Consider the following 144,179-nt stretch of genomic DNA (forward strand, 5'->3'; position numbering starts at 1 on the left):
TATCATGGGTTGTTGTTGATCAACGTGCGTTAATTCTTTTTCAGTCCTCTTTATCAAAAGAAGCTATGGCCGAAACCCTAGGTCATTCAACCTCTCGTGAGGTTTGGACTACTCTTGAACATTCTTATCAACATAATTTACCAGACCGTGTTCATACTTTGCGGGATACAAACTTAAGAAATGGTCCTCAATTGTTGCGGATTTTTCTAAAAAGTCCAAGAATATTTGTGACCAACTTCAAGCAATTGATCACTCAGTTGCAGATGGTGAAAAACCCATTGGTTTTTATGTGGACTTGGCCCCTCTCTTGAAACTTTTTTCACAACTCAGTGCTTAATTACTCCACGACCTACGTTTTGCGATCTCGTTTCTCAAGCAGAGAGTCACGAGATGTTTTTGCAATCTGTCACTGATAATGTTGCTGCTCCTATTGCGTTCAATACCGCAACCACTAAAACCGCAACATCTGCTAATTCTCCTAGTAATGGTAAAACATATTCGCGTGGAACCTATTCTCGAAGTAGGGGTCATGGTAACCGTCGTCCACCACACTGTCAACTCTGTCGGAATGATGGTCACTATGCAAATCAATGTCCGGATTTACAAACTTATGCTCGCGGTTCTTCCACTTTAGATGCTAATCTTGTCGAAGCCTTTCAAAATTAATGCAATATGACTTGTTAGGACCTCGAAGTTGTATAGTGTTAATGTGAATTAAGCTTAAATGAAGGTTCCTTAGAAGAGGGCTATATAAGGAACCTAAGTAGTCCTAATTAGATAACCATTGTATTGTAACCGAGTTCTAGAAGCTGTGGAATGTAAATTTACCGATTCTCTCTCATACCGAGTCTCCTTCCTACATACCGAATCTCATTCTATCTTATCATTTCTCTCAATCTCAACATGATCCGACCTATCATTTGGTATCAGAGCTTCCAGGAAGTGATTCTACATCACTATATCGATCCAGAGATTGTAGATTACAGAATCTGAATACTCTCGGTAAAATGAATCAGATTCGGTATTATCGAATTTGATAATCTGACGTTCAGATTCTTGTGATAATTTCAGCGAAGGTGTATTAGGTCTATTAGAAAGAGTTTCGATCATAATTACAGCTTTTTAACTTCAATTATGGAGAATCAAGTTGATTTTTAGAGTTTGTGGCTAAAACTCTCGGTATTGCTTAATTCAAGCTTGATTCTGGATTTTTGTGAAGATTTAAAGATTCAGTTGTGTTCGTGAGGTGTTAAATCACATTTCTGTCGGTTCAATTTCTTCAATTCTTCAAGTTTTGAAGATTTGATCAACACTCGGTATCGTAACCGTCATACCGAGTCTGCTTCATTACTGAAAATTCATCTTAAGTGTTGCAGATTGTGGTGCGTTTGTGATTCTATCACATTCGGTTTGATTATACGCAGCTAATTGGTGTGGTTTGAGAAAGGATTCTATTATATTTCTAAGTTCTAGACTTAGACTCGGTATTGTCAACTGCTACAGTTGACATTCGGTATCCTGAATCTTCAGTATCATTGATATTCTGTTTGTTACTAACTTGTTTTCTTGTGCAGCAAGGTTACCGAATCTAATTCAAGGGAATTGGATTGTGTTTACACATAATATTTTACAGAATTTGACTACCGAGTCATTTACCGAATCAGAATCTCGGTTTCACTTAATTCTTTAGTTTTAAGTATTCTGAGGCTTCAAGTTGTGTGGTTACCGAATCCATACCGAATATGGGTGTGTTACTTGTGATTCTTATCAGTTTCTGATACAGAATCTGGTTTACCGAATTGTTACCGAATCTGCTACAGTACCGAACCACTTACCGAGTCTGCTACTGTACCGAATCTTTACCGAATCTGATATTCTTGTTAGATTTTATACTGAACCCTGATCATAGATTGTGTTTAATACCGAATCTATACTGAATCTACCTCAATTTAAGATGTCTACTCAAGATACTCTTATCATTGGATCAGATTCCCGACCTCCAGTGTTTTTTGATGGCAAGTACACTCAGTGGCTTCATCGTATCACTCAGTACATAGATTATAAGGGTGAGAAAGCTAAACATATATGGGCTTCTCTGAGAGATGGTCCAGTTGTTGATTTTCATCCGGATACTGGTATGCCAATTCCAGTCTATGAACTTTCTGGTGATAAACGTGAAAGAGATCAGGGTGACATAGAGGCTAAGAATATTGTCATGCAAGCTATCTCATATGAGCTATTTGAAAATGTTGATAGCAACACTACTTCAAAAGATATATGGGATGAGATCAAACGACAACAAGAAGGTTATGACATGTCAGACGTTACTAAATTGAATAAGGCTCCGGGATTGTATGAAGATTTCAAGCAGGAACCATAAGAACAACTCAAGGATACCTACCGTCATTTCAACGGTGTTCTCAATGAGTTGAAAAGGTGTAAGATTGTAAAAGTACATGCTGAAGTTAACATGAAATTTCTCAAAAAGCTCAATGCTGATTGGCTTCCTTATGGAACCATTGTTCGATCTACCAAAGAGATTAACAAGTTGACTATTCATGAGCTTGTTGGAGTTCTTATGCATTACCAACCTGAGGTGTCTAAACTTCAAGAAGGAAGGAAAGAGTCTTCTCCGGGCGATCCTCTTGCCCTAATTGCCAAAAAAGAAGAGCAAATCATTTTCCAAAAGCTTGTCCAAGAAAGTGTTTGTTGAAGAATCAACTGATTCTGAAGAGTTGAATCTTTCTGATGTTGATGATTCTCACCTTGAATTAGTCAAGATGGCAGCCATGTTCATAAACGCCTTGAACGAACACAAGTTTAAAGGCAAATCAAGCAATCAATGCAAAAACTCATCATCTTCCTCGTACTACAAGAAAGCTGATCAATCCAAACAACAACGTGCTGATGATTCCAAGAAGGAAGATTCAATCTGGTTCAATTGTGGCAAAGCTGGTCATTACTCTCGTGAGTGCAAGATGCCTAAGAAGAAGGACGCAGCTTACTACAAGAAGAAAATGTTGATGGCTAAGATTGTGGAAACTGGGGGAGAGCTGAAACCGGTTGATGATACTTGGTTTAACTGGACTGATGATTCAGACTCAGAGGTGGAACATGCAAATGTTTGCAAGGTGACTAAACTCATCAAAGCTAAGGAAGCATTGGAGAATTCTGACTCAACATCTGACGATGATGAGGTACAATCAACTGAAATCTCACATGATTTTATAAAAATGCAAAATGACTTGATGAAGAATCTGGTCTCAATGTCAAAAGAAGTCAAAGGCTTAAAATCTAAAAACAAGATTTTAAAATATAAAATCAAACTAAATGAGACCAGACCTTCCTCATCCAAATTGCAAACGGATGTGCAACGATTGACTCTCCAACTCAGCTCTACGGAAACTGAGTTGGAAGATCTTAAGAAGACAATTCATCCGATTAAAGTCGAACGAACTGATTATCGTTTAAAATCTGAACTACTTACAGAAAAAGTTCAATTCTTAGAAAAAGATCTTTCTGATTTAAAAAACCAACATGAACCCACACTTTCAAAGCTAAACAAGAAAATTATTCATTTGGAAAATGCCATAATTGAAAAAGACACTGAAATTTCTTCGTTGTCAAAAGAGTCTGTTCTAATGAAAGCTCAACTTGCTCGATATGAGGAAAAACTCTATCGTACAGAGCAATCTAAAGCTATCATGGATTTAGAACTTTCAAAACAAACAATTTTCATGAACATGCCAAAAATGATTCATGGTGAAAAGTGGGGGTTGGGTTATGAAGATCCTAAGATCTTAGATGGAGCTTCCAAAAAGATTCCAGGATTATATCATTCTGATTACTTTCAAGCTGGTTTACCACCACATTTTGTGCATGCTTCTGATGCTGATTTTGATGATATTATTGTTAATCGCAAATCTAAAAAATACCATCAAATTAGCTTAATGTATGAGAAAATTAATGCAAAAATGGGTAAATCAAATCCTGATTTCTTGAAGGAACTTGTTGAAACTGAAAAGAATGTGCAATGTGCTAATTATGTGCCGACACGTAGATTGGTTTACATTCCTACACTCATGCTAGAGAAGTACATTTTAATGCTTGAGAATGAAGTGTTTAACAAACCTAGTTCTATCATTGTTAACATAGATGAGGTGTTTGATGAATCAACTTTTGATGTGAAACCAATTCTACCTGCTTTACCTGTATGTCCAGATGATGTTTTCCGTGAAGACCTAGTACATGAACTAACTGTTTTCTTTGAGACAGAATCTCTAGGTCAAAATTCTTTAGATGAAAAAGTAGAACCTCATAATGAACCAATCATTGAACCTTTGATAGATTTTGAAAGTCAACTTCATCCTTTGCATGATTATTATTTACATTTGCCTGCTGTACGTAATTTGAATCGTATAGTAGCTCAACTAGAACAGGAGAATATTGACTTGCAACTTAAGTGCCAATCATTAGAAAAAATGCTTGCTTTGTGTGATAAATTGCCTTCACTGCCTAAGAAAGAATGTACCTATGCTTTTAAGGAGGGTGAAGTGATAGTTTCTGCTGAAGAATTATGTCTTGAGATTAAAAACTTAAAACAAAAGATAATTCAACTGAAACAGGCTAACACACTTAAGCAATCGTCTAATGTTGAAACCAATGTGCTTGAATGTATTGGTGGGATTACTAAGAAGGGGAAGGGAACAACAACATCTAAGGATGTAAAACCCATTACTATTCTTAAAAATCCTCTACGTTCTCAATTTGGCAATCGTGGTTCAAAAGTTGTTTCTACAACTCAATTTGTTGTCAAAAAGGTTCATTCTCCCGATGGTTCTGTGTCAACTGAAAAGATTCCTATGATTTCAATGACAAAAACTTCAAAAGCGAGTCTTTTAACGACATCAGTTAAGTCCACACAACACACAAGTCCTAAACCTGATTTAAGTGAGTATGATGCAAAAGAACGTTAAATCAAATTAGAGATTTTGCAAAATCAATCATCTCATGTGTCAACTGAAAAGTTTGGACGTTTAACTAACAAAGGTGTTTTTCGTGTCACAGGTCATAATCCAAACTTGAATTACAAATCTGTATGGGTTCCTAAGTCCACGACTAAGAAAGTAGCAACCAAACCAATGCAATCTGCTAGTCGGCCTAGGAAATCATCTCATGTTTTTCAATTTTCGTCTGTGAACAAAACATCTACTTGGAATAAGTTGTGTGTTAAGACTTCTGATAACGATGTAAAACTTGATATTACGTATGATGCTTCATGTAATGTGGTTTTAAATGATGCTTTATTGTCTGAACTGCATGATGCTATACGTGATTATTTCATCGTTGATCCAAAGTTTATTGCTGGTACTAACCGAAAAGGACCCAAGAATCTTTGGGTACCTAAACTCTAGGAAATTCACATTTACAGGGTTTCGACGTCTGTGTTTGGTATATCGATTCCGGTTGTTATCGACACATAACGGGCGATAAATCCTTGCTTGTCAACTTCATTGACAAATTCCTAGGAACAGTTACATTTGGAAATGATGAAATTGCAGCGATAACGGGTTACGGAGATTATGTACAAAATGGCATAACAATCAAACGGGTTTCATATGTTGAAGGTTTGGGGTGCAGTTTATTTAGTGTGAGTCAATTCTGCGATGGAGATCTTAAAGTTCTATTTGAACATCGACAATGCTCGGTGCAATCCACCGAAGGAAATGATCTTCTTGTTGGAAAATGTTGTGTTTCACTATATACTATTGACCTCAATTATGCACCTTCACATACAACCATGTGTTTGGCTACTCGTTCTACCAAAGAAAATTCATGGTTATGGCATCATCGGATGTCACACTTGAATTACAAGGGTATCAATCGACTAGTCTCTAAAGACTTAGTGGATGGTATTCCAACCTTTCAATATGATAAGCATCATGTGTGTCCATCATGTGCGATGGGTAAGCTGAAACGGACTAATCATCCGCTTAAGCAAAACCCCAGTACTTCATCGTCTTTGCAATTATTGCATATGGACTTATGTGGACCCATGTGTATTTCTAGCCTCGGTGGCAAGAAACATGTGCTTGTTATTGTCGATGACTATACCCGGTTTACATGAATTTTTCTTTTGCGAACTAAGTCAGAAACCCCCGCTATTATCATTGAGTTCATTAAGAAGACTCAACGCTCTTTTAACAAACATGTTAAGAGCATTAGAACTGATAATGGGACGAAATTTAAGAATGACCCGCTTGATAGTTATTTGAAAGACCAAGGCATTGAACATCAGTTCTCTGCTGCTCGAACCCCCCAACAGAATGGAGTAGTCGAACGACGTAATCGTACGTTGTGCGAAGCAGCTCGAACGATGCTTGCTTACTCCAAACTACCTCCAAAAATGTGGGGGGAGGCCATTTCAACTGCATGCTATACCCAAAATCGTTGTATTGTTAATAAACGTTTTGATAAAACTCCATACGAGTTATTATATGGTAGACGCCCGAATGTCAAATATTTCCGTGTCTTTGGTTGTATATGTAGTGACCCGAACTTTTCCGAACCTTTCTATGATTATATGTTTAATGAAAACTATATTTACATGATTAAATGTTTCCAACATGTTAAGCAATCAAACTTGTTTAGACTTGGTTAATTGAAACGGAAATTTTGTAAACGTCTGATTACCCAGTTTGACCAATGATTCACGAACGCTATAAGTTGTATATGACATGATGATACATAAATGAATAAATATATATGTTTAACATAATATAATTATCATCAAGTATCTCATTAAAAATAGTAACAATAAGTTATATACTTAAAAAGAAGACTATTGACGTATGAAACTCGAAACGATGCATATAACGATTATCGTTATAACCACGTCTTACTAAATATATATATTAATACATTGTTATATTATATATAACATGATAAAATGATAATTAAATATATCATTAAGTGTATTAACAATGAACTACATAAGTAAAAACAAGACTACTAACTTAAGGATTTCGAAACGAGACATATATGTAACGATTATCGTTGTAACGACATTTAAATGTATATATCATATTAAGATATACTAATATATCATAATATCATGATAATATAATAATTTAAAATCTCATTTGATATTATAAACATTGGGTTAACAACATTTAACAAGATCGTTAACCTAAAGGTTTCAAAACAACACTTACATGTAACGACTAACGATGACTTAACGACTCAGTTAAAATGTATATACATGTAGTGTTTTAATATGTATTCATACACTTTTGAAAGACTTCAAGACACTTACCAAAATACTTCTACTTAACAAAAATGCTTACAATTACATCCTCGTTCAGTTTCATCAACAATTCTACTCGTATGCACCCGTATTCTTACTCGTACAATACACAGCTTTTAGATGTATGTACTATTGGTATATACACTCCAATGATCAGCTCTTAGCATCCTATGTGAGTCACCTAACACATGTGAGAACCATCATTTGGCAACTAGTATGAAATATCTCATAAAATTACAAAAATATGAGTAATCATTCATGACTTATTTACATGAAAACAAAATTACATATCCTTTATATCTAATCCATACACCAACGACCAAAAACACCTACAAACACTTTCATTCTTCAATTTTATTCATATAATTGATCTCTTTCAAGTTCTATCTTCAAGTTCTAAGTGTTCTTCATAAATTCTACAAGTTCTAGTTTCATAAAATCAAGAATACTTTCAAGTTTGCTAGCTCACTTCCAATCTTGTAAGATGATCATCCAACCTCAAGAAATCTTTGTTTCTTACAGTAGGTTATCATTCTAATATAAGGTAATAATCATATTCAAACTTTGGTTCAATTTCTATAACTATAACAATCTTATTTCGAGTGGAAATCTTACTTGAAATTGTTTTCGTGTCATGATTCTTCTTCAAGAACTTTCAAGCCATCCAAGGATCCTTTGAAGCTAGATCCATTTTTCTCAATTCCAGTAGGTTTATCCAAGGAACTTGAGGTATTAATGATGTTCATAACCTCATTCGATTCATACATAAAAAGCTGTCTTATTCAACGTTATAAACTTGTAATCACTAGAACATAGTTTAGTTAATTCTAAACTTGTTCGCAAATAAAGTTAATTCTTCTAACTAGACTTTTAAAATCAACTAAACACATGTTCTATATCTATATGATATGCTAACTTAATGATTTAAAACCCGGAAACACGATAAACACCATAAAACTGGATATACGCCGTCGTAGTAAAACCGGGGGCTGTTTTGGTTGGGATAATTAAAATCTAAGAAGAACTTTGATTTAAAAGCTATACTTCTGGAAAAATGATTTTTCTTATGAACATGAAACTATATCCAAAAATCATGGTTAAACTCAAAGTGAAAATATGTTTTTCAAAATGGTCATCAAGATGTCGTTCTTTCGACGGAAATGACTACCTCTTTCAAAAACGACTTGTAACTTGTATTTCCGACTATAAACTTATAATTTTTCTATTTAGATTCATAAAGTTAAGTTCAATACGAAATCGTGGCCACTGGAATCACTCAAAACGGATTAGAAACGAAGAAATGGCGAGTAAAACAAGATTGATAAAAACTACTCATTTTACCTACGTGAAAGTTAGTAATAAATCTATTCCAACCATAACCTAATCAACTTATATTGTATATTATGTAATCTTGAGATACCATAGACACGTATACAATGTTTCGACCTATCATGTCGACCCATCTATATATATATTGCGGAACAACCATAGACACTCTATATGTGAATGTTGGAGTTAGCTATACAGGGTTGAGGTTGATTCCAAAATATATATATAGTTTGAGTTGTGATCAATATTGAGATACGTATACACTGGGTCGTGGATTGATTCAAGATAATATTTATCGATTTATTTCTGTACATCTAACTGTGGACAACTAGTTGTAGGTTACTAACGAGGACAGCTGACTTAATAAACTTAAAACATCAAAATGTATTAAAAGTGTTGTAAATATATTTTGAATATACTTTGATACATATGTACATATTTGTTATAGGTTCGTGAATCGACCAGTGGCCAAGTCTTACTTCCCGACGAAGTAAAAATCTGTGAAAGTGAGTTATAGTCCCACTTTTAAAATCTAATATTTTTGGGATGAGAATACATGCAGGTTTTATAAATGATTTACAAAATAGACGCAAGTACGTGAAACTACATTCTATGGTTGAATTATCAAAATCGAATATGCCCCTTTTTATTAAGTCTGGTAATCTAAGAATTAGGGAACAGACACCCTAATTGATGCGAATCCTAAAGATAGATCTATTGGGCCTAACAAACCCCATCCAAAGTACCGGATGCTTTAGTACTTCGAAATTTATATCATATCCGAAGGGTGTCTCGGAATGATGGGGATATTCTTATATATGCATCTTGTTAATGTCGGTTACCAGGTGTTCACCATATGAATGATTTTTATCTCTATGTATGGGATGTGTATTGAAATATGAAATCTTGTGGTCTATTGTTACAATTTGATATATATAGGTTAAACCTATAACTCACCAACATTTTTGTTGACGTTTAAAGCATGTTTATTCTCAGGTGAATATTAAGAGCTTCCGCTGTTGCATACTAAAATAAGGACAAGATTTGGAGTCCATGTTTGTATGATATTATGTAAAAACTGCATTCAAGAAACATATGTCGATGTAATATATTTCTATTGTAAACCTTTATGTAATGGTCGTGTGTAAACAGTATATTTTAGATTATCATTATTTGATAATCTACGTAATGCTTTTGAAACCTTTATTGATAAAATAAAGGTTATGGTTGTTTTAAAAATGAATGTAGTCTTTGAAAAACGTCTCATATAGAGGTCAAAACCTCGCAACGAAATCAATTAATATGGAACGTTTATAATCAATAAGAACGGGACATTTCAGTTGGTATTCGAGCGTTGGTCTTAGAGAACCAGAATTTTGCATTAGTGTGTCTTATCGAGTTTATTAGGATGCATTAGTGAGTCTGGACTTCGACCGTGTTTACTTGAAAAATGATTGCTTAACAAATTTTGTTGGAAACTATATATTTTTAACATGTGAATATTATGTGATATATTAATCTCTTAACGCGTTTGATATTATGTGATAGATGTCTACCTCTAGAACAAGTCCCAATGACTCACCTAATAATAATGAAGAGTCAAATGTAAACTGGAATGATTCGTGGACTGATTCACAAGTTCCCGAAGAGGAACCGGAAGAAGAGTCGGAACTGGAAGAAGAATCGAAACCGGAAAAAGAATCGGAACTGGAAGAAGAAATAGAACCAGTGGGGGAAATAATAAAACGGGTAAGTAGAAGAAAATCCTCAACCAACCGACCAAAGTTAATTATGGTCAATGATGTTTCCGCCAAGGAAGCAAAGTATTGGGAGGATTACCAATTCTCCGATGAATCGGATCCCGACAAGGATTCCGATGATGTTATAGAAATTACCCCAACAAAATTTAATAAGGCAAAAGAGAACAATAAGGGATAGGGCATAAAAATAGAGAAATTTGATTTCAAACCCGATGAACTTTATATGTATCTTCAACACCCGTATTTCTTAAGTTGTGACTATAACCCCGGAACCTCTAAACCACCAGGTTTTTCTAAACCAATGTGGAAAACGACGGCTCGTATTAGGGGAACATCATATATCCCTAGAAACTTGGCAAAATGAACCAAAACCGAAGAAGAAGAAACGAGCGAGTCGGAATAAGATAGTTGTATTCGTGTGGTGTAATATATGTAATATAGTGTGCTTATGCTTTATGATATATGTAAAAATTACTTGTATTAATAAGTATTTTTTTTATGAATCTAACTCTTGTCTATTTTACAGTATAAAAACACAAAATGGATAGACAACCCAATATTTTAAGAGACCTACCCGGAGACATGATTGATGAAATCTTGTCTAGAGTCGGTGAGAATTCCTCGGCACAACTATTTAAGGCGAGATCAGTTTGTAAGACATTCGAAGAACGTTCCAAGAATGCCTTGGTTTATAAAAGGCTTTCGTTCGAAAGATGGGGGATATCACATTGGGAAATCCATAAGTTACGATGTGTTTACTTTGACGCATATATTGCGGGGAACCCAAATGCTATTTTACGCAACGGGTTAAGAAATTATTTTGACTCAATATATCCGAATATAGGACTTCGTGATTTAGAAAAAGCGGCTAACATGCAACATAAAGAAGCATGTTATGCTTACGGGTTAGTAATGTTCGCTTCTCACCAAAGTGCGAACAAGAACATCGGGCTACAACTATTAAACAAAACGTTCCCACAAGTGACGGAGTCGGTAATTGGGGTAAGAAATGAGGTTTTTAGGTTATTACGAGACTGTTGGACATTACGTAACCCTCGTCCCTTTGACGACATTACAACACGCTGTCTTATCAACGGCCATAACGGTTATGTTCCACAAGACCAAGGATGGGAAGTAGTCCTAGTAAAACCAGAATGCATGACTTGTTTCTGGACGTATGAATTACGTGTCTTTATTGCCTTTGCTGAACGACTTGTATACTAGCTAGAATTATCTTCAAAACCATCTTGTATCAAATTTATTGTGTGCTATATTTCATGCTATATGTAAAATAACCGGTATTGTAAGTTTGTAAAATATTGTGTAAAAGTTTGAACGTGAAATATTATTATAATCAGTTTTTCATATAGAATTGTAGTAGTTGAATTGTATATTAGCTACTAAGTATGAACTTAACTGGTAGGTACTACCCGAATTTAAACTTATAAAACGCTAATATGAAGAAAAAGCTTTTATAAATAAGTTCATATTACGCTACGAAATACTATTGACTACTCTTGATATTCTATATGATTAACTCGTTTCATTTGACTATTTTGAAGGAAATGGCACCGACTACTCGACACACCTTGAATATGAGCGAAGAGGAATTTCGTGCCTTTCTTGCTTCAAACATAGCCGCAGTACAGGCTGCGCTACATATCAACAATAACCTTGGATCTAGCAGTACAGAAAATCGTGTAGGATGCACCTACAAAGAATTCACTGCCTGCAAACCTTTGAAATTTGATGGAACCGAAGAACCGATCGGATTGAAACGGTGGACCGAGAAGGTTGAATCGGTGTTTGCCATAAGTAAGTGTACTGAAGAGGACAAAGTGAAGTACGCTACGCATACCTTCACAGGTTCTGCGTTAACATGGTGGAATACCTATCTAGAGCAAGTGGGACAAGATGATGCTTACGCACTACCGTGGTCAGCATTCAAGCACTTGATGAACGAGAAGTACTGTCATAACCCGTCCTTAACCATAAGAACGTGTTAGATAACGTATGATTTCATTGCGAGGTATTGACCTCTATATGCGACATTTTTAAAAGAGAAACTGCATATATTATACATTACAAACCATAACCATTATTTTTGTTACAAACTTTAGACAATAAAAAGATGATTATCGTTTAGCGATAATCTTCGACTTACAAACTTTACATATAATGATAACAACACGATTTCGAGCATATTTTACAACACAAATCCTTGGGTATGCAGTTTTATTTTTGACACAAATATGCGTACGCAAGATCCTGCTCAAATTCAACATAATGCAGCGGAAGCTTTAGTAATCACCTGAGAATAGACATGTTTTAAAAGGTCAACATAAAGTTGGTGAGATATAGGTTTAATGCCGGCAGCAATATATATATATAGACCACAAGATTTCGTATATAAACAGTTTAATAAAAATATTCTAAGTGGTTGAGCACTTGGTAACCATACTTAACATTTAATCACGTCGCATATTCCCTTTAATATGAAATCTTACTACACCGTACCAAGTGTAGTCACAAAACGAAGTACTGTGCAACCGTTGAATACTGGTCGTCCAGTCCGGTTGGGGTTGTCAGGCCCGATAGATCTATCAACAGGATTCGCGTTTACAATACCGCTGTAAATAACAGTTACCAAGCTACAGGGAAGTATGCCAGTGGTACAACTCAACGTAGAATATATTTTTCAGTTACTTGTGTCCATAACGTAAAACATAAAATACATGTATTCTCATCCCGAAATATTTAGAGTTTAAAAGTGGGACTATATACTCACTTTCGTCTTGAAGATATATATAATTTGACTTGGTCTCCGGTTGATATCACGAACCTATCCATATATAATATATCAATACCTTTTCTTTTTAAACAACGTCACATATATATTCTTGTTATACTTTTAATACTTTTTATAATTCCTTAGTCCGTAGTTAGCAGTTCGTTGTTAGTAATTCAATTTTAATGGTTCATATTTAGATGTTTAATAAACCCCCAACGAAATAAATAAAACCCCCAACGTATATGTATTGGTCGAGATTAATCTTGACCCATGGTACCGGTGTTGTCAAATGACGTGTTGCGTACATAAAGTACCGGTGTTGTCAAATGACATGTTGCGTACAATCATGGGATCTTATGATTAATCTTCTCGTATTGTTTACGGGTGATCCTGAACCATATAAAATTAAATTATGAGTACATATATATAAAATATCATGTTATTTTAAAAAGATGTGATTTATTTAATTTTCTCCAATTATTTTCGTAGCTAAACTAGTCTTAGATATCCGATCTCGTTTTGGTCATAGTTTCTTCGTTACAACTCCGTTTTCGTTGATTCAACTTGCCACTTCCTTGGATCGAGTCCCTCTTTAAGACTATGAACTGTAAATACCTTAGTTTGTATTCGAAATCACAGGTCATAAGTCAAACTTTAGTGAAACTTATGAAGTTAATCATTTTCCATCATGTAAACAACCTTAAATGATTATTTTTCTAAAAATACTTATACTTTGAGTTAAATCATGAAATTTTTATGTGTTATCATATTTATAGTAAAAATCATTTTTCCAGAAAATAAACCTCCAATTCAAAGTTTAAGATGGTTTTTAATTATCTAACCCAAAACAGCCCCCGGTTGCACTCCGATGTCGTAAATTCAGTTTTTAAGGTGTTCTTTGAAAAACCAAGTTATACCTTGTTAAATTAGCATATATTTAAGATATATTACAGGTCTTGAAGTATTTTAAAAGTTAAGTTAGAAGGATCTATTTAGTTTGCAAACAAGTTTGAAAACTTTCAAACTATGTTCTTGTTGTTAAACTTTTATACCACAAAATAAGATAGCTATATATATATGAATCGAATAAGGTTATGAACATAGATTCTACCTCAAGTTCCTTGGACAAGGTTGCTGTAAAAGAGGAGTAAAAACCTAGAACCAAAAGGGTGATGGAATTGGATGAAAGATTGGAAGTAAGTTTGTGTTCTTGGAAGGATTTCTTGAAGTGTTTTTGTATGGTTTTCTTATGGTGTTTAAGTAAGGTTTTTGAAGCTAATTCATGGGGAAAATGCTTGGAGATGATCAAGTATGATGTTAAGAGTATTTTAAGAGAGAAATGGAAGTGTAAGTATGAGAAAATGGGGTGAAGAAATGGTGTGCATGCATAAAAACGTTTTTAGGTTATAAAGGAAAAAAAAGATACCTAACTTTGTTTTCTTGCTAAATAATTCATGCTACTTGACAAATGGTTGGTTCCACATGTTTCTTAATCATTTAAGGCTGCTAAGGAGCAGATTTTTATTGGTATATACCAATAGTAAATACATCTAGAAGCTGCGTATGATACGGGTACATATACCCTAGGTATACGTATAGAAATCTTTGAGAAAACGGAACGAGGATTCAAATATAGCTATCTTTTGTAAATACACTTATATTGTTTTATGTATTTAAGTTATTAAAAGTGATTAAATACATTACTTATACGATATATGTATAAACATTATAAGTCATAAGTATTAATGTCAAATAACGTTACGTATGGTTATCGTTTTGAAAACTTAAGTTAGTAGTTTCAAAATATACTTATAACTTATTGTTATTAATACAAAATGAGATATTAAAACATTCTTAGATCATGTTAAATATGTATATATACATATATATACACAAACGTATAATTATCATATATTGTATAGTTCGTGATATCATCGGTCAAACTAGACGGTCAAACGTTGTGTAAATCTCTTTTCAAAAACATAAGTCTCAACAATTTGGATTGCTTATCATGTTGGTAAGGTTTAATTTATGTAAATATTAATCTTATAAGTATAGAACGATCGAAAAAGTGCGGGTCATTACAGTACCTACCCGTTAAATAAATTTCGTCCCGAAATTTTAAAATTGTACCTATTTTGCGTCATCGAGAAACAAGTGTGGATACTTTTGTTTCATTTGATCCTCTCGTTCCCAAGTAAACTCAGGACCTCTTCGAGCATTCCAACGAACCTTAACGATCGGTATGTTGCTCTGCTTGAGCCATTTAACTTCACGATCCATGATTTCGATTGGTTCTTCGATGAATTGTAGTTTCTCGTCGACATGGATTTCTTCAAGAGGAATGGTGAGGTCTTCCTTTGCAAGACACTTCTTAAGGTTTGAGACGTGAAAAGTATTATGTACTCCGGCGAGTTGTTGCGGTAACTCGAGTCGATAAGCTACCGGTCCAATGCGTTCGATGATCTTGAACGGGCCTACGTACCTTGGGTTCAGTTTACCCCTTTTGCCAAAACGTATTACACCTTTCCATGGTGATACCTTTAACATAACCATGTCACCGATCTGAAACTCTAATGGTTTCCTTTGAACATCAGCGTAGCTCTTTTGGCGACTACGGGCTGTTTTCAATCTCTCCTTAATTTGTACTATCTTTTCAGTAGTTTCATGTATGATCTCGGGACCAGTTAATTGTCGATTTCCTACTTCATTCCAACAGATAGGAGATCTACACTTCCTCCCATACAGTGCTTCAAATGGCGCAGCTTTAATGCTCGCATGATAACTATTATTATACGAGAATTCTGCTAACGGTAAATACTTATCCCATCCGTTTCCAAAATCGATCACACATGCCCTGAGCATGTCTTCAAGAGTCTGAATTGTTCTTTCACTCTGCCCGTCAGTTTGCGGATGATATGCGGTGCTCATATCCAAACGAGTTCCTAGGGCCTCCTGTAGTGATTGCCAGAACTTTGAGGTAAATCTACTATCACGATCAGATATAATGGAAATAGGTATTCCATGCCTTGAAACAATTTCCTTTATATACAATCGTAATAGTTTCTCCATTCTATCCGTTTCCTTTATAGGCAAGAAATGTGCAGACTTGGTGAGACGATCAACAATCACCCAAATGGTGTCGTATCCCCAGGCAGTCTTTGGTAACTTCGTGATGAAATCCATGGTAATACCATCCCATTTCCATTCTGGGATTTCTGGTTGTTGAAGTAACCCTGACGGCTTTTGGTGTTCAGCTTTGACTTTGGAACAAGTTAAACATTCCCCAACATATGTTGCAACGTCTGTCTTTAAATTAGGCCACCAATAATGTGTCTTAAGATCTTGATACATCTTTCCGACTCCGGGATGTATCGAGTATCTTGTCTTATGTGCCTCGTTCAATATCAACTTCCTTAATCCACCCAACTTTGGTACCCAAATACGATTTGCAAAATATCGAATTCCATCTTCCCGCATAACGAGTTGCTTCTCATACTTCTTCATTATTTCATTTCCTATATTTTCTTTAGTAAGTGCTTCTCGTTGAACTTCTTTGATTTGTGAGTTGAGATTCATGCGAATTTTTATGTTCATCGCTCGTACTCGAATTGGTTCTCGTTCCTTTCTGCTTAGAGCGTCGGCCACCACGTTTGCTTTCCCGGGATGATAACGAATTTCACAATCATAGTCATTTATTAACTCAACCCACCTACGTTGCCTCATGTTCAGCTGTTTTTGATCGAAAATATGTTGAAGGCTTTTATGATCAGTAAACACAGTGCATTTAACCCCATACAAGTAGTGTCTCCATATCTTCAATGCAAACACAACTGCTCCCAATTCTAGATCATGCGTCGTATAACTATCATTGTCGGGATGCGTATGCAATAACTTTCTTCCGTTGCATAAGAACGCAACCAAAACCTTGTCGCGAAGCGTCACAATATATTTCAAAATCATCGTTCCCTTCTGGTAACGATAAAATAGGCGCCGTAGTCAACTTCTTTTTCAGTAATTGAAATGCACTCTCCTGCTCAGAAGTCCATTCATATTTCTTCCCTTTTTGCGTTAACGCTGTTAACGGCTTAGCTATTCGGGAAAAATCTTGAATAAACCTTCTATAATAACCGGCTAAACCCAAAAATTGGCGTATCTGCATTGGTGTCTTAGGAGTCTCCCATTTTTCAATGGCTTCAATTTTTGCTGGATCAACCTGAATTCCTTTGCTACTAACAACGTGGCCAAGAAATTGCACTTCTTTCAACCAGAAAGCACACTTAGAAAATTTAGCGTATAGCTGTTCTTTTCTCAACAACTCTAATATTAAACTTAAATGCTGCTCATGCTCTTGCTCACTCTTGGAATAGATAAGAATGTCATCAATGAAAACAATAACAAACTTATCTAAATATGGACTACAAACTCGATTCATGAGGTCCATGAATACAGCTGGCGCATTCGTCAATCCAAACGGCATGACCAAAAATTCGTAATGACCGTAACGTGTCCGAAAAGCAGTTTTCGGTATATCTTCTTCTTTGACGCGTAATTGATGATAGCCTGATCTTAGGTCAATTTTCGAATAAACACATGATCCTTGGAGTTGATCAAATAAGTCGTCAATTCTCGGTAGTGGATACCGATTTTTGATAGTTAACTTATTTAATTCACGATAATCTATACACATTCGGAAAGATCCATCTTTCTTCTTGACGAATAAAATTGGAGCTCCCCACGGTGAAGTACTTGGTCGTATGAATCCACGATCCAGTAATTCTTTTAACTGACTCTGAAGTTCTTTTAACTCGGACGGTGCAAGTCTATATGGAGCACGGGCAACTGGTGCAGCTCCTGGTACTAAATCTATTTGAAATTCTACAGATCTAAATGGAGGTAGTCCCGGCAACTCTTCCGGAAAAACTTCAGGAAAATCTCTTGCCACAGGCACGTCGTTGATGCACTTCTCTTTTTCTTTCTTTTCGACTTTATTAACATGTGCTAGAATAGCATAACATCCCTTTTCTAAACACTTCTTGGCTTTCAAACAGCTAATGAGTTTTAGCTTTGAGTTACCCTTCTCTCCATAAATCATCACCGGCATTTTATCCTTACAAGGAATGCGAATTGCCTTCTTGGCACACACAACTTCAGCTCCTACTTTGGACATCCAGTCCATGCCGACTATTACATCAAAACTTCCTAATTCTACGGGTATTAAGTCAATTTTAAATGTTTCTCCGGCTAAATTTATTTTACAATCACGGCAAATTTTATCGGCTTTAATTAGTTTACCATTAGCTAACTCAATCATGTACTTAGCATCTAGAGGTAATGATGAACAATTCAATTTAGCGTAAAAACCTCTACTCACGTAACTTCTATCGGCACCAGTATCAAATATAATAGATGCGGATAAGTTATTAATGGTAAACGTACCCGTAACAAGCTCCGGGTCTTCACACGCCTCTCTAGCATTAATAACAAATGCTCTTCCACGTGCAGATCCATTATTCTTCTCTGGATTCGGACACTGGCTCTTATAGTGACCTTGTTTTCCACACCCATAACAAGTAATGGTAGCCAAAGCAGTTCTATTTGCATTGGTAGCAGGAGTCTTGGTACCATTTGTATTTGTAACGAGAGCCCTACAATCTTCAGCAAGATGACCCTTTCGATTACATTTGTTGCATACCACATTACAGTAGCCAGAGTGATGCTTGTGGCATCGGTTGCATAAAGGATTTTGTCCTTTGTAACCAAAGCTTGAACCACCACCTGCACCTTGTATGGTTTCTTGTTTCTTAAAAGATTGTTGTTGGTTACCTCGATCATAATTTCCATTCCACTTTCTTTTGTTACCTGATACCTTCACATCAGTATTGGATGCTTTCTTATCCATGATGACCTGATCCATTAGCTCGTTTGCCATGGTTATAGCTTCATGAATTGTCTTAGGTTTCGATACTGTAACGTTTGCCTTGACCTTTTTGGGCAAACCATCTTTGTACATTTCAATCTTCCGTTCTTCGGTTGGAACCAATTCAGGACATAGCAAAACTAATTCCATGAATCGCTGATTGTAGTTGGTGATTTCAGTACCAATAACCTTCAGACTTCGTAACTCATCTTCCAACTTCCTAACCTCGTTCCTTGGACAATATTCGTTGATTAACATTGTTTTGAATTCTTCCCACGGAGTATCATAAGCTACATCTCCTCCTACAGCCTTCACATAATTTTTCCACCACGTGAGTGCACTATCTTGTAAAGTGCACGATGCATACTTGGTCATGTCCTTTTCAACACAACCACTGATTTTAAACACAGTCTCCATCTTTTCTATCCACCGGGTTAAACCGATTGGTCCTTCTGTTCCACTGAATGATGAGGGCTTGCAAGCTTGAAAAGTTTTGTAAGTGCACCCCACACGAGGATTTGGGTTAACTGCAGCACCTCTTGCAGCCTCGACCCATAACATTCTGTCGTTCACTCGTTGATTGATGAGTTCCTGGATTTCTTGTTCCGTCATTCGGTTCAATCGCGCCATATTCTTTTATAAGAATGAAAAGAAAATAATTATTCACATGGAATATTATAGATGTAGTGTATATTTACAGTACATTATAGCTTATTAATAATATGAACCAGGTATTATTATAAAAGCCTTTTCTTCTTATTAGCGTTTTATAATTATATCTAGGGTAGTACCTACCCGTTAATGTCCATACTTAATAGCTTAGTACAGAATCAATTACTACCATCTAAATAATACTTAACCATGGAAAATTATTGCATTTCACACTTCACTATTTTACATATGCTTATCTTATATCGAACATTAAGCAAACCACACTAATAATATTATACAAAACATTATATGATCCCATGGTTTAATACGGCAGCGCATCGTTTGGTCTATTTTCTAGGACGTTTAGGTTCAAAGAATCGCTTAACGCTTATCCTGGCTGTCTGCCTATATTTTGGCTGTGGGACTGAAGAACTGGATGCCGGGATAGAACGAATAGGAATAGCGGGAATAGGGGTGGTAGTGTCTAGTGGAGTTGGTGCCACATCATCCTTACTAAACTCGGGATTTGAATTTTCTAATTCATTAGCCTTTCGTTTCTTTCCTAGTTCGAACTTGTCTTTTGTAATTTCATGTATTTCTTCCTCGGGTTCACTTTCCTCCTCGGTTTCACTTTCCTCCTCGGGTTCACTTTCCTCCTCGGGTTCACTTTCCTCCTCGGGTTCACTTTCCGGGTTCTCTATAGTCGGTTCATCCGGAATTTGTGAGTCTTCCCCAAAGATATTATTTTCGTCATCGGATAGGTTAATGACTGGAACACCATCTGAAGATTCTGGTTCGGAGTCGCTGAATGTGATAACAAGTTTTGAGCCCGACATCTATCATACAACAACTAACCCATTAGTACTACATAATATTTACATATAAATTTTAACCAACAATGATAAGCAATGGTTTTTAAATCAGACCCGGTCAAAGTCCAGACTTACTAATGTATCCTAACGACTTATCGGTTAGACACACTAATGCAAACCTGGTTCGCTAAGACCACCGCTCTGATACCACATGTCATAACCCGTCCTTAACCATAAGAACGTGTTAGATAACGTATGATTTCATTGCGAGGTATTGACCTCTATATGCGACATTTTTAAAAGAGAAACTGCATATATTATACATTACAAACCATAACCATTATTTTTGTTACAAACTTTAGACAATAAAAAGATGATTATCGTTTAGCGATAATCTTCGACTTACAAACTTTACATATAATGATAACAACACGATTTCGAGCATATTTTACAACACAAATCCTTGGGTATGCAGTTTTATTTTTGACACAAATATGCGTACGCAAGATCCTGCTCAAATTCAACATAATGCAGCGGAAGCTTTAGTAATCACCTGAGAATAGACATGTTTTAAAAGGTCAACATAAAGTTGGTGAGATATAGGTTTAATGCCGGCAGCAATATATATATATAGACCACAAGATTTCGTATATAAACAGTTTAATAAAAATATTCTAAGTGGTTGAGCACTTGGTAACCATACTTAACATTTAATCACGTCGCATATTCCCTTTAATATGAAATCTTACTACACCGTACCAAGTGTAGTCACAAAACGAAGTACTGTGCAACCGTTGAATACTGGTCGTCCAGTCCGGTTGGGGTTGTCAGGCCCGATAGATCTATCAACAGGATTCGCGTTTACAATACCGCTGTAAATAACAGTTACCAAGCTACAGGGAAGTATGCCAGTGGTACAACTCAACGTAGAATATATTTTTCAGTTACTTGTGTCCATAACGTAAAACATAAAATACATGTATTCTCATCCCGAAATATTTAGAGTTTAAAAGTGGGACTATATACTCACTTTCGTCTTGAAGATATATATAATTTGACTTGGTCTCCGGTTGATATCACGAACCTATCCATATATAATATATCAATACCTTTCTTTTTAAACAACGTCACATATATATTCTTGTTATACTTTTAATACTTTTTATAATTCCTTAGTCCGTAGTTAGCAGTTCGTTGTTAGTAATTCAATTTTAATGGTTCATATTTAGATGTTTAATAAACCCCCAACGAAATAAATAAAACCCCCAACGTATATGTATTGGTCGAGATTAATCTTGACCCATGGTACCGGTGTTGTCAAATGACGTGTTGCGTACATAAAGTACCGGTGTTGTCAAATGACATGTTGCGTACAATCATGGGATCTTATGATTAATCTTCTCGTATTGTTTACGGGTGATCCTGAACCATATAAAATTAAATTATGAGTACATATATATAAAATATCATGTTATTTTAAAAAGATGTGATTTATTTAATTTTCTCCAATTATTTTCGTAGCTAAACTAGTCTTAGATATCCGATCTCGTTTTGGTCATAGTTTCTTCGTTACAACTCCGTTTTCGTTGATTCAACTTGCCACTTCCTTGGATCGAGTCCCTCTTTAAGACTATGAACTGTAAATACCTTAGTTTGTATTCGAAATCACAGGTCATAAGTCAAACTTTAGTGAAACTTATGAAGTTAATCATTTTCCATCATGTAAACAACCTTAAATGATTATTTTTCTAAAAATACTTATACTTTGAGTTAAATCATGAAATTTTTATGTGTTATCATATTTATAGTAAAAATCATTTTTCCAGAAAATAAACCTCCAATTCAAAGTTTAAGATGGTTTTTAATTATCTAACCCAAAACAGCCCCCGGTTGCACTCCGATGTCGTAAATTCAGTTTTTAAGGTGTTCTTTGAAAAACCAAGTTATACCTTGTTAAATTAGCATATATTTAAGATATATTACAGGTCTTGAAGTATTTTAAAAGTTAAGTTAGAAGGATCTATTTAGTTTGCAAACAAGTTTGAAAACTTTCAAACTATGTTCTTGTTGTTAAACTTTTATACCACAAAATAAGATAGCTATATATATATGAATCGAATAAGGTTATGAACATAGATTCTACCTCAAGTTCCTTGGACAAGGTTGCTGTAAAAGAGGAGTAAAAACCTAGAACCAAAAGGGTGATGGAATTGGATGAAAGATTGGAAGTAAGTTTGTGTTCTTGGAAGGATTTCTTGAAGTGTTTTTGTATGGTTTTCTTATGGTGTTTAAGTAAGGTTTTTGAAGCTAATTCATGGGGAAAATGCTTGGAGATGATCAAGTATGATGTTAAGAGTATTTTAAGAGAGAAATGGAAGTGTAAGTATGAGAAAATGGGGTGAAGAAATGGTGTGCATGCATAAAAACGTTTTTAGGTTATAAAGGAAAAAAAAGATACCTAACTTTGTTTTCTTGCTAAATAATTCATGCTACTTGACAAATGGTTGGTTCCACATGTTTCTTAATCATTTAAGGCTGCTAAGGAGCAGATTTTTATTGGTATATACCAATAGTAAATACATCTAGAAGCTGCGTATGATACGGGTACATATACCCTAGGTATACGTATAGAAATCTTTGAGAAAACGGAACGAGGATTCAAATATAGCTATCTTTTGTAAATACACTTATATTGTTTTATGTATTTAAGTTATTAAAAGTGATTAAATACATTACTTATACGATATATGTATAAACATTATAAGTCATAAGTATTAATGTCAAATAACGTTACGTATGGTTATCGTTTTGAAAACTTAAGTTAGTAGTTTCAAAATATACTTATAACTTATTGTTATTAATACAAAATGAGATATTAAAACATTCTTAGATCATGTTAAATATGTATATATACATATATATACACAAACGTATAATTATCATATATTGTATAGTTCGTGATATCATCGGTCAAACTAGACGGTCAAACGTTGTGTAAATCTCTTTTCAAAAACATAAGTCTCAACAATTTGGATTGCTTATCATGTTGGTAAGGTTTAATTTATGTAAATATTAATCTTATAAGTATAGAACGATCGAAAAAGTGCGGGTCATTACAAGCGCATGTATTCTCAGTCCCAAAAATATAAAGGGTAAAAAGGCAAATGAAACTCACCATACTGTATTTCGTAGTAAAAATACATATAACGTCATTGAACAAGTGCAAGGTTGGCCTCGGATTCACGAACCTAAATTAATTATATATATTTATGTGTTGGTCAATATTTGTCTAACAAATTAGGTCAAGTCATAGTGTACCACAATCCTAATGCTCGAGACTAATATGCAAAAGTCAACAAAAGTAAATTTGACTCAAAATAATTTCCAAAAATTTATACATGATTAATATATAGTTTAAATATCGTCGTTTTATATTTTTAAATATTTTTAAAAGATTTATTAGAGTAAATAATATAATTTATTTATAAATAAATAAAATTTTATATTATATTTATATAATAAAATATACTTTTATATATATTAAGTAATAAAATTTATAGGGTTCATTTAATATTATAAAGGTAATATGATACGTATTATTAAAGTAAGTTATTACACGTAGTAAAATATGTTTGTATCAAATATTTATTTAATAAAATAATATCTATAATGATAGTAAGTAAAAGTTGTATTATTTTGTAATAATAATTATTATTATAAAAATATCAATATTTATAATTACTAAGATGACATTATGATAAAACGATAATTCTAATTATGATAACTTTAATATTTACGATAATTTTTAATATTATCTTTAAAATAATAATTCTATTTAAAATAATAATAATAATGATATTTTATAGTAACAATGACATTTCTATTAAAATGATAATTTTTGCTAAAATGATAGTTTTAATACTAACGATAATTTTAATAATAATAGTAATGATAAAAATAATAAGAACGATAATTTTATCTAAATCAATATCTTATAATATTTTAATTTCATCATGATACTCTTACCCATTATTTCCTAATCGTTTCGTTTAATAGGTGTTACAAATATTTGTTTTAATTACACTAATATTAATAATGATAGTTACTATAACATTATTAACGATAATACTAATAATTATCTTAATGATAATATAGTAATAATAATAATAACAATAACAATAACCATTTTTAAATAATGATATATATATTAAAAATGATAATAATAATAATAATAATAATAATAATAATAATAATAATACCAATAATAATAATAATAATAATAATAATAATAATAATAATAATAATAATAATAATAATTGGATAATAATAATAATACTAATTATAACTTTAACGATAATAACGATAGTAATAATAAAAAAAATAACAATTTTTAATGATAAATCCTTTTATTGATAAAGATAATAATAATAATAATAATAAGATAAAACTAGAACGACGATAATAACGACGATAATAATAATCATTTTTAATAATAATACAAAAATTCGATGGACTATAACTTCAAATCCGTTCATCGAAATCATTCGATATCTAAATGAAAAGTTCTTAATTTTTCGCTAGCTTTCCAACGACATGCATATCTTATACCTTATCTCAGTCGCATATATAACTAATTCAGGATTCAACATAACCTAACTAAAGGCAATATCAAAAGTACAAACATGCATAATCCTATATACTCGAGCACTAGTCAGGGATACACTATTAGTATGTAAAAGTTAAATTATGAGTACTCACGTATCAATATTGAGATTCAATATTGCAGGAAAGGTACGTAGACGCAACGGAGATGATAAACACTATATTGACCTCACGAGCATACCCATGAACCATACCAATCACCTCCATAGCTATAACCCATAATTTCCTTAATCCAATCCCACTCGAAAAACAATTTCAAAATCACTCGGACAGCACTCTGACGTAATATTTTATGTATACTAATAATATCTTGAAATAATACGGAGTAAATATATATATGTAAATCGATTGAGAGAGTTTAGAGAAAAATATTTTCAAGTTTCTATGAAATAATGAAACCTATTGAATTCTATTTATAATAGATTTTTGAATTATTAAAGTGAATTATTAAAGTATGAATTATTAAAGTGAATTATTAAAGTATGAATTATTAAAGTGAATTATTAAAGTATGAATTATTAAAGTGAATTATTAAAGTATGAATTATTAAAGTGAATTATTAAAGTTAAAGTAAAGTAAAAATAAAGTAAAGGTAAAGTTTAAGTATAGTAAAAGTATAAAACTATGTACGTATAATACGCGTATAAATATATATAATATTAATTTAAATCATTATATATATTTAATAAAATAAAATATAAATATCGTTATCTTTATCATACTGGTTAAGTAATGAGTTGTCAAAAGTGGTTCTAGATATTTATAAAAGTTATATACGTTTTAATAATAAAGTTCTTTTTAAACTGAAAAAGTTTTTGTACGTTTGAAACTAAATCAAATAAATATAATAATTTTGTTTTCCAAAACCAAATATATTTTTAAGAATCATTTTGTTTAAAGGTTAAAATAATGGAAATCGTTATATCATAAAATGTTTTAAAAAAATAAATCATATATATTCATAATAGGTTTCAAGTTTTTAAATTACAGTTTGTTGGTGAAGCATGGGATAAAGTTCAAAGGTTAAATAAACGTATGAAATCATCTTAATGAAAAATGTCGAGTTACTTAAATTGTCGATATCCAACATCTAAGTTATTTACACTTCACGTTCTTACTTATAAATCATTTTACCATTTTCCGAATGTTGTCAAAAAGAATAGATTTCTTAAATCACAGTGGACCTCATAACATGGACCCGTAATCATATCATAATGTATCTGATAAATCAACAATTTGATATTATCTTCTAATTCCATCGATAAACATATTGAAACAAATACGATCATGTAAAGTATTATACATTTAATACTTTATTAATATTCTCAAGTTATAATATATATATATACATATATATACATATTTATTTATATATAACGGTTCGTAAATCGTCTGAATTTGGTCGAGGTTATAATGAATGTATGAACACAATTTAAAATTCTTGAGATTTAACTTAACAAACTTTGCTTATCGTGTCGGAATAATATAAAGATAAAGTTTAAATTTGATTGGAAATTTCCGGGTTGTCACAATAAGAATCACCAATACAACAACAACAGCAATTACAACAATAATCGCAACAACTATCCCAACAATTGCAACATCAATCGCAACTACAACAAACGGCCCAACAACAACAACAACAACAACAATAACAACAACAACAACAACAACAGCAACAGCAACTACAACAATCATCCCAACAACAATAATAACCGCAACAACAACAACAATCGGAAGCAACTATGCCAAAGTTGTGAAAAGTATCACTCGGGGTTCTGTACCAAATTTTGCAACAAGTGTAAAAGAAATGGTCATAGCGCGGCGAAGTGTGAGGACTACGGACCAGGGGTTAACAGAACGAAAGGAACAAATGGTGTCGGAACGAGTAATGGCGGAGCAAGTAGTGTCGGAGCAAGTTATGCCAATGTAGTTCGTTATAAATGTGAAAAACCGGGCCACATTATTAGAAATTGCCCGAACCAGGAGAACACGAATGGACAAGGCCGCGGAAGAGTTTTCAATATTAATACGGCAGAGGCACAGGAAGACCCGGAGCTTGTTACGGGTACGTTTCTTATTGACAATAAATCTGCCTACGTTTTATTTGATTCGGGTGCGGATAGAAGCTATATGAGTAGAGATTTTTGTGCTAAATTAAGTTTTCCATTGACGCCTTTGGATAGTAAATTTTTACTCGAATTACCAAATGGTAAATTAATTTCAGCAGATAATATATGTCGAAATCGAGAAATTAAACTGGTTAGCGAAACATTTAAGATTGACTTGATACTAGTAGAGTTAGGGAGTTTTGATGTGATAATCGGTATGGACTGGTTGAAAGAAGTGAAAGCATAGATCGTTTGTTACAAAAATGCAATTCGCATTATACGAGAAAAAGGAAAACCCTTAATGGTGTACGAAGAAAAGGGCAACACGAAGCTACATCTTATTAGTAATTTGAAGGCACAAAAACTAATAAGAAAAGGTTGCTATGCTGTTCTAGCACACGTCGATAAAGTATAAACTGAAGAAAAGACCATCAATGATGTTCCCGTCGCAAAAGAATTTCCCGATGTATTTCTGAAAGAATTACCGGGATTACCCCCACATCGATCCGTTGAATTTCAAATAGATCTTGTATCAGGAGCTGCACCAATAGCTCGTGCTCCTTACAGACTCGCACCCAGCGAGATGAAAGAACTGCAAAGCCAATTACAAGAACTTTTAGAGCGTGGTTTCATTCGACCCAGCACATCACCGTGGGGAGCTCCTGTTTTGTTTGTCAAGAAGAAAGATGGTACATTCAGGTTGTGTATCGACTACCGAGAGTTGAACAAACTTACCATCAAGAACCGCTACCCACTACCGAGAATCGACGACTTATTTGATCAACTACAAGGCTCGTCGGTTTATTCGAAGATCGATTTACGTTCTGGATATCATCAAATGCGAGTAAAGGAGGATGATATTCCAAAAACTGCTTTTAGGACGCGTTATGGTCATTACGAGTTTATGGTTATGCCGGTTGGATTGACTAATGCACCAGCTGTGTTCATGGACCTCATGAACCGAGTGTGTGGGCCATATCTTGACAAGTTTGTCATTGTTTTCATCGATGACATACTTATTTACTCGAAGAATGATCAAGAGCACGAAGAACATTTGAGAAAAGTGCTAGAGTTGCTGAGAAAAGAAAAACTGTACGCTAAGTTTTCAAAGTGTGCATTTTGGTTGGAAGAAGTTCAATTCCTCGGTCACATAGTGAACAAAGAAGGTATTAAGGTGGATCCGGCAAAGATAGAAACTGTTGAAAAGTGGGAAACCCCGAAAACTCCGAAACACATACGCCAGTTTTTAGGACTAGCTGGTTACTACAGAAGGTTCATCCAAGATTTTTCCAGAATAGCAAAACCCTTGACTGCATTAACGCATAAAGGGAAGAAATTTGAATGGAAGGATGAACAAGAGAAAGCGTTTCAGTTATTGAAGAAAAAGCTAACTACGGCACCTATATTGCCATTGCCTGAAGGGAATGATAATTTTGTGATTTATTGTGACGCATCAAAGCAAGGTCTCGGTTGTGTATTAATGCAACGAACGAAGGTGATTGCTTATGCGTCTAGACAATTGAAGATTCACGAACAAAATTATACGATGCATGATTTGGAATTAGGCACGGTTGTTTTTGCATTAAAGACTTGGAGGCACTACTTATATGGGGTCAAAAGTATTATATATACCGACCACAAAAGTCTTCAATACATATTTAATCAGAAACAACTGAATATGAGGCAGCGTAGGTGGATTGAATTGTTGAATGATTACGACTTTGAGATTCGTTACCACCCGGGGAAGGCAAATGTGGTAGCCGATGCCTTGAGCAGGAAGGACAGAGAGCCCATTCGAGTAAAATCTATGAATATAATGATTCACAATAACCTTACTACTCAAATAAAGGAGGCGCAACAAGGAGTTTTAAAAGAGGGAAATTTAAAGGATGAAATACCCAAAGGATCGGAGAAGCATCTTAATATTCGGGAAGACGGAACCCGGTATAGGGCTGAAAGGATTTGGGTACCAAAATTTGGAGATATGAGAGAAATGGTACTTAGAGAAGCTCATAAAACCAGATACTCAATACATCCTGGAACGGGGAAGATGTACAAGGATCTCAAGAAACATTTTTGGTGGCCGGGTATGAAAGCCGATGTTGCTAAATACATAGGAGAATGTTTGACGTGTTCTAAGGTCAAAGTTGAGCATCAGAAACCATCAGGTCTACTTCAACAACCTGAAATCCCGGAATGGAAATGGGAAAATATTACCATGGATTTCATCACTAAATTGCCAAGGACTGCAAGTGGTTTTGATACTATTTGGGTAATAGTTGATCGTCTCACCAAATCAGCACACTTCCTGCCAATAAGAGAAGATGACAAGATGGAGAAGTTAGCATGACTGTATTTGAAGGAAGTCATCTCCAGACATGGAATACCAATCTCTATTATCTCTGATAGGGATGGCAGATTTATTTCAAGATTCTGGCAGACATTACAGCAAGCATTAGGAACTCGTCTAGACACGAGTACTGCCTATCATCCACAAACTGATGGGCAGAGTGAAAGGACGATACAAATGCTTGAAGACATGCTACGAGCATGTGTTATTGATTTTGGAAACAGTTGGGATCGACATCTACCGTTAGCAGAATTTTCCTACAACAACAGTTACCATTCAAGCATTGAGATGGCGCCATTTGAAGCACTTTATGGTAGAAAGTGCAGGTCTCCAAATTGTTGGAGTGAAGTGGGGGATAGACAGATTACGGATCCGGAGATAATACAAGAAACTACTGAGAAGATCATCCAAATTCAACAACGGTTGAAAACCGCCCAAAGTCGACAAAAGAGCTACGCCGACATTAAAAGAAAAGATATAGAATTTTAAATTGGAGAGATGGTCATGCTTAAGGTTGCACCTTGGAAAGGTGTTGTTCGATTTGGTAAACGAGGGAAATTAAATCCAAGGTATATTGGACCATTCAAGATTATTGATCGTGTCGGACCAGTAGCTTAACGACTTGAGTTACCTCAACAACTCGCGGCTGTACATAACACTTTCCACGTCTTGAATTTAAAGAAATGTTTTGCTAAAGAAGATCTCACTATTCCTTTGGACGAAATCCAAATCAATGAAAAACTTCAATTCATTGAAGAACCCGTTGAAATAATGGATTGTGAGGTTAAGAGACTTAAACAAAACAAGATACCGATTGTTAAGGTTCGATGGAATGCTCGTAGAGGACCCGAGTTCACCTGGGAACGATAAGATCAGATGAAGAAGAAGTACCCGCACTTATTTCCAGAAGATGAGCCAACACCTCCAATCTCTTAAAATTTCGGGACGAAATTTATTTAACGGGTAGGTACTGTAGTGACCCGAACTTTTCCGAACCTTTCTATGATTATATGTTTAATGAAATCTATATTTACATGATTAAATGTTTCCAACATGTTAAGCAATCAAACTTGTTAAGACTTGGTTAATTGAAACGGAAATTTTGTAAACGTCTGATTACCCAGTTTGACCAATGATTCACGAATGCTATAAGTTGTATATGACATGATGATACATAAATGAATAAATATATATGTTTAACATGATATAATTATCATCAAGTATCTCATTAAAAATAGTAACAATAAATTATATACTTAAAAAGAAGACTATTGACGTATGAAACTCGAAACGATACATATAACGATTATCGTTATAACCACGTCTTACTAAATATATATATTAATACATTGTTATATTATATATAACATGATAATATGATAATTAAATATATCATTAAGTGTATTAACAATGAACTCCATAAGTAAAAACACGACTACTAACTTAAGGATTTCGAAACGAGACATATATGTAACGATTATCGTTGTAACAACATTTAAATGTATATATCATATTAAGATATATTAATATATCATAATATCATGATAATATAATAATTTAAAATCTCATTTGATATTATAAACATTGGGTTAACAACATTTAACAAGATCGTTAACCTAAAGGTTTCAAAACAACACTTACATGTAACGACTAACGATGACTTAATGACTCAGTTAAAATGTATATACATGTAGTGTTTTAATATGTATTCATACACTTTTGAAAGACTTCAAGACACTTACCAAAATACTTCTACTTAACAAAAATGCTTACAATTACATCCTCGTTCAGTTTCATCAACAACTCTACTCGTATGCACCCGTATTCGTACTCGTACAATACACAGCTTTTAGATATATGTACTATTGGTATATACATTCCAATTATCAGCTCTTAGAAGCCCATGTGATTCACCTAACACATGTGGGAACCATCATTTGGCAACTAGCATGAAATATCTCATAAAATTACAAAAATATGAGTAATCATTCATGACTTATTTACATGAAAACAAAATTACATATCCTTTATATCTAATCCATACACCAACGACCAAAAACACCTACAAACACTTTCATTCTTCAATTTTCTTCATCTAATTGATCTCTCTCAAGTTCTATCTTCAAGTTCTAATTGTTCTTCATAAATTCAACAAGTTCTAGTTTCATAAAATCAAGAATACTTTCAAGTTTGCTAGCGCACTTCCAATCTTGTAAGGTGATCATCTAACCTCAAGAAATCTTTGTTTCTTACAGTAGGTTATCATTCTAATATAAGGTAATAATCATATTCAAACTTTGGTTCAATTTCTATAACTATAACAATCTTATTTCGAGTGGAAATCTTACATGAAATTGTTTTAGTGTCATGATTCTGCTTCAAGAACTTTCAAGCCATCCAAGGATCCTTTGAAGCTAGATACATTTTTCTCATTTCCAGTAGGTTTATCCAAGGAACTTGAGGTAGTAATGATGTTCATAACATCATTCGATTCATACATAAAAAGCTGTCTTATTCAACGTTATAAACTTGTAATCACTAGAACATAGTTTAGTTAATTCTAAACTTGTTCGCAAATAAAGTTAATTCTTCTAACTAAACTTTTAAAATCAACTAAACACATGTTCTATATCTATATGATATGCTAACTTAATGATTTAAAACCCAAAAACACGATAAACACCATAAAACTGGATATACGCCGTCGTAGTAAAACCGGGGGCTGTTTTGGTTGGGATAATTAAAAGCTAAGAAGAACTTTGATTTATAAGCTATACTTCTGGAAAAATGATTTTTCTTATGAACATGAAACTATATCCAAAAATCATGGTTAAACTCAAAGTGAAAGTATGTTTTTCAAAATGGTCATCAAGATGTCGTTCTTTCGACGGAAATGACTACCTCTTTAAAAAACGACTTGTAACTTGTATTTTCGACTATAAACTTATACTTTTTCTATTTAGATTCATAAAGTTAAGTTCAATACGAAACCGTGGCCACTGGAATCACTCAAAAAGGATTAGAAACGAAGAAATGGCGAGTAAAACAAGATTGATAAAAACTACTCATTTTACCTACGTGAAAGTTAGTAATAAATCTATTCCAACCATAACCTAATCAACTTATATTGTATATTATGTAATCTTGAGATACCATAGACACGTATACAATGTTTTGACCTATCATGTCGACCCATATATATATATATTGCGGAACAACCATAGAAACTCTATATGTGAATGTTGGAGTTAGCTATACAGGGTTGAGGTTGATTCCAAAATATATATATAGTTTGAGTTGTGATCAATACTGAGATACGTATACACTGGGTCGTGGATTGATTCAAGATAATATTTATCGATTTATTTCTGTACATCTAACTGTGGACAACTAGTTGTAGGTTACTAACGAGGACAGCTGACTTAATAAACTTAAAACATCAAAATGTATTAAAAGTGTTGTAAATATATTTTGAATATACTTTGATATATATGTACATATTTGTTATAGGTTCGTGAATCGACCAGTGGCCAAGTCTTACTTCCCGACGAAGTAAAAATCTGTGAAAGTGAGTTATAGTCCCACTTTTAAAATCTAATATTTTTGGGATGAGAATACGTGCAGGTTTTATAATTGATTTACAAAATAGACACAAGTTCGTGAAACTACATTCTACGGTTGAATTATCAAAATCGAATATGCCCCTTTTTATTAAGTCTGGTAATCTAAGAATTAGGGAACAGACACCCTAATTGATGCGAATCCTAAAGATAGATCTATTGGGCCTAACAAACCCCATCCAAAGTACCGGATGCTTTAGTACTTCGAAATTTATATCATATCCGAAGGGTGTCCCGGAATGATGGGGATATTCTTATATATGCATCTTGTTAACGTCGGTTACCAGGTGTTCACCATATGAATGATTTTTATCTCTATGTATGGGATGTGTATTGAAATATGAAATCTTGTGGTCTATTGTTACGATTTGATATATATAGGTTAAACCTATAACTCACCAACATTTTTGTTGACGTTTAAAGCATGTTTATTCTCAGGTGAATATTAAGAGCTTCTGCTGTTGCATACTAAAATAAGGACAAGATTTGGAGTCCATGTTTGTATGATATTATGTAAAAACTGCATTCAAGAAACATATGTCGATGTAATATATTTCTATTGTAAACCTTTATGTAATGGTCGTGTGTAAACAGTATATTTTAGATTATCATTATTTGATAATCTACGTAATGCTTTTGAAACCTTTATTGATAAAATAAAGGTTATGGTTATTTTAAAAATGAATGCAGTCTTTGAAAAACGTCTCATATAGAGGTCAAAACCTCGCAACGAAATCAATTAATATGGAACGTTTATAATCTATATGAACGGGACATTTCAGTATATGCTATATGCTTAACGATTTTGACAGCCTCAGAAAGTTTGATCCAAATGGCGATCAAGCTATATTTCTCGGTTATTCTTCGAACAAAGTTGTCTATCAGGTTTATCACAAACGGACAAAAATGATTAAAGAGAGCATAAATGTCAAGTTCGATGAATTTTCGGGAATGGATTTTGAACAACTCAGTTCAAAACCCGATCCTAACCTGGATACTACTTCTTCCACGCAAAACTCAATTTTCTCGACGAAGGGTGTTCCTACGGTTACATCAGAGGAATTGGATATCTTGTTTGATAGTCTTTATGCTCCTCAACAGAATTCAAATGTTCAAGCCGTACTGGTTACATCGTCACAGTCAACTACTGTGGAGACTCAACTAAGTCTTTTTGATGAAGATACAACACCAACTGATTCACCTGTTGCTTCTTCATCCTCCCTACCACCTCCTGTTACTGATAATCTTGAATCAATTCAAGATTCATCAGTTGATACAACTCCAGCTGTTTCTCCAGATATTCAATTGAATCCATTAGATAATGTTACATCAGACCAAGCGGATCAAGGCTCAACGTCAACAACGGTTGATGTTTCAATGGATACCACTGATGTACAACCTCTTCCACACAACCGATGGACTAATAGTCATCCAATAGATCTTATTATTGGTGATGCATCTGCTCCAGTCTCAACTCGAAGGGCTACTCAGAATATGTGTCTATACACTGCCTTTCTTAGTAAGATTGAACCAACAACGGTTGCTCAAGCTTTACTAGATCCGAACTGGGTGGTTGCAATGCAAGAAGAGATCAATCAATTTGAACGGTTGAAAGTATGGCGATTAGTTCCAAGACCAACGGGTCAACGACCAATAGGGGTTAAGTGGATTTTTAAGAACAAGAAGGATTCTGATGGAATTATGGTTCGGAATAAGGCACGTCTTGTGGCCAGGGGATATCGACAATAAGAGGGTATTGATTATGACGAGACGTTTGTTTCAGTTGCTAGGATTGAGGCTATTCGTCTTTTCCTTGCCTTTGCTTCTTTTATGAAGTTTACGGTGTTTCAAATGGATGTCAAAACTGCTTTTCTGAACGGTCATCTTCAAGAGGAAGTCTATGTCGATCAACCAGAAGGCTTTATCGATCCTATTCATCTAAATCACGTATACTACTTGGAAAAGGCTTTGTATGGTCTGAACCAAGCACCGCGTGCATGGTACGAGACCTTAACAAAGTATTTGCTGGACAATGGCTTTTCTCGTGGAATGATTGATACAACGCTATTCATCCGTAAAAATCACGGTCACATTCTCTTGGTTCAAATTTACGTTGATGACATTATTTTTGGTTCCACGTCCCCGGCCTTATGCAAAGAATTTGGTGACCTTATGGCCAACAAATTCGAAATGAGCATGCTTGACCAGTTAAATTTCTTTTTGGGGTTACAAGTAAAACAATTACCAAACGGGATTTTTCTCAGTCAAACAAAGTATATCAATGATATGCTAAAACATTTTAAAATGACTGCTTTAAAACCAATGACAACCCCAATGAGGACTTTACTGGATGTTGATAGTAATGGGGAACCCTTTGATATTACGCTTTATCGAAGCATGGTTGGTTCTTTAATGTATCTGACTGCAAGTCGACCTGACATTACACTTGCTGTAACTGTCTGTGCCCGCTTTCAGTCAAACCCTAAGAAATCTCATTCCAAAGCGGTTGTTAGAATTTTTCAGTACCTTAAAGGTACACCGAACCTTGGGATCTGGTATCCTCATGGATCCTATTTCAATCTCACTGCTTACACTGATGCGGATCATGGTAGTTGCCATGTTGATAGAAAAAGCACATCTGGATCAATTCAGATGTTAGGGAATAGGCTAGTTGGTTGGTCATCCAAAAAGCAGAACTGTGTGTCTTTATCAACAGCTGAGTCTGAGTACATTGCTGCAGCTCATTGTTGTTCACAAGTTTTGTGGATGCAAATTCAAGTTTCAGACTATGGCTTTAAGTTTTCTAAGACCCCGATTTATTGTGATTCACAAAGTGCTATTACAATTACAAGCAACCCGGTCCAGCATTCTAAGACGAAACACATAGATATTCGCTATCATTTCATTAAGGTCCATGTAGAGAAAGGGGATGTAGAGTTATACTTTGTGCCTACCAAAGTGCAATTAGCTGACATGTTCACTAAACCCTTAGATGAATGATGTTAAAGCGAAGGGGTATAAAATACTATTAATTTTTACAAGGAAATACTATTAAATACGATACAATTTTACACAAGTGATTTATTTATGTATAGAGTGGATATACCTAAACCTTGCTACAACACTTATAGGCAGTGTACCTAATCGTACAGTAGCGTAGTTTTTAGTAAGTCTGGTTCGTTCCACAGGGATCTTTAGCCAAGCTTAACGCTATATTTTTAACTTATAATTGTAAAAATACAAAAATATATATAAGTAGTATTATTATTATAAAAGGGGGTTTTTACCGTTTAATGACCGGTTTGTCGATTTTAAAACTTTAGTCGCAGTTAAAACCTAAAGTAAAATATTAAATATATAAAAGACTTAATTTAAAGCGTTAAGTAAATAACGATAATGAAATTGCGATAAATAAAAGTGCGATAAAATAATATGACAATAAATAAAAGTGCGATAATTAAAAGTGCAATTAAATATGAAATAACGAAATTAAATATGAAATAAAGGAATTATGCTTATTTAAACTTTCGTAATCATGATGTTTAACGTGTTGTTTTTAGTTTATTCCCTTGGGTTAATTGTCCTTTGTCCTGGATTATTTGATATGTCCATACGGATTTGTCCATAATAGTCCATCAGTCATAATCATAAAGTGCGGAAGTCTTCGTCAAATTATTCTTATTCCCGAAGTCAAATATTTCAACTAATTGGGGATTCGAATTGTAACAAAGTCTTAATACTTTGTTTAATGAATACACCAGGTTATCGACTGCGTGTAGTCCAAGGTTTTGCTACTTTGTTAACAATTACACCAATTACCCTTGAATGTAATCCACCCCTGTTTCAACAAGTCTATTAACTATTAATCCAATCCCGTGTCCGGTAAAATGAACAATTATTGGTATTTATAGATATCCCGCCCACCGTACCCAGTCAAGCGTATGTGGTTATATATAAATATGTCAAATTATAAATCTATATATTAAATTAACAAGGTATCGTTTAGTTAATATAAAATCCATTAATAGCCCATAGTCCAATTTCCACAAGTGTCGTTCTTTTGTCTAAACCCCAATTATGGTACAAAACCCAATTACCCAATTTTAATATTTAGTCCAACATCACGATTACTTCGGTATTAAATAAGCATAATAATAACTTAGCTACGAGACATTAATTTAAAAAGGTTGAACATAACTAACAATGATTAAAAATAGCGTAGCGTTACACGGACAGAATTTCGACTTACACCCTTACAACATTCGCTAACATACCCTTATTATTAGAATTTAAAATTAAAATTAAAATTAATATATATATATATATATATATATATATATATATATATATATATATATATATATATATATATATATATATATATATATATATATATATATATATATGTTTACCTTGAGAGAAAGGAAAGAAAAAGATGTTTTTATTCGACCAAAAACTGCGAAATTTATAGATGTGGCCTGGTACTACTGCCATGCGATCACATAGATTTAACACTTCCAGGCCATGCGATCGCATGGCCTGCTTTTCCAGCTCACAGGTCTTTGTTTGTTTATTTGCCGACGTTTTAATAAATAAATATAACATATAAATAATTTTAAGAATTATTTAAATATTATATTATATTTATGTGCATAGTTGACTTGTAATTTTTAGTCCGTTGCGTCGAGCGTTAAGAGTTGACTCTGGTCCCGGTTCCGAATTTTCGAACGTCCTTGCGTACAATTTAATATCTTGTATTTTGCATTTTGCGTCTTGTACTCTTGTAATTTTGAGACGTTTCTCATCAATAATTTGAACCACTTTAATTGTACTTTGTACTTTTGAGCTTTTTGGTCGTTTGCATCTTCAATTCGTCGAATCTGTCTTTTGTCTTCACCTTTTATTATTTAAACGAATATCACTTGTAAATAGAACAATTGCAACTAAAAGCTTGTCTTTCTTGAGGGATAATGCTATGAAATATATGTCCATTTTTAGCATTATCAAATATTCCTACACTTGAGCGTTGCTTGTCCTCAAGCAATATAGTCTTGAAATAAAAATACTAGAATCACTTCTTTATTCTTCACACTTTGTACATCAGTGATTTCTATACGGCGGTATGAACAATGGTAGTAACGATGTGGTTTACAGTCCCACATGACTATAAAAATTTAGATCCTTAAGGAAATTGGATCTTTATGAAAACATATGATCTTTTGAAAATACAATCTAGCTTTTACCCTAGATAAATTTTCCGGAATAACCCTTCACCGGTTTTTGCAAAATGTTTTTGTGGGTTTGGTGAGTTTCAGATTTGAAAATTTTAGCTCAAAACTTGCGGTTTTGTGTCACCCATTTGCTAACCTTGTATTGGGAAAGCAACACGCCCAGTATACTTGCTCTGTATATTACCTTTAAGGTAAACTACCGTCCGGTTGTAAAGGAAAGCGTTGAACAAGCAACTGTTAAGGCAATATCCCCTGACATGCTTTTAATTATGGTCTATAACATGTTGGATGCAATTACTATCCTTTGTAGGAGCAATAGTAAAGCTCACCCTATAATTTTTCGATCTGGCACAAGGTCCTGTCTTCGACCATGCTATGCAACCACCGTTCTTATGGTTGACACCCGATTTGGTTCAGGTGACCTGATGAATTCCAGGTGAATTCCTAGGATTTTACGTTCAATGGTAATGAACGCATTAAAAATGGGTTTTCAGAAAACAAATCGGTTTGTAATTTGATCAAAATATTTTCTCGTTCAAGCTCGAGTTTAGATATCATCGAATTCCATGAGTTTGTAATTCTCAATCTTTAAGGTCAAATTTTCATCAATTTTCATCAAATTTGGGTGCTAAGGTATTAAAGAGCAGACGCAACCAGCCAGTACCCTATGAAGGTAGTCATCCTCATGTAGAGAGAGTTTCAGATGAGGAAATGGAGGAAGCGGATGATATTAGGGATGTCATTAGGGAGGCTATGACTGACGTCTTATCAAGGATTGAGTAATATCAGGCTTAAAAGCTAATTTTTGATCTTTTAAGGAGATTATCCTTTCTGGGGATCTGATTCATTAGTCTTATCAAGCTAATTTGCACGGCACCCTCCCCATTTTACGAGACAGATCCTCTCATGGTTAGGATAAGTCTGACCACTTGGCGACCCTGTTTGATGCTGAGGTCCGTGGATTTCCTGCTGATTTTAGAGATGACTCTTCTAGATTTTTTGTCAACCTACAGCTGGTCTGGACGACAACTTCTTGACCTAAATCAAGAAGCGCGTGTCTTTTTCGGAAGACTTTACTTCCTTATAATGATGGAATTGATTCATCGTGTAGATCCATCTTTCTTTCAAAAGTATTACAATAAATCGGGTAAAACTGATTAGTTTAGTCCAAAACAAAAGTACCTGCAATAAGCTTGTACAGATATGTGATATATGTTTTAAAGAACTTGGTAAATTTTTCCCACACTTGGCTTTTATTTTCCTTTCTTTGCCTTTTTATTGTCCTCTATTCCATTTTAAATGAATTCTAACATTTTGGGTTGTTTTTCAATTTATGTCTTTTCCGATGTAACAATAATTTCGGTATTAACACCTAGTTTTATCGTTCATAAATATGTATAAACATGATTTTGAGTTCATTTAATTGAAAATTTTGAAAATTTTACTAGAATTGGGTAGTCAGTATATAAGACTAGGGCTGTTCTTTATTATCAGAGAGCACTAGATTCTAATACAATTACTGCTTTACTAGTATTTTTAACGGTAACCAAGTGTTTAAATTTAAAATTAAAAATCCGAAAGAATTTAACCCCTTCCCACACTTAAGATCTTGCAATGCCCTCATTTGCAAGAAATTAGTAACAATTTAAATTATTGAGGGTGATTAGCGTAGAAAAATGATTAAATTTTATCAAAGTTTCCAAACATATTGGCGTTTGTTTGTTGAATGATAAATGGTGCACATCATTTGTTCATTCCGTCTTGTTGTTACATCACATTTGTTTTTCGTTTTGTCGTCAAAATTAGTAGCTTTTGCTGAACTTAATGCCAGTCTTTGAAAATGCGCTGTTTTACCCTGTTGTGTACAATTGACAATATACATACATACAAATATAAACATGCATGGTAATTTGAAATGGGACTTTAAAATCCCACTTTCAAATCAAATATGAAATATTAGTACCAAATAATAAAAATATTTGTAACAACCCAAACCAACCCTCGACCAAACCCCGTGAAAATACAAACAAAAAAAAATTTTGCTGTACAGTGACCCCGCGCGCCGCGCCCCCTACCTGGCGCACCGCGCCAAAACGGCCTGTCCCCTTTTTAAATGCGAAAAAGATAGACTCGTTCCCGACACTTTCAGACGAAACACTTTTTACAACACATTAATATAAGTAAAACTAACATGATTAATTAATTAAAACGAGTTTTACATCGCGGGGCCCACATATGCCCAAAATACCCCTTTTAATACAAAATACAACTTCGACCCAATGAGTTTAAGTTCCAACAAACTACGAGCATGATGTTGGGGATAAACTACCCAATCCTAGGTCGAATCCAAGCAAGCATCGAAATGGGAAAATCATCTAATCCCGAGCATACCCTTGCCACGTCCGCCTTCGAACCTAAAAATGTAAACAACGAGAGGGTAAGCTAATGCTTAGTGAATGCAATACTTATATGCATACATACATAATCCAATTACTTGCATACACCTACACAACAACACAATAACATTAGCAAACCGCAATAACAAATAAACGATTAATCGTACGTACAACAAGTCAACATCATTAGCATAGAGATCTCAACAATAATACATGCCAAAAACGAATACGTACAATGCTAATAAAATTACACATCCCAATATACCCAATGTCGACATTCGAGTCGATGGTGGCCGACGAAGAGTAGTAGGTCAAAATCGTTAACTACTCACCACCCATCGCACGCGTAAGTGGCCGACGAAGAGTAGTAGGTCAAAATCGTTAACTACTCACCACTACGCACTATGAGGCCGACGAAAAGTGCAACCGAAACGTTAACACTTACCTCAATCACAAGGATGGCCGACGAAAAGCGGAACCGCTTACCATCCCACGATAAGTGGCCAACGAAGAGCGAACCCCTAAACGGTTAACACTCACCACTTACCCAAACACACATGTGGCCGACGAAGAGCGATAGGTCAAACGTTAATCACTCGCCACAAACTAAATATACACATGTGACCGACGAAGAGTGATAGGTCAAACATTAACCACTCGTCACATATCCAAACGCACACATGTAGCCGACGAAGAGTGATAGGTCAAACATTAACCACTCGCTACATATCCAAAACGAATATAGCCAACGAAGAGCTATCCACGCGGATATCACTCACTATATTTTTCCCAACTCAAATGTGGTCCACGAAAAGTGAATCCTAACGGATATCACTTACCACCCCGCACACAAGCAAACAAATTATATACATAAGCGTATAAATATTCCACTCACCTTGAAATACTTGAAGAACGTATTCCGCGATCTTAACTTCTTCCACCGACTTCACGCAAATCACCTACGCAAAGTATACATGCAAATAAGCTACTCACAATGCTTGTTCGACTTAAACAATACATATGTTCTCCTAGAACATCCTATTGACCAACTTTGACCAAAAACCATTTTTCGCTCGAAAACCTTCATAATCACAAATGACTTGTGATTATGCCTCAACAACATCATTTAAACATGGTTTGGTCATTCGATCACTCATTTAAACACACGACCCGCCCATTTGGTCCTAAAGTGTGTTTTACACCCTATTAAGCATAAAACGATACTCACAAGTCCAAAACTTATGAAATCACTTCCCGCGTTCCCGAAATAGCTAATCTTAACTCTTTTAGCCATTAAACGCCATTTATAGGGTTGTTTACTCAAAAACCCATTTTGACCTAAAACTAGTCAAAACACCAAATTGTAAGTTTACACCCCTAATCACCAACAATCCAAGTAGCTAGTGATTTCATCAACTAATTTAGTTTTACAAACCCACAATATCATCATCCAACCCTAGACCCACCAATATTAGGGTTCTTGCACTAAAACTTAACCCGTTTACCCCAAACTTCCAAGAAATGGGTTTTACATCTACTTTAACACAAACCCTAGCATAATAAACGAATTAACACAACTAAATCCGAATTAGGGTTTTACCTTTTGAAGAAAGCGAAGCTAGTACAACAACAACACAAGTAATGAGCTTAAACTTGAAGAATCCAAGCTTCTTCTTCCTCTTCTCAAGCTTTCTCACTCTACTCTCACTCTAGAACTTGAGGTTGAAGATGAGAGTGTTTGTGGACTTGAAAATGATCCAAAAGTGGATCTAAAACTGATCTAAAAGCCACAAATCCGTCCACAAGTGAAAGGACCATAATACCCTTCATTTAGACACTTAAAATGCTGAAAAAAACGCATCAGACCCATTCGGCGCGCCGCGCCAAAAGGTCGCGTGCCGCTCCACACTGCAGGTCAGATTTCAGAAACTTGTTTTGGCCATAACTTTTTGACCGTAGCTCCGTTTTCGATGAACCAAATATCGTTGGAAACGTAATAAGATATTCTTTCCAATGGTAAGGCTTGGAAACATCAACTCAAACTTTATTTGGGTTTGAAAAGATACGTACACACTTTGTACCTCAAACAACGTCCAGTTTTCTTCGACGTTCGAGCAAGCAACACGTACCTGCTTCGTACACTTCGTATACGCATCGTACACCATAAATACATTATGTACAATAAATATTTGGGTCTTACAACTCTCCCCCACTTAGAATCGATCACGTCCTCGTGATCCTTGTCACTTAAATTAGCAAGTACCAAAATCCATGGTCCTTCGACATACGTCCAAACTCGATGTCCACAACATTTCCCCCAAATTCGAAGATTTCATACAAATCCTTTAGGCGACCTTACACAAAGTTACCTTTCTGTTTAGAATCATCCTCCGTGATTCACCAATTCTACCAAACCGAGTACTAAGTCTCGCTTCGTCCCCAAACCGGGACAAACTCATGCCTCGACCGCATGACATAAGTAAGCTAACGTTCCATACCTCGTATCAAGTTAGTAACCCCTTTAGCGTACCCTTATCATGTACATCGCTAAAGTAACCGCACAACAATAACATGGCCAACAAGCAAATACAACGGAGCCGACGAAAAGTGAATCCTCACGATTAGATACCACTTGCCCCACATCCTTACGCGTACGTGGCCGACGAAAAGCGATAAGTCAAACGTTAACCGCTTACCACTATGCAACAAGAGCCGACAAAAAGCGCATCCTCATGGATCACACTTACCTCTTCTCACACATGGCCAAACAAAAACGATTACTAACGGAAAACGCATTCATACACCAATAAGTAGCCGACGAAAAGCGAATCCTAGCGGATAACACTTACTACTTATCACACCTCAACCGTGGCCAACGAAAAGTGAATCCTCGCAATTGGATAATACTTGCCACAATACATATAAACAAATTAAGTATATGCACATACTTAGAATCATTCCACACATCCAGGAATTCCCGCACACAAAATATCCGCACGCGCGAATATCGCCATCACAACCGAGCAAGAACCACCTATATCGCACATAGGCACAAAACAATAATTCTCTAGAAGAGAATCCGACACACACATCCCTTAACCGAGGGATTTCACCTTGCTCGTCAAACACGTCCATTACCTCTCAACGAGATTTACCACATTACCACCTCGGTGATAATTTAAGTCCAAAATCATAAGTACAATTTTAACCGAAATTGTACTCTACCGCAAACCGACCAAATCTAGGTCCCTACACAAATTTCAGATCCACTATGAGCATCATCCGAAATGTCACACTAAAAACCTATCCTCAAACACTTCGAACGAAAAGTGTACCATAATTTACCCAAACTTTAACCTTGCAAATTCTCCGATTGCCGTAACTAATCAAAGTTTCACCTAGTCACTCATGTACCTAAGGGTTTATCTTCGGTACCCTAAGTACAACATAACCGCATCACCATCGGAGTCGAACACTACGCTTGTAGGTATGGAAAAAGGCACCTAACGTCGCGTCATGTAGACTCCTTCACCAATACACGTCGAGATCAACACTAGATCTCTCGGGTTTTACCCACCCGACGAACCTCACGGTTTAACAACCTCTACACGAGAGCGAACACGCTCTATCATTCGAACACCAAAACCCACCCATGTGGCTTGGTATAAACATTTTCCAAACATCAAGGAATGCTTGGTTGCACCAAGTCTTATGCCCTTCGCCCGACAACCGGATCAACAACATAGGGTAATTCCATGAGGAACACTACCCCTCATTACACTACGCACTAACACAAAATGCAACAAACAACATCATAAGTACGTTTCAATAAGATAGTCGAAAAATTACCTGAACACCATCGTCAGGTTCTCATGCATCACTAACTAAATCCGGACACGTCGACCTTCGGTGTCCCTCCTTTTGACAATTAAAACACATAACCTTGTTAGACTTTGCATTCGTACACTCGCGCGACAAATGACCTCGTTCGCCACAATTATAACACGTGGGCACAAAACCACCGGTGCCACTCCTTTTCATGCTCCCGCGGCCCTCGGAAATACTCTTACTTTTCTTGTTCGAATGCATCGTAGTCTCGGACTTCCGTTTACTAACATCAGACACACTTGGCTTCGATACCTCCGGTTCGAAACCCCGAGCCAATTCGAATATCTCCTCAAAAGACTTAGCCATTCCCTGACTAATTTTACCCTTCAATTCATCTTTCATCGTACGGTAAAAATCTTTCATCAACTTGTGATCGTCACCAACATACTCCGGACAAAAATGAGTCTTTGCCAAGAAGGTAGACTTGAGAGTAACCAAGTCCATCGAACCCTGTCGCAAATTGTGTAACTCGTCCCGGATTCTATCAAGATCGGAAGAAGTTCGATATTCATCAAAGAACTCCTTTTTGAACTCATCCCATGACAAGCTCATACATTGTTCCTCGCCATACAATTGAATCTTGTCATCCCACCACAACTTGGCTTCTTCACGTAACATACTAGAACCGTACCTCGTTTTCTTCTCGGGAGGACATTCACTAGTACGGAAAGCCCCCTCGATGTCGGAAACCCAACATGTACTCTTCAACGGATCCCTTACCCCATTAAACATAGGAGGTTGTGCATCCTTGAAGTTTTTGTAATGGAAGTCCCGCCTCCCATTTCCTTCACTCCCTTCACCTCGGGGATAAATATTTCTAGCATCAAGCGCTTCCTCGATTGCGACCTTTACCCTTTCATCAATTAGATCGGTTATTTGCCCATCAACCGATTCCCGGAAAACCTTTCTAACATCCTCGAGAAACTCCGCTTTTTGACGTTTAAAGATGGCCTCAACCTTAGCCGTGAACTCAACGTCTTCGTCTTGATCTTCGTTGGCTTGTTTGCTCCTTGTCGTCATTCTAAGAAATGAACTCGGTTAGGAACACAACATGAATGACTTACGCACACCACCACGATCAATCGTTCACAAACATATAATATGCCACCATTCGTACATCCCATCTAGTTCAACACTTGTTGTACATCACTTGCATGACTTGTCTTGCAACCGTAATAATGGTCGCGAAGCATTATTACGCTCACATGCCATGCCGAACTCATGAATACAACAATCATCTCGCTAGATGTTCAACACAACACAACATGATTAGTAACACATAATCAACACATAGTTAAAGCACCTATTCTCAAAGGCACTAACTAGAAACCCGAACGACCCGTAATCCTACAAGTCCCGCATAATAGTCCACACAAAAAGTCTAAGTCTAGGCGCCTATCTCAAGTCACCTAAATCCCTTAGACCATGCTCTGATACCACTTGTAACAACCCAAACCAACCCTCGACCAAACCCCGTGAAAATACAAACAAAAAAAAAATTTGCTGTACAGTGACCCCGCGCGCCGCGCCCCCTACCTGGCGCGCCGCGCCAAAACGGCCTGTCCCCGGGCTTTTTAAATGCGAAAAAGATAGACTCGTTCCCGACACTTTCAGACGAAACGCTTTTTACAACACATTAATATAAGTAAAACTAACATGATTAATTAATTAAAACGAGTTTTACATCGCGGGGCCCACATATGCCCAAAATACCCCTTTTAATACAAAATACAACTTCGACCCAATGAGTTTAAGTTCCAACAAACTACGAGCATGATGTTGGGGATAAACTACCCAATCCTAGGTCGAATCCAAGCAAGCATCGAAATGGGAAAATCATCTAATCCCGAGCATACCCTTGCCACGTCCGCCTTCGAACCTAAAAATGTAAACAACGAGAGGGTAAGCTAATGCTTAGTGAATGCAATACTTATACGCATACATACATAATCCAATTACTTGCATACACCTACACAACAACACAATAACATTAGCAAACCGCAATAACAAATAAACGATTAATCGTATGTACAACAAGTCAACATCATTAGCATAGAGATCTCAACAATAATACATGCCAAAAACGAATACGTATAATGCTAATAAAATTACACATCTCAATATACCCAATGTCGACATTCGAGTCGATGGTGGCCGACGAAGAGTAGTAGGTCAAAATCGTTAACTACTCACCACCCATCGCACGCGTAAGTGGCCGACGAAGAGTAGTAGGTCAAAATCGTTAACTACTCACCACTACGCACTATGAGGCCGACGAAAAGTGCAACCGAAACATTAACACTTACCTCAATCACAAGGATGGCCGACGAAAAGCGGAACCGCTTACCATCCCACGATAAGTGGCCAACGAAGAGCGAACCCCTAAACGGTTAACACTCACCACTTACCCAAACACACATGTGGCCGACGAAGAGCGATAGGTCAAACGTTAATCACTCGCCACAAACTAAATATACACATGTGACCGACGAAGAGTGATAGGTCAAACATTAACCACTCGTCACATATCCAAACACACACATGTAGCCGACGAAGAGTGATAGGTCAAACATTAACCACTCGCTACATATCCAAAACGAATATAGCCAACGAAGAGCTATCCACGCGGATATCACTCACTATATTTTTCCCAACTCAAATGTGGTCCACGAAAAGTGAATCCTAACGGATATCACTTACCACCCCGCACACAAGCAACCAAATTATATACATAAGCGTATAAATATTACACTCACCTTGAAATACTTGAAGAACGTATTCCGCGATCTTAACTTCTTCCACCGACTTCACGCAAATCACCTACGCAAAGTATACATGCAAATAAGCTACTCACAATGCTTGTTCGACTTAAACAATACATATGTTCTCCTAGAACATCCTATTGACCAACTTTGACCAAAAACCATTTTTTGCTCGAAAACCTTCATAATCACAAATGACTTGTGATTATGCCTCAACAACATCATTTAAACATGGTTTGGTCATTCGATCACTCATTTAAACACACGACCCGCCCATTTGGTCCTAAAGTGTGTTTTACACCCTATTAAGCATAAAACGATACTCACAAGTCCAAAACTTATGAAATCACTTCCCGCGTTCCCGAAATAGCTAATCTTAACTCTTTTAGCCATTAAACGCCATTTATAGGGTTGTTTACTCAAAAACCCATTTTGACCTAAAACTAGTCAAAACACCAAATTGTAAGTTTACACCCCTAATCACCAACAATCCAAGTAGCTAGTGATTTCATCAACTAATTTAGTTTTACAAACCCACAATATCATCATCCAACCCTAGACCCACCAATATTAGGGTTCTTGCACTAAAACTTAACCCGTTTACCCCAAACTTCCAAGAAATGGGTTTTACATCTACTTTAACACAAACCCTAGCATAATAAACGAATTAACACAACTAAATCCGAATTAGGGTTTTACCTTTTGAAGAAAGCGAAGCTAGTACAACAACAACACAAGTAATGAGCTTAAACTTGAAGAATCCAAGCTTCTTCTTCCTCTTCTCAAGCTTTCTCACTCTACTCTCACTCTAGAACTTGAGGTTGAAGATGAGAGTGTTTGTGGACTTGAAAATGATCCAAAAGTGGATCTAAAACTGATCTAAAAGCCACAAATCCGTCCACAAGTGAAAGGACCATAATACCCTTCATTTAGACACTTAAAATGCTGAAAAAAACGCATCAGACCCATTCGGCGCGCCGCGCCAAAAGGTCGCGCGCCACTCCACACTGCAGGTCAGATTTCAGAAACTTGTTTTGGCCATAACTTTTTGACCGTAGCTCCGTTTTCGATGAACCAAATATCGTTGGAAACGTAATAAGATATTCTTTCCAATGGTAAGGCTTTGAAACATCAACTCAAACTTTATTTGGGGTTGAAAAGATACGTACACACTTTGTACCTCAAACAACGTCCAGTTTTCTTCGACGTTCGAGCAAGCAACACGTACCTGCTTCGTACACTTCGTATACGCATCGTACACCATAAATACATTATGTACAATAAATATTTGGGTCTTACAATATTAAACAATACTTTAATGTATCACAATATCATATGTTTAAACATAAATAAATAAAAATAATAAAAAGATAAAAATCATAGAAATCACCAACTGGAACTATATCAATCTGGATAGGGGTTCCAGTTCATGTCATCGTCCGAGTTCCATGGTTGGTGATAGGTGTACTGTAGGCCTGGTTAGGATCGTAGAGAGTATATGGTGGTCTCATCTCGGGCTGGTGTGGAGGATAGTAAGCTGGTCGGGTTGGGACGTAGTGATCCTGAGGTGACAGCCGGCTCATAATCTGACGCTGATGATAGTCCCATCTATCATGCTGTCGTTGCCTGGAATGCTCGTAATCATTCCTGGCTTGCCACTGCTCCATCCGACTAAATCTCTCCCCGTTTGTCATATCTACCTCGTCTACACGCTGGTAGAATTCAGTCATAGCCTCCCTAATGACATCCCTAATGTCATCCGCTTCCTCCATTTCCTCATCTGAAACTCTCTCTACCTGAGGATGACTACCTTCATAGGGTACTGGTTGGTTGCGTCTGCTCTTTAATACCTTAGCACCCAAATTTGATGAAAATTGATGAAAATTTGACCTTAAAGATTGAGAATTACAAACTCATGGAATCCGATGATATCTAAACTCGAGCTTGACCGAGAAAATATTTTGATCAAATTACAAACCGATTTGTTTTCTGAAAACCCATTTTTAATGCGTTCATTACCATTGAACGTAAAATCCTAGGAATTCACCTGGAATTCATCAGGTCACCTGAACCAAATCGGGTGTCAACTGTAAGAACGGTGGTTGCATAGCATGGTCGAAGACAGGACCTTGTGCAAGACCGAAAAATTATAGGGTGAGCTTTACTATTGCTCCTACAAAGGATAGTAATTGCATCCGACATGTTATAGACCATAATTAAAAGCATGTCAGGGGACATTGCCTTAACAGTTGCTTGTTCAACGCTTTCCTTTACAACCGGATGGTAGTTTACCGAAAGGTAATATATGGAGCAAGTATACTGGGCGTGTTGCTTTCCCAATACAAGGTTAGCAAGTGGGTGACACAAAACCGCAAGTTTTGAGCTAAAATTTTCAAATCTGAAACCCACCAAACCCACAAAAACATTTTGCAAACACCGGTGAAGGGTTATTTCGGAAAACTTATCTAGGGTAAAAGCTAGATTGTATTTTCAAAAGATCAAATGTTTTCATAAAGATCCAATTTCCTTAAGGATCTAAATTTTTATAGTAATGTGGGACTGTAAACCACATCGTTACTACCATTGTTCATACCGCCGTATAGAAATCACTGATGTACAAAGTGTGAAGAATAAAGAAGTGATTCTAGTATTTTTATTTCAAGACTATATTGCTTGAGGACAAGCAACACTCAAGTGTGGGAATATTTGATAATACTAAAAATGAACATATATTTCATAGCATTATCCCTCAAGAAAGACAAGCTTTTAGTTGCAATTGTTCTATTTACAAGTGATATTCGTTTAAATAATAAAAGGTGAAGACAAAAGACAGATTCGACGAATTGAAGATGCAAATGACCAAAAAGCTCAAAAGTAAAAAGTACAATTAAATTGGTTCAAATTATTGATGAGAAACGTCTCAAAATTACAAGAGTACAAGACGCAAAACGCAAAATACAAGATATTAAATTGTACGCAAGGAAGTTCGAAAATCCGGAACCGGGACCAGAGTCAACTCTCAACGCTCGACGCAACGGACAAAAAATTACAAGTCAACTATGCACATAAATATAATATAATATTTAAATAATTCTTAAAATTATTTATATATTATATTTATTTATTAAAACGTCGGCAAATAAACAAACAAAGACCTGTGAGCTGGAAAAGCAGGCCATGCGATCGCATGGCCTGGAAGTGTTAAATCCATGTGATCGCATGGTAGTAGGTGGCTGGCCACATGCCTATAAATTTCGCAGTTTGGTGATCATATATCCATATATCTATCCTCTATCTCTCACTCGTATAATATATATATATATATATATATATATATATATATATATATATATATATATATATATATATTATAATTTTAATTTTAATTCTAATAATAAGGGTATGTTAGCGAATGTTGTAAGGGTGTAAGTTGAAATTCTGTCCGTGTAACGCTACGCTATTTTTAATCATTGTAAGTTATGTTCAACCTTTTTAATTTAATGTCTCGTAGCTAGGTTATTATTATGCTTATTTAATGCCGAAGTAATCGTGATGTTGGGCTAAATATTAAAATTGGGTAATTGGGCTTTGTACCATAATTGAGATTTGGATAAAAGAACGACACTTGTAGAAATTAGACTATGGGCTATTAATGGGTTTTATATTAACTAAATGATACCTTGTTAATTTAATATATAGACTTATAATTTGACGTATTTATATATAACCACATACGCTTGACTGGGTACGGTGGGCGGGATATCTATAAATACCAATAATTGTTCATTTTACCGGACACGGGATTGGATTTATAGTTAATAGACTTGTTGAAACGTGGGTGGATTACATTCAAGGGTAATTGGTGTAATTGTTAACAAAGTAGTAAAACCTTGGACTACACGCAGTCGATAACCTGGTGTATTCATTAAACAAAGTGTTAAGACCTTGTTACAATTCGAATCCCCAATTAGTTGGAATATTTGACTTCGGGAATAAGAATAATTTGACGAAGACTTCCGCACTTTATGATTATGACTGATGGACTATTATGGACAAATCTGTATGGACATATCAAATAATCCAGGACAAAGGACAATTAACCCATGGGAATAAACTAAAAACAACACGTCGAACATCATGATTACGGAAGTTTAAATAAGCATAATTTCGTTATTTCATATTTAATTGCACTTTTAATTATCGCACTTTTATTTATTGTCATTTTATTTTATCGCACTTTTATTTATCGCAATTTCTTTATCTTTATTTACTTTACGCTTTAAATTAAGTCTTTTATATATTTAATATTTTACTTTAGTTTTTAACTGCGACTAAAGTTTTAAAATCGACAAACCGGTCATTAAACGGTAAAAACCCCCTTTTATAATAATAATACTACTTATATATATTTTTGTATTTTTACAATTATAAGTTAAAAATATAGCGTTAAGCTTGGCTAAAGATCCCTGTGGAACGAACCGGACTTACTAAAAACTACACTACTGTACGATTAGGTACACTGCCTATAAGTGTTGTAGCAAGGTTTAGGTATATCCACTCTATAAATAAATAAATCACTTGTATAAAATTGTATCGTATTTAATAGTATTCCCTTGTAAAAATTAATAGTATTTTATACCCCTTCGCTTTAACATCAAGTATTTTTGGCGCCGCTGCCGGGGACTTCTTGCTTAAACACCGGAAGCGCAACGCTATATAAAAAAAAGATTTTTTTATTAAGTTTTTATTAAAAATATACGTTTTTAAAAATATAAAAAAAAAATATATACAAAAATATAAAAAGAAAAACAAAATATATATATATATATATATATATATATATATATATATATATATATATATATATATATATATATATATATATATATATATATATATATATATATATATATATATATTTAAGAGTTGTTCAAAAATATAAAATATTTCTTTATTTTTATTTTTGTTTGTAAAAATATAAGTTTTATATAAATATTTTTATATAAATATATAAAACAGAAAAGAAAAGAAAAAAAGTAAAAGCCTCGGCCCGGTACTGTAGCAGCCCAAGATCAGGCCTGGTATCCGATCTCATGCGATCGCATGATCCCAAGCCATAAAATCCATGCGACCGCATGAACTGCTCTGACACGCCAGAATGAACCTAGTACTGCATTAATTACGGAGTAAAATTTAATTATTATTAATAAAACCCTAATTAGGGTTTAGTTATTTATTATTTAGTTTAGTTTTATTATTTAATTTGTATTATTTAGTTTAATTTGTTTTAATAATATATAAAATTAATACTTTTATAAAATAAATAATATAAAAATAATATTTGTATAAAAATTGTACTTTTTACAACTTTAAGTATATTTTTATATTTTGTATCTTTTTATTTGTTTTAGCGTAATTTTTGTATTTTTCGCTCGTAATTAGTTTTTAGTCATAGTTTTTGCCATAGTTATTTTTATTTCTAGATTTTTAGGTTTTGCCGTAAAATCCCTTATGTGTTTTTTCTTTAGACTAAGATTTAGGTGCTTTAGAATTTTGCGACGCCATTTTTATATTTTAGTACTTTTTAAGTTATTGCCATTTGGGATATAGTATTTCTTTTAAGCTTTAATATTTTTAGACGCAACTTTTAATTTTTAGTTTTTAGACTTTTAAGTTTCAACGCGCTACGTTCTTTTTATTATTTTTCGACTATTTATTTTTTGACGTTTTTCGACGCGCTCTTTTTCTTTCTTATTTTTCGCCGCTCTAGTTTTTAGGACTTAGATTTTTTTTCTATTTCTTCTCTAAAATTTCTTTAAATTTCAACGAAAAATTATTTTAAGTGGTTAAATTGATAGACATCCAAATTTTCTGCTTCGTAGTAATAGTTGGATTTGTTAGTGGCTGAGTTGTGAGCTTCCGATTTAAAGGGTTCTGGCTCCCTGCTGCATCTATTGGCTATTCGAAACGTGGGCAAAAGCAGAAAAGTCTGTTAATTTGATAACTTTAATAATTTTTATCTTTTATAACTAATAGGATATTTAGTGAATGCACCGAGCAAAACGTTCACCACCTTTTGTACGTTCACCACCTGTAACTCGATCAAGACATCTAGCAAATATTGTCGCCGTTGATTTTTCTTTAGAATCTTCATCCAGTCAACCAAGTACTCCAATTCAAATTTCCGATAATCCATTTTTTGAACCCGACCTTGAAATGTTCCGTTCTTATTGATTAAAAACGTTCCATATTAATTGATTTCGTTGCGAGGTTTTGACCTCTATATGAGACGTTTTTCAAAGACTGCATTCATTTTAAAACAAACCGTAACCTTTATTTCATCAATAAAGGTTTAAAAAGATTTACGTAGATTATCAAATAATGATAATCTAAAATATCCTGTTTACACACGACCATTACATAATGGTTTACAATACAAATATGTTACAACAAAATAAGTTTCTTGAATGCAGTTTTTACACAATATCATACAAACATGGACTCCAAATCTCGTCCTTATTTAAGTATGCGATAGCGGAAGCTCTTAATAATCACCTGAGAATAAACATGCTTAAAACGTCAACAAAAATGTTGGTGAGTTATAGGTTTAACTTATATATATCAAATAATAATAATAGACCACAAGATTTCATATTTCAATACACATCCCATACATAGAGATAAAAGTCATTCATATGGTGAACACCTGGTAACCGACAATAACAAGATGCATATATAAGAATATCCCCATCATTCCGGGACACCCTTCGGATATGATATAAATTTCGAAGTACTAAAGCATCCGGTACTTTGGATGGGGTTTGTTAGGCCCAATAGATCTATCTTTAGGATTCGCGTCAATTAGGGTGTCTGTTCCCTAATTCTTAGATTACCATACTTAATAAAAAGGGGCATATTCGATTTCGATAATTCAACCATAGAATGTAGTTTCACGTACTTGTGTCTATTTTGTAAATCATTTATAAAACCTGCATGTATTCTCATCCCAAAAATATTAGATTTTAAAAGTGGGACTATAACTCACTTTCACAGATTTTTACTTCGTCGGGAAGTAAGACTTGGCCTCTGGTTGATTCACGAACCTATAACAATATATACATATATATCAAAGTATGTTCAAAATATATTTACAACACTTTTAATATATTTTGATGTTTTAAGTTTATTAAGTCAGCTGTCCTCGTTAGTAACCTACAACTAGTTGTCCACAGTTAGATGTACAGAAATAAATCGATAAATATTATCTTGAACTATATATATTTTGGAATCAACCTCAACCCTGTATAGCTAACTCCAACATTCACATATAGAGTGTCTATGGTTGTTCCGAAATATATATAGATGTGTCGACATGATAGGTCGAAACATTGTATACGTGTCTATGGTATCTCAAGATTACATAATATACAATACAAGTTGATTAAGTTATGGTTGGAATAGATTTGTTACCAATTTTCACGTAGCTAAAATGAGAAAAATTATCCAATCTTGTTTTACCCATAACTTCTTCATTTTAAATCCGTTTTGAGTGAATAAAATTGCTATGGTTTCATATTGAACTCTATTTTATGAATCTAAACAGAAAAAGTATAGGTTTATAGTCGGAAAAATAAGTTACAAGTCGTTTTTGTAAAGGTAGTCATTTCAGTCGAAAGAACGACGTCTAGATGACCATTTTAGAAAACATACTTCCACTTTGAGTTTAACCATAATTTTTGGATATAGTTTCATGTTCATAATAAAAATCATTTTCTCAGAATAACAACTTTTAAATCAAAGTTTATCATAGTTTTTAATTAACTAACCCAAAACAGCCCGCGGTGTTACTACGACGGCGTAAATCCGGTTTTACGGTGTTTTTCGTGTTTCCAGGTTTTAAATCATTAAGTTAGCATATCATATAGATATAGAATATGTGTTTAGTTGATTTTAAAAGTCAAGTTAGAAGGATTAACTTTTGTTTGCGAACAAGTTTAGAATTAACTAAACTATGTTCTAGTGATTACAAGTTTAAACCTTCGAATAAGATAGCTTTATATGTATGAATCGAATGATGTTATGAACATCATTACTACCTTAAGTTCCTTGGATAAACCTACTGGAAAAGAGAAAAATGGATCTAGCTTCAACGGATCCTTGGATGGCTCGAAGTTCTTGAAGCAGAATCATGACACGAAAACAAGTTCAAGTAAGATCATCACTTGAAATAAGATTGTTATAGTTATAGAAATTGAACCAAAGTTTGAATACGATTATTACCTTGTATTAGAATGATAACCTACTGTAAGAAACAAAGATTTCTTGAGGTTGGATGATCACCTTACAAAATTGGAAGTGAGCTAGCAAACTTGAAAGTATTCTTGATTTTATGTAACTAGAACTTGTAAAATATATGAAGAACACTTAGAACTTGAAGAAAGAACTTGAGAGAGATCAATTAGATGAAGAAAATTGAAGAATGAAAGTGTTTGTAGGTGTTTTTGGTCGTTGGTGTATGGATTAGATATAAAGGATATGTAATTTTATTTTCATGTAAATAAGTCATGAATGATTACTCATATTTTTGTAATTTTATGAGATATTTCATGCTAGTTGCCAAATGATGGTTCCCACATGTGTTAGGTGACTCACATGGGCTGCTAAGAGCTGATCATTGGAGTGTATATACCAATAGTACATACATCTAAAAGCTGTGTATAGTACGAGTACGAATACGGGTGCATACGAGTAGAATTGTTGATGAAACTGAACGAGGATGTAATTGTAAGCATTTTTGTTAATTAGAAGTATTTTGATAAGTGTCTTGAAGTCTTTCAAAAGTGTATGAATACATATTAAAACACTATATGTATATACATTTTAACTGAGTCGTTAAGTCATCGTTAGTCGTTACATGTAAATGTTGTTTTGAAACCTTTAGGTTAACGATCTTGTTGAATGTTGTTAACCCATTGTTTATTATAACAAATGAGATGTTAAATTGTTATATTATCATGATATTATGATATATAATATATCTCAGTATGATGTATATACAGTTAAATGTCGTTACAACGATAATCGTTACATATATGTCTCGTTTCGAAATCATTAAGTTAGTAGTCTTATTTTTACATATGTATTTCATTGTTAATACACTTAATAATATATTTAATTATCATTTAACATAATTAACCAAGTGTATCAATATCTTAATATGATTCATATGTACCTAGTAAGACGTTGTTATAACGATAATCGTTATATATATCGTTTTCGAGTTTCTTAAATTAATAGTCTCATTTTTATGTATATAACTCATTGTTAAAATACCTAATGAGATACATACTTATAATAAAAACATGTTAACTATATATATAACCATATATATGTCATCGTATAGTTTTTACAAGTTTTAACGTTCGTGAATCACCGGTCAACTTGGGTGGTCAATTGTCTATATGAAACATATTTCAATTAATCAAGTCTTAACAAGTTTGATTGCTTAACATGTTGGAAACATTTAATCATGTAAATATCAATCTCAATTAATATATATAAACATGGAAAAGTTCAGGTCACTACAGTACCTACCCGTTAAATAAATTTCGTCCCGAAATTTTAAGCTGTTGAAGGTGTTGACGGATCTTCTGGAAATAGATGCGGGTATTTCTTCTTCATCTGATCTTCATGCTCCCAGGTGAACTCGGGTCCTCTACGAACATTCCATCGAACCTTAACAATTGGTATCTTGTTTTGCTTAAGTCTTTTAACCTCACGATCCATTATTTCGACGGGTTCTTCGATGAATTGAAGTTTTTCGTTAATTTGGATTTCATCTAACGGAATAGTGAGATCTTCTTTAGCAAAACATTTCTTCAAATTCGAGACATGGAAAGTGTTATGTACAGCCGCGAGTTGTTGAGGTAACTCAAGTCGGTAAGCTACTGGTCCGACACGATCAATAATCTTGAATGGTCCAATATACCTTGGATTTAATTTCCCTCGTTTACCAAATCGAACAACGCCTTTCCAAGGTGCAACTTTAAGCATGACCATCTCTCCAATTTCAAATTCTATATCTTTTCTTTTAATGTCAGCGTAGCTCTTTTGTCGACTTTGGGCGGTTTTCAACCGTTGTTGAATTTGGATGATCTTCTCGGTAGTTTCTTGTATAATCTCTGGACCCGTAATCTGTCTATCCCCGACTTCACTCCAACAAATCGGAGACCTGCACTTTCTACCATAAAGTGCTTCAAACGGCGCCATCTCAATGCTTGAATGGTAGCTGTTGTTGTAGGAAAATTCTGCTAACGGTAGATGTCGATCCCAACTGTTTCCGAAATCAATAACACATGCTCGTAGCATGTCTTCAAGCGTTTGTATCGTCCTTTCGCTCTGCCCATCAGTTTGTGGATGATAGGCAGTACTCATGTCTAGACGAGTTCCTAATGCTTGCTGTAATGTCTGCCAGAATCTTGAAATAAATCTGCCATCCCTATCAGAGATAATAGAGATTGGTATTCCATGTCTGGAGACGACTTCCTTCAAATACAGTCGTGCTAACTTCTCCATCTTGTCATCTTCTCTTATTGGCAGGAAGTGTGCTGATTTGGTGAGACGATCAACTATTACCCAAATAGTATCAAAACCACTTGCAGTCCTTGGCAATTTAGTGATGAAATCCATGGTAATGTTTTCCCATTTCCATTCCGGGATTTCGGGTTGTTGAAGTAGACCTAATGGTTTCTGATGCTCAGCTTTGACCTTAGAACACGTCAAACATTCTCCTACGTATTTAGCAACATCGGCTTTCATACCCGGCCACCAAAAATGTTTTTTGAGATCCTTGTACATCTTCCCCGTTCCAGGATGTATTGAGTATCTGGTTTTATGAGCTTCTCTAAGTACCATTTCTCTCATATCTCCAAATTTTGGTACCCAAATCTTTTCAGCCCTATACCGGGTTCCGTCTTCCCGAATATTAAGATGCTTCTCCGATCCTTTGGGTATTTCATCCTTTAAATTTCCCTCTTTTAAAACTCCTTGTTGCGCCTCCTTTATTTGAGTAGTAAGGTTATTATGAATCATTATATTCATAGATTTTACTCGAATGGGTTCTCTGTCCTTCCTGCTCAAGGCATCGGCTACCACATTTGCCTTCCCCGGGTGGTAACGAATCTCAAAGTCGTAATCATTCAACAATTCAATCCACCTACGTTGCCTCATATTCAGTTGTTTCTGATTAAATATGTGTTGAAGACTTTTGTGGTCGGTATATATAATACTTTTGACCCCATATAAGTAGTGCCTCCAAATCTTTAATGCAAAAACAACCGCGCCTAATTCCAAATCATGCGTCGTATAATTTTGCTCGTGAATCTTCAATTGTCTAGAGGCATAAGCAATCACCTTCGTTCGTTGCATTAATACACAACCGAGACCTTGCTTTGATGCGTCACAATAAATCACAAAATCATCATTCCCTTCAGGCAATGACAATATAGGTGCCGTAGTTAGCTTTTTCTTCAATAACTGAAACGCTTTCTCTTGTTCATCCTTCCATTCAAATTTCTTTCCTTTATGCGTTAATGCAGTCAAGGGTTTTGCTATTCTGGAAAAGTCTTGGATGAACCTTCTGTAGTAACCAGCTAGTCCTAAAAACTGGCGTATGTGTTTCGGAGTTTTCGGGGTTTCCCACTTTTCAACAGTTTCTATCTTTGCCGGATCCACCTTAATACCTTCTTTGTTCACTATGTGACCGAGGAATTGAACTTCTTCCAACCAAAATGCACACTTTGAAAACTTAGCGTACAATTCTTCCTTCCTCAATACTTCTAACACCTTTCTCAAATGTTCACCGTGTTCTTGGTCATTCTTTGAGTAAATAAGTATGTCATCAAAGAAAACAATGACAAACTTGTCAAGGTATGGTCCACACACTCGGTTCATAAGGTCCATGAACACAGCTGGTGCATTAGTTAAACCAAACGGCATGACCATAAACTCGTAATGACCGTAACGTGTTCTGAAAGCAGTCTTTGGAATATCATCTTCTTTCACCCGCATTTGATGATACCCGGAACGTAAGTCAATCTTTGAATAAACAGACGAGCCTTGTAGTTGATCAAATAAGTCGTCGATTCTCGGTAGTGGGTAGCGGTTCTTGATGGTAAGTTTGTTCAACTCTCGGTAGTCGATACACAACCTGAATGTACCATCTTTCTTCTTGACAAACAAAACAGGAGCTCCCCACGGCGATGTGCTTGGTCGAATGAAACCACGCTCTAAAAGTTCTTGTAATTGGCTTTGTAGTTCTTTCATCTCGCTGGGTGCGAGTCTGTAAGGAGCACGAGCTATTGGTGTAGCTCCTGGTACAAGATCTATTTGAAATTCAACGGATCGATGTGGGGGTAATCCCGGTAATTCTTTCGGAAATACATCGGGAAATTCTTTTGCAATGGGAACATCATTGATGCTCTTTTCTTCAGTTTGTACTTTCTCGACGTGTGCTAGAACAGCATAGCAACCTTTTCTTATTAGTTTTTGTGCCTTCAAATTACTAATAAGATGTAGCTTCGTGTTGCCCTTTTCTCCGTACACCATTAAGGGTTTTCCTTTTTCTCGTATAATGCGAATTGCATTTTTGTAACAGACGATCTCTGCTTTCACTTCTTTCAACCAGTCCATACCGATTATCACATCAAAACTCCCTAACTCTACTGGTATCAAATCAATCTTAAATGTTTCGCTAACCAGTTTGATTTCTCGATTCCGACATATATTATCTGCTGAAATTAATTTACCATTTGCTAATTCAAGTAAAAATTTACTATCCAAAGGCGTCAATGGACAACTTAATTTAGCACAAAAATCTCTACTCATATAGCTTCTATCCGCACCCGAATCAAATAAAACGTAAGAAGATTTATTGTCAATAAGAAACGTACCCGTAACAAGCTCCGGGTCTTCCTGTGCCTCTGCCGCATTAATATTGAAAACTCTTCCGCGGCCTTGTCCATTCGTGTTCTCCTGGTGCGGGCAATTTCTAATAATGTGGCCCGGTTTTCCACATTTATAACAAACTACATTGGCATAACTTGCTCCGACACTACTTGCTCCACCATTACTCGTTCCGACACCATTTGTTCCTTTAGTTCTATTAACCCCTGGTCCGTAGACCTCACACTTCGCCGCGCTATGACCATTTCTTTTACACTTATTGCAAAATTTGGTGCAGAACCCCGAGTGATACTTTTCACACCTTTGGCATAGCTGCTTCTGATTGTTGTTGTTGTTGCGGTTATTATTGTTGTTGGGATGATTGTTGTAGTTGCTGTTGTTGTTGTTGTTGTTGTTGTTGTTGTTGTTGGGCCGTTTGTTGTAGTTGCGATTGATGTTGCGATTGTTGGGATAATTGTTGCGATTATTGTTGTAATTACTGTTGTTGTTATATTGGTGATTCTTATCACCGTTTTCCTCCCACTTTCTTTTGAATTGCTTCACATTGGCCTCTTCAGCAGTCTGTTCTTTAATTCTTTCTTCAATCTGGTTCACTAGTTTGTGAGCCATTCTACATGCCTGTTGTATGGAGGCGGGCTCGTGTGAACTTATATCTTCTTGGGTTCTTTTCGGTAATCCTTTCACAAACGCGTCGATTTTCTCTTCCTCATCTTCGAACGCTCCCGGACACAATAGGCACAATTCGGTGAATCGTCTTTCGTACGTGGTAATATCAAATCCTTGGGTTCGTAACCCTCTAAGTTCTGTCTTGAGCTTATTGACCTCGGTTCTGGGACGGTACTTCTCGTTCATCAAGTGCTTGAATGCTGACCACGGTAGTGTGCGTCTTGTCCCGCTTGCTCTAGATAGGTATTCCACCATGTTAACGCAGAACCTGTGAAGGTATGCGTAGCGTACTTCACTTTGTCCTCTTCAGTACACTTACTTATGGCAAACACCGATTCGACCTTCTCGGTCCACCATTTCAATCCGATCGGTCCTTCGGTTCCATCAAATTCCAAAGGTTTGCAGGCAGTGAATTCTTTGTAGGTGCATCCTACACGATTTCCTGTACTGCTAGATCCAAGGTTATTATTGGTATGTAGCGCAGCCTGTACTGCGGCTATGTTTGAAGCTAGAAAAGTACGGAATTCCTCTTCATTCATATTCACGGTGTGTCGAGTAGTCGGTGCCATTTCCTTCAAAATAGTCAAATGGAACAAGTTAATCATACAGAATATTAAGAGTAGTTAATAGTATTTCGTAGCATAATATGAACTCATTTATAAAAGCTTTTTCTTCATATTAGCGTTTTATAAGTTTAAATTCGGGTAGTACCTACCCGTTAAGTTCATACTTAGTAGCTAATATACAATTCAACTACTACAATTCTATATGAAAAACTGATTATAATAATATTTCGCGTTCAAACTTTTATACTGTAACATCCCGCCTTTTTCCATTTACTTTTCCGTTTAACTATTTAAGATCCGTTATATGTTTATAACACATCTCGTTAATACGCGTTTGAATTATCTCGTTTAGGTAATTCCCGTACCCGTTTCCTAAGTTGAGGGACTAAAGTTGCCAAATGGAGAAAGAGATGACTAGGTCAACTAGTCAACTCTTTCCTCTCCATTCATTTTATCACCTCCCAAATAATACTTCACCTTTTCTCTCAAAACCCTCAAACCTTCAATCATCATCCAAATTCGTTCAAGAAGGATTCGATCAAAACAAATTGCATATTTGAACTCCTCGTGATCTCCTCTTCGTTTCCATACCGATTTCATCAATTTTGGGTAACTTTCTAAAATCACTAACTCTTGTGTTCTTGAGATTTTTAAATTATAAGGTTGTTAATTAGTGTCTATGGCTCGAGTCTAGTTTGTTTATGTGATTTGTATGCTCGTTTTTGATATTTTGATGTAACTAGTTCATATTGAAAGATGACATGCTTAATCTTGAAATTTGAGTGTTCATATGTTGTTTGATGCTAAGAGATCATGTTTTAATTGTGTTTCTAGTGTTACTAGCTTCATTATGATGTATAGTTTGATTAATGAAACCTCCTAAACTTGATTATGAAATTTGGTGAATTTAGATTAAGGTTTCATGAACTTAAAATGGACTTTAATGATTTGAATGACATGAAATGTTAGTTGTAAGTGTTAGGTTGTGTTGTATGCTTAATTACCTTCAAAACGGCATATCATATGTATAAATTGGATTCCCGAAACTTAAATTAAAATTGATAAACTTGAAACTTGAAAATAAACCTCTATTGATCACTTGACGGGATTTCGGTTATAGTATATGATGTTTTTGCTTGATGAAAAGTGCTTAGTTGCGTTCCTTGTCGAAAGAGCTTTCCGATGATATAAAATACATGTTCTAATTGTTTGCGGTTTGTAAAATGTGTTGGTTTGTGTTTTGGTTCGTGCAATTGAGAAATTCAGCAAACAGGGCCTGGAAGGCATTTGGGACGCCGTCCAGAACCTCAAGACGCCGTCCCACTCTTCAATTTGGGACGCCGTCTAACCAATTAGGACGCCGTCCCACTTTTCAATTTGGGACGCCGTCCAGAACCTCAAGACGCCGTCCCACTCTTCAATTTGGGACGCCGTCTAACCAATTAGGACGCCGTCCCACTTTTCAATTTGGGACGCCGTCTAGCTATTTGGGACGCCGTCCCATTGTGCTAAAACTGGCTGTTCACTTGGTCATTTGACATGAAAATGTTTGCTATGCTACGGACCTCCGATTAACATGAAACTTGGCCAACATGCTCATATATGATTATATAACTTAGAAAAATTGTCGGATATCCAACCCGACCCCGTTGACTTTTCTGTTGACTTTGACCCGACCAAGTTGACTTTTAATCAAACTTAACCAAATAATTGTGCAATCGTTCTAACATGTTTTTATACTTGTACCTTGCATGAAACATGACAACTTGACTCACATGCTACATTATTGAGTCGTAACGAGCCATAGGACTAATTGAACATCTTTGACCTATCGTGTTTACCGTTATTGATACGACCTATTTGTTTAGGTCAAGACTAGCATTGTTCTTTGCACACGTTTACTTGTCGAAGTACTTTACTACTCGTGCACTCAAGGTGAGATCATAGTCCCACTTTTACTCTTTTTGAACTTACATTTGGGATGAGAAAACATAAACATTTCTTTACTAAGTGAACACAAGTACGGGAAAACAAACATTCTACATACGAGTTTAGAACAAAATCCTCAATTCGATTATCATTAGTTACACTTGCCGGGTGTAAGCGAGAACTTATGTTGTATGGATCCATATGGGTTTGACAAACCCTCATTCAAACGGTTCGCTACCGTTTACGAATGAAATATATTTTCGAGAAACAGTGTATGTTCTAGCACTAAGTGATGGGGTTCAATGGAAGGAAATGTTAAGCATTGATAATTGGGTGCTCGTGAAACAAACTTTTGGAATGTATTACTATTAATTCATTGATGCAAATCTTGTGGTTCACTTGTACTTACTTACTTAAACCTATGATTTCACCAACGTTTTCGTTGACAGATTTCTATGTTTTTCTCAGGTCCTTGAACGATACATGATACATGCTTCCGCTCATTATTTGATACTTGCATTGGATGTCGAGTATATGTGCATTTCATGGAGCGTCTTTTGACTTTACTTTAAACCGTGTCGCCTAGATTTCATTCGTATTATAACGTTGTAACTTAACTATTGGTTGAACAATTCTTGTAAACTTTGGGAACAATCTTTATTTTGAAATGAAGGCGACATATTTTGGTCAAACTTTGTCTTAAAGACTTATGACCACGTAACGGGACCTAAGTAGACGGCGCCGTCAAACATGATTTGGTCGGGTCGCTACAGATGGTATCAGAGCGTTGGTTGTAGGGATTTAGAGTTCATTAGTGTCAACCCCGAGTCATAGGGTACATTGGTGAGTCTAGACTACAACCGGCATATAGACTTGAAGTAGGAATTACTTGACTACTTGTGCATTTATACTCGAACGCTTCTACTCATATCTACTCTTAGTTCATCTTAATCTCACGTTGTGTAATTTGATTGACACGCCACCTTGACTATATGAAATGATGTCGAATGCACATATGAATCAGGGTAATATAATTTCCGGGATTATATTACGGTGACTCATATGAACGTTCCGACATGATGACATAAAGAATTTAAGGCGAGTCGAGGAAAAACTTCTCTTTATCTTTATTCTATATCACGGTTAGTATTATTGAGAATACTAATCAATGATATTCTTGTGCCTTGAAGGAACAATGGCTCCTCGTCGTGTACGCCGCAATGAAACTCCCGAACAAGCTCTCGAACGGATGATAGCAACCGCCGTAGATGCGGCCATGGCCGGTCACTCATCCAACAACAATAATAATAACAACCACAACAACAACAACAACAATAACAACAACAATGGAGCCGGAAACTCAAACGAGGGATGCTCCTATAAAGCTTTCATGGGGTGCAAACCTCACACTTTTGATGGAACCGGGGGACCGGTCGTGCTCACCCGATGGTTTGAGCAAACGGAAGCCGTCTTTAGCATAAGCGGTTGTCGGGACCAAGACAAGGTCAAATACTCCACTCACACTTTCTCCGGAATTGCTCTAACATGGTGGAACACCTATGTTCAATCGGTGGGTACCGATGAAGCTCATGCCCTCTCTTGGGCCGATCTAAAGGAAAAGATGATTGTTGAATACTTTCCGCGCGAAGAAACCCGAAAGCTTGAGGAAGAACTAAGAGCTTTGAAAGCGGTCGGAAACGATCTTAAAGCTTATAATCAACGCTTCGCCGAACTATCCTTGATGTGTCCTAATCTTGTTAACCCCGAATCTCAAAGGATTGAGCTCTACATGCTCGGTCTTCCAAAAAGCATCAAACAAGGGGTGATGTCATCCAAACCCACTACTCATCAAGCCGCTATGAACATGGCTCGCCAACTAATTGAAACGGTTGACGAAATCGTAGTCCCGGCACCTAAGGCTGAGGATAAATCGGGCGGCAACAAAAGAAAATGGGAAGCTCCCCAATCAAGCAACAACAACTTTGCCAAGAAATCTTTCACTTCCGACGGCAAGAAGGGTTATGCCGGGAATCTACCTCTTTGCAACAAATGCAACAAACATCACTTTGGTGAATGTGGCAAGTTAATTTGCCACCGGTGCCAAGGAGTTGGTCATAAGGCCAACGATTGTAAAAGTGCCACCCCCGTCGCTCGAAAGTGGCCCAATGCACCAAAGACGGGCACTTGTTACGAATGTGGTCAAACGGGTCATTATAGAAATGCATGCCCGAAAAGGAAAGATAACACCAATACGCGCGGCCGAGCTTTCAACATCAACACCGAGGAAGCCCGGGATGACACTGAACTAGTCACGGGTACGTTTCTTCTCAACAATTCTTATGTCTCTTGCTTATTCGATTCGGGTGCCGATAAATGCTTCGTATCCAAGACTTTGACTCATTCTTTTAGCACTCCACCTCTTTCATTAGATACCACTTATACCATTGAAGTGGCTAACGGGAAACTATTAAGTGCCGACACATATTACCGGGGGTGTACGTTAAACATTTTGGGTAAGGAATTTGAAATTGACTTGATACCCATGGAACTAGGAAGCTTTGATGTAATAATCGGTATGAATTGGTTAGTCAAAACGAAATCTCACATCCTTTGTGATCTTAACGCAATCCGAATTCCTATCGAGAATGGTGAACCTTTGATTGTTTATGGCGATAAGAGTTGCACCAGACTCAACCTCGTTTCGTGCCTTAAAGTTAGAAAACTGCTCCGTAAGGGTTGTTTTGCGATCCTTGCCCACGTTAAGAAAGTCGAGTCCGATGAGAAGCACATCGATGATGTGCCAATTGTTAGTGACTATTCCGATGTATTTCCCGATGAATTGCCGGGTCTTCCGCCTCATCGACCGGTTGAATTCCAAATCGATCTTATTCCGGGAGCCGCACCCGTAGCACGTGCACCATATAGACTCGCTCCATCCGAAATGCAAGAATTGCAAAGTCAAATCCAAGAACTACTTGATCGTGGTTTTATCCAACCTAGCCATTCACCTTGGGGCGCTCCGATTTTGTTTGTTAAAAAGAAAGACGGATCCCTACGAATGTGCATTGATTATCGTGAACTAAATAAATTGACGGTTAAGAACCGATATCCTCTTCCTCGCATCGATGACCTCTTTGATCAACTACAAGGGTCTTGTGTATATTCGAAAATCGATCTCCGCTCGGGTTATCATCAATTGAGGGTTAAGGGGGAAGATGTCTCCAAAACCGCTTTCCGAACTCGTTATGGTAGTTATGAATTCCTTGTCATGCCATTTGGTCTCACTAACGCACCGGCGGTGTTCATGGATCTTATGAACCGCGTGTGCAAACCGTATCTCGATAAATTCGTTATTGTGTTCATCGATGACATATTGATCTATTCTAAAAATGAAGAAGAGCACGAACAACATCTCCGACTTGTGCTTGAACTTTTAAGACAAGAACAACTCTATGCCAAATTCTCTAAGTGTGAATTTTGGTTAAAGGAAGTTCAATTTCTTGGTCATGTTGTAAGTGACCAAGGTATTAAAGTCGATCCAACGAAAATCGAAGCCATTAGCAAATGGGAGACTCCTACTACTCCTACTCACATTCGTCAATTTTTGGGCCTCGCCGGGTACTATCGTAGATTCATCGAAAATTTCTCTTTGATTGCACGTCCTCTAACCGCATTAACTCACAAGGGAAAGAAATTCATTTGGGCGACCGAGCAAGAATCCGCGTTTCAAATCTTGAAAACGAAGCTAACCACCACTCCTATCTTGTCACTTCCCGAAGGCAATGATGACTTTGTTGTATATTGCGATGCCTCAAAACATGGTTTTGGGTGTGTATTGATGCAACGAACGAAAGTCATTGCTTATGCTTCTCGACAACTCAAAATTCATGAACGAAACTATACGACACATGATCTCGAACTCGGAGCCGTTGTCTTTGCACTTAAAATGTGGAGACACTATCTTTATGGAACCAAGAGTACTATCTTCACCGATCACAAAAGCCTTCAACACATTTTCGATCAAAAGCAACTAAACATGAGACAACGAAGGTGGATTGAAACCTTAAACGATTACGATTGCGAGCTTCGTTACCATCCCGGGAAGGCAAATGTAGTAGCCGATGCCTTAAGTCGAAAAGAAAGAGTGGTGCCTCTTCGTGTCCGAGCCTTAAACATCACCATCCACACAAACCTTAATAGCCAAATTCGGGTAGCCCAAGATGAGGCTCTCAAGGATGAAAACATCTCTCTCGAACACTTGAACGTCCTCACCTCTCGATTCGAAGTTAAAGAAACCGGACTCCGATATTTCGCCGGAAGAATTTGGGTGCCTAGTTATGGGGACCTACGAAGTCTTATTTTAGATGAAGCCCATAAGTCACGATACTCGATTCACCCCGGTGCCAATAAGATGTACCACGACCTTAAACAATTATATTGGTGGCCGAACATCAAAAGGGACGTAGCTACTTATGTTTCCAAGTGTTTGACATGTTCCAAAGTCAAAGCCGAACACCAAAGACCGTCCGGACTACTTCGACAACCCGAGATCCCGCAATGGAAGTGGGAAAGGATAACGATGGATTTTATCACCAAGCTACCAAAAACGACGGGCGGTTATGATACCATTTGGGTTATTGTTGACCGTCTCACCAAATCCGCACACTTCCTTGCCATGAAAGAAACGGACAAAATGGAGAAACTTGCACAACTTTACATTAAGGAGATCGTAGCCCGACACGGTGTACCTTTATCGATTATCTCCGACCGAGATGGCCGTTTCGTTTCTAGATTTTGGCGTACATTGCAAGAAGCGTTGGGAACGCGTTTAGACATGAGCACCGCATATCATCCTCAAACCGATGGACAAAGCGAACGCACAATTCAAACCTTAGAGGACATGTTACGAGCTTGCGTGGTTGATTTCGGAAAAGCTTGGGACAAGCACTTACCTCTCGCCGAGTTCTCTTACAATAATAGTTATCACGCGAGTATTAAAGCCGCACCTTTTGAAGCGCTATATGGCCGCAAATGTCGTTCACCTCTTTGTTGGGCCGAGATAGGCGACGTGCAAATCACCGGACCCGAACTCATTCACGAAACCACCGAGAAAATCGTTCAAATCCGAGATAGGCTTAGGACGGCCCGAAGTCGTCAAAAGAGCTATACCGACAAACGACGCAACGATCTCGAATTTCAAGTCGGTGACCGAGTAATGTTAAAAGTCGCACCTTGGAAGGGTGTAATCCGTTTTGGAAAACGCGGGAAGCTAAATCCGCGGTATATTGGTCCTTTCGAAATCTTGGAGCGTATTGGAACCGTTGCTTATCGTTTAAATCTTCCGCCTCAATTGAACTCCGTTCATCCTACCTTCCATGTATCTAACTTGAAAAAGTGTCTTGCCGAACCCGATATCGTCATCCCTCTCGAAGAACTTACTATTGATGACAAACTTCATTTTGTGGAGGAACCGGTTGAAATTGTGGACACCTCCGCCAAGACATTGAAACAAAGCCGAATCCCGATTGTTAAAGTCCGTTGGAACGCCAAAAGGGGACCCGAGTTTACTTGGGAAAGACAAGATCAAATGCAAAGGAAGTATCCTCATCTATTCGTGAATTCGGAAACGCAAGATCTCGAGAAAGAAACAACGACTACTACGCCTACTTAAATTTCGGGACGAAATTTCTTTTAAGGAGTAGGTAATGTAACATCCCGCCTTTTTCCATTTACTTTTCCGTTTAACTATTTAAGATCCGTTATATGTTTATAACACATCTCGTTAATACGCGTTTGAATTATCTCGTTTAGGTAATTCCCGTACCCGTTTCCTAAGTTGAGGGACTAAAGTTGCCAAATGGAGAAAGAGATGACTAGGTCAACTAGTCAACTCTTTCCTCTCCATTCATTTTATCACCTCCCAAATAATACTTCACCTTTTCTCTCAAAACCCTCAAACCTTCAATCATCATCCAAATTCGTTCAAGAAGGATTCGATCAAAACAAATTGCATATTTGAACTCCTCGTGATCTCCTCTTCGTTTCCATACCGATTTCATCAATTTTGGGTAACTTTCTAAAATCACTAACTCTTGTGTTCTTGAGATTTTTAAATTATAAGGTTGTTAATTAGTGTCTATGGCTCGAGTCTAGTTTGTTTATGTGATTTGTATGCTCGTTTTTGATATTTTGATGTAACTAGTTCATATTGAAAGATGACATGCTTAATCTTGAAATTTGAGTGTTCATATGTTGTTTGATGCTAAGAGATCATGTTTTAATTGTGTTTCTAGTGTTACTAGCTTCATTATGATGTATAGTTTGATTAATGAAACCTCCTAAACTTGATTATGAAATTTGGTGAATTTAGATTAAGGTTTCATGAACTTAAAATGGACTTTAATGATTTGAATGACATGAAATGTTAGTTGTAAGTGTTAGGTTGTGTTGTATGCTTAATTACCTTCAAAACGGCATATCATATGTATAAATTGGATTCCCGAAACTTAAATTAAAATTGATAAACTTGAAACTTGAAAATAAACCTCTATTGATCGCTTGACGGGATTTCGGTTATAGTATATGATGTTTTTGCTTGATGAAAAGTGCTTAGTTGCGTTCCTTGTCGAAAGAGCTTTCCGATGATATAAAATACATGTTCTAATTGTTTGCGGTTTGTAAAATGTGTTGGTTTGTGTTTTGGTTTGTGCAATTGAGAAATTCAGCAAACAGGGCCTGGAAGGCATTTGGGACGCCGTCCAGAACCTCAAGACGCCGTCCCACTCTTCAATTTGGGACGCCGTCTAACCAATTAGGACGCCGTCCCACTTTTCAATTTGGGACGCCGTCCAGAACCTCAAGACGCCGTCCCACTCTTCAATTTGGGACGCCGTCTAACCAATTAGGACGCCGTCCCACTTTTCAATTTGGGACGCCGTCTAGCTATTTGGGACGCCGTCCCATTGTGCTAAAACTGGCTGTTCACTTGGTCATTTGACATGAAAATGTTTGCTATGCTACGGACCTCCGATTAACATGAAACTTGGCCAACATGCTCATATATGATTATATAACTTAGAAAAATTGTCGGATATCCAACCCGACCCCGTTGACTTTTCTGTTGACTTTGACCCGACCAAGTTGACTTTTAATCAAACTTAACCAAATAATTGTGCAATCGTTCTAACATGTTTTTATACTTGTACCTTGCATGAAACATGACAACTTGACTCACATGCTACATTATTGAGTCGTAACGAGCCATAGGACTAATTGAACATCTTTGACCTATCGTGTTTACCGTTATTGATACGACCTATTTGTTTAGGTCAAGACTAGCATTGTTCTTTGCACACGTTTACTTGTCGAAGTACTTTACTACTCGTGCACTCAAGGTGAGATCATAGTCCCACTTTTACTCTTTTTGAACTTACATTTGGGATGAGAAAACATAAACATTTCTTTACTAAGTGAACACAAGTACGGGAAAACAAACATTCTACATACGAGTTTAGAACAAAATCCTCAATTCGATTATCATTAGTTACACTTGCCGGGTGTAAGCGAGAACTTATGTTGTATGGATCCATATGGGTTTGACAAACCCTCATTCAAACGGTTCGCTACCGTTTACGAATGAAATATATTTTCGAGAAACAGTGTATGTTCTAGCACTAAGTGATGGGGTTCAATGGAAGGAAATGTTAAGCATTGATAATTGGGTGCTCGTGAAACAAACTTTTGGAATGTATTACTATTAATTCATTGATGCAAATCTTGTGGTTCACTTGTACTTACTTACTTAAACCTATGATTTCACCAACGTTTTCGTTGACAGATTTCTATGTTTTTCTCAGGTCCTTGAACGATACATGATACATGCTTCCGCTCATTATTTGATACTTGCATTGGATGTCGAGTATATGTGCATTTCATGGAGCGTCTTTTGACTTTACTTTAAACCGTGTCGCCTAGATTTCATTCGTATTATAACGTTGTAACTTAACTATTGGTTGAACAATTCTTGTAAACTTTGGGAACAATCTTTATTTTGAAATGAAGGCGACATATTTTGGTCAAACTTTGTCTTAAAGACTTATGACCACGTAACGGGACCTAAGTAGACGGCGCCGTCAAACATGATTTGGTCGGGTCGCTACATATACAATATTTTACAAACTTACAATACCGCTTATTTTACATAAAGCATGAAATATAGCACACAATAACTTTGATACAAGATAGTTGTGAAGATAATTCTAGCTAGTACACAAGTCGTTCGGCAAAGGCAATAAAGACACGTAATTCATACGTCCAGAAACAAGTCATGCATTCTGGTTTTACTAGGACTACTTCCCATCCTTGGTCTTGTGGAACATAACCGTTATGGCCGTTGATAAGACAGCGTGTTGTAACATCGTTAAAGGGATGAGGGTTACGTAATGTCCAACAGTCCCGTAATAATCTAAAAACCTCATTTCTTACCCCAATTACCGACTCCGTCACTTGTGGAAACGTTTTGTTTAATAGTTGTAGCCCGATGTTCTTATTCTCACTTTGGTGAGAAGCGAACATTACTAATCCGTAAGCATAACATGCTTCTTTATGTTGCATGTTAGCCGCTTTTTCTAAATCACGAAGTCCAATATTCGGATATATTGAGTCAAAATAATTTCTTAACCCGTTGCGTAAAATAGCATTTGGGTTCCCCGCAATATATGCGTCAAAGTAAACACATCGTAACTTATGAGTTTCCCAATGTGATATCCCCCATCTTTCAAATGAAAGTCTCTTATAAACCAAGACATTCTTGGAACATTCTTCGAATGTCTTACAAACTGATCTCGCCTTAAATAGTTGTGCCGAGGAATTCTGGCCGACTCTAGACAAGATTTCATCAATCATGTCTCCGGGTAGGTCTCTTAAAATATTGGGTTGTCTATCCATTTTGTGTTTTTAAATTGTAAAATAGACAAGAGTTAGATTCATAAAAAAATACTTATTAATACAAGCAATTTTTACATATATCATAAAGCATAAGAACACTATATTACATATATTACACCACACGAATACAACTATCTTATTCCGACTCGCTCGTTTCTTCTTCTTCGGTTTTGGTTCGTTTTGCCAAGTTTCTAGGGATATATGATGTTCCCCTAATACTAACTGTCGTTTTCCACAACGGTTTAGAAAAACCTGGTGGTTTAGAGGTTCCCGGGTCATTGTTACAACTTAAGGACTTCGGGGGTTGACGATACATATAAAGTTCATCGGGGTTGGAATTAGATTTCTCTATTTTTATGCCCTTTCCCTTATTATTTTCTTTTGCCTTTTTAAATTCAGTTGGGGTAATTTCTATAACATCATCGGAATTCTCGTCGGAATCCGATTCATCGAAGAATTGGTAATCCTCCCAATATTTTGCTTCCTTGGCGGAAACACCATTGACCATAATTAACCTTGGTCGGTTGGTTGAGGATTTTCTTTTACTTAACCGTTTTATTATTTCCCCCACCGGTTCTACTTCTTCATCCGGTTCCGATTCTTCTTCCGGTTCCGACTCTTCTTCCGGTTCCTCTTCGGGAACTTGTGAATCAGTCCACGAATCATTCCAATTTACATTTAACTCTTCATTATTATTAGATGAGTCAATGGGACTTGTTCTAGAGGTAGACATCTATCACATAATATCAAACACGTTAAGAGATTAATATATCACATAATATTCACATGTTAAAAATATAGAGTTTCCAACAAAATTTGTTAAGCAATCATTTTTCAAGTAAACACGGTCGAAGTCCAGACTCATTAATGCATCCTAACAAACTCGATAAGACACACTAATGCAAAATTCTGGTTCTCTAAGACCAACGCTCGGATACCAACTGAAATGTCCCGTTCTTATTGATTAAAAACGTTCCATATTAATTGATTTCGTTGCGAGGTTTTGACCTCTATATGAGACGTTTTTCAAAGACTGCATTCATTTTAAAACAAACCGTAACCTTTATTTCATCAATAAAGGTTTAAAAAGATTTACGTAGATTATCAAATAATGATAATCTAAAATATCCTGTTTACACACGACCATTACATAATGGTTTACAATACAAATATGTTACAACAAAATAAGTTTCTTGAATGCAGTTTTTACACAATATCATACAAACATGGACTCCAAATCTCGTCCTTATTTAAGTATGCGACAGCGGAAGCTCTTAATAATCACCTGAGAATAAACATGCTTAAAACGTCAACAAAAATGTTGGTGAGTTATAGGTTTAACCTATATATATCAAATAATAATAATAGACCACAAGATTTCATATTTCAATACACATCCCATACATAGAGATAAAAGTCATTCATATGGTGAACACCTGGTAACCGACAATAACAAGATGCATATATAAGAATATCCCCATCATTCCGGGACACCCTTCGGATATGATATAAATTTCGAAGTACTAAAGCATCCGGTACTTTGGATGGGGTTTGTTAGGCCCAATAGATCTATCTTTAGGATTCGCGTCAATTAGGGTGTCTGTTCCCTAATTCTTAGATTACCAGACTTAATAAAAAGGGGCATATTCGATTTCGATAATTCAACCATAGAATGTAGTTTCACGTACTTGTGTCTATTTTGTAAATCATTTATAAAACCTGCATGTATTCTCATCCCAAAAATATTAGATTTTAAAAGTGGGACTATAACTCACTTTCACAGATTTTTACTTCGTCGGGAAGTAAGACTTGGCCTCTGGTTGATTCACGAACCTATAACAATATATACATATATATCAAAGTATGTTCAAAATATATTTACAACACTTTTAATATATTTTGATGTTTTAAGTTTATTAAGTCAGCTGTCCTCGTTAGTAACCTACAACTAGTTGTCCACAGTTAGATGTACAGAAATAAATCGATAAATATTATCTTGAATAAATCCACGACCCAGTGTATACGTATCTCAGTATTGATCACAACTCAAACTATATATATTTTGGAATCAACCTCAACCCTGTATAGCTAACTCCAACATTCACATATAGAGTGTCTATGGTTGTTCCGAAATATATATAGATGTGTCGACATGATAGGTCGAAACATTTTATACGTGTCTATGGTATCTCAAGATTACATAATATACAATACAAGTTGATTAAGTTATGGTTGGAATAGATTTGTTACCAATTTTCACGTAGCTAAAATGAGAAAAATTATCCAATCTTGTTTTACCCATAACTTCTTCATTTTAAATCCGTTTTGAGTGAATCAAATTGCTATGATTTCATATTGAACTCTATTTTATGAATCTAAACAGAAAAAGTATAGGTTTATAGTCGGAAAAATAAGTTACAAGTCGTTTTTGTAAAGGTAGTCATTTCAGTCGAAAGAACGACGTCTAGATGACCATTTTATAAAACATACTTCGACTTTGAGTTTAACCATAATTTTTGGATATAGTTTCATGTTCATAATAAAAATCATTTTCTCAGAATAACAACTTTTAAATCAAAGTTTATCATAGTTTTTAATTAACTAACCCAAAACAGCCCGCGGTGTTACTACGACGGCGTAAATCCGGTTTTACGGTGTTTTTCGTGTTTCCAGGTTTTAAATCATTAAGTTAGCATATCATATAGATATAGAACATGTGTTTAGTTGATTTTAAAAGTCAAGTTAGAAGGATTAACTTTTGTTTGCGAACAAGTTTAGAATTAACTAAACTATGTTCTAGTGATTACAAGTTTAAACCTTCGAATAAGATATCTTTATATGTATGAATCGAATGATGTTATGAACATCATTACTACCTTAAGTTCCTTGGATAAACCTACTGGAAAAGAGAAAAATGGATCTAGCTTCAACGGATCCTTGGATGGCTCGAAGTTCTTGAAGCAGAATCATGACACGAAAACAAGTTCAAGTAAGATCATCACTTGAAATAAGATTGTTATAGTTATAGAAATTGAACCAAAGTTTGAATATGATTATTACCTTGTATTAGAATGATAACCTACTGTAAGAAACAAAGATTTCTTGAGGTTGGATGATCACCTTACAAAATTGGAAGTGAGCTAGCAAACTTCAAAGTATTCTTGATTTTATGTAACTAGAACTTGTAAAATATATGAAGAACACTTAGAACTTGAAGATAGAACTTGAGAGAGATCAATTAGATGAAGAAAATTGAAGAATGAAAGTGTTTGTAGGTGTTTTTGGTCGTTGGTGTATGGATTAGATATAAAGGATATGTAATTTTATTTTCATGTAAATAAGTCATGAATGATTACTCATATTTTTGTAATTTTATGAGATATTTCATGCTAGTTGCCAAATGATGGTTCCCACATGTGTTAGGTGACTCACATGGGCTGCTAAGAGCTGATCATTGGAGTGTATATATCAATAGTACATACATCTAAAAGCTGTGTATTGTACGAGTACGAATACGGGTGCATACGAGTAGAATTGTTGATGAAACTGAACGAGGATGTAATTGTAAGCATTTTTGTTAATTAGAAGTATTTTGATAAGTATCTTGAAGTCTTTCAAAAGTGTATGAATACATATTAAAACACTATATGTATATACATTTTAACTGAGTCGTTAAGTCATCGTTAGTCGTTACATGTAAATGTTGTTTTGAAACCTTTAGGTTAACGATCTTGTTGAATGTTGTTAACCCATTGTTTATTATAACAAATGAGATGTTAAATTGTTATATTATCATGATATTATGATATATAATATATCTCAGTATGATGTATATACAGTTAAATGTCGTTACAACGATAATCGTTACATATATGTCTCGTTTCGAAATCATTAAGTTAGTAGTCTTATTTTTACATATGTATTTCATTGTTAGTACACTTAATAATATCTTTACTTATCATTTAACATAATTAACCAAGTGTATCAATATCTTAATATGATTCATATGTACCTAGTAAGACGTTGTTATAACGATAATCGTTATATATATCGTTTTCGAGTTTCTTAAATTAATAGTCTCATTTTTATGTATATAACTCATTGTTAAAATACCTAATGAGATACATACTTATAATAAAAACATGTTAACTATATATATAACCATATATATGTCATCGTATAGTTTTTACAAGTTTTAACGTTCGTGAATCACCGGTCAACTTGGGTGGTCAATTGTCTATATGAAACATATTTCAATTAATCAAGTCTTAACAAGTTTGATTGCTTAACATGTTGGAAACATTTAATCATGTAAATATCAATCTCAATTAATATATATAAACATGGAAAAGTTCGGGTCACTACAGACCTCACAATTGAGAACCCGGAGGATATTCAGGGACAATTCAGAGATCCTGAACCACTAATCTTTCCTCCGGAACCACCAATCATTCAAACAGAGATTGTCGAGGAACAACCAATTAAATCAGAATCCTATAGTGATTCAGATTCAACAAATTCAATCATGGAAAATCTGGAACCTCTAAGTATGGAAGACCGAATGCGAGCTAAACGCACTGGCCAAGGTCACGCAATTACTCAACTAGACATTAATGCGCCAGATTATGAAATCAAAGGACAAATCCTACACATGGTAACTAATCAATGCCAATTTAGTGGTGCGCCGAAGGAAGATCCAAATGAACATCTTCGAATCTTTAATAGGATCTATACTCTATTTAAAATAAGAGAAGTGGAGGATGAACAGATATATCTCATGTTATTTTCCTGGACTTTAAAGGGAGAAGCCAAAGATTGGTTAGAATCGTTACCTGAAGGGGCGATTGATACATGGGACGTTTTAGTTGAAAAATTTCTTAAACAATTCTTTCCGGCATCTAAAGCCGTGAGACTTCAAGGAGAAATTGTTACGTTCACGCAAAAGCCAAATGAAACTTTATATGAGGCGTGGACAAGATTTGGAAAGTTATTAAGAGGATGTCCGCAACATGGTTTAGACACTTGTCAAATAGTACAAATATTCTACCAAGGATGCGACATCTCTACAAGGAAAGACATAGATATAGCAGCTGGTGGTTCTATTATGAAGAAAACCGCAACTGATGCTTACAAAATTATTGATAATACTGCTTCCCACTCACATGAGTGGCACCAAGAAAAAGATATCATTAGATCATCTAAAGCAGCTAGAGTCGATTCTAGCCATGACTTAGATTCCATTTTCGCAAAGATAGATGTTGTCAAGAGACGAATGAAAAAGATGACTAAAGATATTCACTCAATACGAATTAGTTGTGAGCAGTGTGGAGGACCACATTTGACAAAAGATTGTCTCAGTATTGAACTAACAATGGAACAAAGAGAGAATGTTTCATACATAAACCAAAGGCCTGGAAATAATTATCAGAATAATTATCAACCGCCAAGACCAATCTACAATCAAAATCAGAACTATAACCGAAATGTTCCATACAACAACAAACAAGGTCCTAGTAATCAACAATTATCCAATAATACTTACAATCAGCAAAGACCTATTTTTCAAAACAAACCACCACAAACCGATGATAAAAAGCCAAATTTAGAAGACATGATGTCGAAGCTAGTTGAATCTCAAATGCAGTTTTTCACATCTCAAAAACAAACCAATGAACAAAATGCTCAAGCATTTAGAAATCAACAAGCTTCTATTCAAAATCTTGAACAAGAAGTAAGCAACCTAGCAAGGTTGATAGGTGAAAGAAAACCGAGAAGTTTACCTAGTGATACAAATGCTAACTCCCGGAATGAAACAGCTAAAGCCATTATCACAAGAAGTGGTATCACACTTAAACCACCTGAAATACCTGTAATTTCTGATGAAGCTATTCCTACTCCACAAGAACCACAACCTGAACAAGATAAGGAAACAGAACCGGTAGTTGAAAAGGTTAATGAAGATAACACAGTTAAAGCTAAACCTTATGTTAAACCATACCAACCACCACTTCCTTACCCTAGTAAAATGAGAAAAGAGAGACTTGAAGCCGAGCAATCCAAATTCTTGGATATGTTTAAACAAATAAATGTCAATCTTCCTTTCATTGATGTAATTTCAGGAATGCCTAGATATGCTAAATTTCTGAAAGATCTAATCACAAATAGAAAGAAAATGGAAGAACTCTAGGCTGTTACTATGAATACAAATTGTTCTGCAGTACTATTGAATAAGATACCAGAAAAATTATCTGATCCAGGAAGTTTCACGATTCCATGTTTTCTGGGTAGTCTTAGTTCAATAGAAGCATTGGCAGATTTAGGTGCTAGTATAAATTTAATGCCATATTCACTATACGCTAAACTAGACCTTGGAGAATTGAAATCAACACGAATAAGTATACAACTAGCCGATCGATCAGTAAAATATCCTAGAGGGATAATGGAGAACATGCTAGTTAAAGTTGGTACTTTAGTATTTCCAGTAGATTTTGTTATTCTGGACATGGAAGAAGATTCTCGAGTTCCTCCCATATTAGGAAGACCATTCTTAAACACGGCTAAAGCAATAATAGACGTGTTTGGTAAGAAACTGACCTTAAGTATAGAGGACGAGAGTGTTACCTTTTCTGTTGATAGAGCCATGCAACAACCACAATCTACAGATGATACATGTTATTATATTCAAACTATAGATTCACATGCAGAATTGTTAGAAGAATTTCCAGAATTACAAGGAACAGGAGAATGTTCTTTAGGAGAAGGAACTGAACTAATTGATGAAACTGAAATATTAGCTACACTTATGGCTAATGGATATGAACCAACAACAGAAGAAAGTCAAATGCTAAAAGAAGAAGACAGATATCGATATAAATCATCGATAGAAGAACCACCGACATTAGAGTTAAAGCCACTTCCAAACCATTTGGAATATGCTTATTTACATGGTGAATCTGAATTACCTGTAATAATATCGTCTTCTCTTACTAAAAATGAAAAATCTCAACTCATTTCTGTGTTAAAAGCTCATAAACCAGCTATTGCATGGAAGATTCATGACATTAAAGGAATAAGTCCTTCGTATTGCACACATAAAATCCTTATGGAAGAAGGTCATAAAACGTATGTGCAACGCCAACGAAGACTAAATCCTAATATGCAAGATGTTGTTAAGAAAGAAATTATTAAACTGCTAGATGCAGGTTTAATTTATCCAATTTCTGATAGTCCATGGGTAAGCCCAGTTCAATGCGTACCTAAGAAGGGTGGCATGACTGTCATCACAAATGAGAAAAATGAGCTTATTCCTACTAGGACTGTAACAGGATGGCGTGTTTGTATTGATTATAGAAAATTAAATGACGCCACCAGAAAAGATCACTTTCCCTTACCTTTCATTGATCAAATGTTGGAAAGATTAGCCGAAAATAGTTACTATTGTTTTCTTGATGGTTTTTCCGGATATTTTCAAATTCCAATAGCACACGAAGATCAAGAGAAAACCACATTCACGTGCCCTTATGGTACTTTTGCTTATAAACGCATGCCATTTGGACTTTGCAACGCCCCTGCAACCTTTCAAAGGTGCATAATGGCTATTTTTCACGACATGATTGAAGAATGCATGGAAGTTTTCATGGATAACTTTTCAGTCTTCGGTGATACTTTTAAAACATGTCTAGTTAATCTTGAACGAATGCTTAGATGCGAACAATCAAATCTAGTACTTAATTGGGAGAAATGCCATTTCATGGTTAAAGAATGCATCGTTCTTGGTCATAAAATTTTAAGGGAAGGAATTGAAGTGGATAGAGCTAAAGTATATGTAATTGCTAAACTTCCACATCCCACCAATGTTAGAGGAGTTAGGAGTTTTCTAGGGCATGCCGGTTTTTACCGACGTTTCATAAAAGATTTTTCTAAAATTGCCACTCCTATGAATAAACTCCTAGAAAAGGATGCTCCATTCATATTTTCAGATGAATGCATTAAATCTTTTAATATTCTTAAAGAAAAACTCACTAATGCGCCGATCATGATAACTCCAAATTGGAATCTACCGTTTGAACTTATGTGCGATGCAAGCGATTTTGCAATGGGAGCCGTTTTAGGACAAAGGATTGAAAAACGATTTCAACCTATATATTATGCTAGTAAGACGTTACAAGGAGCACAAACAAATTACACAACTACTGAAAAAGAACTCCTTGCTATTGTCTTTGCTGTTGACAAATTTCGTTCATATCTCGTTCTAGCTAAAATGGTGGTCTATACCGACCATTCTGCTCTTAGATACCTATTTTCAAAACAAGATGCTAAACCATAATTAATTCATTGGATCTTACTCTTACAAGAGTTCGATATTGAAATCCGAGATAAAAAGGGAGCAGAAAATCTCGCAGCTGATCATCTTTCTCGTCTTGAAAATCCTGAATTAGAAGTTCTGAATGAATCGGCCATACAAGACAACTTTCCTGATGAATATCTATTGAAGATAGATTATAATGAAATTTCATGGTTTGCAGACTATGCAAACTACTTAGTATGTGGATTCCTTGAAAAAGGGTGGTCGTACCAAAAACGAAAGAAATTCTTTAGTGATATAAAACACTATTTCTGGGAAGATCCACATTTGTTTAAAAGTTATCCCGATGGAATAATACGCCGATCTGTATTCGGAGATGAAGCTAGTAAAATCTTAAACCATTATCACACAGGACCAACAGGAGGGCATTATGGGCCTCAACTTACAGCTAGAAAAGTTTACGATGCTGGATTCTATTGGCCTACAATTTTCAAAGACGCACACCTTCTTTGCAAATCTTGTGATGCTTGTCAAAGGGCCGGAAAAATAAGTCAACGTGATGAAATGCCACAAAATGTCATTCAAGTATGTGAAGTATTTGACATTTGGGGTATTGACTTTATGGGTCCATTTCTAAAATCTCATAATAATCTCTACATTCTCGTCGCCATTGATTATGTATCTAAATGGGCGGAAGCACAAGCTCTCCCGACTAACGATGCACGAGTTGTAGTCAACTTTTTAAAACGTCTTTTTGCAAGGTTTGGAACATCGAAAGCTTTAATAAGTGATCGTGGTACTCATTTTTGTAACAATCAACTTGAGAAAGTTCTTAAAAGATATGGAGTAACTCATAAAATCTCCACTACTTATCAGCCACAAACAAGTGGACAAGTTGAAAATACCAACCGAGCATTAAAACGTATTCTAGAGAAAACCGTAGGATCAAATCCAAAGGAATGGTCCATTAAATTGGAGGATGCACTCTGGGCTTTTAGAACAGCCTACAAAACTCCAATTGGAACCACACCTTTTAAACTCGTTTACGGAAAAGCATGTCATCTTCCAGTAGAAATTGAACACAAAGCATTTTGGGCTTTGAAGACATGTAATCTTGATTTACATGAAGCCGAACTTCTACGATTAAGTCAACTAAATGAATTAGAAGAATTAAGACATGAAGCATACGAAAATTCGTTAATCTATAAAGAAAGAACGAAGAAATGGCATGATAAAAGAATCAGAAGTTCAAAAGAATTTAAGGAAGGAGACCGAGTTCTTCTTTTCAATTCACGATTCAAGCTATTTCCTGGAAAATTGAAATCTAGATGGTCTGGACCATTCATAGTCAAAAGAGTTTTCCCATATGGAACAATAGAGTTAATAAATTCAAATGGGATTGAATTTAAAGTTAATGGTCACAGAGTTAAACATTACGTACATGATCCGATGGAAGTTGAAAACGAAGTTAATAACAATTTCAACACCACAGCTAACTAAGTGTGGGGAGGTTCGAATCTTTTTAGGGTAATATATATTTCTGTTAGAGTTAGATTTCTATTTTCGTGTAGTTCTCGAGAATGGAATCCGAATGGTCTTTCCCTAGCAGACCCTAAAGAACTAGTCTTCTCCCCCCATTCTGAATTTTTATTTTTTTAGGTTTTACGAGATGAAGAATTCCTGTGAACTAAACCATGGTCTAATGCTACACGCTTTGATCACTAAACGTAATAATGATACACTCCCGAGTGACCTGGCATCAGTAATAAGAACCAAATTAGACGGAGTAAGAAAAGAACTCAGGAACGATCATAATAAGTTACTTTTTGGTAAAGGAAAATCAAAATCAGCTGCGAAAAGAAGAGCACGACACCTTGAAAGATGTCACAAATGCGTAAAATGGTCACACGAAGGAAAATGCTCGACGAATCAGACATATTCCAATACCGAGTTCATTACTTTATGCAGAGAAGGACCGTTCATATGTTTCGAAGAAAAATCGTTGAATGCTCGAGGTTATGCGTCTGTAGCTATGGAAAACCAATTAGTCCGACTATCTTATGAGTGGGCTAAAGCAGGTCACTGGGAATTCTATCTCATAGGTAAGTATGTACAGTTTTTATTTTTATTTTATTGTTTTTAACCTTTTGATAATAAACGCTGAATCATTCGCTATAAAGTATTAAATTGATACTCAATAAAATTAGGTTTTGCGACCGAAATTATTGATATCATACAAAAATTTATTACATCACTGCGAAATTTACCGTTTATTCTTAAGGTATAAATATCTTTAATCAATTCACCCAAAATATTTCAGAAATTCGTCAGGAGTAAAACTAGGTAATATAACCGAAATTACTTTACCGAAAAGAGGGGCGTATATTTTTGATAATATTTGATTTATTAAAGTGGGATAAAAGACCAAAAAGATTTTTAATTTTGTTTTTACTTTATTTTTAAAATTAATATATTAATATTAAATTATTATTGTGAACTTTTAAAATCAATATATTTAAGTTTGTAAATATTTGAAAAATTAATATGTTTAAAATAAGTTTGTATGTTTAAAAATAAAATTTTTAATATAAAGTTTGTATTAATAATATGAATTTTTAATTTTATACATTTTAAATTTAAGTTTGGTGTGAATTTAAAAACAAAAATTTACTTTATTTCGTTAAGTTAAAAATTGATTTGTAAAATTCGTCGTGAGTTGAAAACTAGGTCGTTGAACCGAAATTGCTCTACCCAAGGGAGGGACGAGAACTTTTATTATCATTATTTTTAATCTTATTGAATTAAAGTAAGCCAAAAACATTAAAAAAAACCCAAAAATATTTACTTTTAAAACAACCGCGTTTAAAAATGACAAAATTTTAAAATTTTGTCGAGGGACGGACTAGGACAACGATCCGAAACGCCCTCATCCTAAAAAGAAACAAAATTTTAATTTTTAATTAATTATATGTTTCATTAGTATAAGGTTTATATATATATATATATATATATATATATATATATATATATATATATATATATATATATATATATATATATATATATATATATATATATATATAAGCAAAATGTTACTGAACACGAACCCCATGCGATCGCATGGGATTTGGCCTTCAGATCCATGTGATCGCATGGAGCTGGATTTCAGGCCAGGATCAAAAAGGCAGTCGAGTCTGTTCTTCACACCACCACACACAAACACCCGAAAACACTCCCAAAACCTCTCAATTTTCATCAAATTTTCACCAAATTCAACCAAATTTCTTGCTACAATCTGCTCTAAACATGAATTTGATAAGGAGTTTATCAAGAAGGGTAACAATTTCACTCCTAAACCTCTTTAAATTTGATTTTTAGTGTTCTTGAGCTATAATTTATCTAATTTGATTTTGTTAATTTCTAGTGTAATTAGTGTTAAATTGTTAGTATATTATGCATGTATAACCTAGATTGATGCTATTTAACATGATTTGAAGCCAAAAACTTCAAAATTTTTAGGAATCTAGGGTTTGTGTTCTTGAGCAATTTGGGGCTTTTTGATATAAACAGGTTATGGCCAATTTTTGTCATGAATTATTGCTAAATTAAGTAGTGTAACATGTTTAGGTAGTTAAATGATCCAAACTTTGATGCTAAACATGATTTTTGAAGATTAAAGTGGACTTTTTAGGTATAAAATTCATGAACTTGATTAATTTGATATAATTACCATTTGAGACTTGTTTAATTGTTAGTAATGACTATTTTGACATATTATTTGAGTTAAATGCTTATGAACTTTGTATACATTTTCATATATGCTTATTTGAAAAAGTGTAGAATTGTAAAAATTGTGAAAATGTGTATAAGTTTAATTTTGATTGAACATGTTAATTTAATTATTTCAAGTTGTCATTTTGCTAACACTAATGCATAGTTGGATGCACAAATTTTGTGTTTAATGTGTTTTGCAGAGATTTACAGATACTGATGGTGCTTCATCATCATCTAGACGGCCTGCTCCAGAACCTGAACCAGAAATGCAATATGAACCTGAACCAGAGCAACAACAGGAACCACAACAACAACTTGATCAACACGTACCTTATTATGATCCGCTACAATTTGTTGATGCCTTCATAGTATTTCCGATACATCCACCAGTTGAATACCCAACAATTCCTGAACACACGTTGCATCCTAATCTGAGATTCGATAGAAGCTGGAGGGATTACCCGGCATATCAAAGTAACAAATTCAAACTGCTACCGAAAAATGTAGAAGTGCCATGGGTAATCGATTGGGATCCTTTGGAAAGGGTCCAACTAGCTAACTCAGTTAGGGAGCATCTGATCCAAAGGTATGGCAGTTCTTCTTTTACTGATTGGGAACGTCCATTCACCATTCGTTGACCTGTATATAAGGAATGGTGTGTTGAGCTGATGAGTACTATAGCATTAAATGTAGATGCAGATAGATTAGGTGATAGAAGTTTTCTTAGATTTATACTCCCGGTGAATTACTACTACCCGATTGTATGAATTTGATTTATCGTGGTGAAAGGGTAGATAGGAATTTTGACGCGAACGCCGTCTGGAGGCGTATGTCAAACTATAATGTTTTTACGCTGGGAGGAAAACACTCCTACTTACATATTAACAAAGCCGAACTTCGTATAATTCACAGATTTTTGGGTAACTCGATTACACAGAGAGGTCACAATAAACAGAAAATGACCTTACATGATTTATTTTACCTAAAGTGTATTCGAGACCCAAGAAGCTTTGTTAATATCCCCTACTGTGTTGGTTTTTATTTATCAAAAATGGTGGAGGGAATACAGGAAGGGGGGATAATAGGAGGAGGTATTTTTGTTACTCTCATTGGAGAGTATTTGGGTGTAGATAGGGACCAAGGGTGTAGTGACCCGGGAATTTCCGATCAAATTTAAACTTTAATCTTTATAAGTTCCCGACATGATAAGTAAAGTCTGTTGTGTTGAGTCTCGAAAACTTTGGAACAGCTCTATGAATGCATTTGCCCTTTTGACCATGTCCGACGATTCACGAACAATTGCGTGTAAATAAAAATGTAAGTCTATATATATGTATATATATATAGACAGTTATATAAATATAAATACAAATATAATTACATATATAATATTTTAATTTAATAATGTACACTTTAATCATTTGAATTAAAATGTAAAATAATGTATAGAATAATTAAGTTGTTATTGAAATAAATATATATATGATTTCCATATATTGTAATTTTTAAATATTAGATATTCAATGTAAGTTATTATATATATTACATAATTAATAATATGTAATAATAATATCTAATATAATAAGTTAATTGTAAATTAAATTATAGTTGTTATAATAAAGTTATTATAATTATTATTATTATTATTATTATTATTAATATCATTAGTTATATTAGGAAATAATATAATCTATTATTATTATCATAAATAATAATATTATTATTATCATTTTTATAATTACTTTTATTCTTATTGGTACAATCTTGATAAAGTTATTATTAATATTATATTTATTACTATTAATTCTATTATTATGATTGCTAGTATTTTTATCAATACCTTATAATATTAACAGATATAATAAATAGATTTATATTATTACAGAAGTTAGTATAACAGATATATATCACTAATTGATATACATATATACGAAAACATCAATACAGATACATAAAGATATACGTACATACAGATACAAATATAAGATAGATACAATTTCTGTTTCAGGTCACTATCTTTCTGTTTAACTTGCGTAATTAATGGAGGGATATATCGACTTCCAATCACAGATAATCCCAAAATCTGTTGAACATCTTTATCTGTTGAGTATTTTAAATCTTTCTGATTGATAATTATGTACCACCTGTCTGCTATTGTTACACGTCTCAATCCAGCTTCAAAGTAAACAAAATAAGATCAATTATAAGAATATTATTCGTTCAGTAACTCAACTAAACCTCTGTTATTACACCTTACTTATTAATTATGTATCTTTTGGATTGAACTATCACCAACTCAAAACCATTACAATGAAACTCATTTAAATTTCGGTTTTGAATTTGCATCAAATTCCACCGCTGCCATAACAATTACTCATCACCCTGACCTCTCTTCACCACCATGGTTCCACCATCACTTCGACAACCACCATTCAGCAACCTGCAACTAGGTACTATTTTTATTTGATGTTTGGCTCAAATGATAACTACTTCCATGAACACCATCATCCTTCGTTTACTAGTGTACTACTACTATCTTCGAGGGTAATCAAGAACTAAAACACACACACCATATAAACGCGATATCGATCAAGATACTTACCATAACCACCATCATCATTATAACGATACCATGATTAACCCCACCATCAAAACACTTCATTGATTGAACATAGTTACTGTACGCCACCAGCTTCCACCTTTCTTCTATTATTATTTTGTTTTCTCGTTTTCTTTTCCTGTTGACGGCCATCACACAACAACCTAAACCCACTTCTAATCACCATCTTAGCTTCATCACCAAAACAAACCAACCATTCTCTTTTCTTGTTGCTTGCTTCGTGAACCCAAAACCACCTATCACCCACGAACACCTTCACTATATTTTCCTTTTGATTCGTTTGATACCCAAGTAGCCACCATAGTAATCACCATTGAAACCCACAATCACCATCATTCATACAGTTCCTACTGCTTTTGTTGCTTCCTTCGTAACCCAACACGAAGACGAGTGATGATAATTAAAGTTATGATTGTATGCGAAGAATATGGCTGTAAGGATCGTGAGTCTGTGATGAAAACGATGAGATTATATTGCATAATGATGAATCTATAAATAACGATCGATTATGAAAGATGAGGTAATGATTATAAATATATGGTGACAATGATATAAAAGAATGAAGAAAATGTTGAGTGCAGTCTCTTTTCCTTTACAGCTGGTCCGATCTATTAAAGATAAAAGAGTGTAACATGGGGTTAAGGATGGTGACATATATTAGAATCCAAGGCCAACGAGTTTCTTTTAACAATTCCTTATTCAATTTATAATCGGGATCAAATCCACTGTTTTGGCCGTGATTTCTTTTTTTTATTTGAACGTTCAATTTTGGGCCAAATGATGTTTAATTAAAGAGTTGATGATATATATTGGGTTGTGTTCAATTTGGGTCAAATTTTTTCATTGGACCAAGATCCACTTTCTTTTGTTCTCTGATAGAGTGATTTCATAAATATGAAGAGAAATGGAACCAGTTTACTTCGAGTTATAAATAATCTAAAAGAGCTCAAGTCAGATAAGTAGAAATAGCTGGGTGGTTAGAGATGTTGGTGGGTTAGCGAGAGGTTGTGGGTTCGAGCCCGGGCAAGGGTACTTATTTTGGAACTTATTCTTTGAGGTAGTTATTATTATTATTATTATTATTATTATTATTATTATTATTATTATTATTATTATTATTATTATTATTATTATTATTATTATTATTGATATTATTATTATTATTATTATTATTATTATTATTATTATTATTATTATTAATTATTAATATCACTAGCATTAAAAAGTATTATTATTATTAATATTATTATTAGTATTATCATAAGAATGATCATTTTTTTCCAAATTATTATTTTTAACAAAAGTATTTTTATTAAATTTATCATTTTAAGTATTATCATTCTTATTATCACTATTAACATTATTATTATTATTATTATTATTATTATTATTATTATTATTATTATTATCATTATTATTATTATTATTATTATTATTATTATTATTATTATTATTATTATTATTATTATTATTATTATTATTGTTATTATTTTTTGTATTATTTTTATATAACAAATTATTGATTTACAATATAATGCTATATATATATATATATATATTTATATATATATATATATATATATATATATATATATATATTAATATAACTATATGTACAAATATTAATATACAAAGTAAATATATATAACTTTAAAATAACAAATATATTACTAGATTTAATAAACTGGTTTGATGATTATTACATGTTCATTATATGTGTTAATATATATAAATGATATAGGTTCGTGAATCCGAGGCCAACCCTATAATTTTCCAATGTCGTTATATGTATTTTTACTACAAAATACATTAGGTGAGTTTCATTTGCCCTTTTACTCTTTACGTTTTTGGGCTGAGAATACATGCAAATGCTTTATTAACTGTTTTACAATATTTATATGTGTGAGTTTCATTTGCCCTTTTACTCTTTATGTTTTTGGGCTGAGAATACATGCAAATGCTTTATTAACTGTTTTACAATATTTATATGTGTGAGTTCATTTGATTCCCTTTTACTCTTTACATTTTTGGGACTGAGAATACATGCGCTATTTTTACAACTGCTTTATTAAATGCTTTGCAATATATTTTGAACTGCGAATGCATGAAATGTTTTTATAACTATTTTACAAAATAGACACAAGTAATTAAAACTACATTATATGGTTGAATTATCGAAATTGAATATGCCCCTTTTATTTAGTCTGGTAATCTAAGAATTAGGGAACAGACACCCTAATTGACGCGAATCCTAAAGATAGATCTATCGGGCCCAACAAGCCCCATCCAAAGTACCGAATGCTTTAGTACTTCGAAATTTATATCATGTCCGAAGGAGGATCCCGGAATGATGGGGATATTCTAATATGCATATTGTGAATGTCGGTTACCAGGTGTTCAATCCATATGAATGATATTTTTGTCTCTATGCATGGGACGTATGTTTATGAGAAATGGAAATATGAAATCTTGTGGTCTATTAAAATTATGAAATGATTATTTATGTTAAACTAATGAACTCACCAACCTTTTGGTTGACACTTTAAAGCATGTTTATTCTCAGTACGAAAGAAATCTTCCGCTGTGCATTTGTTCATCTTAGAGATATTATTTGGAGTCATTCATGACATATTTCAAAAGACGTTACATTCGAGTCGTTGAGTTCATCAAGATTATTATTAAGTCAATTATAGTAAGATATATTACGAAATGGTATGCATGTTGTCAACTTTCGATGTAATGAAAGATTGTCTTTTCAAAAACGAATGCAATGTTTGTAAAATGTATCATATAGAGGACAAGTACCTCGCGATGTAATCAACTGTTGTGAATCATTTATAATCGATATGGACTTCGTCCGGATGGATTAGGACGGGGTATCACAGTTGGTATCAGAGCGGTGGTCTTAGCGAACCAGGTCTTGCATTAGCGTGTCTAACTGATAGCTGTTTAGATGCATTAGTGAGTCTGGACTTCGACCGTGTCTGCATGTCAAAAGTTTTGCTTATCATTTCGTGTCGAAAATTACCTGCTTATCATTCTTAAAGAATCACTTGCTTATCATCCTTAGTCTAGACACATCTTATTGCATTGATTGCATGATTAGTGTATAGACAAAATTCATATCTTAGCATATCTGCTAATTCATATCTTAGCGTATCTGTTATTGTAAACTTTGCCTGACATTTTTCGTAGATTCCTCCGTAACGTATGGAATTTTAGTATTATATATGCATATGTAAATTATGTATTGCAGGATACTAATCTACATTCTATAATCTATTTCTTACCGAAAATTCTTCATCTGATCATACGAAATGAATCCCTCAACCAGTTCGAGTCCCTCAGATTCTGATAGCTATTTCGATAGTTATTTCGACAGCTATTCCGACATGGATATTCACCTAAGCTCCGAAAGCAGCGTAAACGAAATAGATCAACCAATTAGTTATCTTCGATTCATCTGATGGGTTCGTAGCCTTCTCAATCATTGGAGACAAGAAGAAAGCAATCCTTTCCACCAATCGAATTCACCACTTAACGGAGAACCCGAAGTACTTATTGGCAAACCAGTCCGAAACACCATTTTCACACTCATTTCCAGGATACCACGCAATGATATTATGATATCAAAAATTCTAAAACTTTATTCATTCGCTCGTCTACCGACAATCATTCTGGAGTAATAAGTCAACGAGCTTCGAGCCCGAGTTGTAGCCTTGGAAAATATGGTACAAAACGTTCCAGCTTCAACAACATCACCGGCACCAGAAGTACCATCAATAACAGCATCAGTACCATCAACAATCCATGCCTCAATATCAACATCTGTACTTCGAGTATGATCTTCGTTCTACGTATCGTTCTACCTCATTTATCTTCGTTCGACATGGCGAATATGTAATCTCTAAAGTTTTAGAGATTATTTATTCTAGTTCCAACCAAAAACTAAATAAGTTTAATATTATGTTAACTCATTAAATCCATGATTACATCTGAAGAAAATATATATGTATATATGTTTTCATAAAGATTGTAATTAAAAATTCTTTTGTACAAACTGTTAATGGTGAAAATATTTTTAACGGGTAGGTAATACCCGAGGAATAATTAATTATTACATTAATAAGTTACATTGTACGTTCTTTAAATCTGATTCAACATTCATTTAGTATCCTACTTACATCCACAGATATACGAATCCGTTCACCGTAGAATAACCATTTTTCATTCAATTTCATATTTGGATTTTAACCTATCAGAATCCGACAAGTGGCATAATGAAGAAAACATTGGACAAAATAAAATTTGTTAAAAACAAACAAATTAACTATGAAAAAAAAAAAATTTGTTAAGAATCCACGTTAACAAAATCCTAGCTAACTGTACCTAGCTAACTGTTAATTCCTTATTGTACATTTAATTATCGCAATTTATTTTATAGCAATTTAATTCTCGCAATTTTATTTATTGTCATTTACATTATGTTATTTACTTTACGCACTTTATTTATCGTCATTAATTTCTGTTATTTATTTTACGCACTGTAAATATCTGGACACGTATACAAGGTTTTGACATATCATATCGACGCATATATATATATTATTTGGAATAACCATAGACACTCTACATGTAGTAATGATCGAGTTCTCTATACAGGGTTGAGGTTGATTCTATAGTAATATATATACTTTGAGTTGTGATCGAGTCTGAGACATGTACACGGGTCACGATACGTATTAATTAATTCGAATATAATATATTAAACTATAAATGAATTATTGAACTGCTAACTATGGACTATCGACTGAGGATTATCAACTTTGGACAATTAAAAAAAAATTAAAATATTGATTATAACATATGAAACTAAACATCTCTTCAAGTTTGCCACTTGATTTCATCTTAAACCTCATTTGTATCTTGACGATTACAATCCGCGTTCAAACTTTTCATGATTTTTGAAAACACCTCAATTGAGAGGATGAATCAACCGCATTTCATCTACGAAAGGAAGAACTTATGCATATAGTTATGCAGCTGAAAACACTCGGAACCTGAGTAAACGTTTAACACGTATTTGTGCTAGCTCCTTCGGCATTGCTATTACCGAAAATAACCATGCAATTCCTTTTCAAAGTAGCCAATTATGTCACAGCTTCAGCAAACCAATTTCAACTTTTCATTTGAATAAACCTTATTATAACTTTGATATATAAGTTTACCTTTCGTCATCGTTACCGGGGAACTGTTTATATTCCACCAGATTAGAAGTAAACTTGCCAGCTACTACATTGATCTTTGACTTTCCGAAAAATCTTTATACTCATTGAAACTCTATCATATACTCATTCACATCTTATAACGAGAATTGCCATTTTAATTACCGAGAATTTGCAATCAGTATTTTGAAATCTCGCAGCATGTCTACATCAACCGATATATGTATACATATAACATTTATATCTTAGAATTATGATCTTTTATTCTGAAATTCTGAAAAGCACCCAGTCTACGAATCAATACTCCAAATATCGAGGAAGCTGAATGAAGCAGCAAAAACTATAGACAACCGTAAACGTCCTTAACCGTCGAAAGTTTGATGATAAATAATGGAGTATTGGAAACACTCAATAGAAAATTTAGTACCGAAAAGCGAATTATGCGAAACTATGAAGGAAGCCGTGGACAAATCACAAAGAATAAGTTTGACTTCAAAGAATCCAAAGGATTCAATGCCTACTGAAGTCTTTAGCGAATATCTTGCTCCTTACTCTAAATCATTACAGACAAATCTTCTTCATCATCCATCGATATTATAAATTCTAAGATACCATCGTATCTTTCATTATAAATATCCTCCATATTTCTGAAGATATTTTTATAATTATTCTTATCTGAAATCATTAATCTCTTCATGTTATCAGTGTTACATCATATAGAAACTGTTAGTTTCTATATTCTGTAAACTTTCGAGCTTAAAATATGAATGTTATTGAAGTAATGTTGGGAACTGATGCATGAGTTAGTATAATATAATGACACTTGATCAATGTGATTATATTACAGTAAGTCATGCTGAGTTTCTAATGAGACGTGATGATTCACATATCATAACGTCATCACTTTCCATGTTACATAACTCTTTCATTCTGCGTAACTTTTGAACATATCAAAAATATATATTCTTGATAGTTCTATACTCAGTGATTCTGATAATTTGACAAATCAAATCGTACTAATACCTTCTTTCTTATTTAGAACATGATGTTTATCCGAAATTCCATACTTACGAATTTTAGACCATTACTCGCTTTACTAGAGGTCGGGAGGATAATAAAAAGACAAAGAGATTCAAAATATAAGAGAAAATATAAAGCTCAATGACAACACCGAAATTACAAACCGTGGATATCAGTACGTATAGCAATATAAAGACACATGAGGATTATAAATACAATAATCCCTAGAGCATAATAGAAATAAACAGATTCTTCAGGTGGGAGTTGGAAAAGAAGAACGATCATTGCGATAGTTAGAATAAGAACATGGATCAGAACAGGGTTAAGCATTTTCATAAATCTTTTAAATTTGGGAATTGAGTATAGAAGTGGTGAAAATAAATGGAACGGAAAAGGTAAATTTAAAAAGAAAATATCAGACGTAGTAATCGGGGCAGATCACCGTATTTAATTAAAGAGATCTTAATTTCCATAAATCCCGAAGAATCATATCATATAGATCTTCAAGATTTTCTTTAAATCCCTTGAATTCCGAAATTCAACCAAGGCAATGTCAAAAGTTAAGAAGCGCCTTATTTTTTTAAATTCAAACCTGACTACGTCAAAAGTTAAAAATAAATTTTGTTTCTCATTTCATTCTTTTGTGAATAGCTTCACTCGTGCTCTTCAAATAATCAAACTGTTTTATCCATATTACTCAATGATGATAAAACTCTATTTATCAACTCATATTCGTCACGAAAACATTTTTATAGTTAGCCATGACGACCTCACTCAAATTTCGGGACGAAATTTCTTTAACGGGTAGGTACTGCAGTGACCCGGGAATTTTCGATCAAATTTAAACTTTAATCTTTATATGTTCCTGACACGATAAGAAAAGTCTGTTGTGTTGATCTCAAAAACTTTGGAACAGCTCTATGAATGCATTTGCCCTTTTGACCATGTCCGACGATTCACGAACAATTGCGTGTAAATAAAAATGTAAGTCTATATATATATATATATATATATATATATATATATATATATATATATATATATATATAGACAGTTATATAAATATAAATATAATTACATATATAATATTTTAATTTAATAATGTACACTTTAATCATTTGAATTAAAATGTAAAATAATGTATAGAATAATTAAGTTGTTATTGAAATAAATATATATATATATGATTTCCATATATTGTAATGTTTGAATATTAGATATTTAATGTAAGTTATTATATATATTACATAATTAATAATATGTAATAATAATATCTAATATAATAAGTTAATTGTAAATTGAATTATAGTTGTTATAATAAAGTTATTATAATTATTATTATTATTAATATCATTAGTTATATTAGGAAATAATACAATCTATTATTATTATCATAAATAATAATATTATTATTATCATTTTTATAATTACTTTTATTCTTATTGGTACAATCTTGATAAAGTTATTATTAATATTATATTTATTACTATTAATTCTATTATTATGATTGCTAGTATTTTTATCAATACCTTATAATATTAACAGATATAATAAATAGATTTATATTATTACAGAAGTTAGTATAACAGATATATATCACTAATTGATATACATATATACGAAAACATCAATACAGATACATAAAGATATACGTACATATATATACAAATATAAGATAGATACAATTTTTGTTTCAGGTCACTATCTTTCTTGTTTAACTTGCGTAATTAATGGAGGGATATATCGACTTCCAATCACAGATAATCCCAAAATCTGTTGAACATCTTTATCTGTTGAGTATTTTAAATCTTTCTGATTGATAATTATGTACCTCCTGTCTGCTATTGTTACACGTCCCAATCCAGCTTCAAAGTAAACAAAATAAGATCAATTATAAGAATATTATTCGTTCAGTAACTCAACTAAACCTCTGTTATTACACCTTACTTATTAATTATGTATCTTTTGGATTGAACCATCACCAACTCAAAACCATTACAATGAAACTCATTTAAATTTCGGTTTTGAATTTGCATCAAATTCCACCGCTGCCATAACTATTACTCATCACCCTGACCTCTCTTCAACAGCATAGTTCCACCATCACTTCGACAACCACCATTCAGCAACCAACAACTAGGTATTATTTTTATTTGATGTTCGGCTCAAATGATAACTACTTCCATGAACACCATCATCCTTCGTTTACTAGTGTACTACTACTATCTTCGAGGGTAATCAAGAACTAAAACACACACCATATAAACGCGATATCGATCAAGATACTTACCATAACCACCATCATCATTATAACGATACCATGATTAACCCCACCATCAAAACACTTCATTGATTGAACATAGTTACTGTACGCCACCAGCTTCCACCTTTCTTCTATTATTATTTTGTTTTCTCGTTTTCTTTTCCTGTTCACGGCCATCACACAACAACCTAAACCCACTTCTAATCACCATCTTAGATTCATCACCAAAACAAACCAACCATTCTCTTTTCTTGTTGCTTGCTTCATGAACCCAAAACCACCTATCACCTACGAACACCTTCACTATATTTTCCTTTTGATTCGTTTGATATCCAAGTAGCCACCATAGTAATCACCATTGAAACCCACAATCACCATCATTCATACGGTTCCTACTGCTTTTGTTGCTTCCTTCGTAACCCAACACGAAGACGAGTGATGATAATTAAAGTTATGATTGTATGTGAAGAATATGGCTGTAAGGATCGTGAGTCTGTGATGAAAACGATGAGATTATATTGCATAATGATGAATCTATAAATAACGATCGATTATGAAAGATGAGGTAATGATTATAAATATATGGCGACAATGATATAAAAGAATGAAGAAAATGTTGAGTGCAGTCTCTTTTCCTTTACAGCTGGTCCGATCTATTAAAGATAAAAGAGTGTAACATGGGGTTAAGGATGGTGACATATATTAGAATCCAAGGCCAACGAATTTCTTTTAACAATTCCTTATTCAATTTATAATCGGGATCAAATCCACTGTTTTGGCCGTGATTTCTTTTTTTTATTTGAACGTTCAATTTTGGGCAGAATGATGTTTAATTAAAGAGTTGATGATATATATTGGGTTGTGTTCAATTTGGGTCGAATTTGTTCATTGGACCAAGATCCACTTTCTTTTGTTCTCTGATAGACTGATTTCATAAAGATGAAGAGAAATGGAACCAGTTTACTTCGAGTTATAAATAATCTAAAAGAGCTCAAGTCAGATAAGTAGAAATAGCTGGGTGGTTAGAGATGTTGGTGGGTTAGCGAGAGGTTGTGGGTTCGAGCCCGGGCAAGGGCACTTATTTTGGAACTTATTCTTTGAGGTAGTTATTTTTATTATTTTTATTATTATTATTATTATTATTATTATTATTATTATTATTATTATTATTATTATTATTATTATTATTATTATTATTATTATTATTATTAATTATTAATATCACTAGCATTAAAAAGTATTATTATTATTAATATTATTATTAGTATTATCATAAGAATGATCATTTTTTTCAAATTATTATTATCAACAAAAGTATTTTTATTAAATTTATCATTTTAAGTATTATCATTCTTATTATCACTATTAACATTATTATTATTATTATTATTATTATTATTATTATTATTATTATTATTATTATTATTATTATTATTATTATTATTATTTTTAGTATTATTTTTATATAACAAATTATTGATTTACAATATAATGCTATATATATATATATATATATATATATATATATATATATATATATATATATATATATATATATATATATATATATGTATTAATATAACTATATGTACAAATATTAATATACAAAGTAAATATATATAACTTTAAAATAACAAATATATTAGTAGATTTAATAAACTGGTTTGATGATTATTACATGTTCATTATATGTGTTAATATATATAAATGATATAGGTTCGTGAATCCGAGGCCAACCTATAATTGTCCAATGTCGTTATATGTATTTTTACTACAAAATACATTAGGTGAGTTTCATTTGCCCTTTTACTCTTTACGTTTTTGGGCTGAGAATACATGAAAATGCTTTATTAACTGTTTTACAATATTTATATGTGTGAGTTTCATTTGCCCTTTTACTCTTTACGTTTTTTGGCTGAGAATACATGCAAATACTTTATTAACTGTTTTACAATATTTATATGTGTGAGTTCATTTGATTCCCTTTTACTCTTTACATTTTTGGGACTGAGAATACATGCGCTATTTTTACAACTGCTTTATTAAATGCTTTGCAATATATTTTCAACTGCGAATGCATGAAATGTTTTAATAACTGTTTTACGAAATAGACACAAGTAATTAAAACTACATTATATGGTTGAATTATCGAAATCGAATATGCCCCTTTTATTTAGTCTGGTAATCTAAGAATTAGGGAACAGACACCCTAATTGACGCGAATCCTAAAGATAGATCTATCGGGCCCAACAAGCCCCATCCAAAGTACCAGATGCTTTAGTACTTTGAAATTTATATCATGTTCGAAGGAGGATCCCGGAATGATGGGGATATTCTAATATGCATATTGTGAATGTCGGTTACCAGATGTTCAATCCATATGAATGATATTTTTATCTCTATGCATGGGACGTATGTTTATGAGAAATGGAAATATGAAATCTTGTGGTCTATTAAAATTATGAAATGATTATTTATGTTAAACTAATGAACTCACCAACCTTTTGGTTGACACTTTAAAGCATGTTTATTCTCAGGTACGAAAGAAATCTTCCGCTGTGCATTTGCTCATCTTAGAGATATTATTTGGAGTCATTCATGACATATTTCAAAAGACGTTGCATTCGATTCGTTGAGTTCATCAAGATTATTATTAAGTCAATTATAGTAAGATATATTACGAAATGGTATGCATGTTGTTAACTTTCGATGTAATGAAAGATTGTCTTTTCAAAAATGAATGCAATGTTTGTAAAATGTATCATATAGAGGTCAAGTACCTCGCGATGTAATCAACTGTTGTGAATCGTTTATAATCAATATGGACTTCGTCCGGATGGATTAGGACGGGGTATCACAAAGGGGGTCCACTTTTGGAATGTAGGGAACAGGTTGAGCCTTTAGGATTGAAGGTCTATCAGGGTGCTAAGGTATTAAAGAGCAGACGCAACCAGCCAGTACCCTATGAAGGTAGTCATCCTCAGGTAGAGAGAGTTTCAGATGAGGAAATTGAGGAAGCGGATGACATTAGGGATGTCATTAGGGAGGCTATGACTGACGTCTACCAGCGTGTAGACGAGGTAGATATGACAAACGGGGAGAGATTTAGTCGGATGGAGCAGTGGCAAGCCCGGAATAATTACGAGCATTCCAGGAAACGACAGCATTATAGATGGGACTATCATCAGCGTCAGATTATGAGCCGGCTGTCACCTCAGGATCACTACGTCCCAACCCGACCCACTTACTATCCTCCACACCAGCCCGAGATGAGACCACCATATACTCTCTACGATCCTAACCAGGCCTAACAGTACACCTATCACCAACCATGGAACCCGGACGACGACATGAACTGGAACCCCTATCCAGATTGATATAGTTCCAGTTGGTGATTTCTATGATTTTTATCTTTTTATTATTTTTATTTATTTATGTTTAAACATATGATATTGTGATACATTAAAGTATTGTTTAATATTTTTATTATTTGGTACTAATATTTCATATTTAATTTGAAAGTGGGATTTTAAAGTCCCATTTCAAATTACCATGCATGTTTATATTTGTATGTATGTATATTGTCAATTGTACACAACAGGGTAAAACAGCGCATTTTCAAAGACTGACATTAAGTTCAGCAAAAGCTACTGATTTTGACGACAAAACGAAAAACAAATGTGATGTAACAACAAGACGGAATGAACAAATGATATGCACCATTTATCATTCAACAAACAAACGCCAATATGTTTGGAAACTTTGGTAAAATTTAATCATTTTTCTACGCTAATCACCCTCAATAATTTAAATTGTTACTAATTTCTTGCAAATGAGGGCATTGCAAGATCTTAAGTGTGGGAAGGGGTTAAATTCTTTCGGATTTTTAATTTTAAATTTAAACACTTGGTTACCATTAAAAATACTAGTAAAGCAGTAGTTGTATTAGAATCTAGTGCTCTCTGATAATTAAGAACAGCCCTAGTCTTATATACTGACTACCCAATTCTAGTAAAATTTTCAAAATTTTCAATTAAATGAACTCAAAATCATGTTTATACATATTTATGAACGATAAAACTAGGTGTTAATACCGAAATTATTGTTACCTCGGAAAGGACATAAATTGAAAAACAACCCAAAATGTTAGAATTCATTTAAAATGGAATAGAGGACAATAAAAAGGCAAAGAAAGGAAAATAAAAGCCAAGTGTGGGAAAAATTTACCAAGTTCTTTAAAACATATATCACATATCTGTACAAGCTTATTGCAGGTACTTTTGTTTTAGACTAAACTAATCAGTTTTACCCGATTTATTGTAATACTTTTGAAAGAAAGATGGATCTACACGATGAATCAATTCCATCATTATAAGGAAGTAAAGTCTTCTAAAAAAGACGCGCGCTTCTTGATTTAGGTCAAGAAGTTGTCGTCCAGACCAGCTGTAGGTTGATGAAAAATCTAGAAAATTCATCTCTAAAATCAGCAGGAAATCCACGGACCTCAGCATCAAACAGGGTCGCCAAGTGATCAGACTTATCCTAACAATGAGAGGATCTGTCTCGTAAAATGGGGAGGGCGCCGTGCAAATTAGCTTGATAAGACTAATGAATCAGATCCCCAGAAAGGATAATCTCCTTAAAAGATCAAAAATCAGCTTTTAAGCCTGATATTACTCAATCCATGAGATTGACCTTAAAGATTGAGAATTACAAACTCATGGAATTCGATGATATCTAAACTCGAGCTTGAACGAGAAAATATTTTGATCAAATTACAAACCGATTTGTTTTTTGAAAACCCATTTTTAATGCGTTCATTACCATTGAACGTAAAATCCTAGGAATTCACCTGGAATTCATCAGGTCACCTGAACCAAATCGGGTGTCAACTGTAAGAACGGTGGTTGCATAGCATGGTCAAAGACAGGACCTTGTGCCAGACCAAAAAATTATAGGGTGAGGTTTACTATTGCTCCTACAAAGGATAGTAATTGCATCCGACACGTTATAGACCATAATTAAAAACATGCCAGGGGACATTGCCTTAACAGTTGCTTGTTCAATGCTTTCCTTTACAACTGGACGGTAGTTTACCGAAAGGTAATATACGGAGCAAGTATACTGGACGTGTTGCTTTCCCAATACAAGGTTAGCAAGTGGGTGACACAAAACCGCAAGTTTTGAGCTAAAATTTTAAAATCTGAAACCCACCAAACCCACAAAAACATTTTGCAAACACCGGTGAAGGGTTATTCCGGAAAACTTATCTAGGGTAAAAGCTAGATTGTAATTTCAAAAGATCAAATGTTTTCATAAAGATCCAATTTCCTTAAGGATCTAAATTTTTATAGTCATGTGGGACTGTAAACCACATCGTTACTACCATTGTTCATACCGCCGTATAGAAATCACTGATGTACAAAGTGTGAAGAATAAAGAAGTGATTCTAGTATTTTTATTTCAAGACTATATTGCTTGAGGACAAGCAACGCTCAAGTGTGGAAATATTTGATAATGCTAAAAACGAACATATATTTCATAGCATTATCCCTCAAGAAAGACAAGCTTTTAGTTGTAATTGTTCTATTTACAAGTGATATTCGTTTAAATAATAAAAGGTGAAGACAAAAGACAGATTCGACGAATTGAAGACGCAAATGACCAAAAAGCTCAAAAGTACAAAGTACAATTAAAGTGGTTCAAATTATTGATGAGAAATGTCTCAAAATTACAAGAGTACAAGACGCAAAACGCAAAATACAAGATATTAAATTATACGCAAGGACGTTCGAAAATCCGGAACCGGGACCAGAGTCAACTCTCAACGCTCGACGCAACGGACTAAAAATTACAAGTCAACTATGCACGTAAATATAATATAATATTTAAATAATTCTTAAAATTATTTATATATTATATTTATTTATTAAAACGTCGGCAAATAAACAAACAAAGACCTGTGAGCTGGAAAAGCAGGCCATGCGATCGCATGGCCTGGAAGTGTTAAATCCATGCGATCGCATGGCAGTAGGTGGTTGGCCACATGCCTATAAATTTTGCAGTTTGGTGATCATATATCCATATATCTTTCCTCTATCTCTCACTCGTATAATATATATATATATATATATATATATATATATATATAATTTTAATTTTAATTTTAATTTTAATTCTAATAATAAGGGTATGTTAGCAAATGTTGTAAGGGTGTAAGTCAAAATTCTGTCCGTGTAACGCTACGCTATTTTTAATCATTGTAAGTTATGTTCAACCTTTTTAATTTAATGTCTCGTAGCTAAGTTATTATTATGCTTATTTAATGCCGAAGTAATCGTGATGTTGGGCTAAATATTAATATTGGGTAATTGGGCTTTGTACCATAATTGGGGTTTGGATAAAAGAACGACACTTGTAGAAATTAGACTATGGGCTATTAATGGGTTTTATATTAACTAAACGATACATTGTTAATTTAAAATATAGACTTATAATTTGACGTATTTATATATAACCACATACGCTTGACTGGGTACGGTGGGCGAGATATCTATAAATACCAATAATTATTCATTTTACCGGACACGGGATTGGATTAATAGTTAATAGACTTGTTGAAACAGGGGTGGATTACATTCAAGGGTAATTGGTGTAATTGTTAACAAAGTAGTAAAACCTTGGACTACACACAGTCGATAACCTGGTGTATTCATTAAACAAAGTATTAAGACCTTGTTACAATTCGAATCCCCAATTAGTTGGAATATTTGACTTCGGGAATAAGAATAATTTGACGAAGACTTCCGCACTTTATGATTATGACTGATGGACTATTATGGACAAATCCGTATGGACATATCAAATAATCCAGGACAAAGGACAATTAACCCATGGAAATAAACTAAAAACAACACGTCGAACATCATGATTACGGAAGTTTAAATAAGCATAATTTTCTTATTTCATATTTAATTGCACTTTTAATTATCGTACTTTTATTTATTGTCATTTTATTTTATCGCACTTTTATTTATCGCAATTTCATTATCGTTATTTACTTTACGCTTTAAATTAAGTCTTTTATATATTTAATATTTTACTTTAGGTTTTAACTGCGACTAAAGTTTTAAAATCGACAAACCGGTCATTAAATGGTAAAAACTCCCTTTTATAATAATAATACTACTTATATATATTTTTGTATTTTTACAATTATAAGTTAAAAATATAGCGTTAAGCTTGGCTAAAGATCCCTGTGGAACGAACCGGACTTACTAAAAACTACACTAATGTACGATTAGATACACTGCCTATAAGTGTTGTAGCAAGGTTTAGGTATATCCACTCTATAAATAAATAAATCACTTGTGTAAAATTGTATCGTATTTAATAGTATTTCCTTGTAAAAATTAATAGTATTTTATTCCCCTTCACTTTAACATCAAGTATTTTTGGGAGTATTTCCATGACCATGCTATGCAACCTCGTTCAAGCGGGTCAGATTGTAGCAAGAAATTTGGTTGAATTTGGTGAAAATTTGATGAAAATTGAGAGGTTTTGGGAGTATTTTTGGGTGTTTGTGTGTGTGTGTTGTGTGTTGTGCAGAACTCGACTGAGTTTTTGTTTCTGGCCAATTTTCCAGCTCCATGCGATCGCATGGATTCTAAGGCCAAATCCCATGCGATCGCATGTGGTCCGGGTACAGTTCTTTTTTTTTTGTTTTTTTTTTTAATAAAAACCTTATACTAATAAAACATATAATTAATTAAAAATTAAAATGTTGTTTCTTTTTAGGATGAGGGCGTTTTGGAACGATGTCCTAGTCCGTCCCTCGACAAAATTTTAAAATTTGTCATTTTTTAAGCGCAGTTTTAAAAGTAAAGTTTTTTTTTTTTTGGTTTTTTAATGTTTTTGGCTTACTTTAATTCAATAAGATTAAAAATAATGAAAATAAAAGTTCTCGTCCCTCCCTTGGGTAGAGCAATTTCGGTTCAACGACCTAGTTTTCAACTCACGACGAATTTTAAAAATCATATTTTTAACTTAACGAAATAAAGTAAATTTTTGTTTTTAAATTCACACCAAACTTAAATGCATAAAATTAAAAATTCATATTATTAAAATTTTAAAAATTCACACTAAATTTATATTATAATTTTGTTTTTATACATACAAACTTATATTAAAAACATAAAATTTTCAAATATTTACAAACTTAAATATATTAATTTTAAAAAGTTTACAATATTATTTTAATATTAATTTTAAAAACAAAGTAAAAATAAAAATTAAAAATCTTTTTGGTCTTTTATCCCACTTTAATCAATCAAATATTATCAAAAATATACGCCCCTCTTTTCGGTAAAGTAATTTCGGCTATATTACCTAGTTTTACTCCTGACGAATTTTTGAAATATTTTGGGTTGATTGATTAAAGATATTTATACCTTAAGAATAAACGGTAAATTTCGCAGTGATGTAATAAATTTTTGTATGATATCAATAATTTCGGTTACGCATACCTAATTTTATTGAATACCAATTTAATACTTTATAGCGAACGATTCAGCGTTTATTATCAAAAGGTTAAAAGCCATAAAATAAAAATAAAAACTGTACATACTTACCTGTGAGATAGAATTCTCAGTGACGTGCTTTAGCCCACTCATAGGATAGTCGGACTAATTGGTTTTCCATAGCTACATAGGCATAACCTCGAGCATTCAACGATTTTTCTTCGAAACATATGAACGGTCCTTATCTGCATAAAGTAACGAACTCGGTATTGGAATATGCCTGATTCGTCGAGCATTTTCCTTCGTGTGACCATTGTCCACATTTGTGACATCTTTCAAGGCGTCGTGCTCTTCTTTTTGCTGCGGATTTTGATTTTCCTTTACCAAAATGTAACTTATTATGATCGTTTCTGTGTTCTTTTCTTACTCCGTCCAATTTGGTTCTTATTACTGATACCAGGTCACTCGGGAGTGTGTCATTATTACGTTTAGTGATCAAAGCGTGTAGCATTAGACCATGGTTTAGTTCACATGAATTCTTCATCTCGTAAAACCTAAAAAAAATAAAAATTCAGAATGGGGGGAGAAGACTAGTTCTTTAGGGTCTGCTAGGGAAAGACCATTCGGATTCCATTCTCGAGAACTACACGAAAACAAAAATCTAACTCTAACAGAAATATATATTACCCTAAAAAGATTCGAACCTCCCCACACTTAGTTAGCTGTGGTGTTGAAATTGTGATTAACTTCGTTGTCAATTTCTATCGGATCATGTACGTAATGTTTAACTCTGTGACCATTAACTTTAAATTCAATCCCATTTGAATTTATTAACTCTATTGTTCCGTATGGGAAAACTCTGTTGACGATGAATGGTCCAGAACATCTTGATTTCAATTTTCTAGGAAATAGCTTGAATCGTGAATTGAAAAGAAGAACTCTGTCTCCTTTTTTAAATTCTTTTGAACTTCTGATTCTTTTATCATGCCATTTCTTCATTCTTTCCTTATAGATTAACGAATTTTTGTATGCTTCATGTCTTAATTCTTCTAATTCGCTTAGTTGACTTAATCGTAGACGTCCGGCTTCATGTAAATCAAGATTACATGTCTTCAAAACCCAAAATGCTTTGTGTTCAATTTCTACTGGAAGATGACATGCTTTTCCGTAAACGAGTTTAAAAGATGTGGTTCTAATTGGAGTTTTGTAGGCTGTTCTAAAAGCCAGAGTGCATCCTCCAATTTCATGGACCATTCCTTTGGATTTGATCCTACGGTTTTCTCTAGAATACATTTTAATGCTCGGTTGGTATTTTTAACTTGTCCACTTGTTTGTGGATGATAAGCGGTTGAGATTTTATGAGTTACTCCATATCTTTTGAGAACTTTCTCAAGTTGATTGTTATAAAAATGAGTACTCCGATCACTTATTAAAGCTTTCGGTGTTCCAAACCTAGCAAAAAGACGTTTTAAAAAGTTGACTACAACTCGTGCATCGTTAGTTGGGAGAGCTTGTGCTTCCGCCCATTTAGATAAATAATCAATGGCAACGAGAATGTAGAGATTATTATGAGATTTTGGAAATGGACCCATAAAATCAATACCCCAAATGTCAAATACTTCACATACTTGAATGACATTTTGTGGCATTTCATCACGTTGACTTATTTTTCCGGCCCTTTGACAAGCATCACAGGATTTTTAAAGAAGGTGTGCGTCTTTGAAAATTGTAGGCCAATAGAATCCAGCATCGTAAACTTTTCTTGCTGTGAGCTGAGGCCCATAATGCCCTCCTATTGGTCCTGTGTGACAATGGTTTAAGATTTGACTAGCTTCATCTCCGAATACACATCGGCGTATTATTCCATCGGGACAACTTTTAAACAAATGTGGATCTTCCCAGAAATAATGTTTTATATCACTAAAGAATTTCTTTCATTTTTGGTACGACAACCCTTTTTCAAGGAATTCACATACTAAGTAGTTTGCATAGTCTGCAAACCGTGAAATTTCATTATAATCTATCTTTAATAGATATTCATCAGGAAAGTTGTCTTGTATGGCCGATTCATTCAGAACTTCTAATTTAGGATTTTCAAGACGAGAAAGATGATCAGCGGCGAGATTTTCTGCTCCCTTTTTATCTCGGATTTCAATATCGAACTCTTGTAAGAGTAAGATCCAACGGATTAATCTTGGTTTGGCATCTTGTTTCGAAAATAGGTATCTAAGAGTAGAATGGTCAGTATAGACCACCGTTTTAGCTAGAACGAGATATGAACGAAATTTGTCAAAAACAAAGACAATAGCAAGGAGTTCTTTTTCAGTAGTTGTGTAATTCTTTTGTGCTCCTTGTAACGTCTTACTACCATAATATATGGGTTGAAATCATTTTTCAATCCTTTGTCCTAAAACGGCTCCCATTGCAAAATCACTTGCATCGCACATTAGTTCAAACGGTAGATTCCAATTTGGAGTTATCATGATTGGCGCATTAGTGAGTTTTTCTTTAAGAATATTAAAAGATTTGGTGCATTCATCTGAAAAGATGAATGGAGCATCCTTTTCTAGGAGTTTATTCATAGGAGTGGCAATTTTAGAAAAATCTTTTATGAAACGTCGGTAAAAACCGGCATGCCCTAGAAAACTCCTAACTCCTCTAATATTGGTGGGATGTGGAAGTTTAGCAATTACATCTACTTTAGCTCTATCCACTTCAATTCCTTCCTTTGAAATTTTATGACCAAGAACGATGCCTTCTTTAACCATGAAATGGCATTTCTCCCAATTAAGTACTAGATTTGATTGTTCGCATCTAATAAGCATTCGTTCAAGATTAACTAGACATGATTCAAATGTATCACCGAAGACTGAAAAGTCATCCATGAAAACTTCCATGCATTCTTCTATCATGTCGTGAAAAATCGCCATCATGCACCTTTGAAAGGTTGCAGGGGCGTTACAAAGTCCAAATGGCATGCGTTTGTAAGCAAAAGTACCATAAGGGCACGTGAATGTGGTTTTCTCTTGGTCCTCGGGTGCTATTGGAATTTGAAAATATCCGGAAAAACCATCAAGAAAACAATAGTAACTGTTTCCGGCTAATCTTTCCAACATTTGATCAATGAAAGGTAATGGAAAGTGATCTTTTCTGGTGGCGTCATTTAATTTTCTATAATCAATACAAACACGCCATCCTGTTACAGCCCTAGTAGGAATAAGCTCATTTTTCTCATTTGTGATGACAGTCATGCCACCCTTTTTAGGTACGCATTGAACTGGGCTTACCCATGGACTATCAGAAATTGGATAAATTAAACCTGCATCAAGCAGTTTAATAATTTCTTTCTTAACAACATCTTGCATATTAGGATTTAGTCTTCGATGGCGTTGCACATATGTTTTATAACCTTCTTCCATAAGGATTTTATGTGTGCAATACGAAGGACTCATTCCTTTAATATCATGAATCTTCCATGCAATAGCTGGTTTATGAGCTTTTAGCACAGAAATGAGTTGAGATTTTTCATTTTTTGTAAGAGAAGACGATATTATTACAGGTAATTCAGATTCACCATGTAAATAAGCATATTTCAAATGGTTTGGAAGTGGCTTTAACTCTAATTTCGGTGGTTCTTCTATCGATGATTTATATCGATATCTGTCTTTCTCTTTTAGCATTTGAATTTCTTCTGTTGTTGGTTCATATCCATTAGCCATAAGTGTAGCTAACATTTCAGTTTTATCAATTGGTTCAGTTCCTTCTCCTAAAGAACATTCTCCTGTTCCTTGTAATTCTGAAAATTCTTCTAACAATTCTGCATGTGAATCTATAGTTTGAATATAATAACATGTATCATCTGCAGATTGAGGTTGTTGCATGGCTCTATCAACAGAAAAGGTAACACTCTCGTCCTCTATACTTAGGATCAGTTTCTTACCGAACACGTCTATTATTGCTTTAGCCGTGTTTAAGAATGGTCTTCCTAATATGAGTGGAACTCGAGAATCTTCTTCCATGTCCAAAATAACAAAATGTACTAGAAATACAAAAGTACCAACTTTAACTAGTATGTTCTCCATTATCCCTCTAGGATATTTACTGATCGATCAGCTAGTTGTATACTTATTCGTGTTGGTTTCAATTCTCCAAGGTCTAGTTTAGCGTATAGTGAATATGGCATTAAATTTATACTAGCACCTAAATCTGCCAATGCTTCTATTGAACTAAGACTACCCAGAAAACATGGAATCGTGAAACTTCCTGGATCAGATAATTTTTCTGGTATCTTATTCAATAGTACTACAGAACAATTTGCATTCATAGTAACAGCCGAGAGTTCTTCCATTTTCTTTCTATTCGTGATTAAATCTTTCAGAAATTTAGCATATCTAGGCATTCCTGAAATCACATCAAGGAAAGGAAGATTGACATTTATTTGTTTAAACATATCCAAGAATTTGGATTGCTCGGCTTCAAGTCTCTCTTTTCTCATTTTACTCGGGTAAGGAAGTGGTGGTTGGTATGGTTTAACATAAGGTTTAGCCTTAATTGTGTTATCTTCATTAACCTTTTTAACTACCGGTTCTTTTTCCTTATCTTGCTCAGACTGTGGTTCTTGTGGAGTAGGAATAGCTTCATCAGAAATTACAGGCATTTCAGGTGGTTTAAGTGTAACGCCACTTTTTGTGGTAATGGCTTTAGCTGTTTCATTCTGGGGGTTAGCATTTGTATCACTAGGTAAACTTTCCGGTTTTCTTTCACCTATCAACCTTGCTAGGTTACTTACTTCTTGTTCCAGATTTTGAATCGAAGCTTGTTGATTTCTAAATGCTTGAGCATTTTGTTCATTGGTTTGTTTCTGAGATGTGAAAAACTGAGTTTGAGATTCAACTAGCTTCGACATCATGTCTTCTAAATTTGACTTTTTATCATCTGTTTGTGGTGGTTTGTTTTGAAAAATAGGTCTTTGCTGATTATAAGTATTATTGGATAATTGTTGATTACTAGGACCTTGTTGGTTGTTGTATGGACATTTCGGTTATAGTTCTGATTTTGATTGTAGATTGGCCTTGGCGGTTGATAATTATTCTGATAATTATTTCCAGGCATTTGGTTTATGTATGAAACATTCTCTCTTTGTTCCATTGTTAGTTCAATACTGAGACAATCTTTTATTAAATGTGGTCCTCCACACTGCTCACAACTAATTCGTATTGAGTGAATATCTTTAGTCATCTTTTCCATTCGTCTCTCAACAGCAACTATCTTTGCGGAAATGGAATTGAAGTCATGGCTAGAATCGGCTCTAGCTGCTTTAGATGATCTAACGATATCTTTTTCTTGGTGCCACTCATGTGAGTAGGAAGCAGTGTTATCAATAATTTTGTAAGCATCAGTTGCGGTTTTCTTCATAATAGAACCACCAGCTGCTATATCTATGTCTTTCCTTGTAGTGATGTCGCATCCTTGGTAGAATATTTGTACTATTTGATAAGTGTCTAAACCATGTTGCGGACATCCTCTTAATAACTTTCCAAATCTTGTCCACGCCTCATATAAAGTTTCATTTGGCTTTTTCGTGAACGTAACAATTTCTCCTTGAAGTCTCACGGCTTTAGATGCCGGAAAGAATTGTTTAAGAAATTTTTCAACAAAAACGTCCCATGTATCAATCGTCCCTTCAGGTAACGATTCTAACCAATCTTTGGCTTCTCCCTTTAAAGTCCAGGGAAATAACATGAGATATATCTGTTCATCCTCCACTTCTCTTATTTTAAATAGAGTACAGATCTTATTAAAGGTTCGAAGATGTTCATTTGGATCTTCCTTCGGCGCACCACTAAATTGGCATTGATTAGTTACCATGTGTAGAATTTGTCCTTTGATTTCATAATCTGGCGCATTAATGTCTGGTTGAGTAATTGCATGACCGTTTAGCTCGCATTCGGTCTTCCATACTTAGAGGTTCCAGATTTTCCATGATTGAATTTGTTGAATCTGAATCACTATAGGATTCTGATTTAATGGGTTGTTCCTCGACAATCTCCGTTTGAATGATTGGTGGTTCCGGAGGAAAGATTAGTGGTTCAGGATCTCTGAATTGTCCCTGAATATCCTCTGGGTTCTCAATTGTGAGGTCGAGTTCAAAAAATGAATTATCAGAAATTTGAATTGGAGTACTTGGTTGACTGGATGAAGATTCTAAAGAAAAATCAACGGCGACAATATTTGCTAGATGTCTTGATCGAGTTACAGGTGGTGAACGTACAAAAGGTGGTGAACGTTTTGCTCGGTGCATTCACTAAATATCCTATTAGTTATAAAAGAAAAAAATTATTAAAGTTATCAAATTAACAGACTTTTCTGCTTTTGCCCACGTTTCGAATAGCCAATAGATGCAGCAGGGAGCCAGAACCCTTTAAATCGGAAGCTCACAACTCAGCCACTAACAAATCCAACTATTACTACGAAGCAGAAAATTTGGATGTCTTTTAATTTAACCACTTAAAATAATTTTTCGTTGAAATTTAAAGAAATTTTAGAGAAGAAATAGAAAAAAAATCTAAGTCCTAAAAACTAGAGCGGCGAAAAATAAGAAAGAAAAAGAGCGCGTCGAAAAACGTCGAAAAATAAATAGTCGAAAAATAATAAAAAGAACGTAGCGCGTTGAAACTTAAAAAGTACAAAAATATTAAAAGTTGCGTCTAAAAATATTAAAGCTTAAAAGAAATACTATATCCCAAATGGCAATAACTTAAAAAGTACTAAAATATAAAAACGGAGTCGCAAAATTCTAAAGCACCTAAATCTTAGTCTAAAGAAAAAGCACTTAAGGGATTTTCGGCAAAGCCTAAAAATCTAGAAATAAAAATAACTATGGCAAAAACTATGACTTAAAACTAATTACGAGCGAAAAATACAAAAATTACGCTAAAACAAATAAAAAGATACAAAATATAAAAATATACTTAAAGTTGTAAAAAGTACAATTTTTATAAAAATATTATTTTTATATTATTTATTTTATAAAAGTATTAATTTTATATATTATTAAAACTAATTAAACTAAATAATACAAATTAAATAATAAAACTAAACTAAATAATAAATAACTAAACCCTAATTAGGGTTTTATTAATAATAATTAAATTTTACTCCGTAATTAATGTAGTACTAGGTTCATTCTGGCGTGTCAGAGCAGTTCTTGCGGTCGCATGGATTTTATGGCTTGGGATCATGCGATCGCATGAGATTGGATACCAGGCCTGATCTTAGGCTGCTACAGTACCGGGCCGAGGCTTTTACCTTTTTTTCTGTTTTATATATTTATATAAAAATATTTATATAAAACTTATATTTTTACAAACTAAAATAAAAATAAAGAAATATTTTATATTTTTGAACAACTCTTAAATATATATATATATATATATATATATATATATATATATATATATATATATATATATATATATATATATATATATATATATATATATTGTTTTTCTTTTTATATTTTTGTATATACTTTTTTTATATTTTTAAAAACGTATATTTTTAATAAAAACTTAATAAAAAAATCTTTTTTTTATATAGCGTTGTGCTTCCGGTGTTTAAGCAAGAAGTCCCCGGCAGCGCCGCCAAAAATACTTGATGTTAAAGCGAAGGGGTATAAAATACTATTAATTTTTACAAGGAAATACTATTAAATACGATACAATTTTACACAAGTGATTTATTTATTTATAGAGTGGATATACCTAAACCTTGCTACAATACTTATAGGCAGTGTACCTAATCGTACAGTAGTGTAGTTTTTAGTAAGTCCGATTCATTCCACAGGGATCTTTAGCCAAGCTTAACGCTATATTTTTAATTTATAATTGTAAAAATACAAAAATATATATAAGTAGTATTATTATTATAAAAGGGGGTTTTTACCATTTAATGACCGGTTTGTCGATTTTAAAACTTTAGTCGCAGTTAAAACCTAAATTAAAATATTAAATATATAAAAGACTTAATTTAAAGCGTAAAGTAAATAACGACAATGAAATTGCAATAAATAAAAGTGCGATAAAATAAAATGACAATAAATAAAAGTGCGATAATTAAAAGTGCAATTAAATATGAAATAACGAAATTAAATATGAAATAAAGGAATTATACTTATTTAAACTTCCGTAATCATGATGTTTGACGTGTTGTTTTTAGTTTATTCCCATGGGTTAATTGTCCTTTGTCCTGGATTATTTGCTATGTCCATACGGATTTGTCCATAATAGTCCATCAGTCATAATCATAAAGTGCGGAAGTCTTCGTCAAATTATTCTTATTCCCGAAGTCAAATATTCTAACTAATTGGGGATTCGAATTGTAACAAGGTCTTAATACTTTGTTTAATGAATACACCAGGTTATCGACTGCGTGTAGTCCAAGGTTTTACTACTTTGTTAACAATTACACCAATTACCCTTGAATGTAATCCACCCCTGTTTCAACAAGTCTATTAACTATTAATCCAATCCCGTGTCCGGTAAAATTTACAATTATTGGTATTTATAGATATCCCGCCCACCGTACCCAATTAAGCGTATGTGGTTATATATAAATACGTCAAATTATAAGTCTATATATTAAATTAACAAGGTATCATTTAGTTAACATAAAACCCATTAATAGCCCATAGTCCAATTTCCACAAGTGTCGTTCTTTTGTCCAAACCCCAATTATGGTACAAAACCCAATTACCCAATTTTAATATTTAGCCCAACATTACGATTACTTCGGTATTAAATAAGCATAATAATAACTTAGCTACGAGACATTAATTTAAAAAGGTTGAACATAACTTACAATGATTAAAAATAGCGTAGCGTTACACGGACAGAATTTCGACTTACACCCTTACAACATTCGCTAACATACCCTTATTATTAGAATTTAAAATTAAAATTATAATATATATATATATATATATATATATATATATATATATATATATATATATGTTTACGTTGAGAGAAAGGAAAGAAAAAGATGTTTTTATTCGACCAAAAACAGCGAAATTTATAGATGTGGCCTGGTACCTACTGCCATGCGATCGCATGGATTTAACACTTCCAGGCCATGCAATCGCATGGCCTGCTTTTCCAGCTCATAAGCCTTTGTTTGTTTATTTGCCGACGTTTTAATAAATAAATATAATATATAAATAATTTTAAGAATTATTTAAATATTATATTATATTTATGTGCATAGTTGACTTGTAATTTTTAGTCCGTTGCGTCGAGCGTTGAGAGTTGACTCTGGTCCCGGTTCCTGATTTTCGAACGTCCTTGCGTACAATTTAATATCTTGTATTTTGCGATTTGCGTTTTGTACTCTTGTAATTTTGAGACGTTTCTCATCAATAATTTGAACCACTTTAATTGTACTTTGTACTTTTGAGCTTTTTGGTCGTTTACGTCTTCAATTTGTCGAATCTGTCTTTTGTCTTCACCTTTTATTATTTAAACGAATATCACTTGTAAATAGAACAATTGCAACTAAAAGCTTGTCTTTCTTGAGGGATAATGCTATGAAATATATGTTCGTTTTTAGCATTATCAATGAACTTAGGCTAAAGTTCTTGATCAAAGAGATTGGCATGGTAGAGTATAGTGCTTGATATTTGATGTGGTAGCGTAGTGGTACGAAATAGTATTAAATTTTACAACGAAAATACTATTAAATACGATACAATTTTACACAAGATATTTATTTATTTATAGAATGGATATACTTAAACCTTGCTACAACACTTATAGGCAGTGTACCTAATCGTACAGTAGTGTAGTTTTTAGTAAGTCCGGTTCGTTCCACAGGGAATCTTTTTTAAACAAAGCTCAACGCTATATTAGTTTACTTTTATAAAAATACAAATATATATATAAGTAATATTATTATTATAAAGGGGGGTTTTTACCGTTTAATGACCGGTTTGTCGATTTTAAAACTTTAGTCGCAGTTAAAACCAAATGTAAAATATTAAAAATAAATACAAGACTTAAATTAAAGCATGAAGTAAATAACGATAAATGAAATTGCGAATAATAAAAGTGCGATAAAATAAACTTGCGATAATTAAAAAGTACGATAATTAAAAGTGCGATTAAATACAATAACAATAAAAATGCGATAATTAAAAGTGCAATTAAATATAAAATAAAGGAAATTAAATATGAAATAAAAGAATTATGCTTATTTAAACTTCCGTAATCATGATGTTTGACGTGTTGATTTTAGTTTTATGCCCATGGGTTAATTGTCCTTTGTCCTGGATTATTTAATATGTCCGTCTGGTTTTTGTCCATAACAGTCCATCAGTCATAAATATAAAGTGCGAGTGTTCTCGTCAAATTAACCTTATACCCGAAGTTAAATATTCCAACTAATTGGGGATTTAAACTGTAACAAGATTTTAATACTTTGTTTAATAATTACACCAGGATGTCGATTGAGTGTAACCCAAGGTTTTAATATTTTGTTATCAATTATACCAAGTGTCCTTTGTACATAATTTCACCCCTGTTTTAATTATTCTAGTGGCTATTAATCCATTCCCGTGTCCGGTTAAATGAATGATTATTCGTACATATAAATACCCCGCCCATCGTGTCCGATTGAGTGTATATGGTAATTTATAGGGACGCCCAATTGTAAATCTTTATATTAACATTAACAAACTATCATTTAGTTAAACAAATATAAAGCCCATTAATAGCTCATAGTCTAATTTCCACAAGTGTCGTTCTTTTGTCCAAACCCCAATTATGGTACAAAGCCCAATTACCCAATTTTAGTAATTAGCCCAACATCATGATTACTTTGTTTTAAATAAGCATAATAATAACTTAGCTACGAGACATTAATATAAAAAGGTTGAACATAACTTACAATGATTAAAAATAGCGTAGCGTTACACGGACAGAATTTCGACTTACACCCTTACAACATTTGCTAACATGCCCTTATTATTAGAATTATAATTAAAATTAAAATATAAATTATAAATATATATATATTTTACGTATGAGGAGAAGAAGAAAAAGATGATATTTTATGATCAGAATGCGCGAGCTTTATAGGGGGTTTCTGAATTTGGGGCTCCGCGACTCGCGGCATTTTTGCCTTCAAACTCCGCGAGTCGCGAAGAATGAAATTACAGCTCACAACTTTGGAGTCTTTCTCTGCCGACGGTTTTTATTTATAAATATAATATATATATAATTAATATAATTAATTATATATTTTATTATATTTATATACATAGTTAACTTGTAATTTTTAGTCCGTTGCATCGAGCGTTAAGAGTTGACTCTGGTCCCGGTTCCGGATTTTCGAACGTCCTTGCGTACAATTTTATATTTTGTACTTTGCGTTTTGAATCTTGTACTCTTGTAATTTCGAGACGTTTCTTATCAATAATTGGAACCTCTTTGATTGTTTTTTGTACTTTTGAGCTTTTTGGTCGTTTGCGTCTTCAATTCGTCGAATCTGTCTTTTGTCTTCACCTTTTATTATTTAAACGAATATCACTTGTAAATAGAACAATTGCAACTAAAAGCTTGTCTTTCTTGAGGAATAATGCTATGAAATATATGTTCGTTTATAGCATTATCAAATATTCCCACACTTGAGAGTTGCTTGTCCTCAAGAAATATCGTCTTGAAATACTAGAATCACTTCTTTATTCTTCACACTTTGTACATCAGTGATTTCTATATGGCGGTATAAACAATGGTAGTAACGATATGGTTTACAGTCCCACATGACTATAAAAATTTAGATCCATTAAGGAAATTGGATCTTTATGAAAACATTTGATCTTTTGAAAATTAAATCTAGTTTTTACCCTAGATAAGTTTTCCGGGATAACCCTTTACCGGTGTTTGCAAAATATTTTTGTGGGTTTGGTGGGTTTCAGATTTGAAAATTTTAGCTCAAAACTTGCGGTTTTGTGTCACCCACTTGCTAACCTTGTATTTGGAAAGCAACACGTCCAGTTTACTTGTCCCGTATATTACCTTTCGGTAAACTACCGTCCGGTTGTAAAGGAAAGCGTTGAACAAGCAACTGTTAAGGCAATGTCCCCTGACATGCTTTTAATTATGGTCTATAACGTGTCGGACGCAATTACTATCCTTGGTAGGAGCAATAGTAAAGCTCACCCTTATGATTTTTCGGTATGGCACAAGGTCCTGTCTTTGACCACTATGCAACCACCGTTCTTACGGTTGACACCCGATTTGGTTCAGGTGACCTAATGAATTCCAGGTGAATTCCTAGGATTTTACGTTCAATGGTAATGAACGCATTGAAAATAGGGTTTTCAGAAAACAAATCGGTTTGTAATTTTGATCAAAATATTTTCTCGTTCAAGCTTGAGTTTAGATATCATTGAATTCCATGAGTTTGTAATTCTCAGTCTTTAAGGTCAATCTCTAGGATTGAGTAATATCAGTCTTAAAAGCTGATTTTTAATCGTTAAGGAGATTATCCTTTCTGAGGATCTGATTCATTAGTCTTATCCAGCTAATTTGCATGGTGCCCCCCCCATTTTACAAGATAAATCCTTCTCATGGTTAGGATAAATCTGACCACTTGGCGACCCTGTTTAATGCTGAGGTCCGTGGATTTCCTGCTGATTTTAGTGATGACTTTTCTGGATTTTTCGTCAACCTACAGCTGGCCTGGACGACAACTTCATGACCTAGATCAAGAAGCGCGTTTCTTTTTCGGAAGACTTTACTTCCTTTTAATGATGGAATTGATTCATCGTGTAGATCCATCTTTTCTTTTCTTTCATTTGGTAAAACAGTTTAGTTTAGTCCAAAGCAAAAGTATTTTCAGTTATTTGTTACAGATATATGTGACATATGTTTAAGATAACTTGGTAAATTTTCCCACACTTGCCTTTTATTTTCCTTTTTATCGTCCTCTATTCCATTTTAAATGAATTTTAACATTTTAGTTTGTTTCTCAATTTATGTCCTTTCCGAGGTTACAATAATTTCGGTGTTAAAACCTAGTTTTATCGTTCATAAATATGTATAAACATGATTTTGAGTTCATTTAATTGAAAATTTTGAAAAATTTTACTAGAATTGGGTAGTCAGTATATAAGACTAGGGCTGTTCTTTATTATCAGAGAGCACTAGATTCTAATACAACTACTGCGTTACTAGTATTTTTAATGGTAACCAAGTGTATAAATCAAAAAAATTTTAAAATCCGAAAGAATTTAACCCCTTCCCACACTTAAGATCTTGCAATGCCCTCATTTGCAAGAAATCAGTAACAATTTAAATTATTGAGGGTGATTAGCGTAGTAAAGTGATTAAATTTTACCAAATTTCCAAACATATTGGCGTTTGTTTTGAATGATAAATGGTGCACGTCATTTGTTCATTCCGTTTGTTGTTACATCACATATAATTTCGCATCTTGTTGTTAAAATTAGTTACTTTTGCTGAACTTAATGCCAGTCTTTGAAAACGCGTTGTTTTACCCTGTTTATAAGATAAACTACAAACAAATATATACATACTTTTTTTTTTATTTATAAAACCTTTAACTTATAAAACTAATATTAATTAATTTTAAAATTTTGTTTCTTTTAAGAATGAGGGCGTTTTGGAACGATGCCCTAGTCCGTCCCTCAACAAAATTTTAAAATTTGTCTTTTTGTAGCGATTGTTTTAAAAGCTAAGATTTTTGGGTTTTTTCAATGTTTTTGGCACACTTTAATTCAATAAGATTAAAAATAATGATAATAAAAGTTCTCGTCCCTCCCTCGGGTAAAGCAATTTCGGTTTAAAGACCTAGTCTTCAACTTACGACGAATTTTAAAAATCATATTTTTAACTTAATGAGATAAAGTAAATTTTTGTTTTTAAATTCACCCAACTTAAATATAAAATTCAAAATTAATATTAAAAATTCACACCAAACTTAAAATTTGAAATGCATAAAATTAAAAAATTCATATTTTAAAAATTAAAAATTCACACCAAACTTAATTTAAAAATTCATATTATAAATTCACACCAAACTTATATTAATTTTTCAAATATTTACAATTTTAAATATATTGTTTTTACAAAGTTTACAATATTAATTTAAGATTTATATATTAATTTTAAAAACATGGTAAAAATAAAATTAAAAATCTTTTTGGCTTTTTATCCCACTTTAATCAATCAAATATTATCAAAAATATGCGCCCCTCTTTTCGGTAAAGTAATTTTGGTTCCAAGACCTAATTTAACTCATGACGAATTTTTGAAATATTTTGGGTTGATTGATTAAAGATATTTATACCTTAAGAATAAACGTTAAATTTCGCAGTGATGTAATAAATTTTTGAATGATATCAATAATTTCGGTTGCCAAACCTAATTTTATTCAATACCAATTTAATACTTTTTAGCGAACAAATTAGCGTTTATTATCAAAAGGTTAAAAATAAAAATAAAAACTGTACAGACATACCTGTGAAATACATTCCTTAGTTATATGATCTATCCCATTCATAAGATAGTCGGTTTAATTGGTTTTCCATGGCTACATAGGCGTAACCTCGAGCATTCAGTGTCTTTTCTTCTAAACATATGAACGGTCCGTCTCTGCATAAAGTAACAAATTCGGTATTTGAATAGGTTTGATTATTTGAACATTTACCTCCATGTGACCATTTTCCGCATTTGTGACATCGTTCTAGGTGTCGTGCTCTTCTTTTCGCTGCGGATTTTGATTTTCCATTACCAAATTGTAACTTATTATCTTCGCATCTGGATTCTTTTCTAACTCCATCCATTCTTTCTCTGATTACTGATACTATTTCACTTGGTAGTATGTCATTATTTCTTTTAGTGATCAAAGCGTGTAGCATTAGACCATGGTTTAGTTCACAGGCAGTCTTCATTTTGTAAAAACCTAAAAAAAATAAAAATTCAGAATGGGGGGGAGAAGAATACTTCTTTAGGGTCTGCTAGGGAAAGACCATTCGGGTTCCATTTTCGAGAACGACACGAAAACAGACAATCTAACTCTAACAGAAATACATATTATCCTTTAAAGACTTGATTCTCCCCACACTTAGTTAGCTGTGGTGTCAAAATTGTGATTAACTTCGTTGTCGACTTCCATCGGACCATGTATGTAATGTTTAACTCTGTGACCATTAACTTTAAATTCAATCCCATTTGAATTTATCAATTCTATCGTTCCGTATGGGAAAACTCTTTTAACTATGAATGGTCCAGACCATCTTGATTTCAATTTTCCAGGAAATAGCTTGAATCGTGAATTAAAAAGAAGAACTCTGTCTCCTTCTTTAAATTCTTTTGAACTTCTGATTATTTTATCATGCCATTTCTTCGTTCTTTCTTTATAGATTAACGAATTATCGTATGCTTCATGTCTTAATTCTTCTAATTCGTTTAGTTGACTTAATCGTAGACGTCCGGCTTCATGTAAATCAAGATTACATGTCTTCAAAGCCCAAAATGCTTTGTGTTCAATTTCTACTGGAAGATGACATGCTTTTCCATAAACAAGTCTAAAAGGTGTGGTTCCAATTGGAGTTTTGTAGGCTGTTCTAAAAGCCCAGAGTGCATCCTCCAATTTAATGGACCATTCCTTCGGATTTGATCCTACGGTTTTCTCTAGAATACGTTTTAAGGCTCGGTTGGTATTTTCAACTTGTCCACTTGTTTGTGGATGATATGCGGTGGAGATTTTATGAGTTACTCCATATCTTTTAAGAACTTTCTCAAGTTGATTATTACAGAAATGAGTACCCCGATCACTTATTAAAGCTTTCGGTGTTCCAAACCTTGCAAAAAGACGTTTTAAAAAGTTGACTACAACTCGTGCATCGTTAGTTGGGAGAGCTTGTGCTTCCGCCCATTTAGATACATAATCAATGGCTACGAGTATATATAGATTATTATGAGATTTTGGAAATGGACCCATAAAGTCAATACCTCAAATGTCAAATACTTCACATACTTGGATGACATTTTGTGGCATTTCATCACGTTGACTTATTTTTCCGGCCCTTTGACATGCATCACAGGATTTGCAAAGAAGGTGTGCGTGTTTGTAAATTGTAGGCCAATAGAATCCAGCTTCATAAACTTTTCTTGCTGTTAGTTGAGGCCCATAATGCCCTCCTGTTGGTCCTGTGTGACAATGGTTTAATATTTTACTAGCTTCATCTCCAAATACACATCGGCGTATTATTCCATCGGGACAACTTTTAAACAGATGTGGATCTTCCCAGAAATAGTGTTTTATATCACTGAAGAATTTCTTTCGTCTTTGGTACGATAATCCTTTTTCAAGGAATCCACAAACTAAGTAGTTTGCATAGTCTGCAAACCATGGGATTTCTTTATAATCTATCTTCAATAGATATTCATCAGGAAAGTTGTCTTGTATGGCTGATTCATTTAGAACTTCTAATTCGGGATTTTCAAGACGAGAAAGATGATCAGCGGCGAGATTTTCTGCTCCTCTTTTATCTCGGATTTCAATATCAAACTCTTGTAAGAGTAAGATCCAACGGATTAATCTTGGTTTAGCATCTTGTTTTGAAAATAAGTATCTAAGAGCAGAATGGTCGGTATAGACCACCGTTTTTGCTAGAACGAGATATGATCGAAATTTGTCAAAAACAAAGACAATAGCAAGGAGTTCTTTTTCAGTAGTTGTGTAATTCGTCTGTGCTCCTTGTAATGTCTTACTAGCGTAATAAATAGGTTGAAATCGTTTTTCAATCCTTTGTCCTAAAACGGCTCCCATTGCAAAATCACTTGTATCGCACATTAGTTCAAATGGTAGATTCCAATTTGGTGTTATCATGATCGGCGCATTAGTGAGTTTTTCTTTAAGAATATTAAAAGATTTGATACACTCATCTGAAAAGATGAATGGCGCATCCTTTTCTAGGAGTTTATTCATAGGAGTGGCAATCTTAGAAAAATCTTTTATGAAACGTCGGTAAAAACCGGCATGACCTAGAAAACTCCTAACTCCTCTAACATTGGTGGGATGTGGAAGTTTAGCAATTACATCTACTTTAGCTCTATCCACTTCAATTCCTTCTTTTGAAATTTTATGTCCAAGAACGATGCCTTCTTTAACCATGAAATGGCATTTCTCCCAATTAAGTACTAGATTTGATTGTTCGCATCTAAGAAGCATTCGTTCAAGATTAGCTAGACATGATTCAAATGTATCACCGAAGACTGAAAAGTCATCCATGAAAACTTCCATGCATTCTTCTATTATGTCGTGAAAAATCGCCATCATGCACCTTTGAAAGGTTGCAGGGGCGTTGCAAAGTCCAAATGGCATGCGTTTGTAAGCAAAAGTACCATAAGGGCACGTGAATGTGGTTTTCTCTTGGTCCTCGGGTGCTATTGGAATTTGAAAATATCCAGAAAATCCATCTAGAAAACAATAGTAACTATTTCCGGCTAATCTTTCCAACATTTGATCAATAAAAGGTAAGGGAAAGTGATCTTTTCTGGTGGCTTCATTTAATTTTCTATAATCAATACACACACGCCATCCTGTTACAGTTCTAGTAGGAATAAGCTCATTTTTCTCATTTGTAATGACAGTCATGCCACCCTTCTTAGGCACGCATTGAACTGGGCTTACCCATGGACTATCAGAGATTGGATAAATTAAACCTGCATCTAGCAGTTTAATAATCTCTTTCTTAACTACATCTTGCATATTAGGATTTAGTCTTCGTTGGCGTTGCACATACGTTTTATGACCTTCTTCTATAAGGATTTTATGTGTGCAATACGAAGGACTTATTCCTTTAATATCATGAATCTTCCATGCAATGGCTGGTTTATGAGCTTTCAACACAGAAATGAGTTGTGATTTCTCATTTTCAGTAAGAGAAGACGATATTATTACAGGTAATTCAGATTCACCATGTAAATAAGCGTATTCCAAATGGTTTGGAAGTGGCTTTAACTCTAATTTCGGAGGTTCTTCTATCGATGATTTGTATCGATATCTGTCTTCTTCTTTTAGCATTTGAATTTCTTCTGTTGTTGGTTCATATCCATTAGCTATAAGTGTAGCTAACATTTCAGCTTCATCAATTGGTTCATTACCTTCTCCTAAAGAGCATTCTCCTGTTCCTTGTAATTCTGGAAATTCTTCTAATAATTCTGCATGTGCATCTATAGTTTGAATATAATAACATGTATCATCTGCAGATTGTGGTTGTTGCATTGCTCTATCAACTGAAAAGGTAACACTCTCATCCTCTATACTTAGGGTCAGTTTCTTACCGAACACGTCTATCATTGCTTTAGCCGTGTTTAAGAATGGTCTTCCTAATATGAGAGGAACTTGAGAATCTTCTTCCATGTCCAGAACAACAAAATCTACTGGAAATACTAAAGTACCAACTTTAACTAGCATGTTCTCCATTATCCCTCTAGGATATTTTATTGATCTATCGGCTAGTTGTATGCTTATTCTGGTTGGTTTCAATTCTCCAAGGTCTAGTTTAGTGTATAGTGAATACGGCATTAGATTTATACTAGCACCTAAGTCTGCTAATGCTTCTATTGAATTAAGACTACCCAGAAAACATGGAATTGTGAAACTTCCTGGATCAGATAGTTTTTCTGGTATCTTATTCAACAGCACTGCTGAACAATTAGCATTCATAGTAACAGCCGAGAGTTCTTCCATTTTCTTTCTATTTGAGATTAGATCTTTCAAGAATTTAGCATATCTAGGCATTCCTGAAATCACATCAATGAAAGGAAGATTTACATTTATCTGTTTAAACATATCCAAGAATTTGGATTGCTCGGCTTCAAGTTTTTCCTTCTTCATTTTACTCGGATAAGGAAGTGGTGGTTGATATGGTTTAACATAAGGTTTAGCCTTAGCTGTGTTATCTTCATTAATCTTTTCAACTACCGGTTCTTTTTCCTTATCTTGATCAGGTTGTGGTTCTTGTGGAGTAGGAATGGCTTCATCAGAAGTTACAGGTATTTCAGGTGGTTTAAGTGTTGTACCACTTCTTGTGGTAATGGCTTTAGCTGTTTCATTCCGAGGGTTAGCATTTGTATCACTAGGTAGACTTCCCGGTTTTCTTTCACCTATTAACCTTACTAGGTTACTTACTTCTTGTTCCAGATTTTGAATAGAAGCTTGTTGATTTCGAAATGCTTGAGCATTTTGTTCATTGGTTTGTTTTTGAGATGTGAAAAACTGCGTTTGAGTTTCAACTAGCTTCGTCATCATATCTTCTAAATTCGGCTTTTTATCATCGGTTTATTGTGGTGGTTTGTTTTGAAAATTCGGTCTTTGCTGATTGTAAGTATTATTGGATACTTGTTGATTGCTAGGACCTTGTTGGTTGTTGTATGGAATATTTCGGTTATAATTCTGGTTTTGATTGTAAATCGGTCTTGGCGGTTGATAATTATTCTGATAATTATTTCCAGGCCTTTGGTTTATGTATGAAATATTCTCTCTTTGTTCCATTGTTAATTCAATACTGAAACAATCTTTTGTCAAATGTGGTCCTCCACACTGCTCACAACTAATTCGTATTGAGTGAATATCCTTAGTCATCTTTTCCATTCGTCTCTCCACAGCATCTATCTTTGCGGAAATGGAATCTAAGTCATGGCTAGAATCGGCTCTAGCTGCTTTAGATGATCTAATGATATCTTTTTCTTGGTGCCACTCATGTGAGTGGGAAGCAGTGTTATCAATAATTTTGTAAGCATCAGTTTCGGTTTTCTTCATAATAGAACCACCAGCTGCTATATCTATGTCTTTCCTTGTAGTGATGTCGCATCCTTGGTAGAATATTTGTACTATTTGACAGGTGTCTAAACCATGTTGCGGACATCCTCTTAACAACTTTCCATATCTTGTCCATGCCTCATATAGAGTTTCATTTGGTTTCTGTGTGAACGTAACAATTTGTGCTTGAAGTCTTACGGCTTTAGATGCAGGAAAGAATTGTTTAAGAAATTTGTCAACTAAAACATCCCATGTATCAATCGCCCCTTTAGGTAACGATTCCAACCAATCTTTGGCTTCTCCCTTTAAAGTCCAGGGAAATAACATGAGATATATCTGTTCATCCTCCACTTCTCGGATTTTAAATAGTGTGCAGATCCTATTAAAGGTACGTAGATGTTCATTTGGATCTTCCTTCGGCGCACCACTAAATTGACATTGATTATTCACCATGTGTAGAATTTGTCCTTTGATTTCATAATCTGGCGCATTAATGTCTGGATGAGTAATTGCGTGACCTTGGCCAGTGCGTTTAGCTCTCATTCGGTCTTCCATACTTAAAGGTTCTAGATTCTCCATAATTGAATTTGTTGAATCGGTATCACTAGATGATTCTGATTTAATGGTTCGTTCCTCAACAATCTCTGTTTGAATGATTGGTGGCTCCGGAGGAAAGTTTAGTGGTTCAGGATCTACGAACCGTTCCTGAATATTCTCCGGATTCTCAATTGTGAGGTCAGGTTCAAAAAATGGATTATCGGAAATTTGTACTGAAGTACTTGGTCGACTGGATGACGATTCTAAAGAAAAATCAACGGCGGTTATATTTGCTAAATGTCTTGATCTAGTTACAGGTGGTGAACGTACAAAAGGTGGTGAACGTCTTGCTCGGTGCATTCACTGAATATCCTATTAGTTTTAAAAAGGAAAGAAAAATTATAAAAAGTTATCCAATTAATAGACTTTTCTGATTTTGCCCACGTTTCGAATAGCCAAAAGATGCAGCAGAGGGGCAGGATTCGTTTGGTCTCAATATAATTGAGGACTGTTTGGCTCCAATAACCCGGTCCACGTACAAATCCAACTATTACTACGAACCAGAAAATTTTGATGTCTATTAATTTAACCACTTAAAATAAATTTTCGTAATTTTAAGAAATTTAGATAAGAAGTAGAATAAAATTCTATGTCCTAAAACTAGAATAGCGAGAAATAAGAAAGAAAAAGAGTTCGTCGAAAAAGGTCGAAAAAGAAAAATGGTTGAAAAATAAAAGGTGACGAAAAAAATAAAAAAAACTTATAAAACTTAAAAATACTTGACTAACCTAACCTTATTACTACAACTAACTTAAAATTATAATCGCAAATTGAGATTACTAATTGGAATGATAATTGATACATAGGTAAAAGTTGTCTAAAAATATTAAAGCTTACAAGAAAAACTAAATCCCAAATGGAAATAACTTAAAAAGAAACTAAAACTTAAAAAGGCGTCGCAAAATTCTAAAGTACCTAAATCTTAGTCTAAAGAAAAAGCACTTAAGGAATTCTACGGCAAAGCCTAAAAATCTAGGAGTAAAAATGACTATAGCAAAAACTAAGTTTAAAATTAAATATGAGCGAAAAAATACAAATATTACGCTACAACGATTAAAAAGGGACAAAATATAAAAATATACAAAAAGTTGTAAAAATTACAATTTTTATAAAAATATTATTTTTATATTATTTATTTAATAAAACTACTAATTTTACAATTTAATTAAACTAATTTAACTAAAATATAAATTAAATAAAACTTAAATTAAAAATAAACTTAATTATAATAATAATAATAATTAGGGTTAATAATAATAATAATTAATAATAATCCGTAATAAATGCAGGATTAGGGCTTCCTGTTCGTGTGTCAGGTCCCCTCCGCGACTTGCGGTATTCAAAGCTTCAAACCCCGCGACTCGCGGGGTTCAGAAATTCAGATGACAGGTTTAATCTTCGACGCGTTTTTCTTTATTTATTTATTTATTTTTTTTTCTGTTTTAATAAAAGTATTTATATAATAAAAACTTATATCTAAAAACTAAAATAGAAATATTTTATAATTTTATAAATAAAAATCTTAAAACTAGATTTATATATATATATATATATTTTTTATATGTTTTTAAATAAAAACAAAATACTTAAATAAAACTTATATAAAAAAATAAAGAAACTTTATAAAACTTAAATATTTAACAAAATCTTAAAAATACTTATATTTTTGTTTTTCTTTTTATATTTTTGAATAATTAAAACGTTTTTTTTTTTTTTACAAAAACGAATTTTAATAAAAGTAAACTAAAAATCTTTTTTTTTTTTTTTTATATTAGCGTTGCGCTTCCGGCTTTTAAGAGAGTTCCCCGGCAGCGGCGCCAAAAATACTTGATGTGGTAGCGTGGTGGTACGAAATAGTATTAAATTTTACAATGAAAATACTATTAAATACGATACAATTTTACACAAGATATTTATTTATTTATAGAATGGATATACTTAAACCTTGCTACAACACTTATAGGCAGTGTACCTAATCGTACAGTAGTGTAGTTTTTAGTAAGTCCGGTTCGTTCCACAGGGAATCTTTTTTAAACAAAGCTCAACGCTATATTAGTTTACTTTTATAAAAATACAAATATATATATAAGTAATATTATTATTATAAAGGGGGGTTTTTACCGTTTAATGACCGGTTTGTCGATTTTAAAACTTTAGTCGCAGTTAAAACCAGATGTAAAATATTAAAAATAAATACAAGACTTAAATTAAAGCATGAAGTAAATAACGATAAATGAAATTGCGAATAATAAAAGTGCGATAAAATAAACTTGCGATAATTAAAAAGTACGATAATTAAAAGTGCGATTAAATACAATAACAATAAAAATGCGATAATTAGAAGTGCAATTAAATATAAAATAAAGGAAATTAAATATGAAATAAAAGAATTATGCTTATTTAAACTTCCGTAATCATGATGTTTGACGTGTTGATTTTAGTTATATACCCATGGGTTAATTGTCCTTTGTCCTGGATTATTTAATATGTCCATCTGGTTTTTGTCCATAACAGTCCATCAGTGTGACGACCCGAAAATTTCCGACCAAATTTAAACTTAACCTTTATATGTTTCCGACACGATAAGCAGAATTTGTAATGTTGAATCTCAAAAAGTTTGGAACTACATTCATGTAATCAATTACCCTTTGACAGTGTTCGACGATTCACGAACAATAATGTGTATATAGATATGTATATATAATATATAATATTAACTGAAAACATTAACAAAGTATTAGATATATGATACTTTACATCAACATATTTGTTTCGATATATTTATCGACAGAATTAAGAGATAATATCAAATAATTGAATTATCAGATACATTATGATATGGTTACGGGCCTATGTTATGAGGTCCACTGTGATTTAAGAAATCTATTCTTTTTGACAACTCAATACTTAACCAGTATGATAAAGATAACGATATTTATATTTTATTTTATTAAATATATAAAATGATTTAAATTAATATTATATATATTTTTTTATATGCGTATTATACGTACATAGTTTTATACTTTTACTATACTTTAACTTTACCTTTACTTTACTTTTACTTTACTTTAACTTTAATAATTCATACTTTAATAATTCACTTTAATAATTTATACTTTAATAATTCACTTTAATAATTCATACTTTAATAATTCACTTTAATAATTCATACTTTAATAATTCACTTTAATAATTCATACTTTAATAATTCACTTTAATTATTCATACTTTAATAATTCACTTTAATAATTCATACTTTAATAATTCACTTTAATAATTCATACTTTAATAATTCACTTTAATAATTCAAAAACCTATTATAAATAGAATTCAATAGGTTTCATTATTCATAGAAACTTGAAAATATATTTCAATAAACTCTCTCAATCGAATTACATATATATATATATATATATATATATATATATATATATATATATATATATATATATATATATATATATATATATTTACTTAGTATTATTTCAAGATATAATTAGTATACATAAAATACTACGACGGAGTTATATTCAGACGATTTCAAAATAAGTTTTCAAATGGGATAGAGCTAAGAAAATTAGGGGTTATAGCTATGAAGGTTATGGGTATTGATCGAGGGTATTGCTCGTGAGGTAAACCTAACGTTTATCATTTTCGTTGCGTCTACGTACTTTCCTGCAATATTGAATCACAATATTGATACGTGAGCATTCATATCTTATCTTTTATATATTAATAGTGTATCCCTGACTAGTGCTCGAGTATATATGATTATGCATGTTTGTATGCTTAGTTTCGTCGTTAAATAGTTTATGATAAATCACGAATTTGATACATATGCTACTGAGATAAGTTATATGATATGCATGTCGTTGAAAAGCTGAAGAAAAAAAAAATTAATAACTTTTCATTTAGAAATCGTGTGGTTTCGATGAACGGATTAAAAGATATGGTCAACTGAATTATCATTAATTTTAATATTATTATTAAAACGATTATTATAACTGTTATCAGTTGATGTTATTGCTAAAATTATCTTTATTACTAAAAATTAATATTTTTATTGAAACTATCATTTTATTATTTTTATCATTATCATTATTATCAATATTATTTTATCAAATAAATATGCGTACAAAGATATTTTTACCACACGTAATGTAATTACATTAATAATACATACCACTATATTTTTATGATATTAAGTGAATTTTATAAATTTTATTGCTTGAGATATATAAATGTATATTTTTATCATATATGAATTTTAATATAAATTTTTATTTATTAATAAATGACTTGTATTATTTAGTATAATAAGATCTGATAAATATATTTAAATATATAAAAGTACTATATATAAGTTATATAATAAACATGTATAGATTTTGGAAGTCATTTTGGGTCAAGTTGACTTTTGTTGACTTTTGCATGTCGGTCTCGAGTATTAGGATTGTGATACACTACGACATGACCTAAATTGTTAGACAGATATTGACCAACATATAAATATATATACTTAATATAGGTTCGTGAATCCGAGACAAACCCTGCACTTGTTCAGTGCCGTCGTATACATAATTGCTACGAAATACAGTATGGTGAGTTTCATTTGCTCCCTTTTTAATTGCTTTTGCAATATATATATTTTTGGGCTGAGAATACATGCGTTATTTTATAAATGTTTTACGAAATAGGCACAAGTACTAAAAATAATTCTATGTGGGTTTAAACCAGAAATATACCCTTAGCTTGGTAACATTAAACTACTTGTCTATGTACGGTAGGCGCGAATCCTAAAGATAGATCTATTGGGCCTGACAAACCCCATCCTGACTATGGGATGCTTTAGTACTTCGAGGTTATTTTAAACACACCTGATCTGGTGTACTTCAGAGGGTAAAACATGAACGTTAAGGCTTGTTACCGGGTGCCTACAACTTATAGAATACTTTTATACACTTGCGAGTGTACATATATTTATAAACAGAAATCTTGTGGTCTATTAATATATTAAAATGATTGTTATGATAAACCTATGAACTCACCAACCTTTTGGTTGACACTTTAAAGCATGTTTATTCTCAGGTATTAAAGAAATCTTCCGCTGTGCATTAGCTCATTTTAAGGATATTACTTGGAGTCATTCATGGCATATTTTGAAAGACGTTGCATTCGAGTCATTGAGTTCATCAAGATTATTATTAAGCCAATTATAGTTGGATGTATTATGAAATGGTGTGCATGCCGTCAACTTTCGTTGTAAAGAAAGTTTGTCTTTTAAAAACGAATGCAATGTTTGTAAAATTTATCATATAGAGGTCAAATACCTCGCGATGTAATCAACTATTGTGAATCGTTTATAATGTATATGAACGGGTCCTTTCAGTTGGTATCAGAGCGGTGGTCTTAGCGAACCAGGTCTTGCATTAGTGTGTCTAACTGATAGTTGTTAAGATGCATTTGTGAGTCTGGACTTCGACCGTGTCTGCATGTCAAAAGTTTTGCTTATCATTTTTAGTCGGAAATCATCTACTTACCATCTTTAGGAAATTACCTGCTTATCATTCTTAAGTCTAGACGCGTTTTCCTACATTTATTGCATAATAATGTATAGACGAATTCTTATCTTAGCATATCTGTTACTGTGAACTTTGATTGACATCTTTCAAAGATTCCTCCGTAATTTATGGGATTTTGGTATTATATATACATATGTAAATTATGTATTGAAGAATACCATATCTAAATTCTACAATCTATTTCATACCAAAAATTCTTTCCCTGATCATACAAGATGGATCCCTCAACCAGTTCGAGTTCCTCGGATTTCGACAGCTATGCCGATATGGATTTCCACATGAGCTCCGAAAGCAGCGTGACCGGAATGGATCAACCAATTAGCCATCATCTATTTTGGATGAATTGGGGATGGGTTCGTAATCTACTTAACCATTGGAGACAAGAAGAAGGTGATCCCTTTCATCCACCACATTGCCCTCTTGGCAATGAACCTGAAGCACTTACCGGCGAACCTGTCCGAAACACCATTTTCTCTCTCATTTCCAGAGTATCTCGTCATGATTATATACTACACCAAATTCTAGATCTTATCTATTCGCTCGTCCGAACCGACAATCACCCCGGTGTAATAAAAGAAGTCAACGAGCTTTGCGCTCGGGTAGTGGCTTTGGAGAATATGGTGCAAAGGTTACAAACACCAGCAGCAGTACCAGCAGCATAACCAGTACCACCATCAACAATATCAACAGTACCATTACCACCACCAACAACAACCGCATCGCAAACCTCAACTTCACAATCTGTCCCACGAGCATCGACGTCATACGCCATGTAGATACCAAGGAATACCACAACGATGAAGTATTGATTCATAACTTCATTGGGGAAACATTCTACGACGATTATGTTATTTCTAAAGTTTAGAAATTATCTATCCTAGCCTTAACCATAAATCAAATGAGTTTAATTTAATATTAACTCATTAAATCTATATTACATCTGAAGATATATACACATATATTTCCATAAAGACTGTAATAAAATTCTTTTGTACAAAATATTAATTGTGAATTTTTTTTAACGGGTAGGTAATACCCGAGAGATATATAAATTCACAATTAATATGTTACATTCTTTGAATCTGATTCAGCAAATCATCCATTATACTCCCTACTTTCACAACAATATACATTCTTTTATAGAAATCAAAACAACCATACTCATTCAAAATCTAATTACATATTCTGATTTTGAAATTTCAGAATTCGATTCAAGAAATAACCGAAATCATCACTCTTAGATTTCTACATCTTTCAAAACTATACTTTGACTTCAAAACTGTCCTAGAACCTCATTTCTATTCATGGAACTCACAAAAATATTTGTATCATTCAAAATCTTAGAACATCATATGTATATTAACAATTACATTATATGTTCAAACACTTCGAAATTCTTAAAGACATGCGAGATGATGATCCAACCACACATTACCCACTGTCATGCACCTGAAAAGCTCTCGAAACCAAAGTTATAGTTTAACACGTATCCGTGTCAGATCCTTTGATATTTATTACCAAATATAATTTTTCAATCTCTTTCCAAAATAGACAGTTTTGTCATAGCATCAACAAATCACCTTCATTTGTTTATACGAATAAACCTTATTATAACAGTTACCCCTTTATCATTGTTACCGGGGAACCTTTCATATCTCGCCACATTAGCAGTAAACTTATCAACAAATTCATTAACCTTCGACTTAAGCCTCTCTGAAAAGCCACTATACTTATTCATTAAAACCCCATCATGTACTCACCTACATCCTGTAACAATAATTGTCACACCAACTACTGGGAATTAGCAATCAGTATTTTGAATTTCGCGATAATTTTACGTCAAAAGTTATACATATAACGTCTATCTCCTAGACTTACATACTTCGAATGTGAATTTTCTGAAAAACATCCCAAACTATGAACTAGTTCTCCGAAATTGGAAAAATGCTGATGAAGCAGCAAAAACTGTAAACGACTTTAACAGTCAAAAGTTTGATGATAAAGAATAGTATGGTAGTAAAGCTGAGAAAAAGAGAAGGTTTGAAACTAGAAAATGGATTGAGCAGACCATGAAGGAGGCTGTGGACAAATCACAAAGACTAAACCTGCCTTCAAAGGATCCAAACGATTCAGTGTCTACTGAAATCGTTAGCAAACAACTTACTTCTTATTCTAAACCTTCACAGACAAATCTTCTTCATCATCCATATTATCGTATCTTTTATTATAATATCTTCGATATTCCTGAAGATATTTTCACTATTCTTATCCGAAATCTTTTATCTCTTCGCAATATCTGCGTTACAACATAAAAAGAAACTTTGTTAGTTTCTAAATTCTAAAAAAAATTGAATTTAAAATAGGAATGTTTTTGAAGTAGTGTTGGGAATTGAAGCATGAGTTAGTATAATATAATGACACTTGATCAACGTGATTATATTACAGTAAGTCATGCTGAGTTTCTAATGGAACGTGATGATTCACAAAACATACCGTCATCATGTACTGTTTACACGACTCTTATATTCTACCCAATTTCCAAACATATTAAGAACATATCATCTTGATAGCTCTATATTTTCGGATATTCTGGTAATTTGCCAAATCAAGATCGTGCCATTACGATTTTCTTCTTGGAACATTAACTATGTTTATCCAAAAATTCATATCTATGAATTCTGGACCATTATCCGCTTGACTTAAGGTCGGGAAGAGAAAACGAAAGTATGAAGCTCCGAAATATAATGAAGAATATAAAGCCCGATAACAATCCCGAAATTACAAACCGTGTATATCAATGCGTATAGCAATATAAAGACACGGGAGAATAAAAAAAATAATAACCCCAAGGTAATGGTAGAAGAAAATAACTTCCTCCGGTGGTAGATGAAAAAGAAGAATGACAGATATGAAAGTTAAGAGTATATCAAGAATCAATACTGGATGAAGCATATTAACGAATGCTTTAAAGTATGAATTGGGGAGAAAGACTAGAAGGTGTGAGCTGTGGAAATAAAGAAACGAAGGGGGTGGATTTATAGTAAAATATCAGACAGAGAAATCGAGACAGATTATCGCATTTAATCAAAGAAGGTCATGATTTTCTTAATCGCCGAAGAACCAAATCTTATTGCAAAGATTTTCATTAAATCCAATGAATTCTGGAAATCAATCATAACTACGTCATCGGTTAAAATAAATATACGTTTACTCATTTCACTCTCTTGCGATAGCTTCACTTATACTCTTCGCGTAATCAAATTGTTTTATCTATATTACTCAATGATGATAAAACTCTATTTATCAACTCATATTCGTCATGAAAACATTTTTATAGTTAGCCATGACGACCTCGATCAAATTTCGGGACGAAATTTCTTTAACGGGTAGGTACTGTGACGACCCGAAAATTTCCGACCAAATTTAAACTTAACCTTTATATGTTTCCGACACGATAAGCAGAATTTGTAATGTTGAATCTCAAAAAGTTTGGAACTACATTCATGTAATCAATTACCCTTTGACAGTGTTCGACGATTCACGAACAATTATGTGTATATAGATATGTATATATAATATATAATATTAACTAAAAACATTAACAAAGTATTAGATATATGATACTTTACATGAACATATTTGTTTCGATATATTTATCGACAGAATTAAGAGATAATATCAAATAATTGAATTATCAGATACATTATGATATGGTTACGGGCCTATGTTATGAGGTCCACTGTGATTTAAGAAATCTATTCTTTTTGACAACTCAATACTTAACCAGTATGATAAAGATAACGATATTTATATTTTATTTTATTAAATATATAAAATGATTTAAATTAATATTATATATATTTTTTATACGCGTATTATACGTACATAGTTTTATACTTTTACTATACTTTAACTTTACCTTTACTTTACTTTTACTTTACTTTAACTTTAATAATTCATACTTTAATAATTCACTTTAATAATTCATACTTTAATAATTCACTTTAATAATTCATACTTTAATAATTCACTTTAATAATTCATACTTTAATAATTCACTTTAATAATTCATACTTTAATAATTCACTTTAATTATTCATACTTTAATAATTCACTTTAATAATTCATACTTTAATAATTCACTTTAATAATTCATACTTTAATAATTCACTTTAATAATTCAAAAACCTATTATAAATAGAATTCAATAGGTTTCATTATTCATAGAAACTTAAAAATATATTTCAATAAACTCTCTCAATCGAATTACATATATATATATATATATTTACTTAGTATTATTTCAAGATATTATTAGTATACATAAAATACTACGACGGAGTTATATTCAGACGATTTCAAAATAAGTTTTCAAATGGGATAGAGCTAAGGAAATTAGGGGTTATAGCTATGAAGGTTATGGGTATTGATCGAGGGTATTGCTCGTGAGGTCAACCTAACGTTTATCATTTTCGTTGCGTCTACGTACTTTCCTGCAATATTGAATCACAATATTGATACGTGAGAATTCATATCTTATCTTTTATATATTAATAGTGTATCCCTGACTAGTGCTCGAGTATATATGATTATGCATGTTTGTATGCTTAGTTTCGTCGTTAAATAGTTTATGATAAATCACGAATTTGATACATATGCTACTGAGATAAGTTATATGATATGCATGTCATTGAAAAGCTGAAGAAAAAAAAATTAATAACTTTTCATTTAGAAATCGTGTGGTTTCGATGAACGGATTAAAAGATATGGTCAACTGAATTATCATTAATTGTAATATTATTATTAAAACGATTATTATAACTGTTATCAATTGATGTTATTGCTAAAATTATCTTTATTACTAAAAATTAATATTTTTATTGAAACTATCATTTTATTATTTTTATCATTATCATTATTATCAATATTATTTTATCAAATAAATATGCGTACAAATATATTTTTACCACACGTAATGTAATTACATTAATAATACATACCACTATATTTTTATGATATTAAGTGAATTTTATAAATTTTATTACTTGAGATATATAAAAGTATATTTTTATCATATATGAATTTTAATATAAATTTTTATTTATTAATAAATGACTTGTATTATTTAGTATAATAAGATCTGATAAATATATTTAAATATATAAAAGTACTATATATAAGTTATATAATAAACATGTATAGATTTTGGAAGTCATTTTGGGTCAAGTTGACTTTTGTTGACTTTTGCATGTCGGTCTCGAGCATTAGGATTGTGATACACTACGACTTGACCTAAATTGTTAGACAGATATTGACCAACATATAAATATATATACTTAATATAGGTTCGTGAATCCGAGACAAACCCTGCACTTGTTCAGTGCCGTCGTATACATAATTGCTACGAAATACAGTATGGTGAGTTTCATTTGCTCCCTTTTTAATTGCTTTTGCAATATATATATTTTTGGGCTGAGAATACATGCGTTGTTTTATAAATGTTTTACGAAATAGGCACAAGTACTAAAAATAATTCTATGTGGGTTTAAACCAGAAATATACCCTTAGCTTGGTAACATTAAACTACTTGTCTATGTACGTTAGGCGCGAATCCTAAAGATAGATCTATTGGGCCTGACAAACCCCATCCTGACTATGGGATGCTTTAGTACTTCGAGGTTATTTTAAACACACCTGATCTGGTGTACTTCAGAGGGTAAAACATGAACGTTAAGGCTTGTTACCGGGTGCCTACAACTTATAGAATACTTTTATACACTTGCGAGTGTACATATATTTATAAACGAAAATCTTGTGGTCTATTAATATATTAAAATGATTGTTATGATAAACCTATGAACTCACCAACCTTTTGGTTGACACTTTAAAGCATGTTTATTCTCAGGTATTAAAGAAATCTTCCGCTGTGCATTAGCTCATTTTAAGGATATTACTTGGAGTCATTCATGGCATATTTTGAAAGACGTTGCATTCGAGTCATTGAGTTCATCAAGATTATTATTAAGCCAATTATAGTTGGATGTATTATGAAATGGTGTGCATGCCGTCAACTTTCGTTGTAAAGAAAGTTTGTCTTTTAAAAACGAATGCAATGTTTGTAAAATGTATCATATAGAGGTCAAATACCTCGCGATGTAATCAACTATTGTGAATCGTTTATAATGTATATGAACGGGTCCTTTCAATCAGTCATAAATATAAAGTGCGAGTGTCCTCGTCAAATTAACCTTATACCCGAAGTTAAATATTCCAACTAATTGGGGATTTAAACTGTAACAAGATTTTAATACTTTGTTTAATAATTACACCAGGATGTCGACTGAGTGTAACCCAAGGTTTTAATATTTTGTTATCAATTATACCAAGTGTCCTTTGTACATAATTTCACCCCTGTTTTAATTATTGTAGTGGCTATTAATCCATTCCCGTGTCCGGTTAAATGAATGATTATTCGTACATATAAATACCCCGCTCATCGTGTCCGATTGAGTGTATATGGTAATTTATAGGGACGCCCAATTGTAAATCTTTATATTAACATTAACAAACTATCATTTAGTTAAACAAATATAAAGCCCATTAATAGCTCATAGTCTAATTTCCACAAGTGTCGTTCTTTTGTCCAAACCCCAATTATGGTACAAAGCCCAATTACCCAATTTTAGTAATTAGCCCAACATCATGATTACTTCGTTTTAAATAAGCATAATAATAACTTAGCTACGAGACATTAATATAAAAAGGTTGAACATAACTTACAATGATTAAAAATAGCGTAGCATTACACGGACAGAATTTCGACTTACACCCTTACAACATTTGCTAACATACCCTTATTATTAGAATTATATATTTTACGTATGAGGAGAAGAAGAAAAAGATGATATTTTACGATCAGAATGCGCGAGCTTTATAGGGGGTTTCTGAATTTGGGGCTCCGCGACTCGCGGCATTTTTGCCTTCAAACTCCGCGAGTCGCGGAGAATGAAATTACAGCTCACAACTTTGGAGTCTTTCTCTGCCGACGGTTTTTATTTATAAATATAATATATATATAATTAATATAATTAATTATATATTATATTATATTTATATACATAGTTAACTTGTAATTTTTAGTCCGTTGCGTCGAGCGTTAAGAGTTGACTCTGGTCCCGGTTCCGGATTTTCGAACGTCCTTGCGTACAATTTTATATTTTGTAGTTTGCGTTTTGAATCTTGTACTCTTGTAATTTCGAGACGTTTCTTATCAATAATTGGAACCTCTTTGATTGTTTTTTGTACTTTTGAGCTTTTTGGTCGTTTGCGTCTTCAATTCGTCGAATCTGTCTTTTGTCTTCACCTTTTATTATTTAAACGAATATCACTTGTAAATAGAACAATTACAACTAAAAGCTTGTCTTTCTTGAGGAATAATGCTATAAAATATATGTTCGTTTTTAGCATTATCAATATTCCTTAGATCTGTTGGGACTTATTCTTGGGATCTTGTGTTTAGGGGAAGTAGATACTTTCTAGGGGGAGCAACTACTTTCATATGCTTTGGATATCATCTTTTAAGGGGGAGCCTTTAGACTTATGATAACTTCCTAGATATAATTTTTCAATGGTTACGTAAGGGGGAGGTAACTCATTGATATCATATTTCAAGGGGGAGTTAATTCATTTTCTTGGGAATTTTATCAAAATGCTGATTTACTTTCTTATATATCACATTTTGAGGGGGAGAAAAAGGGAGAAAATGAGAAAATTACTCAAAAATATTGTTTTTCAAAAGTGAATTCATAAATTCTTTGTTTTTTATCTGAAATAATTCACTAAGGCTTGTATACATCTCAGTATGCAACCCGTTTTAACAATTGGTATCACTGAAGATTTGTACTTTGTTCACAACTTCAAAGTTCTTTTAAGTACAAATCTTATTTTAAAAATTTCATAAAAATTGGAAAAGATAAAATCCAAAAATATTTTATTTTTACTGAATAAATGCTATTTTTAGCATTATACCGAATCTGACATCCAACAGTACATATTCGGTAAGTTCAATGTTTTCAAAAAAATTGTCTCAGAATTGTTTGCCATGAAAAGATTGAAATGAATTTTAAGAGGAAAAGTCAATTTGTCAAGATTTTGAAGTTAAATTGATAAAGTTTTGAATAGTGGACTGTATTCGGTAAAATAGGCCCATTCGGTAAAGCCCATTCGGTATTTTATCTTCGGTATCTATAAAAGGAGGGTCAAAGTCAAACTAACTCTCTTACTGTGCTTAATTACCTACCGAGTTTTACTGAACATACCGAATCTGCCTAATCTACCGAGTTCGTTCCTCTGTTTCTTCAAATCTTTGGTATAATTTCATTTTAATCATTGCTTTAGATACATACGTGTAGATCTGAGATAATTAAATGTTTTTCAACCAGAAAATATCAAAATAACTGGATTATGACTCTCAATTTTGAAATTTTGTTGATTATACCGAGTCTGAGTCGTATTCTACTAATCTTTGATTAAACTCAATTGATTTGGTTAATTAACATGAATTCTTGTCTAGTCAGAGTTATATTAATTGATCTATCATTTGACCAAGTTTGATTACATGTTTAATTGATTGTTTGATGGATTCTGTATCTACCGAATATGTTCTATCTACAGTACCGAGTCTGTTCATACGATTAACATGTTGTTCTGCTTCTAATTGAGTGGTTAATTGATTATGGTTGTGATTTTACATGATAGAATATGCATGTTTGAGTGACTTTATGTTAATTTTGGAGATACCGAATCTGTTCTTCTCTTGATACCGAGTCTGACTTTTGGTACCTTGAAACTTTCTGATTTTTATCTTCAAACACTTAACATGTTTATTCTATATCTTTCTGATCTGAAAACTCAAGCTTATTTGGTTACAGAATCTCAAGTTTTCATGACTACCGAATCTGCTTGAATTGTGTTTAAAAAAATTGACTAAGTGTTGTTCTGATTCTTTGTGTTATATAATTGACTTTGCATGATGAATTTGTATTGTGATGAATATCATATGAATGTCATGATTGTCAATTACTTGTTCATATTTGAGAATAAAGGATTTTTATATCTTTGAAAAACCATAAAAAAACCATAAAAACATAAAATATAAAAGATAAAACATATACAAAGGATTTCAAAGGCAAATAAGAATATAGATATATGCTTTATGTTAAATATCTTGTGGTCTTCTATTTCTTATTTATACAGCTAAATGACGAACAATCACTTCATCAACTCTGAAACCAACATTCCCTGCAACTACTGGACTGTAATTCTAGAGAGGCACATTCTGTGGCCTGCTCTAAACTCTACAGTCAGTGTACCTGTAACAGATCTGGAGCTACTTAACAGAAAAATTAGGTTGGTGGAAGCTACACAACCTACTGCTGAAAATCCAGAGGGAACACAAGCTCGTTTTGAATTTCAACTGAGATGAGTTCAAGGGAGGAGGAGTATCACTAAAGCTGATTTCAAGAGGATATTCAGACTTCCTGTTGTGCAGAATGCTCCTGCTTTTCCTGCTACTCAGCAGATGATGTCATCTGTCTTTGATCTTGGTTATGTTGGAGCCCGCAATGTTCCTCCGGCTAAGTTTCAGAAGAAATATCTGCACTCAAGGTGGTATGTGATCTTCTCAATCATCAACAGATGCTTCCTGATGACAAGGAGTGGATCTGACAGCCTGACTGTGCCAATGCTGAAGTTGTTCTACTATTTCATAAGAGTAGAAGCTCCTGACTATGCAGAACTAATATGGGATTTGGTTCAAGCTCAAGTTGATAAGCCAAGGGGTTCATACATCCCTTGCGAAAGGTTTTTCTGTATCTTTATCCATGATGCTATAAATGCTTGCAGAAATGCAAATATATTTGTACCAGGTACACATGGATTACAGATGAAACGATTTGGGGAGCTGAAGATGAATACCCCGATGGTATCTGATAATTAATTCACTGCGCCGATTCCAAATTGGCTAGTGAGGCTAGCTGAACCCCAAGACGCTCGTATGCATTCTTATTTTGAGGCTGTAGGAATACCTCTTCCGAACCCGGTACAACAAGAACAAGTTGAACCCGCCGCGGTTCCAGCCCCAGAGGTTGTAGAGGAACCTGTAGTTCAACCAACCGGACCAGCTAATCCTCCACTTAGGGTGAACCTCAAACGATCTAGGGCAGAACACCAAGCTCAACCCGTGAGGATCAGGGAACCTAGTTCAACTAGGATTGAACCAACCCTTTCCACAACACCCGAAGTGAGCAGTGACACCGACACTTCAGCAACAGCATCTGAATCATCTCCCGAACATTCTCCTAAGAGAACTCGATATGTGCCTGATGAGATGATTCAGACTCCGCCAACCCAACGAGTAACTAGATCTAGGACTTCAACACCTATCGTCTGCCAGACAGTTACTACAACCGTTGGTGATACGGACCAAGACCTAGAGCCAATTAGGTCACCCTCACCCATCTCCGTATCACATCTAATAATAATAGTAAGCCCTACACTAAATGAAGCGCAAGCTTCGGTAGGCAAGAGATCTACACGCACGGATGGTAAAAAGACCACTAAGCCCATCCAATCTAAACAGGACTTAAGAATAAATCCTACAAAGCAAGATGCTTCGGCATCTAAGGAAGTAAAGTCTTCCTCTGCAGTAAAGTCTGCGTTGACTCAATCGATTGAGGAAACTCAATCATTGAAGTCCAGAACGGCCGAAGGGGAGCCGAAAAATCTTGAAAAGGCACCCTGCGTATCGGCTGGAAATCCTCTTGTGCCTCAACGTACAACAGGGTCTGGAGGTCCGACTTATCTTGATGAGGGAGATCTGCCGCGTCCCATGGAAATGAGTCAACATGACAATCCTTCGGGATATTTATCAGACTTCCAGTAGACTGATCCCTTGGTTCATGAAAGTGATCCATTGGATCAAACCACTTCTTTTCCGGATTCTGAAACTCAGAGTTTGGAGGAAGAGTCTTTAACTGAAAGAGATGTGCCACCTCATGGTATATCAATGATTTCGGGAGTCGGAGATAGCAATATCTCTGCGAGAGCTAAACCGACAGGTAGTTCTGCTACTCTGTCAGAGTCCCATGAGACTAAAGTCATGGAGGCGGATGCTTCGAAAGAAACTTCACCGGTGACAACTCCGATTGTTACCCAACATCCATCAGAAGGGGATATCACGAATCTGACTAGTAGTATGTACAGCCCTACATATAAGAATAATACAGCACAATCATCCTTACCTGCCCTCACGGCAACTCAAACACTTCCATCGACATCGCCTCTAACCGATGTTGCTGCTGCTGTTCCCATTGTTACTTTTCCACCATCACCCTCTCGTTTACCACATTTCTATGATGCTTTGGAGCAAGAATATTTCAGTCGTATGTTTTCTAGAGTCAATCTTGATGTTCTTCGACGCACTTCGCTTCAAGCATTGTTTCGTGCTCGTGTTTGATATCCACTTACTTCCTGCTCTTCTCCTTTGAGTCCTCACCGTGATGATAAACATGACGATTCTGATCCTCAGAATAGCCATGAGGGGGAGATAGGAGTAGATGGAGAATATCTATCGGTGAACATTTCAACCAAGGGTGGTGGTGTGAGGTCTTCATCAGCTTCACAAGCTCAACAAGTTCAGACGGAATCAGAAATGGTTTCTACACATGATGAAATTGATAATAAGGAGCCTGAGCAAGTTATAATTCCAGTTGTTCATAATGAGGCTGATAGTGGACTAGTAGATGAGGATTTGAACTTAAGTGATTTTTATCTTGAAGAGACGGATGATGATGGGTTTGTCATCTTAAGCAAGTTATCTTCGGTATCTTCAATTCCGGAAGACATAGAGATTGTAGATGAAGGGAATCCTGATCCAGTAATAGAAAGTGATGATGAAATGGATTCTTCTGATGACGATGAAGACAATCTTTATGTTAATCCAAATGATGATGATATCTTTGATCATATTGAAGATAATGATGTTCCAAATGATGATGCAATAAATCCTACTGATCATTCATCGAATTCTACACCCTCATCAAGTTCACATCTAACAAATGCTAATGAAAGCTCAACTTCTGGTACATCTACATCAAGTGAAACAGTAAATTCCAGATTCAAATACAACCATGGAATATTCTTTAAGAATCAGGAACAAAGATTGTTATTGGGAGTTGAACATAATTTTATAACATTACGAAACACATTCATTGAAGAAAATGCTTACAAGATCTTTCTCATCAATGATACACCAAGGAGTAAAAAGTTTACTTATATAGGTTCACGATTGCTTCCAGCAAGTGAAAGGAATTTGTATGAGTTTATGTGAAGGAAACATATCAACAAAGATGAAGATGATTTGTGGCTTCACAGAAAATATCGTATTTCAGAAGTGTTGAATATTGCTCAAGTCGGAGTAGAGATAAGTGAAAAGAAAGACGTCATCAGTCAGTTCCACATTATTAGAGAAGATGAGAAAGAGTACAAGTTCACAGAAGCATATTTTCATAATCTTGATAATCTTGACATCATTCACATCTACAACTACCTCAGTATCATCACCATTCGACCTTTTGCTAAAGCTCAAGCTTTGGAAGCTGTGAAAAGATACATGATGGAGACAATTGAACTGATGAGACGTGAAGATTTTCAAATAGGTCTCGAAGCAAATAGGAAAAAGATTCGAATAACGTGTCCGAATCAATTTACGGAGAGACTGAAGGATATGAGGATGTTTCAAATGCAATTCGAACCCGAAGGGTTTGTATTTGTAAATTCTCAATAAGAAAAGGTGTTCATTCGTACTAAAGAGCTGAACAAATATTCAGATGGAACACTTAAGGCTGCACTGAAGTATCTTAAAATTCGTCAAAGCAAGGTTGATGATTTTGATACAAAAATGGGTCTTGAAGAGTTTATAAAGCATATCAGAGATCGTTTAAAGCTCCGAATCCGTACAAGACAGTTTGAGATTCTCCGTGGCCAGAGAAAGAGAAGGTATTTCAAGGAAATGAATGAATATCCATTACATGAGGGAGATCCAAGGAAAGCGTGGGGAGTCTGGAAAACTTCTAAGCAAATTTCAGAAAATCAAGTAGAAGTTTCAAAACCAGATGGCTCACGATGAAAACTAACGTTTGGACCTCTCAAGATTTCACGATAGGATTATATTGTAAAGTTCACATTTAACACTAAGGGGGAGATTGTTAGGACCCCAAAGTTGTATAGTGTTAATGTGAATTAAGCTTAAATGAAGGTTCCTTAGAAGAGGGCTATATAAGGAACCTAAGTAGTCCTAATTAGATAGCCATTGTATTGTAACCGAGTTCTAGAAGCTGTGGAATGTAAATTTATCGATTCTCTCTCATACCGAGTCTCTTTCTTACATACCGAATCTCATTCTATCTTATCATTTCTCTCAATCTCAACATGATCTGACCTATCATGACTCCTAACTGGCATGTTAATACTGGAGCTTTCGCACACATGACATTTAATCCTACTCATCTTGATTCCACCACGCCATATTCCGGTAATGAGTATGTTTTCTTTGCTAATATGAAACTTCTCGTATATCTCATATCGGCAAAACTACTATTGCTCCTAATATTTCTCTTCAAGATGTCATGGTTGTTCCTAAACTTACTAATGATAATCGTGCTTCTCATATGCCTGATTTGATACATTGTGATTTAAGGGGAC

Source organism: Rutidosis leptorrhynchoides, chromosome 11, assembly GCF_046630445.1.
Source record: "Rutidosis leptorrhynchoides isolate AG116_Rl617_1_P2 chromosome 11, CSIRO_AGI_Rlap_v1, whole genome shotgun sequence".
NCBI lineage: Eukaryota > Viridiplantae > Streptophyta > Magnoliopsida > Asterales > Asteraceae > Rutidosis > Rutidosis leptorrhynchoides.